Source organism: Crassostrea angulata, chromosome 6 (assembly GCF_025612915.1).
Source record: "Crassostrea angulata isolate pt1a10 chromosome 6, ASM2561291v2, whole genome shotgun sequence".
NCBI lineage: Eukaryota > Metazoa > Mollusca > Bivalvia > Ostreida > Ostreidae > Magallana > Magallana angulata.
Genome location: NC_069116.1, coordinates 57062415 through 57187805, shown reverse-complemented (window position 1 = coordinate 57187805; position 125391 = coordinate 57062415). Strand labels below are relative to the sequence as shown.

At 31.8% G+C, this 125391-nt stretch overlaps 5 protein-coding genes across 11 annotated transcripts; 2 read left to right on the top strand and 3 right to left on the bottom strand.

Moving 5' to 3' along the window:
* Positions 1–4569: 4569 nt before the first annotated feature.
* LOC128186879 (uncharacterized) lies at positions 4570–14790 on the top strand. Its single transcript, XM_052856833.1, has 9 exons — positions 4570–4640; positions 4728–4921; positions 8559–8709; positions 8792–8929; positions 9715–9783; positions 10794–10910; positions 11341–11691; positions 11864–11951; positions 12334–14790. The coding sequence occupies exons 1-9, from the start codon at positions 4589–4591 to the stop codon at positions 12737–12739; spliced, it is 1566 nt and encodes a 521-aa protein (XP_052712793.1). The 5' UTR covers positions 4570–4588; the 3' UTR covers positions 12740–14790.
* Positions 14791–20638: 5848 nt separating this feature from the next.
* Positions 20639–47540, bottom strand: LOC128189958 (stimulated by retinoic acid gene 6 protein-like). 2 transcript variants are annotated; one of them, XM_052861796.1, is made up of 17 exons: positions 47496–47540; positions 47267–47339; positions 41946–42057; positions 41680–41762; positions 40305–40426; positions 33656–33776; positions 33430–33478; positions 27437–27535; positions 27257–27348; positions 26783–26912; positions 26530–26656; positions 26126–26280; positions 23345–23393; positions 22483–22600; positions 22267–22398; positions 21431–21594; positions 20639–21115 (listed from the first exon to the last, which is right to left on the bottom strand). In XM_052861796.1, exons 1-16 carry the CDS (start codon positions 47518–47520, stop codon positions 21573–21575), a joined length of 1509 nt encoding a protein of 502 aa, XP_052717756.1. In that variant the 5' UTR covers positions 47521–47540; the 3' UTR covers positions 20639–21115; positions 21431–21572. The 2 variants fall into 2 exon arrangements, with proteins under 2 accessions (XP_052717756.1, XP_052717757.1); XM_052861797.1 differs by lacking the exons at positions 20639–21115; positions 21431–21594; positions 23345–23393.
* Positions 47541–49949: 2409 nt separating this feature from the next.
* On the bottom strand, positions 49950–65213 carry LOC128189315 (stimulated by retinoic acid gene 6 protein-like). Of its 3 annotated transcripts, XM_052860874.1 has the most exons (19): positions 65107–65213; positions 63130–63183; positions 60712–60834; positions 60289–60420; positions 60083–60200; positions 59465–59547; positions 58061–58185; positions 57809–57929; positions 57362–57410; positions 56807–56905; positions 56601–56692; positions 56122–56251; positions 55866–55992; positions 54841–54995; positions 54634–54682; positions 52595–52712; positions 51718–51849; positions 50852–51015; positions 49950–50357 (listed from the first exon to the last, which is right to left on the bottom strand). In XM_052860874.1, the coding sequence occupies exons 5-19, from the start codon at positions 60197–60199 to the stop codon at positions 50056–50058; spliced, it is 1863 nt and encodes a 620-aa protein (XP_052716834.1). In that variant the 5' UTR covers position 60200; positions 60289–60420; positions 60712–60834; positions 63130–63183; positions 65107–65213; the 3' UTR covers positions 49950–50055. The 3 variants fall into 3 exon arrangements, with proteins under 3 accessions (XP_052716834.1, XP_052716833.1, XP_052716835.1); XM_052860873.1 differs by lacking the exon at positions 60712–60834; XM_052860875.1 differs by lacking the exons at positions 60289–60420; positions 60712–60834.
* An 8860-nt stretch (positions 65214–74073) lies between these two features.
* On the bottom strand, positions 74074–112350 carry LOC128189314 (stimulated by retinoic acid gene 6 protein-like). 4 transcript variants are annotated; one of them, XM_052860870.1, is made up of 16 exons: positions 112067–112350; positions 108098–108215; positions 95941–96023; positions 92607–92731; positions 92353–92473; positions 90117–90165; positions 83721–83819; positions 83532–83623; positions 82955–83084; positions 82705–82831; positions 82424–82578; positions 81913–81961; positions 80572–80689; positions 80363–80494; positions 75768–75931; positions 74074–74658 (listed from the first exon to the last, which is right to left on the bottom strand). In XM_052860870.1, the coding sequence occupies exons 2-16, from the start codon at positions 108212–108214 to the stop codon at positions 74357–74359; spliced, it is 1863 nt and encodes a 620-aa protein (XP_052716830.1). In that variant the 5' UTR covers position 108215; positions 112067–112350; the 3' UTR covers positions 74074–74356. The 4 variants fall into 4 exon arrangements, with proteins under 4 accessions (XP_052716830.1, XP_052716829.1, XP_052716831.1 ...); XM_052860869.1 differs by lacking the exon at positions 112067–112350 and adding an exon at positions 111009–111140; XM_052860871.1 differs by lacking the exons at positions 83721–83819; positions 112067–112350 and adding an exon at positions 111009–111140.
* A 3913-nt stretch (positions 112351–116263) lies between these two features.
* On the top strand, positions 116264–120447 carry LOC128187168 (uncharacterized). The gene is made up of 6 exons (XM_052857415.1): positions 116264–116306; positions 117734–117907; positions 118670–118789; positions 119851–119889; positions 119996–120083; positions 120219–120447. Exons 1-6 carry the CDS (start codon positions 116264–116266, stop codon positions 120442–120444), a joined length of 690 nt encoding a protein of 229 aa, XP_052713375.1. The 3' UTR covers positions 120445–120447.
* The last annotated feature ends 4944 nt before the right edge of the window (positions 120448–125391 follow it).

The following is a 125391-nucleotide window of genomic DNA, read 5'->3' as shown; positions in this document are numbered from 1 at the left end:
AAGATACGAAACCTTAGGAAGAAGAAAAGTTTGCATTGAGAGAATCACAAATTTTAAAGTAGGTATTTCATGATTTATAGTTTGAAAACTGGTTTTCAATATATCAAACATAACTTCTAACTATTTTGATAAGTCGAGTTCTTGTTTTCTAAAATATGCCATTAGAGGGCTGTGTAGCAACATCTAATGATAAATCTTTCAAAATTAAATCATTAAAAGTCAAAATTCACATCCACTAATGATATACGAAAACACACCGCAAAATAAGTACATTGTTACCTTTGTGATAAAGAAGAGTGTGATTAATGGTCTGTTGTCATTAGAAATTAGGATTGTTTTTACTATTCATGTGGACACTATGCAATTTCTTTTAAATTTTTGAATCATTGTGGTTGTAAGATGGCAATAAATGCAGAAAGTTTTGTCCAAAATGATAAAACTGTTCAGAAAGAAAATTCATGCTTACTATCTAATGGTAATTGGGCTTAATCACAGCATAAAGACAAAACAATTAGAAGGGTTATTGAACTATTAAAGAAAGATTATCTGCTCTGAAAGACAGGATTGAATTCGGAACCTGCAGATGTTTGTAAATGTTTTAGAGAATCTGTATTTGTATTTACAGAAAAGTGTATTGATTAGAAACTGTTTTGAATAATCAGAATGTCAAACAACTTGTTTTACCAGTCAGTTACAGAGATATCGTTTTCAAGCTCATGGACACCAACTTGGGACATTTTTGCAGAGACAGAACCTCTTATCAGAAAGGGGTTCTGTTGACCTCGTATAGAACAAGCGATATGTGAAAGAATTAAGAACTGTGACAGATGTGTGAAGTTTAAAACTCCTGAAAAACTTTCATCATAACTGGTTTACATCAAATCTTATCAAGCTTTAGATTAAGTATGCATTAATTATTTGTCACTTGAAAGAGCAAAGGTGGTAATAAATATATTTTGGTAATATCAGACCACTTCACTAGGTAAACTCAAGCGTTTCCTACAAGAAACTAAACTGCTAAAACCACTGCTAAAACACTTTCTGAAGATTTTATACTTCTCTAAGGCTTTCCTTTTAGACTTCGCAGTGGCAAATGGCAGGAATATTACCAATCGTGTCATCAGAGAGCTCTGCAAGTTAGCTGGATGCAGCAGTCCCGCACTACTACCTACAATCCAATGGGAAATGTTATGGTCGAGCGATTTAATCAGACACTTGTCTGTATGATCGGTACTTTAGACGATAAACAGAAAGAGGGTTGGACATCCCTCGTAAGTAGCATCATTCATGCGTACAATGCGACCAAACATGATAGCACCGGCTATACACCTTTCTATTTGATGTTTGGTAGACACCCGTTTACTGCTTTTTTCTGCATGTACATCTGTCTCTTTCTCAGTTTGCTGAAAGGAGTATCAAACAATTTATTCACCTTCTTTTTGCTTTTTCAATCATTTTGATTTTATAAAATTTATCAAAGAACAATTAAAAAATATTCTTATATTTAGATTTAAATTATGTGAATTTATAATATGTAAAAACACTCAAAAGTTTACTAAACATAGTGTTTCAACTGTCATACATGTACTAGTATACACTATGCACTGAGGTTCGGCCTATGTGTTATGTGCTACATCGGGGACCATGTTGTGGACTGTATGTAGATGTGTTTGTCCTCCGGGATATTCAGGGTATTACATGTACAAGTACTTTTATCTCTATTTTTACTTATATGTATACTTAAAATATACAGTTTGTACCAGTTTTACGCACCAGTTTTCTAATGTGTATAGAGGTGTATAAATATTTTTCGTTAACTTAAAAAAGTTTGTGTTCAATGAATATCAATATACCAAACTGAAAGGACATGTATGTGAGTGTGTGTGTGTGTGGGGGGGGGGGGATAGATTATTTGATTGTGATTAAAACCAATAGAAAAGGAAATAATATTGAAAAATAATAATAAATAAAAATGTATTATATATATATCAGATTTAAAAAATAAATATGTTAAAACAAGAGGGGAAACAACTGATTACAGTTTTATCACCGTAAGATATAATTTTAAGGAGTAAACTTTTATAAGCTGCATAGTCAAAATTGCAAGTGTTCTCTTTAACAAGTTTAAAATGTACTAGATCACCAGGCCATCAGTTATTTTGAAACCAGATTCCCATACTGAAGGAAAATGTACAAATGGTAAACATAAATTTGTATTATATGCAAAATATTAATATATTACACAGGTTTAACAGTTTTCATTTGTGTATATTTGTGTATATTTCCTATAAACTATATATATCATAAATATACTTCTGTTTCAAGTTCGCATGGTTTTGGTCTTAGTCACTTATTTCATTTTCTCAAATTTTCCATTTTACTCAAGCTGCGCATGCTCGAGTTATTGTTTAGTATAATTCAGTCAAAACAAACTAATAGGATCACAAGAAAGGAATTACAAGAATTTTCCACACCCTTTTGGTTTTTACCTTTAACACACCCACCAACCTTACTTATTAATTTCGATTTTGGAAGTACTTGTTTGCTTTATTATATTTTTGTTCCCCTTTCCCCTCTTCCGGATTTTTTCGTTTTTATATTTTGGGAGAATCTCTCACCCCCTTAAAATAGTATAAAACTGTACTGTTTTATAAATTACTAGTAACATCTATAAGAGTATACATGTTTTTGCATTGCTATGATTGACACTAATGGAAATATTTGACTTGCATGCTAAAGCTAGTAAATATCTGATAGATTTAAGATATAATTCGTATTTCGCATTCCATTATTTGTAAGATGCAATATGCAATGAAGCCTCAATTAACCAAACGTTTGTGCTATTTTATCTCTTTCATACTAAACAGCAACAAATTAGATTTGTCCTTTGAAATTCATCTACTTTTTATACAAGAAACTGCTATCTAGCCAGGATATATATTAACCACACTATAATATTAGCCATATCTAGCTAAATATATCGTGTCCAAGTGTGAAATGTGCCATTTACGTTATGTTTTCAACACTCTATTTCTAGTCTAATTTCCACAAATGTACTTCCGATCAGTTGACATTCTTTTCCTTTTGTTTTCTTCCTATACTTCCGGTTTTGTCTTAATCTAACAAGAAAATCCCGAGACACTTCATTTAAAATAACTTTTGCGAATATAAATAACACAAATCTACTATGTAAAACTTCCTTGATCTATTAAGTACATTCTTTTTTTGAAATAGAGGGGTAATTTAAATAGGTATTGAACTTGACAGGCGCACAGTTTAATCTACGGAAGACCTACAAAATGCCCTCAACAAAAGACTTCAATTCTATTAAGAAGTGTTATTCATATTTCAGAATTTGTACAAAGCACTGTAACACAATAAATATAGAGAAGTTGACAAAATAAAAAGAAAGCAAAAAAGAGATCGATAAAAAAAAAATCCAACAGATTTTCAATTTGATAATAAGAAACCAACAGGAAATACAAATCAAATATAATCATATTTCTTAGTATTTAACATAAACAAATAGAAGGTTTATTTTAAACGGGAAATGATTCCAAGCAACAGCATTTGTCATTCTTAGAGCAGACGATTTTTGACATGTTAAGTAAAATAACATATATTGCTGTTAAATTCAAAATTATTGAAATTAAAATAAGTTTGTGTTCTTGTTATTGTTTAACTCTAAAAGAATGGTCTAGGCTTTAATTAAACTGTGGTACATGGAAATACATATTCAATATTCTGATGTCATGCATATATTGAAAAAGAGAAACGCCAAGGAAAGAAGTCAAATTGTGGAGCAGGTTCACTAGAAATCACGTCCTTCTGGAATATCTACAAAATACTAGTTCGTAAATAGTTCACTAAAACACATGTAAAGGAAACAGTATATCAGACATTGCCGCTAATATGATCTATAGAATAACATAAACGTTAAATGCTGTGTAAACTTTTAGATGACATCACAATGAAAGCTGCAAGCGCTTATCGTTTGACGATTGCATTATTTTAAACATAAAGACATGGTTATGGAAATAATTCTGAATAATTTGTTTTTCTCAAACGTGAATTCAAGTAAGAAACAGCAGTGTTAAAAAGTTGACCAGGATATGAACAAATCTTTTGAGAAGCCTTTTGGGCGTCCCAAGATTTGATCACGTGACCAACCAAGTTCATATCCAGGTGAACTTTTTAACCCTCTGATTATTTCGGATACAACATTTTGTTATGAGTATTTTTGTAATCAAATCTGTTGTGTGTGATTTTAGTTTAGTCATGCTAAAAAAAAAAATGTAACGTAAAATATTATTATGAAATTGATTAAAATTTATCTATCAATTAGTAACCTAATGGCACACAATAATCTACACACAATTTTTTAAAAAGTTTCTTCTTTTACGGCAAAGATAGAAGAGCAAAATAGAAACCAAAATCTTGATAATGATGTTGTATATATCTGTAGAATCTCTTTATCTTGATCAACATTATTTAACTTACTTTGTTATTTCCTTTATGTTTTTCCTAGAGAAGGAAATTGTTGTTTTAGAGTAATCTGCATCAGAGAGACCAAAACAAGGCGACTAAAATGAACGCAGCTATATTTCTCAAATTGACTGTTGTTTGGATGTTATGTTCTGGTAACACATTTTCTTGTTATACATGTATGTATATTTTATAACAACTGGATATCTGATGAATTTGACTGTTATACGTGAATTTTTCAGAATTGGTTGCTGTCAATGTTTTGAAATACATAGACGGCATCAGTGGTCAAATAACATCACCGGACTACCCTGGGAACTATCCCAACAATGCTAATTATACATGGATAATAAGGACGGGGAGCCGCTCAGCAAAAGTTACTTTCAGAATTATTGAAATGAATATCGAAAAATGGGAATGTGATGATTATTTAGAGGTAAATTTGAAAATGAAAAATGAAAAAAAAAAAAGAGAATCCTTCAAAAATTTGTTAAAATATCTATGCATGATATTTTGATGTTGTTGCTACATTATAAATGGTCGTTAGCTAGTCGTCAACAAATAATTATACATTGATATAATGAGGTACAAGGAATATTGGGATCGATTTGATCAACCTCTATTTGTTTCATATTCAGTAGAAAAAAGACGACCACTGTCTCGTGATCATGTTATAAACTTTGATATTTACACAAGCAAATGTTTTTCATTACATAACATTTTTTGCGCAATCCAATGTTATTCCTGCACAACAGCAGTCTTGTTCAAGATGTTAAGAGGTCAACGTAGCGTATAAATAATCTAGATCACTACTTTTTCTACGTTCTCAAACTAACCGATTTACGCTAAACATACTTAATATTGTATTGAAAATATGATTAAGGCATGAAGAAAAATACTTATCTGTATTTTGTTAAATGAAGTTAAGATCATTCATAATTTTTTTTTTTACAATAAATAGCATTAACTGCGGGGATAAATTATCCTGGCTTAAAATTCACGTAAGACTATGTTTATGGATCGACAACCTAGCAAAGCGTTCTTGACAATTACAACCGCAACTTGTCAAAGAAGATAAATCAGTTCATATTTAACTCTCATAAAAAGTATTGATCAAAATGGCAAACGCAATATCACAGACCTTCCGTGTTTAGTCCAATTACGGACAAGTTTTACTCCTTCTGCTTCTCTGTCCGTTTTGTTCCGTGAAAGAAACTAGAATAGCTTGTCTCTAAAATGTCCGATGAGAATCATTATGCTCTTGAATCCCATTCTGCGACAGAATCTTATCTAAAATGCCAAGTAAGTAGTTTCTAACTTAGCTTTTAATAGCTTTGTTTTTAAATTTCGAACTGCTCTGTTACTTCGACGGAAAAGCCAGTAATCCGCTAAGAATTAATCTTTTTTTTCAATTTTACAAAACGTAGTAATTTTTCTTTACTGTATCACTTTATTATATTAAAAAAGTGCTGTCTTGTCAAACGTAACATCAGATTTATTTATTGACATAATCGAAAACTTGCAAGATTATTGAAGTATTTTTGTCACGTCACGTTAAGCGGCTTTCTAGGTCATCACAAAAAACGAAGTATGGAGCAATGTTATAGTCCTAATTTGCAACAATTGTAAATAAAAAAAATAAGATATCATTTTTGGATGTATATCGGGGTATAAATATGGGTTGGGAAGTGATCAAATCTTCCATTCAGGCTTTACGGGATTTAATCACGTGACCAATCCGTATTCATATTCCGTCATACATCCAAAAATGAAACCTTTTTTCTTAATAATTAAGCTCACTTTAATAAAAATAAAAAAGTAATAAAAATAAAAAAAATAATAAAATAAAATAAATAAATAGATAAATAAATAATACAATACAATTGCGACATCGACGCTCATAAAATGTAAGTCCGTTATTTACAGCAATTATTTTTAAGCATTACAATTTTTAGTTTATTATAGCAAAACAATTAGAGCCTTTGGGTTTCGGTTTCCCCAAGTTTTTAAAACATTTTGTGACGTAATCTTAAGTTATCTAGCGAATCTATAAAATCTCTCATCGTCCTGCAACGACCCTCCAATAAGGTTTGTTTTTTGTTGATGTTCAATAAATTTCCTTTTATTGGATGGCTACGTGTGACACACTGGACTGCTGCAGATTATTGGGTTAACAAACTCACAGAGACACAATAGAAGAGAAAAACACAACTACTGGTTTCTCTCATGAGAATTTATCAGTTTTCACGTCCATACCACGAGAATTGAAATAATTGAAATTTAAAAATCAAAACAGAAGAGAAATTCTATCAAAATCAAAATAATCTATTGCACAATTTTCAGAAACAAAACATAATCTCACTTAGTTTGAAGTTCTAGATTAACGTCTTCCTTCTGTATTCATTTAATGTAAAAGATTTCTAAATCATATAAAACATTTGTAAATCTACGTATTAACATATTTATCCTACAGAACCACATCATCCCCTACCGTTGTTTGTAGAGAAATGACCAATATGAGGGAATTCAGAACTATACTCACCTTTGCGCATGTTTTTTTCATGAAGCAATGAAGACTATTAAAACTAACGAAAAAACCCCCAACACTTTTCGTTTATTTAAACATTCTTCACCGTCTGACAGGAGTTCCTTTATTCAGTATTTATTATATTTACGTACCCAAACGCAAAAGGATCTGTTTTGGCCATATGCTTATTGTTAACTTATCACCTCACTGTAGAAGGTCAAAGTACTAGTAAATGAATAAAGCAAAACGACCATACTGGTACTGTACCAGTTATCGGCTAAGACCAGTTATCGGCTAAACTGAGGGTTCGGGTTTATAGCACGCGACAATCCAAAATTTTTAATTCAGTCGTCTTTTTCGAATAAAGAAAAGTAAGTTTGCTTGAAAACTTTCTTGAATATGTTATAAACATGAGCTTAAACGACCATTGTTTACCGCTGATTTTATATCTTTGCATTTCAGCAGTGGGGGAAGTGACGTAATAAGTTAAAAATAGAATATGACCTCTTTGTGATACGTTATTATATCCCTTTTTTTGATTTGACATATAATATCAATACATATAACATGTATAAACAAAAGGAATTCACAAATTTCCGAGAGATTCGTAACGCAGTTGAACGCCTGATTGCACAATTATGTATTGAATATTCTACGATTTGGTGTATTGCCGTATGATTATAAACGAATAATTTTATGAGTTTTGTTTATAATGTATCATAACCCCGACTACTTAATTACCCCACAAGGGGCATAATTCAAATCACATTTAGCAGAGTATAAAATCAACATGTACAGGGAGTTTGCTATTTTATTATCACAAAGCCGATAACTGGTACAGTACATCGTAAAAACTCGGCAAATTCGGGCCGTGCTAAAAAACACAAAAAAAGATGTTATGGGTTCTAAATAATGATATAAACTAACATATTGATAAATAAGGACTTTACTTTTTATAAAGTATGTCAAGTTTTATCCAAAAATATCAAGAAATAAGGACATACGAAAAGAAAACGTTATATTTTAGCCGATAACTGGTACAGTGCCAGTAGAGCTGTACATGTTCATAAGCAATAAAAAGACAATGATTTCAGGTCATTGACTCTATAAAACTGTTTGAATATGTAGCAGACAAACCTACATGCACTTAAAGACACCATATGATCTTGTAAACAAGTTAATTATGATTGGTCAGCGATAAGCGAATAGCATAAACACAGGACAAATATCTTTTACCACACATTGCACCGCCACAATTTTCTGTGTGGTAAAGGTATACTTACACTTTCATTTATACATACCCAATTATCTTTTCTTGTGTAGTATTGTGATGAATAATGTTCAAGTATACCAAACACAACCATAATCATACCTGTATTTCTATCCATGTGTTACAACAAATGAATAAAGCTCAAGATAGTATTTTAAGTACCGTACTCTAATGCATTTACATGTATATGGGTTCTTCACGGGGCTATATAATACTCAGAGGATCTGTAATGTCAATGGACCTCATGTCTTACGAAATGTCATTGATTGCTTGTAGATAACGGAACTTGAACCTTGTTGTTTTCGCCTTTTAAAACGATGTGGTCATTTGGAGAATTACAATCTAACTGGTCGAGGAAAGAAAATCAGAGTATCATTCATATCAGACGAGAGTATGACAGAAAAAGGATTCAGCCTCACATGGAAAGGTTGTTTTCTTATCTTGTTATCACAAGTCAATATTTTATTGAAAGAAATATGTGACATAGCTCATGGATATTTTTGTTTCAGTAACTCTACCACCAACAAAAGCCTTACCGACGCAGAAAATGTTGGCAACAACAACAAAATACATGGTTAGAACATCTAAGAAAATGGAAGTCAAAACTACTGCATTTCAGCAAACGACCACAACACCTTCATCTCAGGGTAAGTGACTGCAGAACAAATAACAGTTAAATAACTTATAACGTTGTCGAATTAGAAGCGTTACAAACAATGTGATCAATACAGATACATATACAAATTCACACGTTCTCATACTGCACAGACTCATCGCAACTAGGTAAACGTCAAAAAGTTAAAAACTGAATCGAAACCGACGTTGTGATGAAATATGTAATTCATTGCAAATGATGAAAATAATGAAAAAGTAACAATATCAAATAGGTAACAAGACTCCAAGGTATATTCACAATAAAAAGTGACCTATCCATATGCTGTATCCGTAAACTTCAGAATTACAATATATGTCAAATTATATACAGCTCATTAATTAACATCAACGAACTAGCACAATTGAATAAGTAAATGCGCAACAATCCCAAACAATACAAATTACAAATGTCATTTATACAAAAACATAATTATTTACATGTTAGAAAGGTATGTAAAGCTGGAGTGGGATGGATGCTAGCTAACAAGAAATTGACAACCAAGATTCGTGTAACATGAAATTCAATTGAACTCGAGGTTTCATGATTGAAAATTATAGGCCGTTTTCACATATACATATACCTGAGAAAACATTCCTGTGTATTTATACCATTGTCATTGCAAACACCTTGCTTTTCACACATCTGTTGTTTTGTAATATAAAGAGATGAAAATCTTTCGTGATTTGAAGGATCTTTTAAGAATTTAGTTGAATAGCATTAGATAGCTTTAAAAGTATCATTTATGAGTTTATTTTTTTTATTACTTTTTTATATTAGTTACTAGTACAGTGCTGGCTAAGATTGAATCAACACTTACGTCAACGGGATTAACTACAGCAGGCACAAGTACGTACAAACTTATAACCCCTTAATAAAATATTAAAGTTATTTTCAAGATTTAAAAAATCAATCATGATCCCCTTTTCTATGGTGGCATATCTCTGCCCCTTGTAAGCAAGTAATTTTTCCATCAAATATGTCGACATGCAAGATAATATAACATGCAGCATAACTACATTGACCTGCAAGAAAAACAATTAAGAACTGTAAAAAATCACAAACAATCTCAAATATCGCCCACACATGACATGCAAGATACTAAATGCTACTTATTTATGTCGACATGCAACTTAGGTATGTTCTTATGCTTCTTATTTATGTCAACGTGCAACTTTGTTATGTTGACATGCGAGATAAATATGTTGACATGCAACTTAATTATGTTCACATGAATATGTTGACATGCTACTAATAAGTAGGATGTTAACATAATTAGGTTGTATGTTGACATATATATGGTGCATGTTAACATAAATAAGTTGCGTTTCAAGATGAATATGTTGCATGTCAACATATTTATCTTGCATGTCGACATAACGAAGTTGCATGTCGACATAAATAAGTAGCATGTAAACATAACTAAGTTGCATGTTGATGTAAATAACTTGCATGTCAACATATTTATCTCGCACGTTAACATAAATTAGTTGCATGTCGACATACATTAGTAACATCTAGCATCTTGGATGTCACATGTGGGCGATATTTGAAATTTTTTGAGATTTTATATGATTCTTATTTGATTGCAATTTTCTTGCGTGTCAACATACATGTAGTTATGTTGCATGTTGACATAATTATGTTGCATGTCATCATAATTATCTTGCATGTCGGCATATTTGATAGAAAAATAACTGAACACAATGGGCAGAGATAGGCCACCATACTTTTCACATGAAATATATATGAGGTAAAATTCAATGTGCATTGAAGCTATACCAATTATGATGAATAACTGAATATCCTCAACGCTTATTGTTTCGTTGTTTTTAATTTTTTCTTAATATTATATGTAGTTAGTAGTACAGTGCAGGCGATGTTTAGGTCAGCACCTAGAACAACTGAATACACTACAGATGACTCAACTTCTTTAATTCTGATACCGGAATCACCATCAACTGTGACGAAATCAGGTAGAGCAACTAGCCTAACCATAATTTCTGAGCTACTATCATCTCTCTCTATACAGTATTCAGAAACAAAGTAAACAACGCTTTTAAAACGTTCGCTACCGCTGACACTGTCATCGACGACGAGATCATGTAGTATTGAGTTGACAACATTAGATTTCAATGAAACAACTAAGAATGAAGAAAATCGTACTCGACCTTTCATGATTGAAAATATCAATCATGAGACTGTTTTCACATGAAATTTATTTTATATGAATTGATGCTATGGTTATGGTTAACATCTTGTTTTTCACGCATCTGTTGTTTTGTAATATGAAGAGATAAAACCCTCTCTTAATTTGAAGGATATTTTCTAATTGTGTTGAAAACCATTACATAACTCTTGAAACATCCTAAATGCATAATGTTTTTGGTTTTCTCTTTATGTTAGTCAGTAGTACAACGCAGGATAAGATTACATCAACATCTGGAACAACTGAATCAACTACAGATGACACAAGTACGTACAAATATACATCTCCTACAGCATCTTCAACACTGAAACCAGAGTTCCCATCAACTGTGGATAATCAGGGTAGAATAACCAGTCAATCCATTCCCACTAAACTACTAACAACTCTCTCTATAAAGTATTCAGAAACGAAGCGAACAACGCCCAAAACACGATCGCGACCGCTGACATTGTCATCGACGACGAGATCATCCAATGTTGAGTTGACAACATTAGTTTTTAATGCAACAACAAACAAAGAAGACAAGAATACATTTGATATACAAAAAGGTTAAGTATTATACTCCTGGTTCATACTGTCTTTCCTTCAGCCAAAAAATGATACAAACTGTTCAGAACTAATTCTGGCGTTTCTGTCTTAGTAATAAAAGACAAAATACAGAAAGAGTAAAAATGGTACGTATTTTTAAAAAAACGTATTTTATATTGTTTAATGTTGTAGTGTACCTTATCATCGGCTTAGTTGTTGTTGATTTCCTTCTTTTGCTGGTTGTTTGTGTGTGCATTTATAGACGTTGTACTCAAACCAGGTGAGTAATATCATACGATAAATGATGAATATTATAAAATATTGAAATATTTAAAATCTGTAACAAAATACCATCTTAAAGAAAGCTTTTCGGACGAGTATATGGATAAAAAATATAGGAACCACGAAAGTTAAGTAACTCAATGGATGTCCACATTTTAATACTGTAGAATAAAAAAAAACCGAAACAATAATGCCTGCATAGCATAAAGATATGCATTTACGTGAAGATGTGTTTTAGTAATTATGTTGTGATACATGTCCGTAGTCAACAGTCAAGTTATGTTGCAAAGGTGATCAATGTAGATCATGCACTTTCTTTAGTGCACACTATCAAGATATATAATATATTGAACATTTTGTTTTCTTTTTTTTTGGTTTAGAGCTCTTCAGAAAAACCTGTGTCAGCAAAAGAGAGATGAAGGAGCACGGGATGTTATCAACAACGCATATTGCATATCAGTTCACGTTTATGACGATATCCCAGTGGATGCTGTGTGTGAATTAGAAACTAGTCCCGAGGAGAACAACGAGGAGGTTGAGGAGCAATCAACATTGTACGATAAATGCTGGAGGAATGAATACGATAAAACACAGTCAGCAATGGACGAATACAACAGAGATACTGAGCACACCTATGGTACCTGTGAGCGATTCTATTTCACTCTGGAGGCTACACACCCACGTTCAATCACTCAGACGGCGACTCCCACAACTACGCAACGAGATTCCACCAACGTTTACCACACATTGAATACTCATTTTATAAATTCAAGCCAACCGAAGTAAAATATCAATATTACAATCTAAATGTATGCAACCGTTTTATCGTCTTGTTTGGATGACATTTTTGAAATGGATTCAACATGTTTTTGCATAACATAAAAAAACTTATAATTTTATCGGTTGAGATAGATATTTACTTATATTTTCGTACTGCAAAATACCTATTGTCATCAAGCTTCTAATGTTTTATTCATAATGAGTGTATGTGTACATGTTTATCTTGTTTTTTGCACGCATCATTTTCGATATATATATATCGTTTATTTTGGCACAGAAGAAGATAGCCTTATAGAGTTTGAGAGAATGTACAATATCAGGAAAAATAAGGCCCCATAATAAAAACGTGCTAAGACAAAATTTTTGGATTTAGTCTCATAAGTCTAGACATCATTTGAGCGATCAATACCTCCTATCCGTATTACTTCACCTAAGGACCAACACAAGTGTATCATATATACGCCTAGTTTCCCAACTTATGTTCGTTCAATAGAGTGTTATAGAGTATAGTAAACACTAATCCCTTATTTCCAGCGTTAATCATTTCAACCATCCGACTCAACTACAGTAAAATTCATTATTTAGCTAGTGTAAACAAACAGGATTACATCCCTAGAAAAGAAAATGATGTAAATATGAATAATTCACTATTAATATATGTATATTCTTGTTACATGTTTGTTGTTACAAAGAAATGTTACAATTTTAAAAATGAATTTACTAATATAAATAATGCTGCAAAAAAATTATATTTTTTGTTTGAAAAAATTGATCACAATTATTATTTTCGCTTTAAGCACTGTACATAAAAATGATTAAAGATTCGTTGCAAGTTGATGACCCATCAAATTTTGGTGTTCCAATATCTTCAACAAACAAAAAATAATTGAAAATGAATCAGAACTTTCATAAATTAAATACATGTAATGCTTAAACTAAATAGCCGTAAAATAATTGATTTTTTTTTGTTCCAAAATATAGTGAAAATATTTGGACCAACCAGTTTTAAAATGGTCACAATTCAAACACAAAATAATAAATCATTTGTAAATAAAGTAAATGAAGAGCTAGGATGCAAATAAAGTAGTGAATCCATCAATCCATCCGTCCATCAATCAATCAAACAGAAAAAAAAATTACTTAAATTCTGTCTGGACTGAAAAGTAATAATTAAGGACTTTTAATACAAAAGTGAAAATGACAATCTAATAACACAGGGAGAGTTTACCTGGACGTTAGGAATAATGTATGTAGATAGTGTTGTTAAGGTCTTTTTCATAAGAATTGTTTTGATTTTTCCCTCTTTGAGTAATAAAAACAAAGGCTCTAAAAAGTGCATTTTAATTGGAATGCTGTATGCTCATTAAAACGCAAATAGTCAACTTCCGTTTTTCCTTACGTTCCTTTAGTTCCAGATCAAATAATATAACAATAAAACATTAATTGTTAGTTTCTTGATTTTTATCTACTATATGTCAAAGAAACAGAGCATATATTAAACTGTAAAGAAAAAAAAAACCCAAAACAAAATCTTTTCTTTACTGTTGTTTTGAATTTATGTTACATATTTTCTTGAAACATGTATGGCAAAAAATTAAATAGCAATTTTGTATTTTGAAAATTTAACTTTTTCCAATATTTTGAAATATGAAGACAACATAGTTGGTCACATAGTATCACCAGGATATTCTATGGAGTATCCCAACAATTCCAACTATAGATGGGTCATGAGGTCCGGAAATACGTTAGCAAATGTATCCTTTAGCGTTTTAAAATAGATATCAAGGAATGGAATACATGTGGTGATGATTTGTCGATATATTTTAACGCAGAAAACGGAGGAAAAAGGTTTGCAGGCTATCACTCTACAAAAATCTATGCACAGCGTTCCGTTTGTGGTAGTCAGTCAATAGTTGAATATTGTTCAGCTTCCTACGACTTAGAATCTTTCGGGACAGTATTATCAATCATTACTAACATAGAATGCAATAAAACACTAACTGAAATTGTGAAAGTAATAACAACTGAGTGAAGGGTGAAGGATTTTGGTGTTTATGACAGGACTCTATTTGTAAAACTATATACCATTTTGTTGACCGTTTCAAAAATAGGTTTTATAAACACAAAGTATCCTTATGATAAACTAGACTAAGTAAGCTTGTGCTAAAATTGTAAATATTTATTTTTAAAATCATTTAGTATATAATCTGCCATGACCATCTTTCATCCGTCACTATTGTACATTGTTCATGTACCTGTAATAAAGTGCAATTCGTTTACTTTGAACATATTTTCTTTCATAAGTTTATACTGGACAGAATTGGTGGTTGGACTATGAGGTAACATTTCAAAAGAAACAAAAACATCCATTTGCATTTATTTGGGTTCATTATACACCCTCACTTACAAAACACACACTTTGTACAACATCGTGGCGAATGATATTCAAATATACAATATGCCAACACAATCAGCTAGTAATCTAACAAAAATAAATCAACATATATCCTTAAAAAGAAGGTACCTCCCAAAAATTAATGTGAGTGTGTACATGTCACTGTTGATGTATGCATATTTGTTTTGTTTAAATTTTTTTTATATTAAGAATTATTATTTCCAAATTAAAATGAACTACTCCATTGAAAAAAGTGTTACCTGTATTCATAATTCAGAATTTTTACAAAGCACTGTTGAAATAAAAATACGATGCTGAAAATATATAAATGATTGTTGTGGCGGAATTATTTCCCTAAAGTTTAATATCACCGATTCTTTAAATGTAAAGGTAAAGTAAAAAAACATGTAATTCGGCCAAATTCAACATTTTTGAAATTGAAACAACTTTCTGTTCTTGTCATTAAGTAACTTTTAAACAAATGGTCTACATGTAAGTATATATTATACTATATAGTAATATAGTAATACATTAAAGTAAATATTCAACATTTTGATGTCATACATATTTATTTTAAAAAAGAATTGAAATGAAATTGTGGAGCAAGTTCACAAGAAATCATGGGTCATTCCGGAATGTCTACAAAATACTAGTTTGCTAGATTTTCACTGAAACAAATGAAAAGGAAACACTATACATAGACCTTGCCGGTGATATAGCAAATTGTTATTACCTAGCAAACTCATAAAGGAAAAGCAATCGGATTGTAAGTACTATATTTTGCAAATAAACTTCTTGATATGAACCTATTTACATGTAATAGCGAAAATTGTTAATGCTGCGTAAACTTTTTTAATGACGTTACAATGATAGCCACACGCGCTTATTGTTTGACATTGCATCATTTTAAACATAAAACACGGTTTTGTATATCTAAATGATTCTAAACAATTTGTCTTTCGCAAACGTAAATATAAGTAATAAATAAACAGAAATGTAAAAAAGTTCACAAGGATGTGAACTTGGTTGTTGCGTGATAAAAATTTCGAGGAACCTACTAGATCTGAGCACAAGACAAACCAACTTTATATTCCTGTGAACATTTTTTAACTTGCTGTTAATATTTTAAAGATACCAGGTATATTATATTGCCATAATTTTTTTTGTATTCCAATTTGTGTGATCTGACTTTCGGTTATTAAGGTAAACGAAAAAATGAAACGTAAAGGTTGGTCTTAAAACCAATCAATCAATCAATCAATCAATCAATCAATCAATCAATCAATCAATCAATCAATCAATCAATCAATCAATCAATAATCGCACATAACAATCTACATGTAAAATTGCTATTAAGGCAAAGACAGAGCAGCCAAATAGAAATCATCATCTTTATAATTTTGTTAAACAGAACTGTGCAATCAATCTTTGTGTTTTCATCAACATTATTTTTGTATTTTTCTATTTGTTATTCCCCTATTGCATATTCTTGAGGACGAACTTGTTGTTTTATAGCAAACTGCATTAGAGAGACCAAAAAAAAAAAGACGACTAAAATGAACGCAGTTTTACTTATAAAATTAAGTGTTGTTTGGAATTTATGTTAAGGTAACACATTTTCTTACAAAATCTATCTAATAGATAACTTGTTACCTGCTGAATCATATGGTTATACGTGAATTTGTAGAATTGGTTGCTGTCAATTTTTTTCAATATAAAGATTGCATTAGTGGTCAAATAAAATCACTGGGCTACCATGAGTTAAGAAATGAAGATAAAAATAATCTATTGATCGACGTATCAAAGAAAAAATTGACCGGAAAACTTCATCAATGCGCGTAGCAGTTCACATCGCTCACCTGAGCAACAATAGGCATGAAAAAAAAATCAGCTTCCTGGAGTCATTATACAAAATATCTGGACCTATATACCTGTAGATCCTTTACCAAAAAAATCTGTTTCCCCCTGTATATTGTTATATTTATAATCAAGTCCCTTTTCTAACAGGATGATTTTAGAGTCATATCACATTCAGCATTGCAGTTCTCTAAAAGACCCTTAACAATATTTTATATACAGAATAAAAAATACATCAAAATTCGAACCCCCGGTAAGGCCCAATATTCGTCCAGGGACCAAAGTTTAAACAATTTTAAAGAATCAGCAATATATAAAAATGCTAACATATAAGTAAAAGCATATATAATAACATTTCAGTTTTTGTAAATAATTCAAATGTTTTCCTTTGTACAACTAAATCCCCAATCTGACCCCACACTACTCCTAAAGATTGTGATTTGAACAAAGGACTATGTGCGGTATTATGCATTTTTCGCCCCGGAAACTTCAGTTTTTTGAAGAGCTTTAAAAATAAGGTGGCGGATATTTGAATTTATAAAAATTGAAAAAAAGTGTGGAAAATTTTAATTGCATACATTCTTATTAAAAGTAGATTTGTGTTGATTTTTCAATTTAGTCAGTAGTACAGAACAAGCGACGTTAACTTCAACACCAAGTTTAACTACATCAAAAAAAGGAGTGACAACTTTGTACAAACATATCGCCACTTCATCATCTGTAAACTGATCCAAAAGTCTTTGTCAACTGTGGAAAATTCAGGTAGAATAGGCATTTCACACATACCACCACCATCTCTCTCAGTGCGAACAACGCATCAAAGACGACTGCGACCGCTGGCATTGGCACTGACAACAACAACAAGTGTTGACTTTACAACATTCGGTAGCAATACAACTCAGATAGAAGACAACAAAGCATTTTATATATATACAGGTTAAGAATACATTCATGATATAATGTTGCGAATATTTACGTTCGGTCAAGAATGGTTATTTGTATGTGTGTGCATTTATAGACATGTAATCAAGGCAGGTGAAAACAATTCTATGAAATATCTATACTACTATTTTAAAATAATAGATTCGAATTTTTTTAGCCTTAATACCGAGAAATCGGAAGAATACTGTCTTTTATTTTATATATTTTAAACATCATTGGTACTTGAAGATTACAAATTTGTTTTAAATTTTTCTCAATCAAGCTTCGCCAATTAATGATAAACGAAAATTCCTTTAAAAAATCCAGAAATTATCTGGATTTTTTTTATTTTACAATCTTGCACATGTGCATTACATTCACGATAAATCACAGGAGGCTCTTTAGGTTGTGTTTCTACAATATCACATTTGCGTGGATAAACTCAGAAACGATATTACAAATACGTGTAAATTTTCATTGAAAATTTCTCTTATTTTCTGTTCATCAAAGGAATACGGAAGACAACTCTTACTCATTGCATTTAATGTCAATTCAAAGCGAATAAAAATTTTCTTTACAAAGTGTTGAAATCTTCATTAATGTGAATTTAATTTTTAGATGAAAATTTGACTGTTATTTTCAATGCAGCCTCATTAATTATCTCCAAAATCGTTTTGGAGCGATTCTACATTTTTTTCTGCTACATAACATTACGGGTATATGGAGGCATTTTAACTGTGGTAAAGGCCTGTCCCGAGACACAATTAGATTATTCTAACTAAGCAGACTGTAGTGAAATAGATAGGATTATCGTAGTCTTAAAGCTTGGTTATGTGAATGTCAACAATACGGTGTGTCGAAGTATCTATTTTGTAAATGTCCGATATCATATGCAATGTCAACCCATGCACGCACGGGTCAAAGTCTAGTTTTTTACTATTGCAAGAAATAAAATACAATGTATCTATATTTATATGTTTATGAATCTTTAACATCTCAAGGTTTTACGCGTAAAACATGTACGGTATATATGAAAGTTTTAACTTTCATGAGATGATTGCTCAATTTTAAGCTTTCATGGATTTATGGCTAAAGCGTATATTTTTTGTTGTTGTCTTTTTAAAATGGCGGCTGTTATGTTGCTGCCATTAACTTTACATGTGTTAAGTTTAGCTTACCCTATATACTAAGTCGATTTTAACTAAACTATGTCTATCGGCAGTTGCAGTCGAAAGTGTCATTACACTCTAACTTGATATGTTTGGCTACATAAATGTTAAAACCAATCGTTCAAACCAACTTGTCTCAAAGGATAAATGATAATGAGACTTCTTTTGAAGTCGATCATAATATGAGAAATATTAGATATTTAAGATATCTACATCACAAGCACTTTAATGAAATGTTTAGTAAGAAAGTATGAAGACCACAAATCAGGCAACAAACTGAGGATCCACATCTCTATACAACTATAAGAAAATGAATTCAAGTTAAATTTGACTGTAAATTTAATTATCAAAGACAGAATGTATAAAGAAGAGTAATCTCAAAGTATGTTTTGAAATCCTATTTTTTCGTCATTTAGTGACGAAACAGTAATGCATCTTTCTCGACTTAAAAAATATATATATTCAAAATGGGCCTTGTAATGTATCTGCATGATCAACAGAAGGGTCTTGTTGCAAATGTGATGATTGGGTTTGATAGTATTTCTGGTAAGTGTAGTTGCTATTGTTTTGATAGAATGTTTTCATGGGAAATATTACATATTGATACCCTTTTTTTTTTTTAAATTGTTTCAATTAATATTGGTAAAAAAATCCCCATAAGCAAGGAGGAAATGGGAATACACGCCACTGTACTGAAAGTATATACAGGAAATCTACAATTGACGTTTAGGAGTCAATCCCAGTAGATTTTAAATTTTGGAATAGGAACATGTCAAGTGGAGATCGATAAGGGTATTAACGAGCAACATTATATACTAGATGCAAAAGGAATGACAGAGCAAATCGAGCATTGATTGAAGAATACACTGATCATGTGCACACCTAAGAGACTCATGAACAGTTCTAGCACACTCTACACACTCTACAGACAACATGGCCACTAATCAACCGGACACAATCCCGCCTTCTGAACGTGATATAGGGCTACAAAGGTAAACTTTTCGCAAAATGTGGTTTAAAAAAGTTCTATATGTTTTCAAGATTTAATGCTAAAAGTCTATCACTCTCTCAAGATTGGATTTTGTACATGTCATACAGAACCTATAGAATATGTTACAAACCAATCAAATGTTAATATTATGAATAATGAATAAAGTATGAAAAAAAAGAAATGTACATTGACAATTCATAAAATTGCTTATTTCTGTAATTTTCGTCTAAAATACCTTCCGTGTGAAAAAAAATAGTTCCCCTGAAAACTTGTTTGTTTCTTGAACTAAAATTTATCTTTCTTATGAATGTTGTGTAATTATGAAATAATAATCTCTCTGTGATGATTGAATAAACAAAATCATATTCATTCATAATATAATGATCATCTGCGCAGTGAAATCATAATAATGAGGAGTGAGATACCTTAAATCATATTAACCAATTATATATTCTTCTCTTTTAGTTACTAAATGTGTAATTATTTCAAGGTGTACTACATGTACGATAGTTCGAAGGTAAAAAATTAACTAAAACAATTCAAACACGCATAGGTTTCTTACATCGTACTCTAGTGCTCCCGTTTAATTTAAACAACACTATTTTTCTCAAAGGTATTTTATTAAAAAATACATTTAATCAGGCTATTAATCATCGTAATTTATATTTGGTGTTGTCCATGCATGATTTATATGTATACATCATACATGTAGGTGCACAGTCTTGAAAAATATGATACATCATCAAAATTATCAAATTAAACAACATTGAGGGAAATTTGCTGTTCAAAAGAATTATTAGTTTTTGAATATTTGCAAAGATTCGAATTGGAGACTAATGTCATCATCTTTTGCCACTTGTTTCTAATTCTATGTGTGTACATATTGGACAATTCTCGTCTATTATTGTCCGACGAAGGCGACTCTAAACTTGTTTCCTGTTTTGTTGACAATGCATTTACAGATTTCAGCAACAAATCACAGCTCACGACTACAACTGGGTGGCAATGCTGAAGTTCGACCTCCAAAAACCCCAGATAGGTCATGTAACCTTAAGATTATAAAAAACATTTCACAATTCTTAGTAAAAAAATGAATTCTTTTACAGCTGCAATTTTAATCGTATTTGTATTCCAGTGATAAAAGTACACTCTACTCGTTTAAATTATGTCACATTGGACTTTTCTAATTTGTGATCTAAAAAGTGTGTCGTCAGATAAGCATACACTGAAACAGTTAAAAAAAGCAGCCAAAAAATATAACATTTCAGTTTCTTCAAAGTCATTCATCATTAATTAAAATACAGATTTACTTCCGTGTATGATTTAAGACACTAAAACTTATTCTACAATACATTTAAACATACCTATGTCAAACTGTTCAAATCCCGAAACAAGTAGTGGTTTATCCATACGTGCAATGTAGAATAAACTTATGAACATAGAAGTCAGCACACGGTATGTACATCGGTACAATCCAGTCAGGATGTAGTAGAAAAACAGGAAAAATTACAGGTTCTGGTATACCCGTCTGTAAAACAACCACTATATATTGATAACATCTATATTAAAATTTCACGAGTACTTGCATCGATTACAAATATAAGACAATGCACACAATATCATTATTACATATTTAGTCAATGAATCTAAATGTCTTGCCAAAGGTTCTAATGTAAATCAGAAAATTGATTTACTATAAACTCTTAATTAAAAGCGAGGAATAAATATCCGAGTAAAATCGTGAGAATCAAGTCTCGCAGATTTTAAAATAACGCTTTTAATTTTCGGACGCATGTTAACTCAAAAAAATAATGATAAATTTTTTATGAAAAACAGTTAGATCGTTGAATTAAGTAATCGCGTAAATAAGGAATATACAGTACTTAGAAAAAATCTGAACATGTCATGATTAGCTAAATGTTTTTGTAGCCAAGGAGAGACAATTTTCTAATTAAAAAGACATGTTAATGCAATAGCCTTCAATCAAAGCGTCTATGTTTTAAAATATTGATTTAAAAAAATGTAATTGAAAATGTTGAGCCTCAAACTTCTGTCGGAAAAGCTGCTAATGGGATTATACAGTGTATAATCGTATTCCACTGAATGCTGTAATTCCTATATCAGGCCATAAGTAATGAAAAAAACATTTTCAAGCTGAAACTAGTTTTTCTATACCGAAGAAGCAAAAATACATATATACCTGTTATCAAGAGCCAATACTTTTTCCATGTCTGTAGCGCTTTGACGACTGACGAAATGGTTCTGCAGGAATATACGACCGCTGATGAATCGAAGTAGGAATTGAAGACCAAACATGAACAACACACCAGGTCTGTTAAAATGTTAAAGTAACACCGAGAAAGTACAAGAGGCGTTTGAAGTGAAATTTATCCGTAAACATATGCATTATACTTACAAGAAAACTTCAACAGGATACAGGAACACACTTGGAACCTTTTCCATTATCGGCAAAATAACACAATATGCCAAGAAGATGCAGAAGACAACAATCACTACCTGGGAAAGTAGGTAACCTGGAAGTATGCAAAACAAAAGTTGTCTTATACTATAATTTATGATAGGATGGTAAGAGGAAACCTGGAAATTTCTTCCACTAAAAGAAATAATATTTTTCGAGGATATCGCCCTCGGGAAACATGATGTTATGCGGAAAATTATTTAGGATTGGGAACATCGTGTAATAAATTGTTTATCATACCGGGCGACTTACGACTTTATTTCATGCGTCAAGTTTCTGTAGATTTCCAACTTCCAATAAAAAAATCCAAAGCAAACGGAACCCCAAATTAAAAAAAAATTACAAAATTAATAACACCCCTCCCCAAACATGTAAAACCTAATATTTATTTCCGTTTTATCCCTTGACAACAGTTTGTGGCAGAAGCAGGCCAGTTCAAGAAATGTTTACATTTTGATCCTCAAAGGTACGAAATAGCCGCACTTCCCCGGTATCGATAAATAACTTCTAAAACAAACGGAAAACTCTACATTGTTTTGCATCTGATGCATATTTGATGACACAAAGTCAATACGATAACTCTGAGAATTAACAATAATAAAATGTTCATATTTTTAACGTTTTTAGTTTTTTTAAATTCTATCAATGATGGAATGATGGTGTCACTGAAGTAGGAAGTAATCATGATAATGACATTTGATTTTATTGGCTTCAATGTCATAAAAATTCCTGTGAAGAGTCGCCATAAATGATTTCTTTTCCGCCAGCAATAAATAAGTGATGAAACAGTGAATCTTACCACCAAGAAGATATGAAACCTGGTTTCCAGCATACATTAAACTTTTTACCTAAAACAAATATAATCAAATCGAAAATTACCTGAATTGGACGTTGATTTCAATATGAATTGATTGGGTTTTATTTGAAATATACGAATATATCATCGAGATAACGTTGTTTGTTGATTGTGTTTTGTTAAAGGGACTTGGACACGATTTGAGATCAAAATTTTTAATTTAATTTTTATGTATAAAATAGTTAACTGGTGCATTTTAAATGATTGACCAAAATATTCAATGTTAAAGTCAAGTTACAAGCGATATACAGAGGTAAGAATTGGTTATTATGTAAACAAAACTCGAGTCTTATAGTTGTTTACAAAAAAAGTAATGCAGAGAATTACCATTTCTTAGACAAAATGACATGAAAAAACAATTTTAACTTATTCAGTATCTTCATAAATACTATTATCAACAAAAGAAAGATACATTTGATTGAAACTTATACCAATACAACACATATGTAAAAAATGGCAATATTCGAGCTTTGTTTACAGTTTGAATTATGAACTCAGTATCTTGCTTATAACTTGATATTTGACTTTTAAATTTTGACATAGCATTATAAACTTTTATTTTTATTAGTATAAACATTAAAAATGGAATAATAAAAATTGAAAATTTTAAGTCAAATCGTGTCCAAGTCCCTTTAAATGTATGTGATGTAGTCGTATATATTAATGTAATATTTAAATAATAAGGAATTTCTAGTTAAAATAGGAATTAATATACTTAGGTTTAACATATAATCTATAATCCATTGGTATTGAAATACATACGTTGGGTTTTGTTTTTGATAGATAAATAGAAAAAAAAATACGTTTAACAATTCGCTTAAAGCTGACATGAAGGCACAAAAGAAATTAGTTGTCATGATATTTCCGATTGTTCATCGAAATCCAACTCCGGAATATATATATAAATATTTAGAGCCACGGTTTGTTGTTCTTATACCGAGCTCCAAATTGCTAGGGCCTTTATGTATATGAACTTTTTGTTCGAAAAGAAATAGGACAAAAATCATTCCATAAGATTTAATCCGTTTTACAAATATGAAAAAAATCACAGAAATGCTAGGGTGTCAGACTTCGCGTTCAGATTAAAAACGTGTTTAGTACTCATATAATACATAACTCAGCAACGATGATAAATCGGAAAATGTCTATTTTGTCCAATATTGTACAGTCCGAGGCGCGTAATATGCAGCAGTCCAGCATACTACAGCTACCGGTAACTTAGTAAAGCGTCTCAAGCCGATGAAAGATTTTAGGGACTTAGGGTTTAACACAAAATGACGTTTTTGTATCCCTCACATTGTAGACCCAGGAAAAAATAAACTGCTTTTTCTAAAACGCGTGGTGTATATTACCCGTGTGATAAACCTTTCGCTTTATGAAATGGGTGATGATTTATCAAATTCTTTCGGTCCGAACTCTTTTTGTTTCGCTTCAACGCTTTAGTCAGTTTTTTCCGAAGACCTCCATAGCATTTTCACATATTTTTATCTTCTACCGAAAACTGACTTAAACTGGAGTTTGTTTAAGTTTTAAATGTGCAGGAAAATACATCACTATATAGTTTATAAGACTGCATATTCACGCTAGCTATCAAGGAGTTCCACCTGACGACGCGATGAAAATAGGACGGTTGTGGTTTTTTTTTTACAAGAACTTTTCGAAATAATTTCTCCCAAGTTTTTTATTTTGCCACCACTGTCCAGTTAGCATCCTTATTCAATATTTTCAACTTTGAATCATTAGGCTAGAGTTTGTTTCATAAAACATCAACAACTCGTTCGAGTCAATTCAAACTAATGAGCAATCACAACTATCTATGTCAGCAAACTTGATTATCAAAGTCTTCTGATCAGTATTTTCATTTAGTTAAGTAATTAAGCTCTAAGAAAAATTATTTGAAGATTAAAAATATTTCAAGGTTTATTTCAGTAAAGCTTTAAATTAAGACAGTTAAATTTATATCCGAAATGACGTATGGTTTTGCGCAAGTTCACAATAACCGCATATACTATAAACTCAACTTTGTAAAGCGTTTATTCTTTGATAAAAATTAATTCGGTCATATAAGGGACTGTCTAAAAAGCTTCATAATATAACTCAAATTCTATGAGATAAATAGGACATCTATATTTGTGTAATCTACATTTGCTCTATCCAACTCGTTAAAATGTTTATGTTCGCTCGGCAAGCCTCGCGAATATATATACCATTTCAACTCGTTGGATAAAAAAATACAAAACCACATAATATACAAGTAGATATCCTCCATATAATAAATTTACCATAGCCAACATATAAACTAGCAATGATAATAATACTTAATAGGTTAGAATCTGTGGTTAATTTTTGGTTTGTTATTAAAAATAGTTCCCTGCATGATCTACTAAAGCATAGCGAATGTCATGCGACCTCATACTGAGGAGATAACAGTACGAAATGTAACTAAATTTTATTTTGTTCGAGATCTTATTGAAAATGTCTATTCAATACGGCCGTAATTGTTCTTCATAAAAATGCGTTGCATAAGATTTTTATTACTGAGGTAACGGGTTCAAGTGATTGAAGTTCCTTAATGTCGTGGTGAATGACTAGTTTTCTATATCTCATATCACTGTTTTGGAGAATAAAGAGAAATGATGACTTAATTTCGGCTTTTTCAATTGATATTAATTTTGTTTTCAGATTATATTGCATACAATTGATTTTAGTAAATATATTACTTACCAGCATTTCTGAGTGATCAAGTTTGCATTGACTGGGAATAAAAGATTTGTCTCCTCTCCATCTTCTCATGAGATGTTGTCTCTGAGACCGGTAGATAAGGACCATGTTGGTCATCAGATAAACAGCGGACAGAATGTTGCCGATGATCAACGACACTGAAATATTAGATAAAAATATGACCAGGTCCTCACTTATTCACTATTGCAAACCATCTGGCCAGCTGAGATATGATTAAACAAATTTAAATGAGAATTCTTGTTAACATAAGTTACGTTTTATTTTTTCCTTTTTTAAGTAATAAAAAGTACAACTTTGTATGACTTTAAAATATACTTATACTTACATGTACATGTACAACTACGATGAAATATATTACTTTAATAAATGTCTATTACAAACTTTACCTTTTATTACGTCTACAAAGATTGTGATATGTTGGTACAAATTAGTTGTGGGAGAAATGTTTGAAACCAGTGCTGCAGTTAAAACTCTCACTAACTCCTCTTCAACCACAAAAGTAAAAATTACATTCTAAAATAAAATAATTGATGCCAATTCACTATGTAATATATATTTAAAGTGTTTTAATTTTCCATTAACAATATTAACCAGCAAAACATATATTAGCTTAATATACCAGTAAAAATATAATATTACATAGTAGAACACAAGTATAACAATGGTATTGATGGCAAGAGTCCTTGTTGTACACCGATACAGGCTTTTGTGAAGACAACACAGCTTTGCTTCTGTCAAAACGGTCTCCGAATACGAAACAATTCTTTGTCTAAAATATAAAATGAAATATTGTATTGAAATTGTTGTACTGTGTTAAAGCTTTTGAAATTTGTAAAATAATTGACTGATTACTTATTGTAATGTATCTTATGTTTACTTAAACCGTATCTTAAGCTGGTTTATAAAAACCACATGTTAGCTGACTAATACATCTACATTTTAAAATTGTAAAAGGCTAAGCTAATTTTCTGTCAACATGAACTATTCAGTACATGACTGTGTGAGTGGGAGAACAAAATGCATAAAATAGGAAATGCAAACAATTAAATACAACAAAGACAAAAAAAAATTAGTCACAAACTGACATTAGGAAATTATACATAATAATCGTACCTGATATCATTCCTATCCGAGTGCGATTTGGGCTTCATCAAAAGCTCCTTAACATGTTGTATCTGATCTATTTTTACTAGGACTTCGTTGCGCTTTTAAAAGTTTAAAAATCAAGTTTTTACTCACTAAACTTGTTTTTATAATCTTGAAAAATTGAAATAAACATAAATATGGTCTTACAAACTTGGCTTTTTTGAAGATTGCTGTGAAAAATCGGTACGTGAACAAAATCATAATGTAGATTTCACTGATAAGTGTAGCAGCATAGATTGCCCAGTACTGAAAACGTTACCAAAAGATCCTAGTTAATACATCATCAAACAAAACCTGTTAGTTGATAAAGCACACACCTTTTACATTATTAATCAGGATTAATTTAGAAAAAATATGTATTCAGCATTAGGTTACTCTGAGAAGAACATGTTTCCCCCATATTGTAACATCTGAGAATATCATCAATATGCCATTAGCTTTAAATAGCTGGTCAAACACATTTTCTAAATATACTTTTACGGGAAGAATTTTCGGAAATTGAGACGTGATTCATGTTTACAGTTTGCTAGCAAAGATTTATCAGCAGATTATGTTTGCTTTTTGTACAACGCTTTATGTACATATAAGGTCAAACAGTATAAACGGCATTTATAAAAAGAAAACTGTCTTGATTCAAGGCATAAAATACAAAGGCTCAATTGAGCTTTCTGCATCTCATAACGTCGTCTGTCTATCCGCAAGTTTATCAGCGTTTCCAGTTTTGATTTTTGCTCAACTAATCTGAAATAAAGCTCAATTGTATTCTGCTTACTTTTCATCCGGCGTCCGTCAGTCTGTCAGTCTCTTAACTTTTTACATTTTCGACTTCTTCTCCAGAACTATTGGGCCGATTTAAACCAAACTTAGGTGAAGGAGATTCAAGTTTGTTTAAATGAAGGACCACGCTCTTTTTCAAAGGAAGAATTATTGAACATTTGCATGCATCTTTAAATAATCTTCTTAACAAATACCATATGGCCAGAAAAAATGTAACTAAGTATTCTCAAGTAGGATTGATTCGAGTTTGTTAAAATCATCATCCCCAGAGATAGGGTGGGGACACAATTAAGGGAAGGGACAATATCTCATTGGAAAAAATAAATGATCTCATGAAGTTAAATAATATAATGCATGGTTTTACTAATATTTGACCCTCTTAACATATTGCTGATTCTCAATTGCTTTGACCCTAGATTAAGGGGCTAAAAGTTTGATGTAGGTTTATATATATGTTTGTATAAGTGTTTAAGATCTTCTTGAGAACTGTAATACTCATAATGTGATACGACACATGTGAAATAATCCTATATAAAAGTGGTTCAATGTTCAACATAGGAATATATGAAGAATGTTTACACAGTACAGAATTTAGTCTACTACTACATATTTTTGTGATCGGCTTCGGCCGATCACTATTCTGTCCATATGAGGCATCCGGCAAATGCTTCCATGTGCGCACACATTCCGCTTGCATAAGTAGTTCTTTTAAAAACTTGAAGTTTGGTTCATTTACCTTAAGAGATGCAAACATACATAAAATACAGTTCGACCTGTTAATTCAAGAATGCACATTTTGTCTCACGCGTAAGAATTTCGATCGAAAGTTTCATTCAGTAATGCAGTTGACCTCGATGAACTGACCTCAATCATAAGAAGATGCTCCATGAACTAACCTCGATCTATTGATGTTGCATAATAGTAGCTAGGAAGACGGCTTGATTTATAAACAAGGTTACGTTATAATGCGACCTCAATAGCAAGTTATGATGGCATTCAATGTTTTTCAGTCGCATTAAATTATTTTAATACAACTCTTTCTTTGTATACGTGTTGATGCTCTTTTCATGGGCGTCGGAACCGGGGGGTGGGGGGCTAGGGGGGCTTACCCCCCCCCCCCCCACTTTTTTGCAAAGTTAGACCTAACCATTATGGACATATCATCATAGAGGGTTCAGCCCTCCCCCCCTGTTTTCTCGCAGCAAAGATATTTGTTCCTCAATTTACCTTAAAAGATTGAGAAGTTGGAGTTATAGGCATAATAGAGCCCCCCCCCCCTCCAACGGATTACGAATTACATGATTCGGGGGGAGGAATTTCTGGTAGGTAAGATTTTTTTTGGGGGGGGGGGGAGTATAGAAGTATGGGTATACTCCACCCCCCCCCCCCCCCCCCACGGATTAGGATTTCCATGATTTTGGGAATTATCTTTTTTCCCTCAATATTTCTGAGGATTAGTCTACCCCCCCCCCCCCCCCCACACTTTCAATTTGCTTCCGACGCCAGTGCTTTAAGATCCCTACTCAGTATTCTGAAGAAGAAGAAGAAGAAGAAGAAGAAGAAGAAGAAGAAGAAGAAGAAGAAGAAGAAGAAGATACATAAAATTAACATATAATAATACCGTTAAAGTTATAAAACTAGACAAGGAGTTTACGAACGGCTTTCCCCAAATTTATTTCAAAATTAAATTTGTTGACAGTTTATAATGATGAAATTATGGTGTACAGATTCAAAATATTCTATATTTTTTAAAAATACAGTACTTTTTAAATTATTTTACATCAAACTGATCATGTTGAATGCTTCTTGCTATCAATATATCATTATTGCCGATCATTCCTTTAAAAGGAATACTTGTTTGAGCATGACTCCATTAATTTGATTACATTATGGCTAATGTTGCTCAGTGAGTGATGTGGCCTATGTTATCTGTAGAACCATTAAGCAAAATAAACCAAACTTGCAACAAACATCCTTATGGAAGGTGAGATTTAAATTGTGAAATAAAAGGATAAATACATAACAAAGATAAGATAATTCAAACACTTGTGGAAATAGGATGAACGACTAAATAGTATCTCAGCGAGAACACGGAACCAGTAATGCTAATATTTACCTACAACTAAGCGTCTCTATAAAAACTAATTTTAAATCATTCGTACTCAAACCATGATCCCGGGACAATTTTTGGGCCCCAGAAGGGATTCAAAGTTCAATATAGAAATATATATTGCTTTTAAAAAAAAGTATTTAGAACTGATATTTTTATTAATGATTACATGTATATTATGCAAGCAACCTGATGAATAATTGATTGAAAATCGCTGTAACATTAACATATTAACAAATTATTGTTGATCAAAAGAGCCTGTTAAACAGAATATCAATGCAAAAACTATATACCAACACATATATATATTCAAATAATCGACAGAAAATCACTGGGCCTGGTAGATGGGACCTAGAAGTTGTGTTAAATAAAGTAAAACTTAAAAGAAACAAGAGGCCCATGGGCCACATCGCTCACCTGAGGAACAATAGGTATGATAAAGTCAGCTTAATGGAGTCATAATACAAACAATCTGGACAATGTACAATAATACATGTAGATCCTGTATAAATAAAATCCATTTTTCCTCCTGGACATTCTTATGTTTATAATCATTAGTCCCTTTTCTAACAAGATGATTTTGTAACGTGCAAGGGGGTCACTGCCTGTGATCCCGCGGGCCCGTACCGGAGATTGACTGGGATAGCCCTGATTGCTGCCAATATTTGCAAGAGCAGACTTTAATCAGCGCTCCTGCACATATATAGGGACTCAGCGTTACGCAGGCAGGGATGACCGCACACCTACTCAACTCAACAGGTACCAACGTTAACGCAAGCAGGGAGTGCCGCACACTTGCGCTAGAAATGCCAAAACACCAGCAGGGATGACCACACACTAGTGCTCCACCGCAACCACAACCAATACAAGCAGGGATTACAGCACACTTATATTAATGCGATACAGGACAGGGATGACCACATACTCTGTACCGTAGGTTAGAAAACACGAAGATTAGATAGAGCAGGCTAGGGATGTCCACACACTCAATATATCCAAACCTGTTCAAGATTAAACCCAAACGGTCGCTCGATGTAACTCAATAGACAATGTCCCTATATATGTGCTGGCCTAAAATAATTCATAGTATCTAAAAATTGGAAATCAAAAATAAACAAACTAATCCGGCCTAACCCAAAAATACTTATGCAGATCAACTTAGATACATTGAATATTTATTATTGTATAAAAATAATCATCACAATAATTGGATAACAGTGGATGCATTAATTAAAATAATCAAGAATCAATAACTCAAGGGCAATAACTCAAAACAGTAATGCAAAAAGTTCTTATTAAAAAATAGCTGCCTGCTTCAATTTTATAGTCATATCACATGTTGAGTAATGCAGTTCTCAAAAAGATCTTTTACAATTGTTTATATATGGGATATTTAGCTACATCAAACTCTGAACCTTCTTGTGAGGCCAAAGAATTGTCCTGGAGCCAAAGTCTTAACAATTACAAAGAATCATCTTGCTGATTAGTTTCTGAGAAGAAGATTCTTTAAGACTTACTCTATATATTCCTATGTAAATCTTAAACACCCCCCAATGTGGCCTCACGCTACCCCCAGGGATCATAATTTTCACAATTTTGAATCTACACTACCTGAGGATACTTCCACACACGTTTCAGCTTTCCTGGCTGATTAGTTTTAGAAGAGAATATTTTTTTTAAATATTTACTCTATATATTCCCATGTAAAACTTCGACCCCCATTGTTCCCCACCCTACCCCCAGGGATCATGATTTTCACAACTTTGAATCTACACTGCCTGAAGATGCTTCCACACAAGTTTCAGCTTTCCTGGCTGATTAGTTTCTGAGGAGAAGATTTTTAAAGATGTACTCTATATATTCCTATGTAAAACTTTAACACCCCCCCCCCCAATGTGGCCTCACGCTACCCCCAGGGATCGTGATTTTCACAACTTTGAATCTACACTACCTGAGGATGCCTCCACACAAATTTCAGCTGTCCTGGCTGATTAGTTTCTGAGAAGAAGATTTTTAAAGATTTACTCTATATATTCCTATGTATAACTTCGACCCCCCATTGTGGCCCCACCCTACCACTGGGGGGTCATGATTTTCACAACTTTGAATTTACACTACCTGAGGATGCTTTCACAGAAGTTTCAGCTTTCCTGGCTGTTTAGTTTCTGAGAAGAAGATTTTTAAAGATTTACTCTATATTTTCCTGTGGAAAACTTTAACACCCCCCACCCCCCCATGTGGCCTCACGCTACCCCCAGGGATCATGATTTTCACAACTTTGAATCAACTCTACCTGAGGATGCCTCCACAAAAATGTCAGCTGTCCTGGCTGATTAGTTTCTGAGAAGAAGATTTTTAAAGATTTACTCTATATATTCCTATGTAAAACTTCGACCCCCCATTGTGGCCCCACCCTACCACCGGGGGTCATGATTTTCACAACTTTGAATCTTCACTACCTGAGAATGCTTTCACAGAAGTTTCAGCTTTCCTGGCTGTTTAGTTTCTGAGGAGAAGATTTTTAAAGATTTCCTCTATATTTCTATGTAAAAATTCGATCCCCCATTGTGGCTCCACCCTACCCCCAGGGGTCATGATTTTCACAACCTTGAATCTACACTACCTGAGGATGCTGTAACACAGGTTTCAGCTTTCCTGGCTTTCTGGTTCTTGAGAAGAAGATTTTAAAATATTTCTCGAAATTTTTCATTACTTTCTAATTATCTCCCCTTGAAAACAGGTGTGGCCCTTAATTTTCACAACTTTGAATTCCCTTTGCCTAAAGATGATTTGTGCCAAGTTTGGTTGAAATTGGCGTAGTAGTTCTTGAGAAGATGTTGAAAATGTGAAAAGTTTACGGACAGACGGACGACAGACAAAATGTGATCAGAATAGCTCACTTGAGTTTTCAGCTCAGGTGAGCTAAAAACTTTATTATAAATAATTGAACAATTTGATGATCGTGATATGTGAGCATCCTCCTTAACATTTAAACAATAGGTTCGTTTCTTTTAATTCATTCTAATCCCTGCATCAAACTCAAAAATAGGGATACAAAGACCCACTTCCGATTAATGTTTTGGTTGACAATGGCCTCGTGTAAAATTCCGTAGTCTATTAATCATGTAATTTATTCATTATCATTTTCTCTTGTTGGTACATGTAAGTGAACCAATTGAAAACTATAAATACGTTTGTCTTTACATTCAATATATTTCATAACTTATTTCATTGTTAAAATACATTTCCTCACCCATTCTTTCACTTTACAGAAATAATTTCTTGCAAACATCATCAATGTTCTACAAAAAACATAAGATGCATTTATTACTTTGACGTACTAAAAATCAATCAATTTTAAATTCCTGTGGATGATTTAACTTGGCTTAATTGCATATCTTCTTTAAATTCGGCAATCGGAAAGTAAAACAAGCAAAGACATCTTTAATTGAGCTAATGATGTAACCTGTATAACTTACAGAAGTAACGTATATAAAAATCCAACGAGAGAACCAAATACCCTTGATGGTGAGTTCAAACAGGCAAATACTGGATAAAAACTCAATGCAACAATAAAGGATAACAGGAACAACACCAATGCTGCAATAAATAATAATACATGTGTACTTCAAGTGACTAAAGCTTTACAATATTTATAAGTTAAATCATTATCATATACATGTACACACGATCAGCCTCGCAATGCATACTTACTATAAGTCAACTCGTTGAACGTTTCTCGTTCTCATAAATAGTTCATGTTCTATTTTAAGAAGCCTTGGTGATCAACATATTAGTCTTACGATCTACCTTATATCTTTGAATATGATTTTCAAAAGCTATATGACTATTATTTAGTAAAGAAAGCTGCCATATATTTCAGCTTTTAAATTTAGAATATTTTCCTATGTATATATTTACACTTGCAAGTGTTTTCCCCTCATATAATATACATTTATTGCATGATTGTGAGGGAAACATAAAAAGTTATTTCCCAGTGAAAACTCTTCATATCTCCCGAACGTTCATGCAATAAACTGTTTATTTTACCGAACGACCGATGATGATTTGAAATGGATCGGTTTCTTATTGTTTTTCATTTCTAGTAAAGCAATAACGTATTGGATTTTAACCGGTTTCTATGACAACAGGGAAATATGTAATGGATATATGCCAAAACATTTAAGTGTAAAAAAAAATCAGAGAGTTTCGAAACCCATTGGTGCCAAGAACTGTCTGATATTTTTTTTCACACAGAAGCGTCTGGCATATATCGCATTTAAAACAATTCCATCGATTTCCCTATTTGATTTATCTGAGACTTTACCTGAGTCCAATTTTGAGAGACATCAGTACTGTAACCACATTATGCCACTGTTTGCGCAATTACCTGTTTTTCCTGCATAACACCATCCTGGGTCAAAATGTCAAAATAATGTATAAATAATCTAGGTCATTGCTTTCTCTATGTACTCAGACTAACTGACTTACACTATAACATACGATATACCTTGTTTCGTAATAAATTATAATTTAGGCATAAAGGAAAACAAGAGGGCCATGGGCCACATCGCTCACCTGAGGAACAATAGGTATGATAAAATCAGCTTAATGGAGTCATAAAACAAACTATATGGACAATGTACAATAATACATGTAGATCCTGTATAAATAAAATCCATTTTCCCCTGGATATTCTTATGTTTATAATCATTAGTCCCTTTTTTAACAGGATGATTTTATAGTCATATCATATGTTGAGTATTGCAGTTCTCAAAAAGATCCTTAACAATAGTTTATATATAGGATATAAACGTACATCAAACTCTGAACCTTCTCGTGAGGCCAAAGAATTTTCCTTGGGCCAAAGTCTTAACAATTATAAAGAATCATCTGGCTGATTAGTTTCTGAGAAGATTTTTAATGATTTACCCTATATATTCCTTTGTTAAACTTTGACCCCCCCCCCCCATTGTGGCCCCACCCTTCCCCTGATTTTCACAACCTTGAATCTACACTACCTGAGGATGCTTTCACAAAAGTTTTAGCTTTTCTGGCTGATTAGTTTCTGAGAAGAAGATTTTTAAAGATTTACTCTGTTTATTCCTATGTAAAACATCGACCTCCCATTGTGGCCCAAACCTACCCCCAGGGGTCATGATTTTCACAAATTTGAATCTACACTACCTGAGGATGCTTCCACACAAGTTTCAGCTTTCCTGGCTAATTAGTTTCTGAGAAGAAGATTTTTAAAGATTTACTCTATATAATCATATGTTAAACTTCGACCCCCTATTGTGGCTCCAACCTACCCCAGAGGTTATTATTTTCACAACTTTGAATCTACACTACCTGAGGATGGTTCCACACAAGTTTCAGCTTTGCCGGCTGATTAGTTTCAGAGAAGAGGATTTTTAAAGATTTACTTTATATATTCCTATGTTAAACTTCGATCCCCCAATGTGGCCCCACCCTACCCCCGGGGGTCATGATTTTCACAACTTTGAATTTACACTACCTGAGGATGCATCCACACAAGTGTTAGCTTTCCTGGCTGATTAGTTTCTGAGATGAAGATTTTTAAAGATTTACTCTATATATTCCTATGTAAAACTTCGATCTCCCATTGTGGCCCCACCCTACCCCCGGGGGTCATGATTTTCACAAATTTGAATCTACATTACCTGATGATGCTTTCACTCAAGTTTCAGCTTTCCTGGCTGATTAGTTTCTGAGAAGAAGTTTTTTAAATATTTACTCTATATATTCATTTGTTAAACTTCGACCCCCCCCCCCCATTGTGGCCCCACCCTCAGGTGAGCTAAAAAGGTTATGTTTACAATACAATAAGTTGTTAAAGTTGGTTTCTGGAAGAACAGACTTTGAAAATTTTTCTTAATAAATATTGACAAATTTTTTACTTTTTTAATCTTTAGTTTTTAAGATCTGTGTACAAACATAGAATTGTGAGCAAATCTTTGTATCTTGCTTATAATTCGAAGCTTAACACTCAAATATGGTTAGTAAATAGAAATTGTAAACAATTAAACACAAGAAACATGCACTACATGTATAACAAATAAAGAACACAATTTTTTTTTCGAAATGAATCATATATATATACATGTATATACCTACGTATTTCCGTCAGCGATATCAAACTCTATTTAAACTGAATAAACTCGAGAAAATGTCGAACATCTCAACAAAACCTATTGCATTAATCTACCATTACGCAAAAGATAATGCCGAATTACCGATAGAATGAATTGTATTTCAGTACCCCTAAATCAGATTTTGCTTAATTTGCGCAGGTAAACAGTTAACTGTTTGATTTACCGAAGTATCTGTTTGATTTGATACGTAAAAATCACGAAATACAGACGATAGTTTCCAGGTTACAAAGCGTAAATAATGAAAACGAAACGAAAATCAGAACAGCTAACACCAACGTCATGTGTGAAAACTGTCAACGCATTGAAATATTTAGCCTCAATTTACTTCACAAAATCGGCACCAATATATTTTGCATGTTTCAAAATTTCCCTTCATACGCGAACTGTTGCACAACAAGCAGATTCATCATAGTCAGATCGACCCTTTTTGGTATAATGTCATGGCTGCTTTAAACAAAGAACCTCGTTTTAGAAGTATGGAATACGAGTCTTGGTAAAATGGGTATGCAAACCCGGGCCGTGGCAAAATAAAAGCCGGGGCAGATCGGCAATCGTCAATTCCAAATATGCATTATTTTGCAGCAAAATTTACAGCGAATACATACATACTAGTCCATCAAATATCCTGAAATTTTAATGAAATTGGCAGATTAGTAACTGCCAATCTTTTGTTTTGCCCAGGCCAAGTCTTGTCTACCCATTTTACCGGATGCCGAGCTTGAAGCTATTAAACTGATTGCAACACGCCTTTCCTTTATCATTATTTTCGTAATAACTCAGATTTGAAACAGAATTAGACCTTAATTTTTGCATTTATATTTTCCTTCCCATAAGGATAATTTCTGCTAAACTACGTTGAATTTGCCTCGGTAGTTCTTGAGAATAAGAGTTTTAAAAATGCACCCCCTTTTTCTACAGTTTCAAGGTTTTCTCTGCTTTGAATACAGATGTGACTTTTATCTCTGCAGTTTATATTCGCCCTCCCATGAGGATGCTTTGTGCCAAATTTGGTTGAAATTGGATAAGCGGTTTAAGAGAAGAAGTTCGAAATGTCAAAAGTTTACAGACGGACAGACGGACAGACGGACAGACCGACGAACAGACGGACGACGGACAAAATGTGATCAGAATAGCTCACTTGAGCTTTCAGCTCAGGTGAGCTAAAAACCGTATGTCTATCTGTTATTTGCTATATCAAGTTTTATTCATTAAGGTCTTTCGTTTCCAACGGAAGACCTTATAGTTTTCGTACTGTTTCTTCTTATTTTTTTTTCCAAATTTTGTGCACGAGATTTCTCGAACATTGTTTAACAGATTTCAACTATTTTTTTATAGAAGATGTAAACTTAATACATTTTTGAGATTTTTCCTGTCGTCACTTCCGTTTCTCGAACACTGTTTAACAGATTTCCTCTTTTTTGATCATAGAAGATGTAAACTTAATACATTTTTGAGATTTTTCCTGTCGTCACTTCCGGTACCGATTTATCGGCCATTTTGTACATTTTTACGACCTTTTTTGTGCAGAGATGATCTCAGAAACTATCAGAGATATGACTATGACATTTTCAGGATAGGTAGTCTATAGTTTGAAGTTGTGCACTATTATGTTGTTTTACGCCAGTGGCGCCATTTCTTGGAGCTCGCCTGGGCACGAAAATTGGTTACGAATTTGTATTCAAAATTTTCATACGCGTTGATCTGTATCTTTTTATCAGTTGATATTTTGTTAAGACATATATAACAAAAAGAGTAGATAATCAAAAGTTCTTTCCAACAAAATCAAAAAGAAGGGACTGGTCCCTTTTTTTAGGGGCCACGACACCCGTAAACTCTATTTCAAATAACTTAAAAATGCTAAAGATATTGTAATCTATTATAGAAACAAAGTTGTTGATATTACCAATATCTATTAGAAAAAATCATTGCCACGCCCATTTATGACGTAATAAGGGAATTTTAGGGGCCAAAGTACTTAAACTTTGACGCAATATATCTAGAAAAGTAGACATATTTTGTTAGATATCATAGAAGAGAAAATGTTTGCATTATTGATTTAAATCGATTCCACTTATCAAAACATCAATGTCTGTCCCTATTAGGGATCTACAAAGCTGGCCCCTAAAATATTCAATCATTTGTATCTCAAAAAAGAACAACAATTTTAGATGGGTGGAAGAACAAAAAATGTTAGTATTTGTAGGACCTTTTGAATAAACTAAAAAAAGGGGGCTGGCCCCTTAAATGCGGGGCCAAGACACTCGTAAACTCTTTTACAAATAACTTAAAAACGATCAAGATTTTTCAATGCATTATAGAAGCAAAGTTATTGGTAATAACAATATCTATCTGAAAAATCAATGTCGCGTCCATTTATAGGGATTTTTAGGGGATTTTTAGGGGCCAAAGTACTTTGACGCAATATATCTAGAAAAGGAAATATATTTTGATAGGCATTGTAAAAGAGAAAATGTTTGGACTTATGATTCTACTCGATTACTTTAATCAAAACACCAATGTCTGTCCCCATTAAGGATCTAGAGGACTGGCCCCTAAAATATTCAATCATTTGTATCTCAAAAATGATTAAGAATTTTAGATGGGTGTAAAAACAAAAAATGTTAGTATTCATGGGACTTTCTGAATGAACTCAAGAAAAAGGGGCTGGCACCTTAAATTAGGGGCCAAGACACTCGTAAACTCTTTTACAAATAACTTAAAGCGATAGAGAATTTGTAATGCATTATAGAAGCAAAGTTGTTGATCGTAACAATATCAGTTTGTAAAACGCATTGGCACATCCATTGATGACGTAATATGGGATTTTAGGGGACTTAAATCTTAAATGTGCTGTATCTTTAAAAAGCAAAACACTTTGTTAAGCATTGCAAAACATATTGACAATCGTATTCATTATCTACAAGGAAGGGGTTGAGGGAAAATTCTGAAATTTCATTAAAATTTAAACGTATTGTTTAAGAAATTGAACGGAAGACCTCCTCGTTACTCGTAACGAGATCGTATCTAGTTCAATTTTATTTGTACAATATATCGGCTTGAAAATACAACTGTATTTGACGAAGTGTTTTATGTCAGTTAAATAATGGTTAATTTCTTACTCTTATAGCAATTCCCGATCGAAATCGCAAAACACAATATCGCATACCTTTCTTGTGTAGTCCATTCTCGGTCAAATTTAACACTTTCTTTTCTGGTCTCTGTAGTTTTGTTTCGTAAAAGAATCTAGAATAGCTTTCCCATATAATGTCCGAGAAAAATCATAATGCTCTGAAATCTGATTCTGCGATAGTATTTTCACTGACAATGCCTATGTAGACTCTAACGCAGCTTTCAATCGTTTTGTTTTTATATTTCCAACCGTTCTGTGACTTTAACGAAAGTAGACTATTCCCTCAACCTTCAATCGTTTTTTTTTTCAATTGTATTAGTGAAATGTCTTTACCGTTTCACTTTATGCTATTTAAAAAAGGGTGGTCTTGACAAAAGTAGTGTCATCTTTTTTTATTATGATAATCAAATACTTGCAACACTGTTAACTTTTTTGTTACGTCATGTTAAAGCAGCTTTCTATGTCATCACAAAAAAGGATGTATTGGAGCAGTGTTCTCGACATAATTTGCAAAAAATGTAAATATAAGAAATAAAGTATTATTTTTGATTCATGCATGTAGCAAAAACAACATGTTTTATCAGAACATCATTGTCATTTTTTATACCTCCAAATACCTTAAGAAATTGGCTTTTCATTAAATAAATGATTGATAAATGGTAATTATTAAATTCATGAGAATGTTAAAAGTTCATAGCGTTGGCTCACGGTTAGTAAGCATAACTCTTTTTCTTCAATTTCTTTTATTTGACGTGTGAGAATAAAGACATGTTTTACTTTACTACACTTTGATAAGTATTGGTGCTGTCGTACATTACTTACAGTACATCCAATTATCTACTTTTAATTCCGTAGATAACAACGATACTATATGTTGAAGAGTACACCCAAACGCTGCTGCATTGGCTATTGAATTAGATGTACCGTCCAAAAAATTGATGGGCCTGTAATGATAATGCTTGTGTAAAGTAGGATACAATTTTGAAATAAGATATTGTAATCTACACACTTCATTTACAATTTATCTTTTCGTATAGTAAATTCTCTCTCTCTTCTCTCTCTCTCTCTCATGAAATTTGCACTTCTGAATTATTATATTAAAAGCATCATAATAATGCATTGTATGTCTGCAGATTGTGTTAAATAAAAAAAAATTGTTCGTTTTTATAATTTAGAAAAATACATTTTATTAGTATTCAAGTTTTAATAAGGAATGTAAACGACTTTCGCTCGGTCACACCGATCATCTTCTAAAATTTTCTTAGTCGATTAGTCGTAATAACGTGGATAGAATTAAAATATATTATTTATATTTTCTTAACGCAGCAGTTTTTTGGCTACGAATGTTAAAAACTCCCCAAAATAGAACAGTTTTCTCTTCTCGACATGTTTAATCCGTAAGTTAAACTCTTTTTCATTGGTGTGTCTGGTGTATTTTTAAAGCGGCTAATAATTGATCTCTTTTGATTTACATGGGCAGATATGTACTTGAGAACAATTTGTGTTTCTTCTAGTTATCAGTTATCAGTTATTTATTGGATTAGATGTTTGCATCATCAAAAATTTAATCATCAATGATTTTGTCAAGGTGTTTGTTTTTTTAATCATTAATCGTAGATTATAGAATAGAGATGGACAATTATTAAATTAACATGAAACAAGTCATATTTGATTTGCCTATTAAGATGATATTGAGCTCAATTATATGTAAGTGTCACAGGAAAAAGGAAAGGCCAGGACATTTTCTAACCGATACTTGAATAATATACTGTACTTTTCAATTTATTTTAATATATCAAATACATTTATTACATACATTTAATATCATAAGTTTTTGATTTTAAGATAAGGTGTATATGACAGTAGCATTATTTGATTTGAAAAAAGACACCCATTTTCAAATAAATATCGAGTCCTCGACTATCGCTCGACTTAAGCCTACAAGTAATCGACTAAGCCAACCGAGTTAAATTGATACCCCTAGTTTCAATGATGAAAAAGGTTCTTTAGCTTTATTTTTGATTATGCATTATTCAAAGTTATGCTTCATAGAAATGTTACATTCTAACACCCATGCATGTTTTTACTTTTCAAAAAGTAATTAGCACAACTGAATATAATAACCACAAACATACTTGAACACATAAACAAAACATTCTACAGAGAGATACGATTGATAATAGTAACAGGTACTTACAAAGGTAGTCCAGGTCTCCCAAAGCAAATTTCATGTTTATATCGCCTTTTCTCAAACAAAGATATAATAAGTATTGCTACTATCTGTAAGCAAAGAATAACATCTGTAAATTAAATATACATGCATAAAACGATCTAGATGTGGTATTTGATTGTTTTTTGTAGGATAACGGGGCAATGTGGGTGTATTCTTGCGAAATAAAAGAGATTATGGAAACATTTGAAATTCTAATCTGTCTTTCTGTCTGTCTTTCTTTCTTTCTATACCGCATAAACCCACAATCCCCAAAGAACTCCTTTATTAATTTGGATGCACAGATCATTGGCAGCAGACGACACAGGTACAGCTGTTGTGGAATTCACAGAATAGGTAAGCATTCTACAAATATAATGATTTTGTTAGATAATACTCAATTAAATAAAACTGCCTATATACTAATATTACTTTAATTGATTCTTTAACTAAAAGTATTATATTACTACAACTAATGTGTACATCTATAGGATTCGTGTTTGAATTCTTTGTCATATTGCCAATGTACATGTAATATATAAACCTAAGTAAGTTTGATGTATTTATTCTAAATAAATATTTCAAAAAAATGTACAAGCTTAGCAAACAATTTGTTTAGTCGTTTGATGCTTTGATTTGAGAAAAAAAAATCAAAATAAAATAAAACAAGAGTGGCGAAATTAAAAAAAATATATAGAAAATGTTTCCGTATAAGTACTAGGTGGCACTGTTATAAAGAAGGTGGCATTCACAGGCTTTTTTATTTCCTTGATGTAGACTGAAGTTTGCTTGAAAGTCCATATAAGGAAATAAAATCATTGAATTTTTTAAACTTTTATATAGAGCGTACAGTTAAAATCAAGGAACGTTTTGTCTTCCAAACAATACTAAGTATTAGTACAAATCTTTGCTGCAGTGTGTTAGTACAGTCTGCAGTCTTGATTATCGTAACTAAAATTAACAAACTCCACGTAAGATCAAGCAACTTTTCCCCTCATGTTAACATTTTAAGAAAGACACAAAGAAACGATGGAACATTAATTGGTATTTCTTACACTTAAGTTTAAGAAGGGATTTAAAAAAGTTAGATCTAAATTTTGTCTATAAGGTAGCCCCCTTCATTATATACTACTTATAACAAAATAACAAAATATGGCGATTTAAATGCTATGTAAAATTGTTTGTATCGAATAATTTGTTTGAATGCCATCATATGCAAAGTTAAGTGATTTATAGTATCGGGTATAAGCCACAGATCACGAACTAAAATCTGTCTTAGCCTTTTATTCAAACGTACCGATTTAAAAAATAAATAAATCTTCTTTTCTCTTAAATATGCTTATATCTCGCCTTTTTGACTAATATGTGTCTTATGCATTATGGAATCTTTTATAAGCAAGAAGTTTTCTATTGATCTGAGAAAATTTTTCAAGATATAGTGAGCCACTTTAAACTGTAACGATGTCTCACATTGTGATCGTTTAGGTAAGCTAAGGCAACAGGAGATGCCTGTTGACCCTTTGTCACTCAGAATCTATCCAAAAGACTTGCCAATACCCATAACAGTTAAGCTTCCTTCAATTTATTTTAACTCCGATACAGGAGTTAGCAGTTATAACCTTAATTCAAAATTTCTTTCACCGGATGATCACTTTTAAGAAAGTCAACTCGAAACCGATGCAAAAAATGCTAAAACCCGATGCTAAAATAATTGGATATAGAAACTAATATTAATTTGAACTATAATCAAACACCAATAAGAAGTCAGGAATTATATTAGCTATTCGCTAGAATAAAAATAGCCAATAGTGTTCCCCAGTTCAAATTATCTTTAATACATTTATCCATAATTGATAATTTTCAAAATAGACCATCACTGCATATAGCATTATTTCTCACTCATGAAATAATTAACCTCTAACCGCTCGAAATTGAACCACCTGAGACCTTCATCTTTGTACAGTAAAACATCACATAACAAATAGGTACGTTGCACTCTGCCACTTTTGTGACTTTATTGTTAACCAAATTTGGTTTGAAATAATCAGGAAAATGACAATAGATGATTATATAACAATAATTAATAAGTTCATAAAATTAATCATAAAATTATGAATATTTAATTCTTTACCCATAAATATTTTACAACTAAAATAATCCATAACTCCCATTACTGATGTAATCAATGATGTGATTGATTAGATAATTTATGAAAAACATAATCCTTGTGGTCTGAAAGCGTCATGCTTAATAAAGAAAAAAGAAAATACACAAGATTTTTTTTTTATAAACATGTTCATGAAAAAGGAAGGTGGAGGGGTGGAGGTGGTATATAGATCGCTTTGAAAATTTTCAATGCTTAGCTATCGGCGTCCTGAAAGAAGTGAGAACCCATGCTATTAAAATGACGCTCCCAAGACTTTACCGCGGAATAAATTCATTGGTTACCTCCGGCGACGTTGATTTTGTGTCCATATATGAAGATGCTGTATAACTTTGACAATACCGCAGGAAAGATAACCCTCGCAAACTTAACAGAAATCATCAATATGCATAAAATATTTTAAGAAATCTTAAAAATCATTTATCCATAATTGATAATTTTCAAAATAGACTATTACTGCATATAGCATTATTTCTCACTCATGAAATAATTAACCTCTAGATAATTTATGAAAAACATAATCCTTGTGGTCTGAAAGCGCCATGTACTTGATAAATTCTAATTAAATCAAGTTCAGACCCCAAGGATGGAGGGAGAAAATTTTAAGTGGCAAAGTGCATTCCTATACCTTTAAAATGGACTAATATTTGCCAGGATATACATATGCCTTACAAACCTTAGTCCCATATACATGCAAACACAAACAAATACTATTCATGCATGGGTAAGGATATACATATGCCCCACCCATAAAGATGTACAATGTAACCTAATACTTGTAATATATAGTAATCATAGGTAGGAACATACATATGTCCAACCCATTCAAAGCTTTGACATGAAAATAACAACTTATATTTCAAATTATTTTAACGCATTATAAGTTATCAAGAAATATACATATGTTCCTGAATAACAGTGTATATCCAGAAGTTCACAGTCAGTCTTTGCTCTCTCTCTATAGTAGGTTAACTGGTCTACTATAACTTTTGAATGCATCTGATTTCCATCGACCTAACAGTCTTATTTTGCTGTCACTCATGCCAATGTCCGCACAGTGCGACGCCGTGCCTATCCGGAAAGAATGGCTAGTAATGCGACTCATATCCAACTTTGCAAATGATAAACAGTTTTTTAATAGCGCCGAAAGTTTACCCCTGGAAACTGGAATATTTGGTACATAACAAAAAAGTGGCCCATTTTGTACTCCTCTTAACTTAATGTAGTCTTCTAGGCATTGAACTGGACAATACTTTTTGTTACTTGCAGAGTGAATAGTGAGAAAAAATGGTTTGCCCATGTGATGTTTATATGTAACAAATTTGATAATTAAATGATCTCGCTGCCTGGAAATTTGATTAAACAGAATTAAATTTTTGTTAATTACTTTTTGACAAGATGTTATTTTCCCGACTATCAATAATCCATAAAAGGCCAACAAAAACATTGCTTTAAACAAGGCCTTTTCAAATGCATTGGAAACTGTAACTGGTAAAAAGTCACAAATTTGATGCAAAATATTTTTTTGTAATAGGTATTCTAACATCTTGTGAAGGTTTAAGTTTGCGTGTTGATAAGAGCAATTTTTGTATTAATAAGGACGAGCATGGATCCCCAAAAATGTTGAGCTTATGGATGTAACTAATAGCAGAGATATATAATACATAAATTCGAATAAGTGTACTATAAATATAGTGTCGATAATGGTCTCATGCTTGTAATTATAGCAAAAACAGATACCAGTGTAAACTCTTAAACCAGATGTTCACCTGTGTGAATCTAGAACAGACATTTCGTGATAAACATATACGCAAACAAAGTAAAAATCCATATTAACGCTACTGTAAACACTGATGCGCCTTTTATATGAAAAACCCCCTATTTTTAGTTTTATAAACTATGTTCTCATTTCATGTTCTACTTTTTGAATTAAATAATTATGCATGGCATTTATCTTACTAATAATTCAACTTAAAGATTAAATAAGATTCACGAACTGATGTCAGACTTTTAAATATTTATTAATAGCAATCATTTTTTTATTAATTAAAAGAGAGAAATTTTGATGATATGAAATTTTTATGACATGGTTATTTTTAGCGATGTTATAAATACAATCTACTTTTGTTACCTTTGAATGACCATCATGAAAGGTGGGTGGTGGGCGGAGGGCGTGGCGAATCATTGATATATCTTGTATTGGTCATAGCTTCCCTATTCTTATTCTGATATCGTTTTTAACTACGATAGCTGAGTAAGCCCTTGTCAATCATTGTGTTATTTTATATTTATCTTGTTTAACATTTATACACTGTAAATTAATGATTGTTATAATAACATGATTGATTTATATGTTATATGCGTGAAATTGAAATTTCCTCATATTGAAAGAGACCATTATTCATACATAACATAACATAACATAACATAACATAACACACATAACCATTTGTCTTCAGAAAAAATATATAAAAAAACCCAAAAACAATCAACGCAATAGAGATATCAAAATTAAAACAAGTATTTAACTTTTGCCAACTAATGGCTTTCTTCAACACATTAAGTTAAGATATAATACATTCTTACAAAATCCCACTAGTTACCATTTGACTTTAAAACTTAAAAAAAGTATTACATAAAAACAAGAACATTTAATGCAATAAAGATATCAGATTCTAAACAATTATCTATCAAAACAACATTAAATCTTATAGATGTCTGCGAGCAAAATTAGCTTGAAACCGATAGTATGACTAAACACATATGTCTATGGACATGCACTTAAATGAATTGATGTAAATGAGCAACTTCATAACTTACACTTTTTAAGGTAACTTTGCTTGTTATTCAAGTCTTAATTTAAATTCATATTATTTGGTTTCCTTGAATTCACAGAGATCACATGTATACAGTTATGTAAAAATGCAACCAAGGAAACATTAATCATGTTTAAAGATATGCCCAAACGCTTGTTCATATTGACCTAAGTGGTTGGGAATCGCTAAACAAATAATCTTTAGACTAACACTAAGTGAAGTGGAAAAAACCCAAACAATGTTTACGAACACGCATGATTCATTTTAAAGATAAAAATAATACATTAATCATTGAACTTATTTGCACGATGCTAATTCATAATTGAAAATTGATTTTTACATTTGTTTGCAATTAACTAGTTTATGCAACCCATTCATAATACATTTTCATAGAAAGTAACGAGCAAAGAAGGTTGTCTTTGTTTTGAATATCATTTATAAAAATAACACTTTTGAATAACTTCAAAAGTAGAATAATGTTAAAGCTTTTTAATACTAAATGTCAGGAAAACAATTTGATTTATGCTTGTGGGCGTAAATATTAATTAATTACTTGTCTAAATCCACGAAATATGGAGTAAAAATCATAACTTACCTCTCGTTTACGTGGGATAGGTTTGTTTTCTTTTTGAATTCCTTGAATTCCCTTCTGCAAATTCGGATCTGTTCTTTTTTGTACATGTATTTTTAAAATTTGAAAAAAGAAAAATTACTTTAAAAGTAATTGATACGTAACATCGTGTACAGATATATTAAATGGAATTAAATGTAGAATAAATAGAGTTTTAGTACATATTTAGGATAGAAATTTCAGTTCAGCATACCTTTCTGCGCATGAACTTCGTTCATTGATTTTCACCATATTTATCAGATTAGAGAGCCGGAAGTAAATATACCCGTATCTTCGAATTTTGCATGCTTATCTAGCACATAAATTCAACACAAAGACTGTCTGGTTTGAACAAAATCAAACACCTGAACTGAAATTCAGTGGTTTGTTTTACAAACTAAAAAAATAACTTGCTACGTAGTCTGTGTTTTGTTCCAAAAACGGAATGTTCATTTACAAGTTAAAAGCAATTTGACCCTTGAATTTAAGGTGTAACGAACTGAAAACTGTAGATGAGCTGTTGCCAACAAAATTGAAAATAATTAAAATTCTGCATGTATGATAATTTACTGATATCATAACATATTTTGTTTTTCAAAATTATGTGCATCTACTCAGATTTATTCGTGACATACGATGCCCCCCCCCCCTCCAAAAAACCCCCAAATAAATATACCTTTACTTCACCCCTGTAAGTCATAAAATATTCTTTTAGGGGCCCTCTACATTACCTTAAAAAGTAAGGAAATGGTACATACATGTACATGTATGTGTAACACGTGTATTGAGGAAAACCCCAGAAGGTAAACTTGGCCCTCATTCTGTCTAGGAAGTACATGGGTCTGTCGTTCGAATATATCAGGGTCTTTATTTTGCAGTTATCAGTATTCAATGTAACAGCTTTTGTTGTCGGGTAAAAGGCTCTTAGGTGATGAATTTATCATCAGCTGTCGTTTCATTTTTTGAATAGTCATGTGCATTTTATTGTAAAGTTTCATAATGTACTTTTACCATTATTACTTAAAACAGAGAATTATTCACTGTGAATTAAAAAAATAATTTGTACACGCGAGTTATGTGAAAAAAATATTTCTAAAAGCACGTATTGGGCATTTATTTACTTCAAACATTAGGGATGATAAATAAACATAAACACGCCTTGGCGAACTGCGATATAAAAAAAAAACCCTGCATTCACGTATCTCCATTCATATATTCTTTTTCATTCATTATTTAATTCATTTTTGGGTTAGTTTTAATCGAACTCCATTTGTTTTTGGTATTAAATGTTTTGTTCTCTGTAATGAACTACTGTTGATTCCTAATTTTGAGCAAGTACATAATTCTGCGACTTAACCAGTTAGCATTAAATCGCGAAAATAAAAATTCGCAGCAAACACCGAATACTTGGCATAGTTTCGTTTGGTTTACATATGTCCGAAAAATAAAAGCGAGATGATGTGCTTCACGCAATTTTACGCTTATATTGATTTCTCGCGTTTAATTAGGAATCTACAGTATACAGCTTTAACAGGGTACAATACCTACATCTTTAAACTTGCAATAGTTATTCATCGATAAACATCTCTTATATTAATGTATCATTGTGGTATAGGTAAAAAGTAGCAAGCGTTCATGTATGTTAAAGGTCATATGAAACGATATTCTGACCATATTGACTTATATACAGGAATGAGTTCATAAGTGCCTATTTAATATGACTAACAATGTTTTAGGATATTTTATGCAAAATATCAACGCCACAGTCGACCAAAATTTCTCAATCGGGAAAAGGATCATCGACCTACGCGGCCTACCTCCCGTACTAATGACGTTAGTAAGACCCAATTGCCTTAGTGAATACAAATATCCATATCATTTTGCAGTAGATTAAAAGGAAAAAGATATCATTTTATATTAAAACTTATATAATCATACAGTAAATAACAACGGCAGTAAATTTTCTCTCAAGAAATTAAATCGTCCGCATTTTTTTTCAATTGACAGCGTGTGCTTATTCAGTTCGGAGACTCGAGAATGAGTGATTTTCGTTATAGGCCTACATGCAAATACGTGTATATGCATCTTTGTATACATCGTTTCAATTAGTTTTAACGAAATTATCACATTCAAGGATAAAACCATCGTTTTTACCAATTTACACGTTCTTGCAACTCATGATTTTTTTTAAACAGCTTACTAGGAAACATGCATCATCATTCGCTTCACTGTTAATATTTTGGTTTCGTTTTCAAGTTGACAAATATGTTGCCATTCAATTTAATTACTTTTAGTCGAAGAACCTGAAATGTGTTGATTTGAAACGTGTACTATTATACATGTAGTATGTGCGGTGTTTTGATGTTACAACGTGTATAATAATGTGCGGTGTTAGAACACTAGTTCTAATGCATTGTTTACATCGGAGGGTCTGTGTGACGTCATAAATCCACAAAATCAAAAACAATAAGCAGGGAACAATTTTTTACAGGTGCTGAGTTTTCACGGTAATTTCTCAGTAATGCAAAGGCAGAAAAATCTTACTTCACGTAATATGAGCTTTAAATTTCTCCTTCCTCAAACACTAGGCACCTATATAGATATACACGAATTGTATAACTATTGGAAAACCAACAGAATTAAAATGTATAAAAAATGAACACATTCATAGAATTGCATTTTAACCATAACTCAAATACATCTGACAAATTAAAACAATAAGTAATCGCTAAGCAAATTAAACTTTTAAAAAGAAACTATTTATTGTAAGCATTTCAGTGAACTAAATTTAACTTGGCTTGCTGAGGCTGTTGAAAAGAAACATTTGATTTCGATTCCTTACAAAGATTCTGGTTTAAGATCAATGTCTTCATCTTTTGCCACTTGTTTCTCACTTTTCGTGTGTAAATTTTGGACATTATATTTCTTTTATGTGCATCCATCGGGGACTCCAAGCTTGTTTCCTGGTTTGATGATAAGTGATTCACAGATTTCATAAGCAAATCACAGCACACCACAACTACTGGGTGACATTGATGAAGCTCAACCTCCAAGAATCCAAGATAAGTCATATATCCTAGCGTCATAGAATAAAATGCACTTATTATTATCACATTGGTTATAAATAATATATACCAGAAATTTCTGTATTTTAATCACTGTTTTTGTTATAAAGATATTTCTGGTTCAGTTATTTTATGATATAAATGTTTTGGTATTTTGAAGTCTGACTGGAATAAGAGAAATAGAATACGCATTTGATTTTTTCATAGAATCATTTATTCTTTGTACAGTCGTTTACAAATATTTCTAGATTCTATAAAATATTTACACGACAATAAGCAGTCATTCTCTACCCGCAATTTGTTTTCGTTAAAAATCCCTTAATTTCTATTTTTTAAAAGACAGATGCAGAATGCTTCACTAGATGCGTTTGTAGTAAAACATGTTGTAAAAAGATTACGAGGGTCATACATCTAATACAGTAAATATATTTAGATTTTGAGGAAATCAACATATGATATATTTTAAGTATCCAAGAATAAATTTGAAAATCTTGAAGAAACATACCTATGTCAAAACGCTCAAATCCAGGAATCAGTAATGGTTTGTCCATACGTGCAATGTAGAATGTATTTATACAGATAGAAGTCATGACACGGAATATACATCGGTACAACCCAGTCAGGATATAGTAGAAAAACAGGAAGAATGACAAGTTCTGGTATACCCGTCTGTAAAAAATAAAGAGGAAAGCCATGAAACCCTTTATATGTGAAACTAGGCTATATCTAACAAGTGTTATTTTACAACTTTTTACTTTTTCTGGTTAAAAAGGTTTTAGAGTGTAGAGTGATGATGATCTTACTTAGCATTTTCAACGTTTACGAAGTTATTTCCTTATCGTTGGAAATTATTGAGGGAATACACCTTAGACAGGTATATCTTTTGTCTTCTTTTCCAAAATGAATTGTTACTTCATCCGAGACATGAACAAATATGCCTTTTTGCGATAAACATAGGTCCTACTAAACCGGTATCTCATGTATTAGAAGGGAAAAAAGGTTGAGAGTTAAAAATTAATGCAAATAAAAAAATATCATTCAGTGGTAATGAATATTTGCTGATTTTATTAAAACAACTTTGTGTATAATTTTTTTATTTGCCTTAAAATAAACCATAGTTTGTACATGTATCATAATTTTTTGTTTCCAACCATTATCAATTAAATGAAAAAGAATAGTCTCAAAAGAACAATATTTACAGTTGATGAATACATACATTTGTACAAGAGTGCATTGTATATTTAAAAAAGTGTTGCTGAAAGAAAGCACCAGTTTAACTCATTTGTTGTTGTCGTTTTTGTCATCTTTGATAAGATAAGCATTTTTTGCATATGAAATCGTTCTTGCTTATATAACATACAAATGAATAACCTGTTATCCAGAGCCAATGCTCTTTCCCAGTGCTTGCCATTGTCAGAACTTAGATAATGATTTTGTAGGAACACACGACTGCTGATGAATCGAAGGATGAATCTCAGGACAAACAAAAAGATCACACCAGGTCTATAAAAATCCGCAATTGACACAAGTTTATAAATGACATTAGAAAAAGGATAAGTTATAAAATCAAAGTACTGAAGTACTGACGGGTGTTGATTTTATCGATTATCATTTATTTTAAAATCAATTTATCTTGCATGACAATTAGCTTCTAGTGTGAATTTGAATTACGCACTTTTTTATAATATGAATTTTTTAGACTTTTCCGACAAGAATTTCGAGAAACACCATATGAATCATGTTGTGTAATATTTAAAGATAGATTTCAACTATATAGTATGTATTAGTTATCGAAACAATTCTAAAAATTGTATGGATCCAAGTACTATTGATAGCGAACTCTAGTCTCGTTTAACTAGACGCTCGGCTGTCTCCGTTCATATCCGACAAGCAAGAGAGCCCCCTCTCTGCTTGTCGCAGATTTACGGAGACAGCGGAGCGTCTGGTTGAACGAGACTATATTAATTAACTCTGGCGTAGGAATACATGAGACTACAAAAATATCTAAATTGTTCGTACTATATAAAATTTGACTATTTATAAAGTGTTTATAGACAAGTTTCCTTGAAAAACAATGCTTCGGCATACATTACATCGAATTTTTTTCTATTATTTTCAAGAACTTAGTCTTGTCAGCGGTGATGATTTGTACTTAGTTCCACACACTGTTTCACTTTCGGTTTGCCAGACTAACTGCATAGGAGAGTTGAATAAAACCAACTCCCAAAAAGGTGCTATTTATACTTACAACACAAATTCCAGAGGTATCAAAAACTCTTCTGGAACCTTTTTCATTATTGGCAAAATACAAAAGTAAGATAACAAGAGGCATGAGACAAACACCAAAATCTGGAAAAAAATATAACCTGAAAAAAGGTATAATGGAATAATTATAATTTTATCACATTTCATTCGATTATATTTATGTTATATTACGTTCAGTGTTTATTTTCCCTTATGTTTGCATTTCAAATCTCCGACGTTAATTTTCCTTGAAAAACACATAGCCTTTTCACGACGCATGCCCTCAAATATAATTAAACGTCATTATGCGTTTTGAAAATATTTCTCATTGTAAAATAAAATGAATCGTTTTGACTTACATAACCAATTTAATATCTACTTATAAAAGCATTTAATAACTGTTAATTCATATATCTATTCGTTCATAAACCAGATTTTTCTCTAAACAGTTCGGCACTATAGTTTTTGTCGCGAAAGCGAACAAAGTAACATGTTAATATGGCTGTTCCATGCATGTTTCCCTGACTAAGAGTGTAATATATAAGGCGACGATACACAAATATTTCAAACAAATAAACATCAATATGAATATTTACATATATATCATTTAATGAATGATTAATTTTTTAATGACGTCGGTCCTATAACACACCAAGACTGTGCAGACAAATTATCATACAGCGCTAGCGAGCGGTATCATAAAATAAGCATTCAATGCTTAAAAAACACTGTCGGAACATTTCCTATTTATTTTAAGATTTTGATTTTTTCATTAAAAATGGTTAAAATATTTCACTTTATGAACATTGACACAATTCAGTCATTTTTTTAATTTCCACTGTTATTTTGTTGATAATATAATTTAATTATAAGTACATTCAATCACATCGAGCTTTTTTTTGTAAAAGGTAACAACAAAAATTCTGCAAAATAATTTTTTAACATTTAAATTTTAGCCAATTATAAAACGCCCAAGTAAACCAGTCTATACATTTAAGGTGAAGGAATATAATATTTTTTTTTTCAAATACTTCCTACTAGTAGGACCCTTTACTATTATTTTTTTCTTCTTATCCAAAATATTGTACTCACATTTTCAGTATACGCAGTATCTTTGCTAGCCAAAGGTTTTCGGTCCACTCCGCTCCCAATAAACCCTTGGTAAATCTCATAACGAAAACTCAATGATGCAATGGCGCTGTCTAGCGAACAACATGAGTTGCCCCCTTTTCATACTTACATTTTATTCGAATGAAGCAATGGTTTATTAACACGCCATGGCATAAATACAACTTGAATATTTGTTTATTAGTGAGTATTGGAACAACATCAACGATGCTATTTACTAAGAATTAAGATGAAATGTAGAAAAAGCAAGGACTGTCTTATTTATAATGTTTGTATGGACCAGTGGAGGGAGTTATAAAGTCGGTGATATATGAAAGCTTTCATGCCATAAAACCAAGTATTGTCGTGAATATTGTCGACAAAAGAAAATAAATAAAATAGAGTTCATTAAACCTGAAAAAGCAATAACCATCAGCAAAGACTCCTATAGCAATGGAATAGGCAACTTTTACATTCGCCATGTTTACTTCCCATACTACATAAATGTATCACGCTAGCCTTTACAAGTTTGTAAAACTCAGTACAATCCAAATAAAATATAGAGTTTTTAAAGCGGTTAAACCATCTTTGGGGGAAACATTTTTATCTCAACTTTTTAGAAGCCCGAAATGTTATACCAGAGATCACATGTGTGTTCCGTTTGGAATTTATTTATAAGAGCTTGTTTTAAACGTTACAATTGGATCAGCTACTTGCAGCTGCAGTTAATCATAAAACGGAGCTTGTAACCAAGTTTTCGTTATAAGATCTGCCAAAGGCTTATAAGGGAGCGGAGTGGACCGAAAACCCTTGGCTAACAAAGATGCAGTTTACCTAAATGTTTAATTCACTATTATTCATCAGTCTTTTTTAAAACTCCCTTTGGAATAAAAAACAGTTCTCAAATTATATTAGTGTCTTCGGATAACAACAAACCTCCAATAAGGTATGAAACCTGGTGCCCTGCATACATAAGATTTTTTACCTAAAAAAAATGATTACATACATACTCAAAGAAGTTTGTTCAAAGTTTGGAACTATATTTTCATAGCTTTATAGACAATCTACAAAATTATTCAGAAATACCAGTGCATACGAAATTGCATAAGTATACATTACACTGTAAGTTAAATTAACTCTTACCAGTTTTTCTGAGTGATCAAGTCTGCATTGAGTGGGAATGAAAGATTTGTCCCCTCTCCATCTTTTCATAAGATGTTGTCTCTGAGACCGGTAGATAAGGATCATGTTGGTTATTAGATAAACAGCAGACAGAATGTTGCCGACTATCAAGGACACTATTTAAAGCCACAAAGAAAGTTAATATTACATGTAGTATTATTTTAGAATACCATATGCAATTTAACATTTTACTCTTTAGATATTGTTTTAGTATTAATCTAAATAATGTAACTTTATCAATAATGTTCTATCATTTCCAAAAATACAATCTTTATTTGTTTGTATGTAAAAATGCCCGGGTTATTGATAACAAATACATTTATTTGTGAAAACAGACTCTAGCCTGCTAATCAGCCAGGTGTAAAATATTCAAAATGGTATGCCATTTTGGTGGGAATTGAGAACTTTAGAATGTTTACTAAGTAAAAGTAAATCGATGGAATGATCGGAAGAGAGATCACATTCTTATACAGGAAAACACAGAGAAAAATCTATAAAAATCTTTTCCTCAAAAACCGATCGGCCAGAAAAGATGTAACTAGCGCCTTTAATTAGGTAAAGTAGATTTAAAATGTTAATATAAAAGGCATAATGTATACAAGTATCATGTCTTAAAATTGTTGATTCTTAATTGTTTACATTGTTGTCCCTGGGGTATTACTGGGCCTCACAAAGGGTAAAATTTGATATTAGATCATATTTATATAAACAGTCGTTCAATGTCTTCATGAAAACTGCAATCTTCATCACAATATCTGATGACAATGAAACCACCCAGTTATGTTAAATAAAAGAATTTTTTAGTAACAGTTTGAAAATATATTTATACAGGATTTATTTTACTACATTGTCTAAATATTTTTATATGACTCCAGAAAGCTCATTTATTATGGCTATTGTTGATCAAGTGAACAATGTAGTGCATGGGCTACTTGTTTAGATTCTGGCAGATGTGCTTCATAGAGATTTTTTAATTACAAAATTACCTCTGATCACTTCCGATAAAATTTTAATCTGTTCGCAACCATTTAACGAGAGAGTAGAGTAAAGAGCCGCCCATTTCGATAACGAACTCTCCGTTATTTCTCCAAGTTGAAACGTCAATAGAAAATTCTACAAAATCATTCATTTATCACATAATGTGATTAAACGTGACATTTGTATTTAATATATCTGATACAAGAATGAAAATAAGATATTAAAAGAATGAAGTAATAAAAGAGAAAAATATCATATAATTACCGAGTAAAACACAAGCAAAACAATGGTATTGATAGCAAGAGTTCGAGTTGTACACCGATACAGGCTCTTGTGAAGACAACATAGCTTTGCCTCTGCTAAAACAGTTTCTGAATACGTAATGATTCTTTGTCTGTAAATAAAATGCATTGAGTAAATTGCCTCAGGTTGAGTAACAAACCAATAATAATTTTAATAATAAAGAAATTGTAAGAGCAGAAATACTTCATCAATGTTTACAACTAAAAAATGCATAATGTTTATTTTTAATTTAATAGAAATAAAAGTTCCTGCACAGTTTGTCAATTGAAATGGATTCTTTTAACAAAATAACATTCTTTCAGAGAGAGACAGAGAGAGACAGAGAGACAGAGAGATAAAGAGAGAGAGAGAGAGAGAGAGAGAGAGAGAGAGAGAGAGAGTTATTGGAAAGTAAAGGGCATGACAATATGATACATGCCGACACATAAGTAAAAATATACTTGATATCGTTCCCCTCTATTTTTGATTTGGGTGCCACCAGAAGTTCCTTAACATGCATTACTTGGTCAATCTTTACTAGGAGTTCTTTGTGCTAAATTTAGATAAAAAGAAACTATGAACAGTTCACTGACCAAGAACAAAATAGATAAAGCAATTAATGTTCAAAGAACTTTAAAAAAAAAATCATATTCCAACATATTCTTACAAATTTCGATTTTTTGAGGATGGCTGTGACAAATCGATAGACAAACAAAATCATGATGTAGATTTCACTGACAAGTGTAACAGCGTGAAGAGCCCAATTCTAAAAATATAAGCAAAAGACGAGTGCATTTCCAAGACACATTTGATACATTCAAATCAAGCGAATCATAAGCCTCTCCTCTCCGATACATTAACAAGCCCTTTCTCAGTTGTTAGATTTCAAATGCAAAAATATTCAATTTTTCAAAAATTTGTGCAGGTTTGGTTATATCTAAAATTTATAATATGTGAATGAAATTACTTATGTTTATTAATACAACTAGTTTTATCATGTTTTAAACATAAAAAATGACATTCAAGAACTTACAAACGGCAAATACTAATATCAACCACAAAAAAATAAAAAAAAATTATCTTAAGGTATCAAACGTATATATAATATACATTTTATATTCACCCTCATATTAAACACGGATAAATTTGAACTGTTAACAGTTTTATCATGTTTTATTCAAAAATGTGGGCTACGTTAACTTACAAAAATTGTTTTCCTTACCCAACCAGATTCTTCACATAAATAGCCTCTTGCAAGCAAAACTAATAATCTACAACAATTTGGAAAAAAATAGTCAAAATATAACAATTGTAGTTAATGCCATTTATAATGCAAGAGGTCCTACGTCGGTCCTCAGTCAGAACTTTGCTTACAGAGAAACTTATGAACAGTTTTGCAATGCAATCCAATCATTGTTGAACTACTGAAAAAAATATCCAAGGTAACAAATCAATGCATTCATTTGACATGTGGAGAAAGAATTGTTTATGGAATTAATCCCAGCGGCGTGGTGCATTACATCATTTCAAACAATTTCTTCCAAAAGTCAATCAAGGCAAATCGTGAAAGGATCCAATCTCATTTTCGACTTTATTTTGGCCTAATTACGATAATGCTCAGTATTTATGATTTAATTATGTTGAATTATTCACTAGTTAAAAAACTTACAACAGGAACGTGTACAGAAATCCTACAAGAGAACCGAATACTCTGGATGGTGAATTCAAACAAGCGAAAATGGGATAAAACACCAATGCGGCTAGGAAAGTCAGAAGGAACAACACTATAGCTGAAATATCAAATTTAAAAGGAATTACAATATATCATTGTTCATGCTAAGTAATAATTGCATAATTATAACAATTGTACATAATATGGGTTTGAGGTGGACTATTTTAGATCTTGGAAAACATTACTTACCCACCAACCATCTGTTCACTGATATTTTGCCAGAGAACAGATAAACAAGGATATGTTCCAAGGTACACCCAAATGCAGCTGCGTTGGCAACTGAGTAAGATGTGCCATCCAGAAAATTAATGGGCCTAAAAATGAATATTTATCTATTTTATTATAATTGATCAGGGTTTTCATTTTTAATTCCATAAATACTATAGATCATGATATAAGATTCAGACAAGGTAACAAAAGTAATGCCTTTAATTCAAAACATATATATATATATATATATATATATATATATATATATATATATATATATATATATATATATATATATATATATATATAAACTAGAGCCTAGCTCATTGCAAGCAACGAGTAGGTCCTCCGTTACAGCTTTAAGTCGAGACAGGATTGTCACTTTTCACAATTTTTGATAGGAGGTAATTTTCACACTACATGGACCTTAACTTCTAACCAATCAGGGCTTTAGAAAATCAATTTGAACTCTTGAAAATTAGTTCATGCGTATTTTCTATGTATAAATGTAATCCCCCAGACTGCAGAGTATTGAAGAGACCTCTCGTAAAACAGATAAAGGTATGTCTCTGTGATAAGTTTGAGATATATTTAGACAAGAAAAGTATTAGCTGCGAGTTTTAAACACTATTATGCACAGGGAGCTATTCCCTATAAGCAAAACGAAAGCGGATATGCATGTATTTATGTGAAGCTTTTAACTCTCATATTACGCAATATCCAAACAATACTATATTGCAATTAGATTGATAAGATAATGAAGAACAACTTTTCCAGCAACATCATTATCTTAGCATGTATCGTTTTTTAGTTATACTGCAAAGACTTTCCAGTCGCCTAGATCCCTTATTTAAGGAGCCAGTCCCTTTTTTCTCGTCTCAAAAGAAACCCTTAAATTTATGCACAACTTTTGATCTATATGCATTTATAAAATATTTCAAACTATAAAGTCAAGAAGAAAACACATGAGTAAAACTAAGCAATTTAAAACATAAATTTCGATTATATAATTCAACTGGTACAATTGGGAAAAACTAAAATACACAAATCAGAGGACAACACTCAAAGTGTCAATTTTAAAGATTCCTAACTTTGGATTATTTGCTACGGACCATTTTGGAGCCTTTGTCCGGAAACGATTGCCCCTAAAATATTGAAAAAGGGGGATAACTCGAACCCGGAAGTTACGATTTCTCATCTTTTTGTGACTTAAAAGCTTAATCTAATTTACAATACACCCTGAAAATTTAAATGAAATCGGACGACAAACAAAAAAGTTATCAAGGTTTAAAAAACGTCTAGAAGAAGAATAACAATAATGAAGAATTACCATCAGAATCAGGGTAAGGTCAATGTAAGGTTAACTATATAAAAAAAACTTACAATGGTAGTCCGGGTTTTCCATAACAAATATCAGATTTGTATCGTCTTCGCTCGAATAGGGATATAATTAGAATTGCTACCATCTGTAATGAAATATACCAGTACTTGACAATGATACACCTAATAAATGACAGAATATGCACAATATACACAGATAATTACGTAAAGGGGTATACCTCCTAGAGCAATGATAAAATTGGAAATTTTTTAGTGAAATGCAAGTCTATACCTTTTTTTGTTTTTACTTCCTTACTTCATTATTTAAGTCACCACTCAACAATATTATATATGTTAAACAGTGTGTTATAAATGTACATATAAAACTATTGGGTATTTACACACAAACGCCAATCCTTTGAAGAAATTCATTTTTTCCAATTATTTAAGAGTTATTTAACACTATTGTTGATGGAAGATCGTTTCAGAAACTCAAGGCTTATAACTTACCCAAATAATCTATCTATCTATCTATCTATCTATCTATCTATCTATCTATCTATCTATCTATCTATCTATCTATCTATCTATCTATCTATCTATCTATCTATCTATCTATCTATCTTTCTTTCTTTCTTTCTTTCTTTCTTTATAAATAATTCTTTCTTTATATTTACATACCGCAAAAGGAGACATTCCAAAACCAAAAAATATTGCATTTGTATATTCCTTGCACAGCTCAGTGTTTGAAGGTGATGCTGCTACAGTAGTTGATACATTACCGGTTTCGTTTTGCATTCTACAAACATATTGAAATTTTGTTTTTAACAATTAAAATGATAGGTATATAATTATAATTGAAGAGATTTGGCATTTATATAACATACCTCGCTTTTCTCCGGGAGTTAAGAAAAGCGAGACCGACCGTTGAGGTATACGAAACGAGACCAGCCGTTTTCTGATGATAAAATTTGATTAACTTTGTTGTAATTGGAACCAATGAAGTACCAATCCGACAGCTGCAAATGATAAAGACACATATTTTCACGGGGTTGATAATTTCATTTCTCAGCTAGCCGTCAAACGTTGCAATATTCGATCTTTTCCATTTGTATTTTAATAATTTTCATTTGAAAACTCTCATTTTCATTTGTATTATATAATAGTTCATTTGCATAGTATAAACTTCATATGTATTATATTATTTTTCATTTCTCAGTATAGTAAAAATTTAAATTGTATTGTAAAATATTACACTGGTTTTGTAAAATAATTCTTTATATGGCATAATTTTCATAGGTATTGTATACCTAGTTTTTAGGAAGGATTTTATTGAATAAATATTATCCTTTATCGAACTTGGTAATGCTAAAGTGCCTGGAAGCTGGCTTAGTCCTTTTTGACAATCATAGCATGTCTCAAGTTGTTGATGCCTGTGAACAAAATACACTAAAAAATAAAAAAAAGTAAAAATATCCAAGATATCTTTATTATCAAATAATCATTTTTCACTAAGAAAAGTTGACAGGAAAGAAAAAAATTCTTAAGGAGATTTACGATGGGTATGGCATACTTCTTTACACCATTCTGAACTCACTCGGAATACCTTGCACAATTTTTCAACGTTTTCATTCGGGCCATTTCATGAATGATGCATTGCAAAATCTTTCTATAGACTTTCTATATTGGGTTGTGTATTTTAAACCTGTAGCGGGAGAGGGAGCGTTTCAAAACAGATAATCTAGACATTTTTCATATACATGTAAGTGGAGAACGTACTAGTAGTTAGAGCACAAGGGTATTCATGATTATCGAAAATTAAGCAAAAAGTGATGAAAGCAAAAACTCAGGACAAAGTATGAATACAAAGTTATTTTACAAGAAATTGAAAGTACATGTATTAATTTAATCATCATTGGAATCGCACTAATGATCCAGCCTTTTTACATGTAACTCTGGAGGTGGGAAAAACGAGATTGACCTTGGAGGTATGAGAAACGAGATCGGCCTTAGGATTACAACGATGTAAGATTACTTTGAAATCTAGTAAATCCTATAAGTTAGTTGACACAGTTAGGAAACCCAGAGCCACTTGAAATGTTCCAACATGGAACAAATTAAGATTTTACATGTATGATTGGATGCTTACTTATCTGAGTCAACCCCTCCCCTCCTCTCTTTCCCTTCGTGGCCTTAACTTTTTGAAAAATTTGGCTTCAAGGAAGACTGAAGTAACTCCTGCAGGAGTTTGAGGAGGTAACGGGAGAGGTATCAAAGGTAGCGAGACCATCTCAAAGTTTAAAAATTTTCGGCGGTTGTAACAACCCCAGCCGGTAATAAAGCCGATAAGTTATAAAGACATTCAATTTGTTTGCTAAAAATAGCTTAATAACCTGTCAAACAAGATACAGCAAATTTCAGGCACCTTAGTATTACCCACTTTGATAAAGGATAACAATAACTAATGAAATCTTTTGAAACAAACCAAAAGAAATATTTCACCATGCTAATAGAAAGAAATTTATGCAATGAAAAAGACCTGGAAAATCTTAGAATACAAATAAAAATTATACAATGCAAAAGGAATAACATAGAATTAAGTAGAAAGTTATAGAATACAAAAAGAAAATTATACAATAGAAATGAAAATTTAGGCAAGACACAAATGGAAAGGATAAAATATTGCAACGTTTGACATGCCATAAATGCTCTACAATTATTGCTGTATTTAAGGCTATAAATAGGGTGAATAAGTTACTCAAGAAATACAAAATGCACTAAGTTGAAGTCTCGGCGAATTTTGCATTTCGATGGTAGCTAAATCATCGTATTGATAAAAACATTAAAAAAAATTATTATTTACACATGTACATCTCGTATATATCTTAAATGTCTTTTCAAATTAGAAAAAAAAATCCCTTTAATTCTTTTTCTATAGTAATTGGTTCCTCGATATTTATGTACGATCTTTTTTTTTCTCTTTTTTAAGGAAAAAAATATTGTATCTAAGATATTCAAAGAATGATATCATTCTAATGATGTTTTATTTATGTTGTTTAATTGTTCAATTCTGTTGTTTTGGTCATTCTGTGAATTTTCTATAAACATATATTCACCATGCAATTTATATTGTTTTACATGGCTTCAACAAGAGACGGCTAATATGGGGAGGTACAAAAACCGGGAAAATTGAAATACACAGAAAATTCAATATTTTAAGTTATATACGGAAGGCGTTTCACTACTGAGAAAGAATTTTAATTTGTTTCCATATCTTCACTCATGCTTCGATTTCGTAAAATAAAAAACCCAAAATCTGTCTCACTCTTGATAATATTTTAGCAGGATAACAAACTTGACTTGTTAAATATTGAAAAACATGGATTTTTTTAAGAGATTAAAATTTAAATCTCAAGCGGCCAGCATTGTGTTACCTGCAGTTAAACTCAAGCCAATACGTGATGACGAGATGTTTTCTAAAAGATTTCACTCTTCAACGTCATTTTTTTTTACTTTCTCTATTATGTATGAGATTATTTTGAGATGGTTTTATAAATAGTGGAAAACGATTCTTTTTTATTTCTAAATATTATCTGCAATTTTACCCTTACCTAGTTTTCAAATATTGACACGGGATATTTACATTATGATAAGACAGGGAAGAAAAGTTTTAAAAAGCAATTTGTATTCCAAATGTAGTTTTATTATGAAACATCAAGGTAACTTACCTTTATACTTCTGTAGGTCCCAAACAATGATTGATTTGGCGGGAAATGTTCTTTCTGTTTAAATACTTAGAAATATCAGTTTAGAAATTACCCCTTTCCGTCTTTTTTCAAAAATGAAAACACGCCAAAGTCACGTGTCAGGGTACTGGTTACATAATTCATATTTACAAACGACAACCCCGTTCTGTTAGAAAATGTTCTATTTATAGTAAAACTATGATAGGCTGAACAAGCGTGGGAAATAACACTTTACACATCAATAGGCATTGCATGTTAACCAAAATATTTTTTGTATAATTTAGGTTGGTTTTTTTTTCTTAATTGATTTTCCTAACAAATATTTATAAATTAAAATGAATAAAAAACCAATTGCCTTGACATTAAGCGGACAATGATAAAAAATCTAAATTGGAGTTGATTTTAATTATAAGTGGCGTATATTTTTGTTCTAGCTTACTTAAATGTCAACTTATTGTATATCTTACATGCTCAAGGAATTTTTTTAAACGGAAAGGGTGTTTGAAATATGAAATGAGTAAACAGTTACTCTGGTGCATGCATTTCGTAATTTATTGACAAAATGTCTATATTCACGCATGTAAGTATAGAGACTTCAATTTCAGTTGAAACAATCTTTTAAGTTGCCGGGCTAGACAGAGATACTCTGTTTCGAAGGATATGTAAAAAATACAATATTTGAGACCAAACTATATTTAAAAAAAAATGTTTTTCACGAGATATATACTATACTATGTATATGTTTGCAATGTTTGATACCTTTGCAGCCCCACTGAAGCACCAAAAAAAGCATTTTAGTGTTTATGTTTATATCTATTTTTTGCTTTAGTCAATGAAATACCCAAAATACTGCTTTTAATATAACATAGAAATGATATAATTGATCTGACTCATTTTTTTTATTGAGTGTACGGTATGGTTACTGAAATTGGTTACACGAATTGGGAAGTATATAAGAACTCAATTGCTATAGCAAAAAATCAGCATAGCGATCATACATGCATCTTTAGGCCCTTTGTTTGAATGTTAAAAACATTCAACACAATTTTTCATTACTGCACAGTGGTGGAATTTGCAGGTAAAACCCGTCATAAGATAAGGTGTTATTAAACTTCAGACATTAAACTGCGCATTTCATATAATGTAAAGAGTTAGGATAACGTTTTGAACACGAGAGGTGTCACATTGAGCGGAGTTTAAAGGGGCATGGTAATGATTTGGTCAAAAATTATTTTTCCGATTGCTCCAGTAAGGCATTTTTCATGGGTAACCAACATTTGAGTGTCATTCGTTGAGTTATAAGCGAAAACAGAGCTTACAATTATTTGCTATGTAAACATGCTTTTGTTTACATTTCGAATGTTGAAGTGAAAATCAAGTTTTACACCTAATTTGAATGTGTTGAACGTTAGGAACTGTTTACTTACGCATAAAATGAATAAGAAGATTCACAGAATACACAAATCAGCTTGAAAAAGTTTCTCTTAACTGGTATATTGAACCGTTAACAGAAACAAAGCCCTGTTTATATGATAAAGAATTGTGAGCCCTATATCTTAGTAATACTTATAACTCTACGACTGACTCTCAAATTTCATTTGAGCACTCGAAAAGCATTCCTAAAGCATTGTAAATCATATAAACTAAAAAAATTTTTTTTACCAAAACCGTGACCATGTCCCTTAAAAGGCATGTAGCATCGTTTTTGAAGACCAGATTATTAAAAAAAAACAAGTAAAAAACCCAGCAAATTATATGAGAGAGAGACAGAGAGAGACAGAGACAGAGACAGAGAGAGACAGAGAAAGAGAAAGTAGGAGAGAGAGAGAGAGAGAGAGAGAGAGAGAGAGAGAGAGAGAGAGAGAGAGAATGTTATTTTCTTTATTTTCACTTCCAGTTTTTACATGCTGGACGGAAATCCTTAATGATTCAAACTTCAATAAAAAAAATAATAATTACCTGCGTGAAGAAGTGGGAAGGGGCGTGGCGCTGTCTGCGTTATTATACAAACTAAATATCAACTAGATTTACATGGTAAGCAGAACATTGACGCCCTGGCACCTTAGGCCCATGAGGCAGTTTGATCGTCACAAAAAGTAATTGGATCATCTTGTGAAACTGACGCCATATTACGGTTTAAGAACAAATATAAACATCAATGTTTGATAAATGCATACAGATGTGCCATATTAATATTAGAGGTCAATTGAAATTTAGAAAGACGTACTTTTTTTTTTATAATGGTCCCTTGGGTGTAAATCTCTCAGAACTATATGCAGTTCACCTTGACACTCTTTATCTTAGTCTTATCTTAGTCACGGAAGTTCATACTTGACCTAAACTTTATCATCCACATGTTTATAATGGTGCTGTTGCTAAACATGCGTTATTGGTTTTAATATCTTATCTTAAGTTTATACACTTGCTTTTCATATAATTATTGAAATCTGAAAGGACAATAAACCTTTCAAAATGTTGTTTTGATTTAATTTTCCAAAACATGTTTTAGAAACAATAAAGCTATACTCTGTCCCAAGATATTTTGGATTCATGTTTGGACGATTTTTAATAAAAATACACTTACCTGTGAAAGAAGTGCAATTGAAATAGTTGAAAGGGATATTTTCCAAGATAATTTCATTGACACATTATCATCTTTCACTCGGAAAAATTCACAGGAACGAAAACAGATTCCTTACAGAGATTTATAATGGGGAATGTTTACATCTTTTCTCCATTCGGAATACACTCGGAATACATCGCGCAATATTTCAACGTTATCATCCGGGCTTGCTGCAATGCAAAATCTCCGTAGACATCACATTTTTTAGCATTGTATTGAAACCTGATAAGCTAACAGTAGCGTTTTGACTGAGAAATCTTGGAAATTTTTCATACTTTTGAATGAACATCGTTTGGATCCTGAGGTATTTATAAATATCAAACAATTAAGCCATACGTGAATCCAAAATATCTTGGGACAGAGTATAGCAAAGCATGGATAAATTTGTTATGTATAACACATAACGTGCGTTTTAAAATTCAAATTAAAAAAAATGCACATTTTGATATTGCTTAGCGTGCTGACATCGCATAAAAGAAAAAAATAAATGACAATGACAGGGGAACAAGTACGGAGCCTGATACCAATATAAACAGTGCATCACAAAACAAGTATTCCTTTTAAAGGAATGATCGGCATGTGAGATCATTGGTCAGCCCTGATAATGTAATACGAGAGCATTACGCTTCATGCAAAAAACTATATATAGCACCTTTTTGTTGATTTTCGAAATGGCAAAGGATGAAATACGCTTTACTTGTAGTATTATTATATTTTTGATAAATATTCTTACGCATGTGTGAAGAGAAAAACGTGATTTTAATAATTATGTATGTAACTGTATAAATGTTTTAATTTCAAGACAAACGGATAAAATTAAGGGTTTTAGCAATCTACGTGTAATTAAAGATATGAATGTGGGTGTCATTCCATAGTAAATAAAGTACCATATCTCAACGAATTGCATAAGGACGTATCGACCCGCTTCGCTTCGTATCGAATACTTAAACTATAGAAAAGTTCCGAGATCAGATACCATTTGTCACTTGCATGTAAGAGATTGCACAACAGTGGGAACGTAGTATAATCGAAATCATTAAAAAGTTAAAGTAATCACTGGACATACATTTTAAAGAAAAGCAAGAGAAAACTTTAATGCGTTGACTCAGAACAATTAGGCCCATTGGAACAAACATCATACTGTCTTGAACTTCTCTTCATCTCACTACGGTTCCCATAGTAATTTCAACAAATCCAACAACAACAACAACAGCAACAAATATATTAACAAAAATTTTTACCATCAACATATTCAAACCAAGGATTGACTCATGCAACTAGACAAGGTAAAATATTTCAAACACAGCGATTGCAGAGCAAAAGTTAAAACAACGGAACAAAAAATAAATATGTATAAAAACATGATACAATCCAATAGTAGATGTGATGATTAAATTGATCATGATAGCGAAGACTGATTTGGACTAGGTCGTCCAAGGTTAGAATTTGCTCCTGCTAAAGAAACTTTTTGTTATCTTCGAATCATTGGCGAATTACTTCACTCTTCTTGTGTGCTCTCTGAAATCTGTGGTTTGGGATAAGTCGAATAAAGATGAAAAAGCGTAAGCGACGTATATTTGATAGCTCTTTTGCGTGTTTTCCAGATAATGAAGAATTCCATTTTACAAGCAGCAATGACATAGGAAGAGTGAATAAGTTGTTATTTTTTAGTTATCAAAGACCTTACATTAGTATATTTTTAACAACAGTGTTTTTTAACCGATTTATCAAGTTAGCAGGTAATGTCCACAGTGGTCAAAAAGGTAACAACAATGGGGTAGCCGACAACATGGCATTCCCCCTAAATCAACATATCATGCCCTCCCTGCTTAGAAAAGTAGCACACCGGGATGACCGCAATCGTGCTATGGGCACAATTCAAAGTAAATTTGATAATAAAGTTGTAATAAATAATTTTGATATTCTGTCCTCAAATGGCCTATTAGTCCACATAATATATCAATATACATCAACAGCAACTAAAACAAACTCACTACATACTATGAACAGTTCAATGGTTAAATTGAAAGTGACATTTATGCCGTCTCGACCACTATGACGTATGCAGTAACCAAACGGTAGCTGCTATCCAGGTCACCATCATCGAGCCATTTACTCAGCTATCTGTTGAAAAGAAAAAGCAAAAAACAAACGGCAGCAAACTATAATTTTATAACACTGAAATACTGAATAAACTCGAGATAAATGCAGTATGTCCTAAAACTTTGTGAAAGAGAAAACATATCACAATAATATAAACAAGGATTAAGTTGGGCGGGTATTTCGAATTTTAAAAATATTTTCAGCTCCTTAAGTTACCAATCTTTTCTTTCCGTTACTATATGAAAAAAGGGAGATAAATAAAAAAACTAATCTTGTGCAATCGGATAAGTAAATCCCGGCTACATTATCCACGGAGCTAGACAATAAGGTAAAATAATTGGGGGGGGGGGGGAGGGGGGTAGCTTTGATAACCGCGCATATTACGAGACAAACTCAAATATGCTTTATTATCAAAGACCTTAGATTAATATATTTTCAACAAGACTGTTTTTGAACTGATTTATTAACAATTAATTATGTCCACAATGGTCAAAAGGATTACAACAATTGGGTAGCCGACAACATGGCATACCCCCTATTATCAACATTTTTTGCCCATCCTGCTTTGCTGACCTGCTACGGACACAATTCAATACAAATTTGATGATATAGTTGTATTTAATAAATTTGATATTAACATAACAGTTTAGAAACGTTTCAAAATGTTGAAATTGCTTGCATGTTTTTGTCTTTATATTTCTATGTATTATTCAAACACCCATTTAGTAGGTTATGTTATAATCTATTTAGGGACTAAATATTATTAAGAATGAAATAGTTATACAGTCATGTAAAACTTTAATTATGTTTTAAGTTTTTGAATTCAACTGTAAATTATAATAAACACTTCCCTTAAGGCATCTCACTCCTCACGTTTTAATTTCATTGCGCAAATGTTAATTATATTTAATATGAGTATGATTTTATTAATTTAATCATTACAGAAAGATCATCATTTCATAATTACACAAAATTCATAAAAAAAATCCAATTGAATTCAAGAAACAAAGAAGTGTAAGGGGGAACTTTTTTCTCGTGTGGAAGGTTTTTTTAGACGAACATGATAGAAACCAGCAATATAATGAATTTTCAATATACTTCTTTTTTTTTTATTATTCTTTATTCATTAATCACATTTTTAACATTTGATAGGTTTGTGACATATTCTCTAGGTTCTGTGTGACTTGTACAAAACTAAATTTACAGAGAGTGATAGACTTTTAGCATAAAATTATGCATATATATAGAAAAGGTCTGAATTTTTTAAAGCCAAAATTTGCGAGAACCTTAAATTTGAAGCCATATATCTAAACTTTGACATCACTGAGGCCAATGTTTTATTTTGTCAAAATAATAACGAATACATATCTACGTAAACTGGATTGATCTTATAAAATCCTTGATATTCAAAATGCTAAAATCAAATTGTAACTAATATAGAATTTTTATATTTCAAGTGCAAAAAGGTCACACATAAAATTTACAGCTTCGAAAATGTTTTCGTAATCCCTCTATTTAGTGTGATGATTGTGCATTATTCAAAACAATATTTCAAGAAAAAATTTGTTTAATCAAAAATACTGACAACAAATCCTAATGAGGCTGAAATTATATTTAGGTGCAAAAAGGTCAGATTAAATTGGCCTTAACTCAGAGAGATGAACACTGACCTCCCATTATCTTTGTATTTTTCAAGTATGTTTTGTCTACAGATTTCAATGATATACATATACTTCTCAAGAAATTCTTGATAGAAGAACATTGAGGAGTGGGGTACCTTAATGAATCGTGAACTTTGCCCTTGGGAATACAATCTGCGTATTGGTCAGTAAGGGGGGATGGCTAGTCGGGGAAGATGATGACACCCAGTGTGTTAATAGCCTTTTGATTACAGCACCAGCCTTTATAAATCGTTGCAGCGTCAATGAGCTTTGCAGTTCTTCTAAGATCCTGAGGATGTCAGGGGCACAATTAAGAGTCGACCATGAATTGGTTAATTTTGTTATTGGTTAGTTGGTTAATTTAAACAAGTGATTTTATGGTTAATAATTGGATTAGTTTTATTGGTAGATTTGGATGAAATCCGGATTATCTACGGTGCTCTTCTGGAATTCTTGAAAATTACTTTTATTAATTACGGATTAGTTTTAATTACTTGTGATGTTTTTACACCGAGTTACAGGTGTTTACTATCTTTTGGAAAACTATTGGTGGTGTCGATTTACCATAGTTTTAGGACAACGGGAGTGGTGGTGATAAAGAATTGTTGGTGGCGTCGATTCACCACAATTTGTTCGCCAGAGTTAATTTAAATCTTTACCAGTAGTTACCTATAAGAAAAATTTGTGGTAATAACTAGTTTAACGAGTGTCTGAATTTCTTAATTTTGTTTCATCGTTAAGTCATTGATCCCACATTAGTTTTTAATAAACTTTATACCGTTTTTGTATACTGAACTTATTTCCTGTGAGTTTCCAACACCAAAGAAGTTGCGCTACATTACGCTATTGTCTAATAAATTATTCAAACCCGAAGTTTGTTAACGTTTCGAGCCGCGTCACAATATATAAGATTTGACTTAATTCTGCTATTGAGATAATTTAATTTGTTTTCAATCGAGTACATATCATCCCTTAGATTTTTTGGAAAAATGCAGAGATTTGAGTTTTCTCAAATTCAAGAAAAAAAATCAGACTATTATAAAATTATTATTTTATGTGATTGTTAAGAAAAAAAATCGAGTTTGATAATTACTTTAGTGCAACTCGGGAATTTTTCTTTCTTAAATTGATTACCGTTGCTATGAACTTTTCAAAAAGTAGGAATTTTTGTGCTATTTTCTTTAATTTCCACAGCAACAACACATCTGTGCTGCATAACAAAGCTTTTTGGGGTATATAAGGATATTTGGTAGACTGTTCATTTTTTCAGTTTTCGGTTTTTCTTGGCCAATTTAACATAGCAGCGGAGTACATTTTTCATAAAAAAAATAGTCATTGATAGGAATGTACATGTAAAAAGTAAAGATTTACAATGTATCCAATTTAGATTACAAAGAAATGTAATGAAAACGATTTTTATAATATTCAACGGTTTTTATGTAAACATTTTAAAAAATATCGTATAACCATTTCAACGAGTTGGGCAAAGCAAATATAATATCACACAATAATAGATGTTCTGATTATCTCATACGGTTTGATTTATAACTTTTAGAAAGAATTGCATGATATTTTTTAGCCTAATTGATTACTTTGTCTTATTGTGACCTTGCGCAGTCCTATTTTTTATATCATTTTGGAGATAAAGACAGCTGTTTAAATGTAAAATTTAACTGAAACATGCCTTGAAACAATTCTTTTTCTCTAAATATTTATTTCTTAGGGCTTGATAACTAAAATAAAAATATTGCAGGCTTGAAAAGTCAAGTGCTCGTTTGTTTGAATATTGACTTGAACGAAAAACTAGTTGATGTTACTTATGATTTGAAGTTGAAAATATTGATTAAAGATTCTTGCTGGTGGTAAAGTAAAAGTCTTGGTAGGCATTATTACGGTAAATTCTTGTGAACACAATCAAACCGTTCAGTTTTCATCATGCATCGCGTTGTCAATAGCTAACGTGATTTGCAGTTTTATTAACTACATCCCTATTTGTTGTCCGTCATGATTTATAAAGTTAATCTCTGATAAAATTATTTTCTAGAAGAATAAATATTGATTTGAAATATACAGGAAAATCTTCAAAACTAGGTCAATGAAGCGTTGAAGCGAGGGATTATGTCAAAAATAGTTCTGACCTGAGGAATTTGATAAATTATCGCCCGTAAGAATTTGATAACTTATCGCCCGTTTGATAAAAAAAGTTGTATGAGATAAAATATTTTCTCTGAAGCTCAGGAAGCAGTGGACTGTTTTTATTTATACAATTCAGTGTAACAAGGGGATTTGTGTTATCAAAACTCTCTAACTAGAATTTCCTCAGTTCCCATTCAGCACAAATACCGTTAATTCACTCCTTATTAGACAATTACACATTTCTGAGGTAAAGTACTAGTCAGAACAGGTACGATGTTCTTTATATTGGTTTTTCATGAGATTTCGACCCTTTCATATTTCGCATATTTTAATGATTTTTTCAGCTTTTTGACCTCCCCAAGATTATACCCTGCATATGATTGACATTCCGTACCATGTGCATGTTGCACCATCACATGTCAGAAACCTGCTATTGTATAGCTTACTATGTCCCATTCACCTACTTTTTTGTTATTTTACCTCCCGTCTGTAACATGCAATTTCACTGTGTAAAGTCAATACAACAGTCATAGTCACCAGTTTCGAATTCGCATTTTACTTCTGATTCCATGTATTAAACCATAAGGGCCAACATATTCCATATCAATTTCAACAAGAGACATCTCTCTAACTATTGATAATTACTAAAAATCATTTCATGAATTTTAGCAACATTTCTAAGCATTCAAGTACAACAACGCTCAATTTTACAAAAAAAAATGACGGGTACTTTGTCCCTTGCTACCTCATCGACCCATTACACATGAAAGAAGAAGTGTACAGAGTGTACAGTGTGATTGCAAATTCCCACATACACTCTACATCATCGTTATATGTGTAAATTTTCAAATAAATTTTCATGTACACTTTGTACAATTCAACTTTAAGTGTACTGTGTCAGTGAGTTTCAGTGAAAATGTTGTACACACTGCTCATAAAACGTTAGTGTAAAACGAAGGCTACAATCGGTCTTCGTAGGACATTGACATTATTTCTAATTATTTATACTTTGATATTCATTAATTAATTATAATTAATATTCATTTTAATTTTTCAATTTAATCATGGTGGTTTTGTTTTGCTATTAAATTATAAAATTTAATGTATATACATTTCTTTGGTAATTGTTCAGGTTCAACCGGATTTAAAATAATCATACACGCACTGGCGCTAGTATAGTTAAGTAATCGATATACTACTAGTGCATGTACATATATGTATTTTCTTTAATCTTGAAATGTCTAGAAAATGGTAAAAAAAATCAATAGCCGTGTTTGTTCATAAGTCACCAAACTACTTAACTCATTGGTGCCATTTTATATTAATATCATTAACGACAAAAAAAAAAAAAAGAAGATACGGAATTTTATTGTATCGTTTATATATGATTCACAGAAATACCGACAAAGTGTTTCCTTTATGAACGAACAATGCTAATAAAAATATATGTCATAGAAATGATTATTATCTCCCAATTCACTACTACTTATGCTTAGTTCGGGCTCATGATTACAAGTGGCACATAAATGTTTTCAAAAGACTTTTATTAAAAAAAACTGTAAAATTACAATTTTGCTGACCTATTCATATTTCAGTCATTACAAAATAGTACATACAAGTAAATACTTTTATTTCAAAACAGTAACTGTTTATAAGAAAGCAACTTTTCAAATCAATAAGAAATTAAATGTATGTACAAGATTGTGTGTTTTAGCCACACAATAAAAACTCTCTTTAAATCTATAAAATGAAACGAAATAATACGGAAAGTGAAAAAGTGAAATTGTAACAATCAATTAAAAATAACAACATGATTATCCTCGATTTTTTTCAAACATTTATAATGAGTCATTATGATAATACATGCTATCAACGGATGAACTTGAAGATAACTAACATAAATACATTGATTAGCACCTAATAAAATGTATATTCTTAGTCTTTACTTATGATTACAAAGTAGAAAATATTGTTTTTTAATGTTTTTTTTCTGTAGGAAAAAAACTGCTAAAACTACAATTTCGTAGACAAATTCATAATGCATATTTTTTGTTACTGTAAGAAACATAAAACATAACAGATACAAAATCTATGAACTATTCAACGTATGTAAAGGTTTGTCCGCCATAATGAGAAAATTAAACAATGATTAAACTGAACTTGTGACAAGCAATTGAAAATTTCAAAATGAATATACAAATTTCCTTAATATACATTGTCCAAAATACGGCTATGTCCCGATTTGCCGGTATATGTGCTTTAATAATCACCTGATGTTTATACTTAATCTATACCTACAATTACACAAAAGTATATATATATATATATATATATATATATATATATATATATATATATATATATATATATATATTATATATATATTTATATAGTTTTCTCATGATTTTTAACAAAAAAAAAATAATGCAACAATAACATTTTAGCAGGGTACAGGTTTCCTTCATAAAACAATATGAACATAAAATAATGAACATACACTGTAAAGCTACTGAAAAATAGAACAGATTCAAAATATCTATAAAATTTGAACACATTTACAGAGATGTTTACCTAATTACTGTTTAAACATCAAAACCCTTTATATAAACAAAATAATGAAAAGTACAGACTAAACAATTGGTCATCCAAAGTAAACTGAATTTGTGACAAAATAATGATTAAACTTTTATTGAACCAAATTCAACTTTGCTGGACGTGGCGTTTGAAAAGAAACATTTGATTTCGATTCATTACAAAGATTCTGGTTTAAGATCAATGTCTTCATCTTTTGCCACTTGTTTCTCACTCTTCGTGTGTACATTTTGGACATTTTATTTCTTTTATATGCCCCGATAGGTGACTCTAAGCTTATGTCCTGGCTTGATGATAGAGGACTCGCAGTTTTCATCAGCAAATCACAGCAGACAACAACTACTGGGTGACATTGATGAAGCTCAACCTCCAAGAATCCAAGGTAAGTCATGTACCCTTGTAGTTACAAAATAAAAACAGATCAAAATTCAAGATCACGAAGGTTATCAATTACTCGTATAAGAACTTTTTGTATGATTACTGGTTTTTTTTCTAAAATACTAGTTCTTGGTAATTTATTTTACTATGTCAAATATTTACTTTGACGCGTTTAATTACGGTAAAACAAATTCTAATAGAAAAACACGGTAATCATAATGCATTTAACATAATTAGATTTAACGAGGCCGGGTGTAATTTGTTAAGCCCTAGATTTTTGAATGAAAATTTTTACATGAATTTCTACTGATATAATCATTTTTTTTAAGATAAAAAAAAGACATTTACCAAATCGTTTGTTTAGGGGATCATCCCAAAGTTTATTAATTTTTAACATTGGTCTCTATGGGATTTTGCTTCAAATGTGTCAATTTTGCATAGTTTTACATTTTTTAAAAACTTCTGTCCTAGGGATTTCTTTTTCTGTTCTACATATTAAGGTTATTGCTAAAAAGCATCAAATGGTGAAATAAAAAAAAACTGTTTACCTCCTGGTTTGTTCGAGGGGTCTTATCAAAGTTGTTTTTTGTATGCCCAATTTCCCAGATTTGTCAGAAATAGCTATTTTTTATTTGACTAAGGCGGAAATGGTTATCTTTATCGTATTATATAAAACATTCAGACATAACTAAGTAATAAATAAATATATAACATCACATATTAAGGGTCATTAATATAAAATGCATGGTAACTATCTTGAAATATATGAATTTAGCTATATTTAGGCGGGTTATAAAAACGTGTTAGGGCTAGGCTTGTTTAACCCTCTTCACGTTTTCGACCCGAGCCCAAATATAGCTTATACTTCAAGACATTTATGTTATTCCACAATATACATGTAATATCAATTTTACGCATCAATCGAAATATTTTCAACAAATTCCGCTGAATATCTGCAATTGAAACTATCACGACACGGCGTCAACAAAGCAAAAAGATGACGTCACAGTACAAATGAAACGCTGCGCGAAAGCGTGCATACTCGATCTGTACTCGGCCTCGTTAAAAAAATAAAAATATATTATAAGTATTTAAAAAACGCATTTCAAATGTTATAAGAAACATACCTATGTCAAAACGCTCAAACCCAGGAATCAGTAATGGTTTGTCCATACGTGCAATGTAGAATAAATTTATACAGATAGAAGTCAGGACACGGAATGTACATCGGTACAACCCAGTCAGGATATAGTAGAAAAACAGGAAAAATGACAAGTTCTGGTATACCCGTCTGAAAAAAAGAAACAAGAAAGCCTTTGTACATTAATTTATTTTTCCTGGGTAACAGCTTACAAGTTATGATATACAACGTTTTATCTTTTCTTGTCAAAAAGGTTTTACGTATCCTTGTGCAGGGTGATTTTAATTTAATAAAATTTAAATCTTTATCGTATCAGAAGTATTTCCTAAAGGACTAAGTGCGGTATTATGCATTTTTGCCCCCCAAAATCAGTTTTATAAAGAGCTTTAAAAATAAGGTGAAAGATATTCAAGTCATATTGAAAATATGGGTGTAAAATGTTATTATCACAATGACGTAATAATGTAGAAATGACGTCATGAAGATTGCCTTATTTTGATAAATTGATGTTAAGTAGCAAAATCTGGGTGTTTTCCGATGGATTGGGAAACATCGAGTGTAAGCTTGCTCAAGTACCATCTTGTAGCATAATGTGTATAACTTTCTCAAGAAAAACATATGTTAAAACCACACTTGAGCTCTATACTTACAAATGCAAAACATAAAGCAAAAATGAGTATATTTTCATCTGTTTGCAAATTTGCTTATTTAGGGGACGTCATAGATAAACAGCAAATGAGCAATTATGACAAGATTAAAGTGATAGGCATCCTCTGTACAACGATTTATGAAGATTTAATTTTTTTTTAAATTGGTTGAAATCGGGGGCAGATACATGTATTTGACCATACCGCACATAGTCCTTTTGGAAATTAATAAAAGGGATACATCTTGGGCAGTTATATTATCAGTCTTTTTTCAATATGAATTCTTCATTTGCAATGAATAGTGCGAAAAGATTTAATATACCAATAGTTTTTATTAGTAATACGATAAATAAGAGATAGTTTTACATTCCTGTATTAAAGCGGCATCGTTGATCATGTCTAGTGATATTTGTTCTTTTAAGAAATCAATTTAATAATTGCGCGTAGTGCATAGATGAAAAAGTTTCGCGGTCAGTTTTTTCTTTGATATGTCAATCAATAAAAAAATTATCAAATTCATTACTTATCGGTTAATAAAACATTTTCAAATCATAAAATATGAAGTGTCATTGATCAAAAATGTAAATAATGTAAATAAAGCAGCGCGTATAAATACAAAACAACATCAGCAACAATAATCAAAATGGATGCGGCTTCAGCTATTGTAGAGCTATTGAGATGAATTTAAAGGATTAAATAAAAACAAAAATTGAGAGTTGAAATCTGAAGCGAATGAATTGAAAACGAAGGAAAATACATTCGATGACTTGTGATATTATTCATTGTGCAGTAACACAGGGGCCAAGACCGTTTTAACATTAATTTCAATGTAACCATAAATAAAGAAAGGAGTCGAACTCTGACCCAAATAAAAAACTACCAGCTCTCTTCAAAAGCCTAATAAATCAATTATTTTTTTACAACACTTGCAATATGCATGTATTTTTCAGAAAAGTAATGTCTAAGATACACTCATGCCGAATTTCAAATTGATGGATCTTAAAATAGCGGAGATATACGTCATTATTCTCTCAAAGTCGCCAGTTTATTTTTATTCGGATATTTACCGGTCCAGGGCTCACAATGGGATTTTGCCTATAACAACAGCAGTATTGCAACAAGTCGAGAAACATTCACACAAATCTTTCAAAATCTCATATCAAACGCACACTACTTACATCTTTAAATTCCGATAAAATTCCTCAAATACTTTCCAAACTGAATTTTTATTCTGCAGCCACATCAACTTCTGACCAGACCGGCCATTGTGATAGAAAATGTTAAACTCAATTTCATTGGTTAATATTCCTGATGGTCCAATCAGAATCAGTCTTTCTCGAAGACGTCAAAATGGCTGGCCCTGTCAGATGTCAATGTGGTTGCAGAATATAAGTTCAGTTGGGGAGTATTTAGAGAATTTTATCGGAATTTAAGGATGTAAGTAGCCTGCGTTTAATGTGAGATTTTGAAAGATTAGTGCGAATGTCGACACATGATAGTACATGTATGTGTGTGCAACTTTTGTAAAAGTTGGGTAACTCGATAGCCAGTAAGGTACATACATGTAAATATATGTCTGTTGCTTGGAATACGCCGAAGGAGTTAATGCACTACTCATAGCTTTGCTTTACGATGCTTGTTCTGATGACCGATCATGTACTGTACTGTACGTGTGTTAATTTAACGTTATTAAATTTGAACAGCAATGTTACCGTGAAAGTGTAGATCTAAAAGCCATTCCTGGAATTGGAACAGCCAGCCTCGCCGTAATTATTGATCATTGATCCTTAACAGACGAAATCGTGGAAAGACGCTTTATTTTCTATTTCATGAATTAAATAATGTGTTTTGTTTATTTTTGAAAGTTATACTTTCAATTTTTTTTCATTAAAAGTTGTATTTTGTTTGCTGACAATTAAACATACACAACTTTACATTTTGTTGACAGTGTTTATTTTGAAAATCCCTGTTCTATAAATAGTGTTGGATCAGAATAGTTGAGAAAAGTAAATTTTATTGATAGACTGGTATCAAAGAAATTTTTCGACCAATCAGAAGCGCCAGTATCTCATCAAATGAATAAATATCAAATGATTGACGAATAAAGGAGTACGAAACATGATATCGTCTAATACGATTAAATCTATTGAAGTTTATTTTAGAAATCCAACCGAAGAAATATAACAAGAGGCCCATGGGCCACATCATATGATAAAATCAACTTAAGTTATCGATCCTCATGAGCCTCATGAGCCTCAACGTATTTTTTCATCATAAGAATGATACTTTACTTTCAACCTTTATAATTCAATTGATATAAAATGATTCTTAGAGAGTATCAATGCATTTTATAAAGTTATTGTAAATTTCCCTACGATGGATAAAATAGAATAAAGAAACAAGTTGAGTTAAAAAAAAATTGCGGTGCATCGATTGGCTCGAACTCTATACCAAGATGTATATAAGTGGGAGTGCTCCGTGGATCCACTACGCAAAGCATGCAGTTGTGTAACTGATGGTTATACTAGACGTATAATACTAAACTAAAATTGTCTCAATAAAAGTAAGATTTATGGTACGAATGAAAGATATCTGGATAATTTAGAGTTATCGAACTTTGCTGAGAATCGAAAATAGTTAATGGAGTCATGATACATGTACAAACTATCTGGACAATGTTCAATATCACATGTAGATCCTGTATAAATAAAATCCATTTCCCCCTGGATATTCTTATGTTTATAATTATAAGTCCCTTAATCATAAGACACGATGATTTTACAGTATATTACATGTTGAGTACTGAAGTTCTCAAAACGATCCTTAACTTTTGTTTATGTATGGGATATAAACCTACATCAAAATCTGAACCTCTTGTGACCCCCCCCCCTCCAATTGTAGCCCCATCCTACCTCATGGCGATCATAATTTTCACAACTACGAATCAACACTACTTGAGTATGCCTTTACACACGTTTCAGCTTTTCTGGCTGATTGTATCATGAGGAGAAGATTTTTTAAAGATTAACTCAATACATTTCTATGTAAAACTTCGACCCCCCCCCCCCCATTGTGGTCCCACCCTACCCCCGGGGGTCATGATTTTCACAACTTTGAATCTATACTACCTGAGAATGCTTCCACACAAGTTTCAGCTTTCCTGACTGTTAGTTTCTGAGAAGAAGATTTTTAAAGGGTTACTCAATATATTCCTATGTAAAATTTTGACCCCCATTGTTGTCCGACCCTACCCCCAGAGCTCATGATTTTCACAACTTTGAATCTACAATACATGAGAATGCTTCCACACAAGTTTCAGCTTTCCTGGCCGATTAGTTTCCGAGAAGAAAATTTTTAAAGATTTATTCAATATATTCCTATGTAAATCTTTGACTCCCCATTGTTGCCCCACCCTACCCCCGGGGGTCATAATTTTCACAACTTTGAATCTACACTACCTGAGGATGCCACCTTGCAAGTTACAGCTTTCCTGGTCAAATGGTTCTTGAGAAGAAGAAAATTTCTCAAAAATTTTCAATTATTTCTAATTATTTTTCCTTGAAAAAGGGTGTGATCCTTAAATTTCACAGCTTTGAATTCCCTTTGCCTAAGGGTGATTTGTGCCAATTTTGGTTGAAATTGGCCCGGCAGTTCTTGAGAAGATGTTGAAAATGTAAAGAGTTTACGGACAGACGGACGGACGACAGACAAAATGTGATCAGAAAAGCTCACTTGAGCTTTCAGCTCAGGTGAGCTAACAATGTTACTGAAAGTAAGCAACAGTTTTATTCACAATTGGAGGTCTGTCTTTTCGTCTTTGAAAAAATCAGCATAATTTTGCCAACTAAATATTTTTTGTATCTATACATGTAACATATCAAAAAATATAATTTATAAAATTATTTTTAAATTTTTTTATTGCAATTCAAACTACCTGTTATCCAGAGCCAGTGCCTTTTCCCAGTGCTTTCCATTGTCAGAACTTAGATAATGATTTTGTAGGAACACACGACTACTGATGAATCGAAGAATGAATCTCAGGACAAACAAAAAGATCACACCGGGTCTGCAGTAGACAAAAACAGGTTATAGATAGGATAAGGAAAAATATATGTTATAAAAAAAGATAAGTTTAATACTTACAAAACAAATTCCAGTGGTGTCAGAAACACTTCTGGAACCTTTTTCATTATTGGCAAAATACAAAAGTAAGATAACAGGATGCAAACGGCAATCACCACTGATTGGAAGAGCCCGTAACCTAAAAAAATTCATAATGTAGTTTTATTACAAGTTCTTTAAATTACTTCATTCTATTACTGAAAAACTTATCTCTGGTTCTATTATAGAAAACCGTAAAACCTTATCTAGGGTTCTTTTAATATATCGATCTTTTCATAACAAAATTGCGTTATCAATAACATATCTTCCATTATTGGGACCTGTACACGATTAAGGCACAAAATGTCTAATTTTGTTTTTCTGTTTTAATGTCTAGTATGGTAAACATGCATGCTTTAATGCCTCATCCACCTTTTTTTTAAATATCGAATTACAAGCGAGATAATAGAGTACAGAATAGTTTGCTTGTAGACAAAGCGCGAATCTTCATATTGTTCACATGTGTGTTGTCTTGGTTTTCGTCTCCATTAAATCTACAATAGTTGGTGGAAATTTTATCTATCGACACAAATAATCAATTTATCCCTTTTGCCATGAGGCAAGATTAAGAAAATATATGAACAGTGCATTATTTTGTGAACAAGGGGATACTTTAATTAAGCTTTATTTTCCTTAAAAATAAAATGCTTTCTTGGTGATACATGAACATATCCCGCATTAGGTTTATTTTTTCTGCAATGATCGCTACCTTCATAACCCATATAAATCAAACAAAAACAAATTAATAAACTGGTCCTAAAAAGATAAATTAACTTAATTATTGTTAATGTACATCAGTGCGTTAAATAAAATTAAAGAAACAGCCTAATTGTCTTCTATGGTCTTCTATGGGAGTCTGACATTATCATGATTATTACGTGCAGTCCGTGATTTTTTTCTTAGGTTATTGAAGTCTTCGATCGATCGATAAACTGGTCAGAGCTGGATTGTGTCGATTTCAGTCCTGACAGGTTCTATACCGCTGTGAATTACACTTAATGTCCGTAAGAAATAAAGGGAATCGTACTAAGTGGATATAAATATATAACGGTAATTTATAACCTCTATATCTCCCGTGCAACTTGACTTCAAACAGCAAGCATTTGTAATATTCGACGTTATCACTGTGTACATTAAATAAGCAAAATGTTGATTTAAAATCGTGTCTATGTCCTTTCAATTACTGTTCTTATTACGTAGAAATGCTTTATAATAGAACTATACTAGACCTTATCTCCTGTTATTTTTATTATTCAAATTCATTTTTTTAAAATGGAAAAAAACACTTTATAAATTATATAATGGTAATCAAATCAATCAGACCTGCAATAAGGTATGAAACCTGGTGCCCTGCATACATTAGATTTTTTACCTAAAAAAGTAAATTGTTAAATATTCACACAAGTAGTATTTTTCATTGTTAAAAATCATATATCACCTTTTTTTAACATAATATGCCAATCAAGATGTAATTAGTTTTAGCCAACGTTGCCAACTACATGTAATTCATTTTCGTGCAACAAAGGTTAACGTCTTTTAAAAAAAAGTCAGGAAAAAAAACACCTCTATATTAAATTTATAGTATATCTGCATCGTGTTTAACTCAAATGCTGTATCATGGAAATTGTGCATATTATAGTACTATCTAAACAGCTTGGACCTAGGGTAGGTCTGTCTATTTCGCTACTGGCCATTCAGACTTGGCTCTTTGAAATCAACATGATTTGTTTCGCTTTTAATGCAAGAAAAAGACAGTTACATCCTCCGGAAAGTACAAGGTCTTGTTAAAATGGTTCTATATGAAACACTGCATGACAGTAAGATTAACACTTACCAGCATTTCTGAGTGATCAAGTTTGCATTGACTGGGAATAAAAGATTTGTCTCCTCTCCATCTTTTCATTAGATGTTGTCTCTGAGACCGGTAGATAAGGATCATGTTGGTTATCAGATAAACAGCGGATGTGATGTTGCTGATTATCAACGACACTAAATCAAGACAAAAGAAAGATAGAAATGGCATTATTTTAGAATGCCATATGATTCACATATTAATTGTTAATGTATTTGTTTTTAGAAATGTAGTTCATCGAGATGTTTACAATACAAAACTACCTCTAATGACGTCCGATAAAATGACAATCTGTTCGTGAACATTCATTGAAATATTAAAGACAAGATCCGCCAAGTTCGACAACAAACTCTCAAATATCTCTCCTACATATAACGTCGCTAGAAAATTCTACAAATAAATCATCAGTTATTATTCATATAATTTGGTTAATATCTGATACAAGAATGAAAATGAAATGATTTTAAAAGATATCTGAAGTTAATGAAATTAGCGAAAGAATAATATAATTACCGAGTAGAACACAAGTAGGACAATGGTATTGATGGCAAGAGTCCTCGTTGTACATCGATACAGGCTCTTGTGAAGACAACATAGCTTTGCTTCTGCCAAAACGGTCTCCGAATACGAAACAATTCTTTGTCTATTAATAAGTAAATGTGTATTTTTAAACTTGACTTATTTAAAAACATACTGAGCTATAAACTTATACATCTGCACTAATTTCTTTAATATATATTATTGATAAATAAATTATATATTCATGTTCTTTTAAAAAATACTGTACTTAATGATATCCTTATTAACAATTCAAATTTTAAAAAATCAAAACTGCTTTAAAACGGAGCAAAATTGTTCACAATGTTTATGACTTAATTAGAAGTAGTGAACTGATATATTATATCTGTTAATATACAATTTTTATAACAAAACTCTCAGAGAGAGAGAGAGAGAGAGAGAGAGAGAGAGAGAGAGAGAGAGAGAGCGAGTGTGTGTGTGTGTGTGTGTGTGTGTGTGTGTGTGTGTGTGTGTGTGTGTGTGTGTAAAGGTAAAGGCAATGAATCACGCAGATAAACCTATAGACATATACCTTATATCGTTTTTCTCTATATTAGATTTGGGTGCCACCAGAAGTTTCTTAACATGCAAAACTTGGTCAATCTTTACTAGGTCTTCTTTGTGCTGAATTCAGAAAAAAACAGAATACAAGAATTGTTTAATAAATGGAATTTTATGCATATAGAATTCAACCAAGAATTTTAAACGAAAATATTCTTACAAATTTGGATTTTTTAAATATGGCTGTGTAAAATCGGTAGACAAACAAAATCATGATGTAGATTTCACTGACAAGCGTAACAGCATACAGAGCCCAGTACTGAAAATATAGACAAGAGGCCCATGGGCCACATCGCTCACCTGAGGAACAATAGGTATGATAAAATAAGCTCAATGGAGTCATATTACAAACTATCTGGACAATATACAATAATTAATGTAAATCCTGTATAAATAAAATCCATTTTCCCCTGGATATTCTTATGTTTATAATCATTAGTCCCTTTTCTAACAGGATGATTTTATAGTCATATCATGTGTTGAGTATTGCAGTTCTCAAAAAGATCCCTAACAATAGTTTATATATGGGATATAAACGTACAGTAAACTCTCAACCTTCTCGTGAGGCCAAAGAATTGTCCTGGGGCCAAAGTCTTAACAATTATAAAGAATCATCTGGCTGATTAGTTTCTGAGAAGATTTTTAAAGATTTACCCTATAAATTCCTTTGTTAAACTTTGATCCCCCCCCCCATTGTGGCCCCACCCTACCCCTGGGGATCATTATTTTCACAACTTTGAATCTACACTACCTGAGGATGCTTTCACACAAGTTCCAGCTTTCCTGGCTGATTAATTTCTGAGAAGAAGATTTTTAAAGATGACTCTGTTTATTCCTATGTAAAACATCGACCTCCCATCGTGGCCCAAACCTACCCCCAGGGGTCATGCTTTTCACAAATTTGAATCTACACTAACTGAGGATGCTTCCACACAAGTTTTAGCTTTCCTGGCTAATTAGTTTCTGAGAAGAAGATTTTTAAAGATTTACTGTATATAATCATATGTTTAACTTCAATCCCCCATTGTGGCCCCAACCTACCCCCAGGGGTCATGATTTTCACAACTTTGAATCTTCACTACCTGAGGATGCTTCCACACAAGTTCCAGCTTTGCCTTCGAATTAGTTACTGAGAAGAAGATTTTTAAAGATTTACAGTATATATTCCTATGTTAAACTTCGATCCCCCATTGTGGCCCAACCCTACCCCCGGGGGTCATGATTTTTACAACTTTGAATTTACACTACCTGAGGATGCATCCACACAAGTGTCAGCTTTCCTGGCTGATTAATTTCTGAGAAGAAGATTTTTAAAGATTAACTGTGTATATTCCTATGTAAAACGTCGATCTCCCATTGTGGCCCAAACCTACCCCCTGGGGTCATGATTTTCACAAATTTGAATCTTCACTACATAAGGATGCATCCACACAAGTGTCAGCTTTCCTGGCCAATTAGTTTCTGAGAAGAAGATTTTTAAAGATTTACTTTTTATATTCATATGTTAAACTTCGACCCTCCATTGTGGCCCCACCCTATCCACAGGGGTCATGATTTTCACATCTTTGAATCTACACTACCTGAGGATGCTTCAAGTTTCAGCTTTCCTGGCCGATTAGTTTCTGAGAAGAGGATTTCTAAAGATTTACTCTATATCAGGCTTGGGGTAATGCTAAATGTAATGGTAATGCATTGCAATGCATTACATGTTTTCAAAGTAATGCTAGTAATGTGTAATGCCTCAAAATTAGCATTACAAGTAATGCTAATGTAATGCATTACTTTCCAAAATCTAGTGTAATGCTGGCATTACATGGCATTACTTTGCATTACTATGCATATTTATGCATGTTCACTTTAAAAAATGTGATGAATAAATGAATAGTTGAAATTGAATTTGATTAAATTTATTTTTAAAGAAGAAAGAAATAATTCTAATTAAGAAAAAAAGGTTTTAATTGTACATGTTTTATTAAAAAAGGTTTTTTAAAATTAATTTTTGAATTGTTTATATTACTAAAGATACATGTAACAGCACAATTTCATAACATTTTCAAGAGTGTTGTTATTAAGAGTTTTTAATCATTTAAACAATTTACTCCAATTAGTTTGCACTTCAATAAGAAATGTGTCAACAACACACTATGCCCCCAGGATAATCTAAGTATCAAAACAATCTATTGTTATAAGAAGTGCTAAACACCCCAATCCCCTTCCCTTCGCTATGTCACAATAGAATAGGAGACAGACATGCACCTTTAAAAGCAAAATGAATGCCTTGTCCATCCATGATGAAAATCAATATCACTTCAAATATTATATAACCCATTTGAAAATAATCTTACTTATTTTCTCTCTTTCTCTCTGTCTCTTTGTCTTTCTCTCTCTCTTGTATATTAATTACACTGTACATTAGTTTGGACTGATAGAAAATACAAGATTTATTTATTTAATCTATTATTGCACTAATTAATATATCATAAGATAAAGATCGTCAAACAGTATTTTCCAGCCCAAGCTTTGACTGCTCCTGCAAAACATTTATTTAGTATAGCCCGTAAGATGGATGCATTTAAAAGATGAACCCTTTGAAACTTCGATCATAAGTGCAACAGCAATCTTTTGTCTTAAAGTGTCCTCCGTAAAAAGAAATACGATTAAAATGTATTAAGAAATATAACTGGGAAAAATCATCTGTTTATAAATTAATAAAATCAAGTGTCCAAAATTATAAAGATTTGTGTAATCTGGGGATATATCTATATTTAGCTTTTAAAAACCGCAACATTATTTCATAAATTGTTTTTGTTACGCATGTTATCCTGTGTCTCTATTTCATATCTGATATTGTATCATGCCAAATGTCTATAAATATCATTTTACTAATGTAATATGTCGTTCATATTGCCACAATATGATTATATATTGAGCAAATAAAGAATGACTCTTGTTTATTCATTGAATTTGAACCTGATACTGAGCATGAAGCTGTAGATATGTTAAAGAGTGTTGTATATTTGAAACATTTGCAAAAACTCTTTATTAGGTTTACTTTAAAAAAAAAAGTAATGGTAATGGTAATGCATTACTTTACTCATGTAATGGTAATGTAATGCATTACTTCAAGAAAATCAAGTAATGGTAATGGTAATTTAATGCCCAAATTCATGAAGTAATGGTAATGTAATGCATTACTTTACAATGTAATTCGCCCCAAGCCTGCTCTATATATTCATTTGTTAAACTTCGACCCCCCATTGTGGCCCCATTCTCAGGTGAGCTAAAAAGGTTAAGTTTACAATTCAATAAGTTGGTTTCTGGAAGAACAGATTTTGAAAATTTCGTAATAAATATTGACAATTTTTTTACTTTTTAAAGCGCTAAGCATAGCTCAGCCCTTTATTGTCGTTAGACTTCAACTTCCGGTGCATCGAATAACCGCCCCCTCTAAGCAAAAGTATACATAATTTAAACTGGTTAGGGAACCAGTTTCAGGGGTTTATGCACATAACTGCACGGGCTATTGTGAATCTAATTTACGGGTTATTGTGAAATTAATGTACGGGGCTTACATACATCATTGCAGGGACTGTCATGCAGTGATGAGGAAATATAGTGCGTATACAGAAGCTGAAATGCTATATACATATATCTGTTATATACATACAGAAGCTCGGTTAGCGCTTTTCAGTACTATCAGTACTTTGATTTAATCTTTAGCTTTTAAGATCTGTGTACAAACATAGAATTGTTAGCAAATCTCTGTATCTTGCTTATAATTCGAAGCAAACACTCAAAAATGGTTAGTAAATAGAAATTGTTAACAATTAAACACAAGAAACATGCACTACATGTATAACAAATAAAGAACACAATTTATTTTTTCGAAATGAATCATATATATATATACATGTATATACCTACATATTTCCGTAAGCGATATCAAACTCTATTTAAACTGAATAAACTAGAGAAAATGCCGAGCATCTCAACAAAAAACTATTGCATCAATCTACCATTACGCAAAAAATAATGCCGAATTACCGATAGAATGAATTGTAATTCAGTACTCATACAACAGATTTTGCTTAATTTGCGCAGGTAAACAGTTAACGTAACTGTTTGATTTACCGAAGTCTCTGTTTGATTTGATACGTAAAAATCACGAAATACAGACGACAGTTTCCAGGTTACAAAGCATAAATAATGAAAACGAAACGAAAATCAGAACAAGCTAACATCAACGTCATGTGTGAAAACTGTCAACGCATTGAAATATTTAGCCTCAATTTACTTCACAAAATCGGCACCAATATATTTTTCATGTTTCAAAATTTTCCCTTCATACGCGAACTGTTGCACAACAAGCAAATTCATCATAGTCAGATCGACCCTTTTTCGTATAATGTCATGGCTGTTTTAAACAAAGAACCTCGTTTTAGAAGTATGGAATACGAGTCTTGGTAAAATGGGTAAGCAAAACCGGGCCGTGGCAAAATAAAAGCCGGGGCAGATCGGCAATCGTCAATTCCAAATACGCATTATTTTGCAGCAATATTTACAGCAAATACAAATATACTGGTCCATCAAATATCCTGAAATTTTAATGAGATTGGCAGATTAATAACTGCTTATCTTTTGTTTTGCCCAGGCCAAGTCTTGTCTACCCATTTTACCGGATGCCGAATCCGAGGCTATTAAACTGATTGAAACACGCCTTTCCTTTATTATTATTTTCGTAATAACTCAGATTTGAAACAGAGTTAGACCTTAATTTTTGCAATTTATATTTTCCTTCCCATAAGGATAATTTATGCTAAACTACGTTGAATTGGAATCAGTAGTTCTTGAGAAGAAGATTTTTAAAAATGCACCCCCCTTTTTCTACAGTTTCAAGGTTTTCTCCGCTTTGAATACAGATCGGACTTTTATTTCTGCAATTTATATTCGCCCTCCCACGAGGATGCTTTGTGCCAAATTTGGTTGAAATTGGATAAGCGGTTTTAGAGAAGAAGTTCAAAATGTAAAAAGTTTACAGACGGACAGACAGACGGACAGACGGACGGACAGACGGACGACGGACAAAAAGTGATCAGAATAGCTCACTTGAGCTTTCAGCTCAGGTGAGCTAAAAAACTTAATGTACGCGATTTCGAAAATTTAGACAATAAAGCGCCTCTAATATGCACAGTTTCTCATAAATTTTATTATTAAACTTCAAATACAAATGATATTCAGAAATATTTCAAGCGATCTCTTGCTTGCAAAAAAAAAATTGTTTACTGAAGTTGTTCAAGTTTATTTTTTGTTAAAACAATACAAAAAAATAAATCCAAAAATAAATTTAGAAACTTATCAAATTGAATGAATCATCAATGACAATAACGAATATTTCAAATGTGAAAGAAAAAAGACTCGATAAGCTCTGTCATTTACAAATATAAAAATTCAGTGTGTATTTCCCCCTTATTTTCGCATTGAAAACATGCGACCTTCAATTTCCTATATTTACATTCTACTGTGTTTTTCCATTAAATTCTGTGATCTTCAAATGCCTCTAAATGCAACAAGTAGTCAAAGGTCAAATTAACGAGTTTAATTATGACGTCACAAACGTTGAACGCTGTAAACTGCAACGTCACAAGCGAAAATCAAAGTTCACGCTTGTGGCTGTTACTGTGGCTCTTCCATCAATATTAAGTTACCCTTAGGATAAGATAGGAATTTTAAGGTATGAATCACATTTGCAGACAAGGCAAGAAGTTAAAATAATGTAAATATAAACATTAAATCATGATTTTTTTAAGTAAACACTCTCATAACTGCAGAGATGTGTGCATACAAATTTTCATAACGCGCTAACGCGCGTTACTCAATTTATATGTACACACCGCTGCAGTTCTGAGAGTGTATACTTAAAAAAACATGATTCAATGCTGTATTGAATACAATTAGCTGATTCATGCGCCAGGAGCAGATATAAAAACATCATCACGCGGTTTGAGTATATATATTTTTTATGTAAGATTAATTGAAATGTTAAAACTTGCATGATCAACTTGATGTGTTCTAATTGAAAATATTTGTTAATTGTCTTTTCGTTAATAAAGAGAAAAAATTGACAAATTTTCTGGTACTTTATCTGAAGACGCGGAAGCGACCTAAATAGCATGTTAATATGGCTGTTCCATGTAAACTATGTTTCCTATCCCTGACTAAGAGTGTAAATTATGGCTTTAGAGCGACTAACACAATAGTTCATACAAATAGACATTAGTATGAAAATATAAATATAAGCATTGGATGCCTAGTTTTGGAGGTCGTCGATCCTATAACACACCAAGTGGTGCAGACAAATTACATGTAGCATACCGCGCAGTATTCAATTTGTCTATACTGCCTGGTCTCTTATATGACCGACGACATCCAAAAATAAGCATTCAATGCTTAAATAACACATTTCAATATGAAAGCCTTGTATAATTTATACACAATCTCTATAATGTCAGCCAACAAAACACGGATTACGTAAGCTTTTAAATCATTATTTTCTTACCCATCTCGATTCCTCACATATGTAACTTCTTGCAAACATAACAGATGTCCTACAACAGTATGGAAACAAAGTTGAATCATTATTATTATTCCAACTAGTACTTAATTCAAATTTAGATTATTTTATGCTCTAACTACACGATATAATTTCTAAGCAGACCTGGACGTCCATGTATTCTTTAGGTCAAATGGCTTTAAGAAGAATTTTCAAAAAGATTTATATATATATATATATATATATATATATATATATATATATATATATATATATATATATATATATATATATATATATATATATATATAATATTCCTGTTACTGATGATGCTTTGTGTCACGTTTGGTTAACATTGACCCAGTGGTTCTACAGATTGAAGAAGTTGAAAATGTGAAAAGTATACGGACGGACGGACAGACGGACGGACTGATGCCGGACAAAAAGGGATCAGAAAAGCTCACTTGAGCTTTCAGGTCAGATGAGAGAAAAAAAAAACCCACAAAAAACGGACAAGGTGACAATTTTTTTTCGCTATATACATTTTAGAGATATACAGTGTACTTTATTATTAGATATATTAGGAATTCTGCTAGAAAATAAATTCAAAGAAAAAAAGTTAGTTTTTTCAGCTTTCGTAAGCATGTTACACTTGTATAACAACAAGATTGCACATTCTGAGTACATACCGATGTATGTAAAATTCAATATAGGTAAACTATTTTACACAATGTTTGTTTTTGGATGTTTTAATCAAAACGGGCATTACATTTACAGGGCTTGTTAACTGATTAGTTTGTGACCCGTGTAGAAGAATAAATACCCCCGTAGAGTAATACCGACTTGTTTTGTCAACCGCTGGTGAATAATTAAATTTAGTTACTTCTCGATACTTCTATGATTTTTCGGGGGTAATAAATTTTCATATCTGCCGAACGTTAATGCTATAAATTGTTTATGATACCGAACAACACGTGATTATACAAAATTATACAGAATACATCAGGTTTTCACAGTTTTTCAACACTTGAAAATCAAACATCGTTGTGAATGGTTACCGGGGTCTTTCTATGTTACTTTACTATTATAAAAAGAATTTAAATGTAGCTATACTAGTTATCCGATAATTTGTAAGCTCATCCTTGGGATTTCTTAGACACGTGGAATGAAAATTAACGTGGCCTCCGAAGGGTATGTGATATGATGAAAAATATGACGATGACAAGGAAATATGAAGTTCCCTATCACGTGATTATATTGAACCAATCAGTTTAAGCGTTATACAGAATTATTATAATGAGGTATTGTAAGAACATTTGTTCCATTTAGATAATCAAAGTACTGAAGAACTGACGGGAGTTGATTTTGTCGATGTTTATTTATTTTAAAATCAATGATATGTTATTTTGCATGACAAGTACATGTAGTTTCTAGTTTAAATTACGCACATTTTTATAATATTAATTTTTGGACTTTTTCGACATGAATGTCGAGAAACCCCCATATAAATCATGTTAAATAATATTTTAAGATAAAATTAATTCAATCAAACTATGTATCTGTAATAGAAATATTTCTCAAAAATTGTATGGATCCAAGCAATATTAAACTCAAGTCTCGATCAACCAAACGCTCGGCTGACACCGTAAATCTCCGACAAGGATTTACAGAGACAGCCGAGCTTCGAGTTGAACGAGAAAATATTGAACTCTGGCGTAGGAATACATACGACTACAAAAAATATTTAAATTGTTTGTACCATTCAAAATCTGACTATTTTCAAAGTATTTATAAATAAGTTTCCTTGAAAGACAATGCTTTAGCATATTTAACATAAAAATTATCAATTATTTTCAAGAACTAAGTCTTGTCAGCAGCAATGATTTGTGCTGAGGTCCAAACACTGTTTCACTTTCGGTTTGTCTGAGTAACTGCATAGGAGAGTTTATTAAAATCAACTCCCAAAAATCAAGAAATGCTATGCTTGCAATTTAAATACCAACATACATGTATAATCAGATTAAGTTCCTATGCAAACGACCGATTTACAATCCAGTCAATATTGTATGATTCATAAAATGTTGAAGAATTAAAATCAATACATTCATTTGACATTATGGACATAGACCCAATGTGTCAGCATACATTGTACTATTCAATGAAGTTTTTGTTTTAAAAAGTCGTATTGGATCAACGTTCTTATGATTTAATATATTGAAGCGGTGCGTATTTGAAAACTCACAACAGTAATGTATAGAGAAATCCGACGAGAGAACCAAATACTCTTGATGACGAGTTCAAACAGGCGAAGATGGGATAAAACACCAATGCAGCCATGAACATCAAAAGGAACAAAACTATGGCTGAAATATAAACATTATAAAGTGAACACTTACTTTCGAGAAGTATTACTGCATAATTAGAGGATACACTCATTATTATAATTGTATAGGAATCTGGGTTAAACTATTGCTGATCTTGTCTATCAATCCTTACCGATCAACCATCTATTAACTGATAACTGGATAGCAAACAAATAAGTTATTATATATTCCAGAGTACACCCGAAGGCTGCTGCGTTGGCAACTGAGTTTGATGTGCCGTCCAGAAAATTGATGGGCCTGAAATGAAATTTTTAAAATCGTTAGCACAGACTTAAAATCATTCAGGAAGCTTTTTGTGTATGTTGTTCAACAAATACTATAAAACAATGCTATAAGATACACGTGTATACATACAATCCAAACAAGAGGCCCACGGACCCTAATGGTAACCCGAGTACCAAAGCCATTATATCGGCATGTCAAAGTATTATTTTAAGTTCTATTTTAGACTTCATTTTGGAGACTCAGCTCTAATTTGAGAGTTCTGACTTTTATCCCCGTTTTTATAATTTGATGTTTTAAAAAAAAATATTCGTGAAAATGGATGGGGCTTATGGGTGTCAAAAGTCGGGGAAATATCAGGGTATTTATACTTTAGCTCGCAGGGCCAAAAACTATAAAAAAAAAAACTTTTGGTACAAAGAGACCTGCAGGTCTGTAATGGTCAATCTTTTATAATATTTCCAATTTTATTTAATGCACACAAAATGCAAACAGCTTACATTAACAATAAAACCATGCACAGGAAATTAAAGTAGATTGTTAATATACTACACACACTGACAACAATGGCACCTATAAAAAAATACATGTTCACAGTATTGCTATATTGACCACCCCCACCCCCCCCCCATCCAATATAAACGGCCTCATATTCTGTTAAATATGCAGTGAATTTCACAATTTGAGAACATGACAATATGAACATAATAACAATGCATTTAGTTTATCTCCCACGACTGTGAAAGTACAAAAAAAAAATAATTAAATTGATACATTTTTGCTATTGGCCCTTCTGTCCTAGGGTTTATTAATTTCACAAATTAGGAATAGGGCCTTACGAATACCATAATTATGCATTTATTTAACTATTGAAGTGAATTTTTTTTTCTCTAAGATATGCATTTTCACAGCATGGCCATGTTGGCCCCGCCTTAGAACACAAACCCATTACACAGGGGCCTTGAATTTCATTTTTTTTAGCACTTCATTGACATCATAGCCATACATTCGTTTTTTCTCAAATTTAAATTGGTGCAGAGAAGAAGATTTTTCAAAGATTTAGTTCATTTTTACTTCATAGCCATATTTACACCATATTAGGCCTTACGTTTTCTCAAAATATGAATGAGAGTAGAGAAGATGATTTTTAATTACAATATTTAATACATTTTCACTGTATGGCGACATTGGCCCGCCCTTCGGCACGAGTCCCAAACTCCATGAATTTTACAACTTCGGTAGATGACTTTATGGACATCAGAATGATGTATTTAAATTTTTCTCAACTATACGTGGAAGTAATGAAAAATATTTTCCAAGATTAATACGTTTCACTATATTACTTTATTGTCCTCACATCAGGGTCTAAACCCCTGACCGAGCGATCATAAATTTCACGATTTAGGAAGAAGACTTCGTGAAGATCATAATTATGCATCCAGTCTATCTCTTTCTACTATTAAAGAATATAAAAAAAATCATTTATATATTTCACAATATGGCCATAATGACCCATTCTTATGCCTGAGTTCTTGATTTAGGGGTCATGAATTCAACACTTTTGGTAAAGTGCTTCGTGGACGTCATAATCATGCATTCAGTTTTATTCAAATATTTATGGAAGTAGAGAAGAAGATTTAATACATTTCACTATACGGCCATATGGGCCTTACCCAGGGTCTGAACCCTTGACCAAGGGGCAATAAATAGCACAATTTTTATAGAGGGAATCATGGATCATGTCTTAACAATGCATTTAGATGTTTCCCCTAATGTGTGGGAGAAGAGAAAATTTTTGATAGATGTTTGCATATTTTGCCCCACCGATGGGGTCCAGGAGGTGATGGGTCATAAATTTCACAATTTAGGTTCCTTTTCTCCTAGAGATGCTTCACACTAAAAACAAGAAATCATATTGACGCAAGCGTCAAATGGGCCGCAAAAAATATAATTGTTGTTTGAATCATTGGTTGTTTACTTAAAAACACACCACAAAGAAGAAAATAAGAGTTGGTTGTACTAATTTTTATGGTAAATTTTAATATACTTTCAGCAACTTGTTTTGAAGTTTAACATTTTACTATTATCATAAAGAATCGATTTCGTCACTTAAGCATTTCTAACGGAAATTGTATGATCATTGCCATAGTATGAAGTAATGGAGAAGACACTGCATGATTTGTACATTGCTCTAATACAAATTTTATCATTTTTCTCCTGGAGATTATGTATTTTAAACCATTTTGGTTTTTTTGTTGTTGCATTGTATTGAATGAATGCATTACTTCAATATATGATTTCAAGGGACCTCATAATAAAATAAAAATGGATTAGTTCAAATTTTCCAGTCAATTGAAATTTTCATTTCTGTCATATTCTTGCGTAAATAATTGATATAAAATTAAATGTCATTTCATGATATCCTCTACCACTTTTTACATGAAAATATAATAAATACACACGCAAAGTCATTTTATTTGACATGGCACATGGAAATTCAAATATATCATTTATATAAAATTTAATAACATTCAGGTCTTTAGTATTTCAGGTTTTTAGTATGTCCCGCATACCGATCCTGATGCACTCGGAACTACTCGGATGTCTCGCGCACTCGACGTTTGTATGGAGCGTAGCGGAATCAGCCGAGGATTGCCGATTGATCCTGATGCATTGTTTAAAGAATGAAGAACTCCGAAATTTTCCGATTAGATTATAGTCTCGATAACAACGCGCCAAATACGACAATCTACTAAGTATGACATACTTCTCATTTACGAGTAAAACAAAAAATATGTGATATTTTCTAAAAGGCATAAAACATATTTCTACATGCAAATTTACTTTTAATTTATAAAAATAAGCATAGTATTAATTCTATTTAAAAAGAACTATCCCGCAGAAACGCAGTAACAATATTTAAATGTGTATCAAATAACGGACCGCCTTCCGGCGGCCCGTAATAAAAACAATTGGCATTGCAGATTTAAAGAATATAAAATGTAAAATTATTAATGCACGTCGACTAACGAAAACTAATTTCAATATATCACCTGAGTGACCCAGGTGACCTAAAAAGACTGCTATTCTTATTAAAACATATCCTCTTTTACTGTCCTCTATTATAATATTGCATCAATTTTTAGCTAAATTTTTTTTTCAAGATACAATATTTCTTCAGTAGAACCTATTAATTCAAAATTGATAATAACATAAAGACTCACAATGGTAGTCCTGGTTTTCCATGACAAACGTCAGATTTGTATCGTCTTCTCTCGAACATGGATATGATTAGTATCGCTACTAACTGAAATAATATGTACTCTGATAACGCATTAAGTAGTCTACTTCCATCCTTAAATCTAAAGTATTGTTATATCCTAAAGACATGAAATAAACTGAACATTTCAGCATTAAACAAAATCATAAACGTATAATGGGGTTCAGAGAAGTTGTAATGGAAATTGAAGGAAAAGTAAGCAAGCTCAGATACAACAGTCTCCACTATATTTTGACAATAATACACATACCAAGTCATTATAGCTTTCCAAAAATCCTGCCTTAACAAAATTCTTCAATGGAAACATGCATGTGTTTAAGTACATGTATAAAAAGGAATTTATGTGATCGAAATACTTACAGTTTTATGTATCATATTTTTACTTTGTTGTACTTTCATGTTAAATACTGAAATCTGATTGGTTTAGACGCAGTTCATAATCTGTTCTATTACCCTCAGCGTTAGCAACGCACTTAGCAACGGGTAACATTACGAATTGTAACATGCGCGATAATCATGCGCGTACGGTTCGCCTTAGAATTCACTTTATTCCTATCTAAAATCAGTGATGTTTTCTTTAAAATTAAGACATTCAGTATAACAAAATAAATAGTGCCTGTTTGGGAGGATAACAGTTGAAATTAACACCCTCGAAAACCATTGTCAACCTCCGCTTCGCGTCGGCTGACGATGGTTTTCTCGGGGTGTCAATTTCAACTGTTACCCTCCCAAACAGGCACTATTTATATAATGTTACATTACGTTAATTGTTCATACTGTGATAGTCTGAGGATTCAAAGGGCTTTCAGGGTTTTCATTCTCATCCCGCTAAGAGCATTTGCAGGCTATAAGCCGGATCCTAAATATATCAAATTTGACTCCAAATCGGTGTGCTTCAGAAGTTTTGCCCACCTCCACCCCTTGTAGCCTACTTACTATATGTTATTTGTTTGTTTGAGTTGAATAGATAACTTCCTCTTATAAAAGGCGTGGGATATTTTTTGGACCCATCCTTCTGCTGCATTGTTGATAATTTACTAAATGTGTGCAGTCTCACATTTTCATGTTTATATGCAGTATATTTAATAAATGCTCTTCACACAAGCCATTGTTTTTCTTAATCAACTTAGCAGCAGAACAGAGCTGCAATTGCGGTTCAGGTTCTATTCTTCAGTAATAGTAATGTATAATTTACCAGTATTTAAGGATAACGTTTACTCAAGGTTTGAGATTTCAAAAAATATTTTTACAAAGTTCAATATCTGAAGTCCAATGTTGTTTTAAAAAAACAAATTAAATAACAACGTTATTAACAAATATTGATATTGATATCCATGATATGTTTATTTGATGAAGATATGCTCCGACAAAGGTGGATTAATATTAAAACAGAGGAAATTTGGACTAATTTTTTCAATTTCTTATTTTCTCTTAAAAACTTTCTGTTGCAATGAAATTGCAAAAGTTAAAGTTCTATATGTTTTTCATATCTTTTTACATATTTTTTGTATTTACTTGTCTATAAATTTATATCACTGGCTGGCACGCGATTGGAAAAATCTTTCAAATACATAAAATCGATTCGAGATAAAATATCTTTTAATTTTAATCATTGACCTCATATAATGTTAATGTCAACATAATACAGACAATAAAAACAGTTTTAGGCAATCAATGCTTTAGAGCTCCCATTAGTCAGTTTTTTGTAAAATTCGATCAAAAATGGGTACAATTTGGAAATTGATAGAGGAAATTCGGACTAAATCAAACTTAAAATATGAGTTTAAAACGAGTCATTCAAATATAAAATTAGTAAAGCTTTACGTATTTTATAATTTCCCAACCTACAAATTGTTTATTATTTCTAATAATTACAAAATAAAGAAAACCTTGAAAATGGTGGACAATTTTGACAAATTTGGTCAATTTTTTCAAAAAAACATTTAGAGGTCACTAGCAGAAAAAGTAGGTCATTGACCTAGTTATTTGAAAGTGAAAAATAGCACCACAATAGTGGGGCTACAATGAACAATAAGTAGTTTTTCGTTCCTATTAGTGGATTTTTTTTCGCCCCTGAGTAAACGTAATCCTTAAGAGCACATTAATATGATTTTCGCTGCTGATCATAAATTCATGAAAAGAACGTGCAGATTTAAGACGAAAGAACTATATGTGATAAGAGTTAAATTTAGCCCCCATAATTCGACATTTTTTAAAGTGTTTCGGGTACAATAAAATGTTATGTTATATTTTATAAGAGTTAATGTAGAATATATTTTTCACCTATTTATTTGATTTATTTGCACTCACTGGCAGTATATGACGTCAGAAGTGACGATATTTCTAAAATTCAATCAAAATCAGTCAAAAATGGACATTTTTGTTATCTTTTTATGAATGGGAAATATAGGGCGCATGCTTGAACAAGGAATTTTTTTTGTCACTTATTAGTCTTGGCTAGATAAATCTCTGATGTTTTGTTTGTTCAAGCCTGCGCTCTATGTTTTCTGAAAGAATAACTGCTTGAAAACAAGCTGTTTTATGCTAAAATGTAAAAATGGCGGGAAAAGATTGTCTATACGATGTCATATTTCTGAATTGTGGGCAGTTGAATCAAAATGAAATTTATGTAAAAACATCACATATATATCTGTACAAAGAAAACAAAGAATTACAGTAAAATGATGATGTTCATTTTAGGGGGCCATTTTATGTCCATATCATATATATAGTCCTTGCAGTCTTTTCTCTCATCTTTTGCATGTACATGTTTATGACTTGAAATAAATTATATATAGCTCTAAGAACCAGTGTGCGCGGGAAAAATAACGAGCTAAACCTACAGTTCATCAAACAAAATTTTTTGTCTACGTCCCATAGTGCTCTCTAATGTTTTCACCCGTGGTGCTATGCCAAAAATGGCCGACTTTAAACTCGTAATTTACGGTGTCTTCGATTTCGAAGACACGTTTTGAGTACCGCATATGCTTTGGGGAGACTCAAAAGTTTTGTTACATGCTTCCATACCTTCGTATTGAGTCGAGATACGTAAACAAAGACGAACAAAGTCATGGATGCGATGCCTGCCTCATTGATATATGATTTGTTTTCAATTTTTTTATATAGAGATTATATAAATAACTAGACACGATCTCGTTGCGAGCAACGAGGAGGTCTTCCGTGCGATTTTTTGAAGGTTATATGACCTTGACTTTGATATTTGACCCTTTATCTCCTTATCGGGGCAACAGCAAAAAAAATTGATGGTTGAATTTTGTTAGGAACATCATTCTCAGCATTTTATTCTATATTAATTTTCAAAATGATGCTTTTTAAAATATTTATTCTGTTTGAGGTATGTTATCAAAGTTTTGTACTTCTGGCCCCTTAAAACCCATTAAAAACCCCTTAATACGGAACACATGATAAAATAATTATAATATATTGTTAAATAAATGTGAGATGAACATTATTGCTTCCTAAACATATAACAAAATATTTTTCAGTAAAGTGCTATGGAAGAAAGACTTTAGAGCCCTTTTGGTCCCTAAATTGAAGGGCCAGCCCCTTTTTCTTGGCATCATATGAAAGTTCTTTTGATATTAAACATATTTTGTTCAACAAGTGTTTAGAAATTCATTGCCGTTTTTTAGCTATCTGGGATATAATGTTGTAGGGGCCGACCCCTAATCTCCTTATTGGGGCCAGATAACCATTCTTTTATGATTCAATATTGTTTAAAACATCATTCTAAGCATCTTTTATTCTATATTGCTTTTCAAAATATTTGTCCTTTTTGAGATATATTCGATCGAAGTTTTGGACTTTTGGCCCCTTGAAACCCCATAATAACGCATAATAAAAATTTTATAATGTATAGTTTTATTAGTGAAAGATGAACATTTTTGCTTCTTAAACATATTACAAAACATTTCTCAGTAAAGTGCTATGGAAGAAAGACTTTAAAGCCCTCTAAGCCCCTAAATTGAAGGGCCAGCCCCTTTTTCTTGGCATCATACGAAAGTTCTTTTAATATGAAACATATTTTGTTCAACAAGTGTTTAGAAATTCTTTGCCGTTTTAGAGCTATCTGGGATAGGACGTTTTAGGGGCCGACCCCTAATCTCCTTATTGGGGCCAGATAACGAAACTTTTATGATTCAATATTGTTTAAAACATCATTCTAAGCATCTTTTATTCTATATTGCTTTTCAAAATATTTGTCCTTTATGAGATATATTCGATCGAAGTTTTGGACTTCTGGCCCCTTAAAACCCATAATTACGTAACGCATAATAAAAATTTGATAATGTATAGTTTTATTAATAAAAGATGAACATTTTTGCTTCTTAAACATATTACAAAATATTTCTCAGTAAAGTGCTATGGAAGAAAGAATTTAGAGCCCTTTTGGCCCTTAATTTGAGGGACCAGCCCCTTTTTCTTGCTATCAAACGAAAGATCTTGTAAATATAAATTTTATTTGCTCTATATGTTATTGTAAAATATTTTCAGGAAAGGAGATAAAGAACGAAAACCATTAAAAATTACGTCGTTTTTTCAAACTCCATTTTCGGGTCCAGGCGAGCTTCAACGCCTTTGTAGCCAGACAACCATAAATGCCTTTAAACACATCTACAATCTTTTATCTACAATCCCTGAAAATTTAAATTCAATATCTTTTTTCGTTTAGGAGGAGATAGAAGGACAAAATGACCCTCTAAAAATCACTAAAACGTCAATATCTCCCGAACGGAAATGACGTCATTAAAATAAAAAATTATATATAAGCTTTTTATCAATATTTACAAGATCTGAAATTTTCACGAAAATCGGTCAAGTCGTTTTCAAGAAATCGCTTGTACAAAAAAGCGTAAGAAAAAAAAAAAATAATAAAAGGGAACTAGAGCAAAGCTCGTTGCAAAGCAACGAGTGGGTCTTCCAGTGGTGTCGAGAGTAAACATAGAAGTTCCTGTAAGAAGCAGAGTTCTAAAACCAACTACAAAGAAAATAAAAGAAAATATTTTTAAAGAATCGAATAATTCTTAGTACGACTTAACAATGTCTGAATGATTTCAAGAACGAATTAACAAAAACCTTTACAATTTCTAGAAGTACTTCATAAAAAAAGTCCCGAATGTCTTCAAGTACGAATTAACAATTTCCGAATCATTTGAGGTACGAGTTATTTTAATTTTTAACATAACTCTATTTTCTTAACCAAGAACGTGGAATCAAAATTTCCGGAAAACTCAATTTTTAAATCCCAATATTTTTGTAATGCATCGTCCGATTTTAAAACGTATTTCAGTTTTAATTTAGCTTAATAAAAGCTCATATGTTGCTTCATGATTTTTATCAAATTGTTGGTCAGAAAGGAGTTATTATGAAAAGACATAATAGCCCTTCTGGCCCCTAATTTGAGGGGTCAGCCCCTTTTTTTTATATCAAATAAAAGGTCTCGCTAATATAAACATTTTGTTTACAAATGTTCACGGATGGTTAACCGTTATCGAGATATCTAAACAACTGTATTTTAGGGGCCGACCCTTTAACTCTTTACCGGGGCCACTAGCAACAAAATGTATGGTATCATATTGTTCAGAACATAATTTTGAACAACTTTTGTTCTACATTGCTTTTAAAAATATTTCTCCTTTTTCAGATATTAATTATCAAAGTTTTGAATTCTGGCCCCTTGAAACCCCTAATTATGTAATATATGACTATGGTATGATACTGTATAGATAAACAGCTGTACAATGAACATTTTTGCTTCTATAATTAATAACAAATTATTGTTCAGTAAAGGGTTCAGGACCCCTCTTGACCCCTATTTGGAGGGGCCAGCCCCTTTTTCTTGATATCAAATGAAATGTCTTGCAAATATAAACATATTTTGTTCAACAAGTGTTCACGAAATGTTTACCGTTCTTAGGATATCTTTACAAATGTGTTTAAGGGGCCGGCCCTTTATCTCCTAAATGGGGTCATGAAGAAAAAAAATTAAGGTGGCATATTGTACAGAACATTAATTAAAGCAACTTTTGTTCTACGATGCTTTTCAAAATATTTCTCCTTTTTCATATATTAATGATCGAAATTTTGAAATTCTGGCCCCTTGAAACCCTTATTACGTAACATATGACTTAGGTATGGTACTGTATAGATAAACAGCCCAACAATGAACATTTTTGCTTCTATAATTAATAACAAATTATTATTCAGTAAAGAGTTATTGTAAGAAGACTTTACAACCCTCTTGGCCCCTAATTTGAGGGGCCAGCCCCTATTTCTTGATTTTAAACGATAGCCCGTGTATTTTGAAACAACTTTTGCATTACATGTTTTAACTAAATATTTATACATCAAAAGATATCTCAGAAAATGTGCAAAAATTTCGTGAAAAAATTTGGTGCCAATTTTCAGGTTCAGGCGAGCTTTGAGGCCTTTAGCAATTTTCATCATTGGAAGCATGGGGGTACATCTATATTCATTCATCTACAATCCCTGAAAATTTCAAGCTTCTATCTTGATTAGTTTCGGAGGAGATGCGTGGACAAAATGACCCTTAAAAATTTACAAAATCGTCAATATCTGAAACCGGAAGTGACGTCATCATTTAAAAATTTTATAATATGTAGCGCCGATCATGCTTTATCCGTCCTAAAAATTTTGTGCGAATCGGTTGGGTAGTTTTTAAGAAATAGCGCTCCAAATAAGTCAGAAAAAGAAAAAAAAGAACTAGAGCAAAGCTCGTTGCAAAGCAACGAGTGGGTCTTCCAGTGGTGTCGAGAGTAAAGATAGAAGTTCCTGTATGAAGCAGAGTTCTAAAACCAACTACAAAGAAAATGAAAAAAATATTTTTTTAAGAATCGAATAATTCTTAGAACGACCTAACAATGTCTGAATGATTTCAAGAACGAATTAACAAAAACCTTAACAATTTCTAGAACGACTTAATAAAAACAAAGTCCCGAATGTCTTCAAGTACGAATTAACAATTTCCGAATCATTTTAGGCACGAGTTAATTTAACTTTTAACATAACACTATTTTCTTAACCAAGAACCTGGAATCAAAATTTCCGGAAAACTCAATTTTTAAATCCCAATATTTTTGTAATGCATCGTCCGATTTTAAAACGGATTTCAGTTTTAAATTAAGCTTAATAAAAGCTCCCTTTTTGCTTGATGATTTATATCAAATTATTGGTCAGAAAAGAGTTATTATAAAAAAGACTTAATAGCCCTTCTGGCCCCTAATTTGAGGGGTCAGCCCCTTTTTCTTGATATCAAATAAAAGGTCTCGCTAATATAAACATATTTTGTTCTACAACTGTTCACGAATGGTTAACCGTTATCGAGATATCTAAACAACTGTATTTTAGGGGCCGACCCTTTAACTCTTTACCGGGGCCACTAACAACAAAATTTATGGTATCATATTGTTCAGAACATTATTTTGAACAACTTTTGTTCTACATTGCTTTAAAAAATATTTCTCCTTTTTCACAGATATTAATGATCAAAGTTTTGAATTCTGGCCCCTTGAAACCCATGATTACGTAATATATGACTTAGGTATGATACTGTATAGATAAACAGTTGTACAATGGACATTTTTGCTTCTATAATTAACAACAAATAATCGTTCAGTAAAGAGTTATTGTAAGAAGATTTAAGACTCCTCTTGACCCCTAATTGGCGGGGCCAGCCCCTTTTTCTTGATATCAAATGAAAGGTCTTGCAAATATAAAAATATTTTGTTAAACAAGTGTTCACGAAATGTTAACCGTTCTTAGGATATCTTTACAAATGTGTTTTTTAAGAGCCGACCCTTTATCTCCTAAATGGGGCCATGAACAAAAAACAAAAAAAATTAAAGGTGGCATATTGTACAGAACATTATTTTAAGCAACTTTTGTTCTTTAATGCTTTTCAAAATATTTCTCCTTTTTCATATATTAATGATCGAAATTTTGAGTTTCTGGCCCCTTGAAACCCCTAATTACGTAACATATGACTTAAGTATGGTACTGTATAGATAAGCAGCTGTACAATGAACATTTTTGCTTCTATAATTAATAACACATTATTATTCAGTAAAGAGTTATTGTAAGAAGACTTTACAGCCCTCTTGGCCCCTAATTTGAGGGGCCAGCCCCTTTTTCTTGATATCAAATGAAAGCCCGTGTAATTTGAAACAACTTTTGCATTACATGTTTTATAAAAATATTTGTACATCAAAAGATTTCACAAAAAATGTGCAAAAATTTCGTGAAAACATTTGGTGTCAATTTTTAGGTCCAGGCGAGCTTTGAGGCCTTTAGTAATTTTCATCATTGGAAGCATGGGGGTACATCTACATACATTCATCTACAATCCCTGAAAATTTCATGCTTCTATCTTGATTAGTTTCGGAGGAGATGCATGGACAAAATGATCCTTAAAAATTTATAAAATCGTCAATATCTGAAACCGGAAGTGACGTCAGCAAAAATTTAACTAAAAACATTTATCCCCTCCGATGTCCTATAAGTCCGGAAAATTTTGTGCAAATCGGGCGAATAGTTTTCGAGAAATAAAGCTTTAAAGAAGGCAGAAAAAGAATGTTAAGAATAACTAGAGCAAAGCTCGTTGCAAAGCAACGAGTGGGTCTTCCAGTGGTGTCGAGAGTAAAGATAGAAGTTCCTGTGAGAGTTCTGAAACCAAATACAAAGAAAATTTTAAAAAATATTTTAAAAAAATCGAATAATTCTTAGTACGACTTAACAATGTTTGAATGATTTCAAGAACGAATTAACAAAAACCTTTACAATTTCTAGAACGACTTAATAAAAAATGTCCAGAATGTCTTCAAGTACGAATTAACAATTTCCGAATTATTTTAGGTACGAGTTAATTTAACTTTTAACATAACACTATTTTCTAGACCAAGAACGTGGAATCAAAATTTCCGGAAAACTCAATTTTTAAATCCCAATATTTTTGTAATGCATCGTCCAATTTTAAAACGGATTTCAGTTTTCAATTAAGTTAAATAAAAGGTCCTCTGTTGCTTTATGATTTATATCAAATTATTGGTCAGAAAAGAGTTATTATAAAAAGACTTAATAGCCCTTCTGGCCCCTAATTTGAGGGGTCAGCCCTTTTTTCTTGATATCAAATAAAAGGTATCGCGAATATAAACATAGTTTGTTCTACAAATGTTCACGAATGGTTAACCGTTATCGAGATTTCTAAACAACTGTATTTCATCTTGAACTTCTGGCCCCTTGAAACCCCTAATTACGTAATATATGACTTATGTATGATACTGTATAGATAAACAGCTGTACAATGAACATTTTTGCTTCTATAATTAATAACAAATTATTGTTCAGTAAAGACTTCTTGTAAAAAGATTTAAGACCCCTATTGACCCCTAATTGGAGGGGCCAGCCCCTTTTTCTTGATATCAAATGAAAGGTCTTGCAAATATAAACATATTTTGTTCAACAAGTGTTCACGAATGGTTAACCGTTCTTAGGATATATTTACAAATGTGTTTTAGGGGCCGGCCCTTTATATCCTAAATGGGGTCATGAACAAAAAAACTTAAGGTGGCATGTTGTACAGAACATTATTTTAAGCAACTTTTGTTCTACAACGCTATTCAAAATATTTCTCCTTTTTCATACATTAATGTTCGAAATTTTGAATTACTGGCCCCTTGAAACCCCTTAATACGTAACATATGACTTAAGTATGGTACTGTATAGATAAACAGCTGTACAATGAACATTTTTGCTTCTATAATTAATAACAAATTATTATTCAGTAAAGAGTTATTGTAAGAAGACTGTACAGCCCTCTTGGCCCCTAATTTGAAGGGCCAGCCCCTTTTTCTTGATATTAAACGATAGCCCGTGTAATTTGAAACAACTTTTGCGTTACATGTTTTAACAAAATATTTATACATCAAAATATATCACAGAAAATGTGCAAAAATTTCGTGAAAAAATTTGGTGCCAATTTTCAGGTTCAGGCGAGCTTTGAGGCCTTTACAAATGTTCATCATTGGAAGCATGGGGGTACATCTACATACATTCATCTACAATCCCTGAAAATTACAAGCTTCTATCTTGATTAGTTTCGGAGGAGATGCGTGGACAAAGTGACCCTTAAAAATTTATAAAATCGTCAATATCTGAAACCGGAAGTGACGTCAACAATTTTTTTTACTAAAAACATTTATCCCCTCAGATATCCTATAAGTCCTGAAAATTTCGTGCAAATCGGGCGAATAGCTTTCGAGAAATAAAGCTTTAAAGAAGGCAGAAAAAGAATGTTAAGAATAATAATAATAGAAAGAAACAGTAGAAAAACAAGAGGGTCTTCCGTTGGAAACGGAAGACCCTAATAATAATAGAAAGAAACCGTAGAATAACAAGAGGGTCTTCCGTTGGAAACGGAAGACTCTAATAATAAAGAAAAAGAAACCGTAGAATAACAAGAGGGTCTTCCGTTGGAAACGGAAGACCCTAAAAAGAAACAAAGCAATACCAATAAGGTCTTCCGTTGGAAACGGAAGACCTTAAATACTAGCAAGAGCCATATTTAAGTGTCATATCGATCCATTTTTAAGCTAACTGTGCATGCATGTACAGTAGGCAGGTAGGTACATAAGAGTAGGGAGGAAATAAACAATAGGACATTTGGAACTAAATAAAAAGGAATAAAATGAAAATATAAACAGTTTAAAATTTAAAATATCACACCTTCAAACAGGCACAGGGCGCTCTCTCTCTCTCTCTCTCTCTCTCTCTCTCTCTCTCTCTCTCTCTCTCTCTCTCTCTCTCTCTCTCTCTCTTTCTCTCTCTTGGGGTAGGGGGTTGCTCTGTATGTATCATAACCATTAAAATTAGTACCTTTGACAAACTTCTTGTAGAGCAATAATCTCTAAAAAATTCTTTGACGTTCGTTGATACCTAAACAACATTAGGTTGACAATGATGCAAGGTATGTCGCCAGAACGGTAGCACGGTAAAACATATTATTAAGATGTAAAATCAACCGAAAGGCATCTTTAAGAAATAGGAAAGTATAATTCAAGCACGTAGCATTATTGTTTAAAGTGTGTGGGGGCAGCTTCATCCAAAACATCTTGACAACCAATTAAAAAAAAGAGTGAAGTTTACAAAATCATGAAAGATAATACTAATTGTTATAATATTTCAATTCAATTGAAATTCCTTATCTTCAGTTTCATTTATTACATGCTTAAGCAAAAGTGGAGGTGTGGGGGGGGGGGGCAAATCGATGATATTTCCATTTATTATATGTAAAGTTCTACAAATGTCTGCCCCTTATCGATGATACGTGCACGTGTCTGTGATGTGTACACGGTATGCTCTGGAGTATTCTCATGATCCCAGTATGGACTCGTCCACTAATCAGCGTGCAAAAATTTTGAATGGGACATATTTTGGCTTTACCATTCACGCAACGGCTGAGATCTCGATACAGTTTCTTTTGTAAATGAATATATACATGGGTGTATTATGTTTAAATTCAAACTGATAATTCTTTGCACTGTTATTGAGGGTAATCCAACAGCAATTATTACTTACATTCTACCGTGATAGACAATATGTAACAACTTGTTGCGATGACCCACCTCACCAATATCTACCGATTAAATACAGCTAATGTATTTTAAATTAGGATTACACACGTGTATGGTGAACAACCCTTTACTTGAAAACTTTACATCATTACATTCCATATAACATTTTCGTCCATTGTGAATGTAAATGCGGACATCAAACATGCATCTGATTCGGTACATTTTTGATTTTTATGAAAGGTCTTGATCGATATTGCTTGCTTCCATTGTCTGCACTGTTTCGGAGAAGGTACATGTAACTTTTACACCTTAGACATGCCTGACGTCAGGCAATGAATGACAGGATAAACATTAAATACATTAAAAATCTATCTATCTATCTATCTATCTATCTATCTATCTATCTATCTATCTATCTATCTATCTATCTATCTATCTATCTATCTATCTATCTATCTATCTTTCTTTTTTTCTTTCTTGTTTAGTACATACCGCATAAAGAGGCATTCCAACATCATAAAATATTGCATTTGTATATTCCTGACACAGTTCAATAGTCGAAGTTGGTGCAGGCACAGTAGTTGTCACGTTACTGGTTTGGTTTTGCATTCTACAAACATATTGACAATGGCTAAGCGTTATTTTTATATGTATGTGTTAAGCTTTTTAAAAGATCCTTAAAAGTATTGTAATATTTTGTTACTTACTTGAAAATAATCGTTTGAAATATAGCATATATCATTAGCGTAGTATTTCATCTTGATATAAAGAAATGTTTTCTTTGATTTTTTTTTTCATTATGATTCAACTTTGACGGACAAGTAAATGTCTGTCTATTTTTTCATGACGAAAATTTATCTAATTTTATCAGCTTAGACTTTTTATGTATACTTACATGTAGCCCATGCTTATTTACGAGCCTACCGTTTTAGGAAAGAATGATAGCTTATTCGATGATAACATGACACTAATTCTTGCCTGAATGGACGTAATGATTACAGGCTTAACTTTTAAAGATTGGTGAGCTAGCGCTGTGGCCATCGTAAAACACTGAAGCAGATTTCTAAAACATTGGTTTATATTTCTGAATCGATTAATTAACAACAGGAAGGCACAGTGGTGTAGCCTACTGGAATTGTGTTGGAGTGGGGTCTCAATTTAGAATTGTGAATCTAGAGTGGATGTCACATCGGCAATGGCATATCTTATTGCCTTTATCATTATGTAGTTACTGTAATTTCAATTTCGAGGTGAAAATTTTCAAGAACCATTGCAATCGTATCTTCTCGGGCCTTTCCGGCAAGCTCGGAAAACATATCCGAAGTTGTTTTCCGAGCTTGAAGGAATTTAAGATAATGTAAGCTATCTATTATGATATTGAATATAACGTATGAGACCTTAAGCTATTGTTACTTTTTGACATTTACAATAAAACACAAAACTTAATGTGAATATGATAAAACGAAATTCAAATGGTACAGTTTATCTACAGTAGTTAAGTATTCCCAGAATCCCCCACTATGGAGTCGAGCATGCGTATTCCAGTGAAAAGGACTAACGTAGTTGCTAGCGCTCGAGAGCTTTAGCAATAAGCCTAGGTTTAATAAAACGGATGTACACGCGGCATTCCGAGCAGCCCGAGTTCTATTCGCTTTTCACTATTTACTATACACTATTCAAACTAATATAAACATGCTAATATACGAAAAAACCAGTAATATAGTAAAAAAAAAAATTATAGCCATGGTTGATGCTTTTGATGGGCATTACCATGCTTTAAAAAAAAAAGAATGGGTGTCTGTTTTGTATAAAAGAAACATTCTGCATAAAATAGTAAATTCTGTTTTACTATTAAGGCTATTACTAAGGCAGGCGCGGATGGAAAATTAATCCTTATGGGCATGTTAATTGTTGCAACAGCGGAAAAAGAATATTTTCTATTACCACATTTATTTTCAGAACTCATTTATCCACTAATAAATGAGGATAAAGTTTACAATCAATTAAAGTCTTCATTTTATTTTGACTACAAGTACGTAGATTCTGGGAAATAGAAAACACGAGGCACGATTTTTACTGCCAAACTGAAAGGGACAAATAAAACTATGTGGTCTAAAATTTAAATGATAATAACATTTGCAGGGGTGTGTATATTTATAAGATACATGTAGATCGATATATCAAATTTGAGCTGAATTTGTGCAACGGTGGTTGGTAAAATGATCGAAAAGTGATTTTTTCATTTTTTTTTTTGGAAAGTGTAAGAGGCACAACTCTGTCAAAAATCATTGCACCGGAACTATATTCGAACTCGGAGTGTATATTAATAAGGTACATCTATATTGTAAGTTTGAGTTGAATGTGTGCAACTGTTGTTGAGATAATGATCGGAAAGTGAATTAATGATGGAATGACATGTACAGAAGGACGAAATGACGGAACGGGGCAACACTATATGCCCCAGCCATGGCGGGGCAGAAAAATCCTGTCTCACTAGTGAAATAACTTCTGTATCCAACTATAGAGCATTGAATGTTCTCTATTTGTTTACTGATTATAATCTCTTTAATAATGTTTCGGTCGGATAACAAATTGATTTTTTTTTTGAGAAAAAAACAACACGAAATGCAATTCTTGAAAATAGAGTAAATCGATTTAAAATTTCTATTCAATGTACGTGAGCCTCCAAAGTATCCAGCATTGTACTACTTGTAGTTAAACTCGAAAGTTTATGTGAGGACGAGATGTTTTCAGACAGATTTCACTCGTCAACGAACCTCCTTAAGCTTTTTTACTATTATTTCTTTTCATGTATGAGATGGTTTTGAAATGATTTTTTTTTTTATAAAACGTTGTTTCTTTTTTAGTTCCGAGTAATATCTACTTCTTCCTGCATGTTTACCCATTTTGCGTTGTTTTTTGAAAATTGACACGTTATATTATCACATTACAGTAAGACTAGGAAGCAGTTTTAAAAGGCTTTGTCGGTGTTAGTAAGGACGTCAAGGAAACAAACGTATCACCCTTGAAATATTTGCATTTCTTCTCTCAACTCAACGTTAGTCAAATATCCTTGTTCAAAGAGGATAAATGTAGCGTGAATCATGAATGCATATGTTTTAATTAAAATGCTAAGCGGAACAGAAATAAAATTTAAGTTATTAACTTGAACTTAATTGTTGTTGTCCGATATTCAAATGCATCAAATTAAAGAGAATAAAGCATGACATTGATATTATTAATTCAAATGATTTTTGCAAAGAGTAAGACGACAGTTGAAGGATAAAAGTAGCTGATTGATAACAACTTGCATAGTAGTTAAAACTGGCAGACTAATTCGAGAATCTCTGCTGAAATCTCATTTCAAAGAAAGTTATCTAATAGAAATATTACAACAACTTACCTCTTCACTTTCTGGTTTCCAAACAGTGAATGATTTTGGGGGGAAATGATGTTTCCGTTTAAATACTAAGAATTAGCAGGTTAAAAAAACATATTTTGCTATTTTTTAAAAATGAAAACGTGTTATAGTCACGTGTAAGGGTATTGCTTACGTAATTTATGTTTCCAACCGAATGATCACCCAACTTTTTAATCTTAAAAAACCCCCACTTTACCTAAAAAATAAAGTGCTTTTAACACGGGCCATTAATCACCAGGTACAAAGGCATTGCTAATTGGTTACATACATGTAACACTTTTGAAATAACAGAATTTTCAACTTAATAATACAGATGAATCTAAATTGTTAATGTGAAGTCTATAATTGTATGATTCATAACTTTTAATGTAACATATAATTGTATAATGGATATGACTCATTTGTTTTGACTGAATATAAAACAAAATATGGTTATATCAAGGGGAGGTATTTTCTTTTTAAAAATAATGAATGACTCGATGGTAATCACAGAGAAAGAAATATAACAAAGCTATTTTTGTATGCTCCTTGGTCGGAATGTTCAGACAAAGTCAACACAATCTTTCTTTTTGATTTTGCAGCGCACGCGGTGGAATTTGCAGGTAAAACCCGTAGTAGGATAGGGTGTTGTGAGACAGAGGACAATAAAAAGGCATATTTTATAACGTTTTTATTATATGAGAAGGTGTCCGATCTAGGCTAGCGGAGTTTTCATATACACTATATCAACTAGATTTAAATTTAAATGTTATCAGACCTATGACGTCCTGACATCAGGATCCTTGACAAAACATTCCCTTCTTCATATGCTTTTTTGTTTTTTTAATCGCAATCTATGGCCCATGAGGCATATTTTATACATGTAGCTACACAATGAAATTGTGTGATCTTGTGAAATATACATGCATGTTTAAGAAATAACATCTGCATCAATATTTGATTTAATGCGTACGCATGTGCAATATTAATTTAATATTAAATTAAATTGTCTGAGATTGTCCGAAACTGAAATTTAGAAAGTGTTTCATAAACAAACATACCTTTTCTTATTCTATTACAATGATTCCTTGGTGGGAGACTAGTGTTTTCTTAAAATCTTTCAGAACTCTATGCAGTTCAGTTGACCCTTTATCATCGATTTAATGAAATATCTTAGTCACGGAAGTTCCCACTTGACTTAATCCCTCACCTGTTTATCGTTGTACTGTTGAGCAACATACGTTTAACGCTAACTTAGCAATTGTTAAATCCTCTCTAAATTTTATACACTTGGTTTTCATATATTTAAATCTGGAAGGCTGAAGCACCTATCAAATTGTAGTCTTGATTACAAGTTTCCAAAACTATGTTTGATAAACAATAAAGCCAGTAAAGCATGGGAAAAAAATGGTATTTTTTTTTAACTAGTAACGTGTATCTTAACATTCAATTTAAATAAGAACGCATATTTTGATATTATAATAGCTTAGCGTGCTGACTTAGCATTAAAGAACTAATACTAAGTCTAAATAATGCAAATAACAGGGAGAGAAGTACCGAACCTGATATCAATGTAAAACAATGCATCACAAAATAGAAAACGTGCTGGCATCGCATAAAAGAACAAGTACTAAATTATGCAAATAACATGGAGAGAAGTACCGAACCTGATGTCAATGTAAAACAATGCATCACAAAAAAGAAAACTACAAATTTTGGATATACTAGTATGAAACATATCAGTTTTGTAGATATTTGCTAAAATATTGAAACACAAAACTGGTAACAAAAGGAACAAATCTAACCAAATCTAATATAGGCAAGTACACCTAGAACTATACCATACATAATACATAATGAAATTGATCCAGACACATGCTCAACATCATTTCAAACATGCTTAGAATTATTGGCCATATATATAGGCCAGACGGAATTCGCAGTACCTTATTGTTGCAACACGATAATTTATGCAAGAAAGTTCTGAACATTTTAGGTACATATAATTAAAAAAAATATAGCCAACAGAAGTTGAGATCTGTATGCAACAAATGAAATTTCTATGCAGTGCTGTGAGATAAACATGCAATAATGTAAAATTTGTAAAAATTGCCACGAGGAATCCAAATGAATGTTTATAGTTTAGAATGACATAATATAAGATTTAATCAAATTCACTTCCAGATAAAAATAATCCTGAATACAATGGAGATCCACTTAGTATCAGCATGCCCTTTCACAACAGAGTACATCGGTTCGTTAAGTCTTAGAACGTATATTTCTTCTTTCATTGAAGTGAAGAGTCGCTGTTGCGGTATTTTCTCACTTCAATTAAATGTGTGTGCGGAAGGGGGAGTTAACGCCTCTATTTCAAAAATAACAAAAAATGTCCTGTTTCCTTAAAGAAGCTTTACATTCCTGAAGGACTCCATAGACATGGACATTATAATGTGTGTGGGCAGCTGGTTCCCGATCCTAATGGTGGTTAAATGATTCTTTGAAGACTTTGAAGCGACAACATAGGATCAAGAACAGCTGTTGGTGTCCCCAGTGACTGCTCCTGTCTGGTTGATTTGGGGAGACAGTTCTATGGCAAATACGGCAAAAAACGGACATTTAGATCTTGACAGATTGTGTCACCTGAAGTATGTATATTGTGACCTAATTGTACCATAGCTCAACGAATTGCATAAGGACATGTCGACCCGCATCAATTCCTATCAAATCCTAAAATTATAGACAAGTTCCAGGATCAGATACCATTTGTCACTCGTTGGGTACCTAACAGATCGCACAACAGTGGAAACCTAGTATAATAGAAATCATTCAAAAGTTAATCATTGGACAGACAACTGAAAGTGCAGCAAGGGAAAACCTCGATGCGTTGACTCAAAACAATTAGGCCCGATGGAACAAACATCATACTGTCTTGAATAATCTTACTTCATGTATATTCCACCGATATTAAAAACTCAGCCAGTAGAATGTCGGATTCTTATACTAAATTGTTTCTCTATTTGAGAGCGATTATTTCACGAATATATCAGAATTTTTACTGGCCATGTTCATCACGATAAACATATAACTCGTGTTTACACGAGTATCCTTTATTTTACTCTTGGGTAAATTATTGTAACTATAAAGATAAATCAGACTAAACCATGTTGCTGTCAGATTGTGAGAAGATGTAGGGAAGTATCTCAATTCATGTTATTAGTTATTGGAAAATTATCAAGATTATTCCACTTGTATCAAATAACGTCCTTAACGAGAGAAAAGCAATTCAGGAACTATACAATCTATTTTGTTTCCTGGTGGTATACGTGCATGCACTCAAGGTGTATTGTAAATTCATTGATTAATGATACAAAGTTCAAATTGTTATTAAGAATGATCAATTCTATTAAAGGTTTCTATAAGATCCCCAGAATTTCTCTCGAAAAATCTATTTTAGCGTTACAAGTACACATGTTTACATCATATACGAGGTCTTCATGTGAATTTTGGGAAACAATTTCTGTTGTCTGATTAAACAGGACTAGATAGCCGTGACCGTTTTAGGCTATGTTCATGTCCTTTTAATACATTAGAAATTGAAAAGTTTAACCTAAAATATAAAAAGGTTTCTTTGCTAAATAAAAGTTTAAGGTTACATTTTAAATATATAAGGTAGATCTAATAGATGTTTCGTTGACCCCTCAGACTTCTTCAAACTCTTTGTTGGACATAATAAAACTGTATACATTTGTAACCTACATGGAGAAAATTCTCACGAAGCATTATGGTTTCAGCATTTTAAATTGTTTTAATTACATGATAAAACTATAAAATTAATATAGTTTTTTTGTTATGCGTGTATTTTCTTTATTGGGTTTTATGTAATAAAGTTAATTAAGAAATAAACAGCAGTTTAAAATGTTCACTGGGATATGAGCTTGGTTAGTCACGTGATCAAATCCCGTGAAGCCTGAAGGGGTTCTCAGAAGATTTGACCATGTACCAGCAAAGTTCATATCCCAGTAAACTTTTTAACATTGCTGTTTTTTTTACTTATATTTACATTTAAGGCAAATTGTTCAGAACTGTATAAACTGGCAAAAATGTGTTTATTTGTTTACAATAATCCAAGCGATAAGCGCGTGCTATGATAATTGTGATCTTATGAAAAAGTTCATTTAAGAAATAAACAGCAATTTAAAAAGATCACCGGGATATGAAGTTGGTTAGTCATGTGATCGAATTCTGTGAAGCCCAAAGGGTCTCTCAGTAGATTTTCACATACAACCTGTTACTGTCATAAATCAATTGTGTATATTCAATTTATATATTGTTATAAGTCAACGAGTTCCGATATAAATTGTTGATATCTATGATTTTATATTACAGTTAAGACAACCGGACCAAAGAGTGATTAGTGCTTGTATACAAATCAATAAGTGTTGGTCAGAAGCAATGATGCTAAGATTGTTACACAAATAATAAAATAGAAAATATAGGCGTAAAACACACTAGCGACTAATATTAAAGTTATCTTAACATTAAAGTATAATAGAAAAAAAATTAAAAATGTAAATAAAACATTTTTCTTTAGTTTAAATGATTATAAACATCTTATATGAGAGAACGTGTCAAATGTGTCCTGAATCTCGGTTACTTCTTCTCTTGTTGAGTAACATTTTATTGTTAAATGGTAGACTACATGTACATGTTTTACTTCTTATATATATTCATAAGTTTTGGTTTTGTTTGATATTTTTTTAATAAGGAAAATTATTGCAAAATTATATCATTGCATATATATTTTCCTGATGATTATCTTTAAGTTTGACTCAGTTTAATTGATATTAACATAAGGTTTCATGGAATGTTTTTTTTAAAGTAAAGTCAAATAAAAGTGAGGATTTTTTATATGAGTAACTTTAAAAAAAATATTTATATATTTAATATCTTTAACATATGTGCAAAGAAACGAATCATAATTTTCAAATATCTAGGGCCTATTTCAATCTAACTTGCAAAAGATAACATTTATTGTAAAACGACAAAATGTTGCAGGATTATGTTCACAAAATAAACACTATTATGGTATACATACTATGGTTAAGATAGCAGTGTAAATATTTATATATGTTATAGTGATATACCCTTAGTTAGGGAAACAATTCGCTATCAAAATTTGAATTAAGAGTATTTCAAATTCATACATAACAGATCATGTATAGCGTCTACAATACTTAGTTCTCTCGACCTACAACAAAATGAACAATTTCACCTTCCTTTGTTCTGTACTATCTGTGATTGGTAAGTATCAGTTTTTATAGACGTTTTAATTTGATTAACTTTAAATTTATAATTGTATAATTATTAGAAGAAACAAAACTGTTTATGCAATAGAGGGACGACACGTACGTACGACACACAGAAATTGACGCTTCAAGACATCAGATCACCTGTTTATCATGAAAACTATCCAGACAATGCAATTTATGCATTGACTTTAAAAACAGAAAATCTCAAAGCAACAATTCCTCTGAATGATACTGACCTAAGTGTGGTACAATTTCGATTTTCTACACAGTGTGATGATTATTTACAAGGGGGTATACAAAATTTAAAGGGACATAGTTACTACTTGATTTTAAAAATTTTTCCTAAAATTTTCAAATTTGATTTTTTTTAAATTTTTATTTTGTTTAGTGCTTTAGTACAAGGTATTTCTTATCCCCTAAATCGTCAATAAAAACAGAGATATTCATCAATTTTTGTAACAAGCTACAGGGGTCTTTTTTCTTTGTCATTTATTTAACGTTATGTCGTATTTTCCTCTGAATTCAGGGTTGAGTATTCAAAGCAAAATTGAATATAAAAAACACTTGTAACTGTTAATTTGTTTTCGTAACAAATCTTGCAAATAGAACAAAACTGCTTAAAACAGACCTGATACACGTTTATTGAATCAATGTAAACAAAAACAAAGCTTTGTTTTCATAACAATTGATATTGTGAGCTCTGTTTCGTTCTAATATTTTGGCAAATGACATTAATACATGGCGGACTTAAAGATGTACATGTGTATACCTTAGTGAAATATTTTAATGTATCAAAAAGGAGAAATTAAAACTCCGATTTAATCGTGATTATACCCTTTTCATTTGTCAAATAAAAGTGTAAAAATATGGCAACCTTTATTGTAGAATTAAATGAACAGAACATATTTACATTAATTAGTAAGGTTAAGAGGACGGAACCATGTTGTACGCTAATATTGATATCTAATCGAGGCACTTGATGATTAAGCTTATTTTGAAGTATAAAATATTCACCCCAACCTTCAGGCTTGAGAATATTGTACTTTTGGGGTAGCTTAAGTTATATATGAAAACATAAAATAATAAACGTTATTATCAACTCTGGCCTTTCAGGTGAATATAATGAGGCTCAATTTGACAAATTATTAAGTCATAAAATAAAACCATTAATATATTAAGTTCCCTCCATTTAATTATGAGCAAACAGGAAACATTTTCGAGGTAACATTTGTGTCGGATAGCATAGGCAACGCTAGAGGATTTAAGTTGTCCTGGAGAAGTACATGTATATGGAACCTGAGTTTACAATAACACGAATATTTAAAACAATTCAAACAAATGATGCTATAACAATGCATTCAGAATTTGCAATCATATTTTGGACAAGACAGGACTCATAACATTAACACTATTTTGTAGCATTTACACCTGGCACAACTGTCTGTAAAACAACTACGACAACCGAGGCAGCAATCGAAATGTCGATAATTTCAACAAATCCTACGACAACAAGATCAACAAAGATGTTAACAACCCCAACCTTAATCTACACCAACACAATATTCAAACCAAGGATTCATACAACTAGACCAGGTAAACTATTTCAAACACAGCGATTGCAGAGCTTAAGTAAAAACAGTGTAACAAAAGTTAACTACGTGTATGTATCAAAATATCATAAATCTAATAGTGGTTTTAGATGTGATGGCTCAATTGATAGCGAGGACTGATTTAGACTCGGTCGCCAAAAATTAGAATTCGCTCCAGCTAAAGAAAATCTTTGTTATATTCAAGTTATTGTCTAAATTTCCTGCTATATCGAAAGATACTCACTACATATTGTTTCCTCGCCTAAGAAGGCTTATATTTAACAGTTATTCAAGTACTATCTAAATTATTACATCAAATAACCTTCCAATTCCCTATCTATGAATTGGAAAAGTACAATTCTACATGTAACCTTTAGCTTATTATCTCTCTTTTTTGCTGATAATTTAAATGATTATATGTTCTGCGAACAGGCCAAGTTGAAGTAATTGAAATCGTAACCATGACCATTGAATTTTCAATAATTATAGAAAATTAAGTTTTACAATAATGAAAATTGATTTGGAACCTTAAAGCAGAGCAAAATTTTCAGTTCGTCTTTGTAGGTGTTCTGATTGTACATTAATTTTGCACACTCTAAAAAAATTTAGACCTTTTTTTATACACAGTTAAGCTATAATTTTATGGAAACAAAAATGAAATACTATAGCTATTTAATTTTAGGGGACATATGGAGACTAATTTGTAACATGTATCTTACAATAGTATATTTTCCTGCGAACAATTAAGAATCATAATTTTTTTTAGCACAAACAGTTACAAGCAGACAAGGAAAACCGCTCTATATAGATGACACAACTAGGAGGTCGAACATAGCATCAATTACGACACGCTCGGTGTCTGAACGAAACGCTACAGTTCCGGCAGGTAGTTAACTGTTTTTGTAATCAGATTTCTGTTTTTTATTATTTTACAAGAATATTTTGCAGTTCTTTGTATATTTTTTGTGTGTGTCAAATACACAATATACAAACCCAAACACATCCCAGATAATAGATAATTATTAAAAAATCCTTAGGTTTTAATCATGTGTAGAAAAATACATTTATGTACAAAGTCAGGATCATTAACCAAACAATATCGTGTTTCATTTTCTCGCATTTTATTCGCCTGCTCAACGCACAATGATTTAACGAACTGGTTTTATAAATAAGCGGTCAAATTTGACTCCATGTTCATAAGTTTCCTTCATGCCACAAGGCCAAATACCAACGTATCCATATTTTTGACAATTTTCTCACCTCGTGCCTCTTAACACAACCATGTTTCACCGGTGATTGCCTACCGTTTACAACAGCTGTTTATCATATTATATAAATGTAGAGAAAAACAGTTTTGAATATTTCATTGTTCAAAAATACTAACTATGGTGAATTATATTATTTACCATTAGACTACACAAGACGTTAAGATATTCAATAGTCTAATACAAGAAACTATTAGATATTGTGAAAAGAAACCATATGATTGTGAACAGCCTTATCATTGATTACTCTACCTCTCCTAGATTTATGAAACGATCGTGATGGAGTATTTAACCTATTAAAACAAATGCTGATTTTTCCCTTAAAAGTTTCATAATTAATATGATAGCTGATATAAATATAAACTTTTTTTACTTATTTATAAGTAAGAGCGTTAACATAATTTTAAAAAGTACTTTATTAAGACAAAGTTTCATGAGGTAACATTTGAATTGTGTCAGATGTTATTTTATTTTCTGTTGCATAAATCATTTTTAGCAGAATTTTTTATTGAAAATGATAAACGTTCTTTTATATTCTAACTCCAAATTACTTTTCAAGTGAGTACAAAAATTAAAATGAATATTAACATCTTACTTTGGTCCATAAATACATTCTATTTAATAAGTAAAACGAGGAGAAACACGCAATGATTTATTCTAAACACTGTTTTGACTTTTTCAGTAGATAATCAATCAGCTACATTTAATCTTCGAGAGATAAGTATGAATATAAGTATGGATTTCTTTATAATTGAATTTCCACACTGCAAACAAAAAATTAAAGCGTCGCTATTTCAACTGTTATTCAATTACCTATTTATTTTCAGCATACTTGATCACGGGTATTAGTATGATAGAAGTTGCTTTGACAGCCATCGCGATATACATTGCAAAACAACGTCGAATGAAATTCAGGTAAATTACGAACTTAAGAGAGAGAGAGAGAGAGAGAGAGAGAGAGAGAGAGAGAGAGAGAAAGAGAGAGAGAGAGATTGTTTGAAACGTTAAGATGTTACATGTATGTTATTGTTCTTATTGTTTTAATGATAGGAATCTAGGACACAAAGAAATCCAGAGAAAAACAACTAATCCCTACCATAGCCTATCAAAGGACAGTGGAAATGGAAAATATGAAGTCATTGAACTGAAAGATTTATCCTATGATCAAAGTCAAGAGCAAACTGAACACAATGAATGTTCATACATTGAAATTATTGAACATGAGTATGACTACTCATATGGAGACAAACCACCAGTCATCGCCAAAATTATGTAAACATTGCTCGCGTCAATCGTCAAAGGTATACATGTATGTATACTTGTAAACAAAATATGAGTTCGGGAAAAGCAAAAATATATCCACTTCAGGTCAATCCTACATTTAACTCACTGAAACATTAATATGAATATCTAAACACAAAAAACTGCATTAATGTATAAATAACATAGATTCTGGACTTGGTATGGTTGTTAACTGGTTAGAAAATCTCATTTATTGAATTTTAAATTACCTCCCCCCCCCCCCCCCCCCTCGATCTATACATTTTTTTTAATGCAAAACCATGCATTTTCTATTGATATTGAAATATTTACATTCAGTGTATACCAGTATCCCCATATGTCTGCATTGGAAATCTGCAACCTTCGATTTTCTTTGAATACACATTCCTAATTCATTCGCCATGAGCACAAAAATAAAGGTCGTCAAGTGTTTTGAGTATAATTATTTTTGTAAGATTAAATGTATCGTTCAATCTTAGGTGACCAATTTGATATGTACTTTTGAAAAAAAATCATAAGATTATATCCACTCCCATAAAAATAATTTTCTCTACAAAGTTTCTGGCACTATATTTTTAATCGCGATGCTAACTAAATACATGTTAATATTTTATGTCCCTGACTGAGAGTGAGAGAGTAAATAATGGCTTAACAGCTATGGTACACATATACATGTATTTCATATAAATAGACATCAGTATTAATGAAAATACATATTGTATAACGCACCAAGCGGTGCAGACAAATTATCATCTGCACCGCTTTGTATGTTACAGGACAGACAGCATCCAAAAATAAGCATTCAATGCTGAAATGATATAATATGTATTAAGTCCATAACACTGTGCCGGATAATTATGCCAGTGCCAAGGTGGCATTTTTGCACCCGTCTATGCTGCATATATCGAAAAATTCAAATATGCCACACGATAGATCATTGCTAAAAGAGTTTACAACCAACTTTGTTATCATTGTAACTCACCTGTTAGGTGAGATAATTTCCTTTCAAAAATAATTTCCTACAGGAAACTAGTTTTTCCCATAGGAAAAACAATATTCCTATAGGAAATTTGAAATTTTTCTATCGAAATACAAGAACTACTTACAGGAATTTCAATTCCGACAGGATTTGATAAAACCCGATAGGAGATATTAGTTTTCTATAGGAATACCGCCTTTCTGAATCAAATTTCTACAGGAAATACCATTCTCCTACAGAAAATATACACTGTAATTCTTCTAGGATTTTACAAAAATCCTATAGGATTGTCAATATTTCCTATAGGAGAATCATTTCTCCTACGGGAATTATAACTGTCCTATCGGAAATTAATTTTTAAAGGTAAATATCTCATCTGTCAGGTGAAATACACATTTAACACAGTTATTGATTTTTTTGTTTACAAATATAAAAACAATACCGCGACTTGTATCGTTAACGTGTATAGGGTTAAGCAACACAACACCCTCAAGAAGTTTGTATTCTAAAATTATGAATTATCCTTAATTATTGATTATCATTACTTTTTTAATCAATTTAGAGGGGGGGGGGGGGTGGTAAGGGTCGAGACACAGCCCGGCTTAATAAAAGCAACATCATGAAGATATTGCAATTTTATTAAATTTGAGCATGTAGGTATCATTTTAACAATATACTGTATGTTAAACGTGAACCGTCATTTGAATGTTCAACTTTTTTTTGTCAATCTATTTTTCTTTGGCTGCATGTCATGTAAATACTACAGAATTAAGTCATTGTTATGCTGTCTATTTTACCAATGTTTATCCATTCATTCACCAGTACTATAGTTTTCTCATCTTCTGTATAGTTTTCTTTTCTGGTGGATAAATCATTTTTTGATTGTGTTTTTACTGATACATGAAAGAGAGACTCAAAAAAGGAACGTTTGCGCTATTGAACTGTATTTGATTTTATACATGTAGTAGTACATATAAGATTTACATGTTAGACTTTAAAAATTTTCATTTACTATGAATTTTAAACACTGATCATCGGGTCTCCCATTAGAATTGTTATGAATTAGCTATTCTAAGTTATTTTTTTTATCTAGTATCACTTAGGATTTCCATAAGGTTAGAATTAAGGTATTTCCCACCAATTATGACCCATGCCAATCAGAGCTTACTTGTTATTAATGTATTATAAACTTGTATTACTTGGTAAGTAAATTGAAGAGAGTGTTCTTTTTGTTAGCCCAGGTGACAATAAAGTTATACAATATTACATTGAATGTTTTATTGTAAAAACAAATCTCGGTTCTCTGATCTCTGATTTGAAAGTGGTGTGATAATTCCACTTGTACTAAAAATATAAGGCTTGAACACTTGTAAATGTATCTTCCGCTCAAACATCATTCGATAAACAACATGTGCATTTTAACATGTTTTAAAGCTTACTACTCGTGCTCAAACATCATTCGATAAACAACATGTGCATTTTAACATGTTTTAAAGCTTACTACTCGTATTAGCTAATACAGGTGAATCTTGATAACTCCAACTTCAGGGGACCATGATTAAACTTCGATAGATCAAGAGTTTGAGAGATCGAAAGTTTAAAAAATCCGGCTTTTTTTTGTTCTGGTCGTTTTGGTTCTAAAATTACAGTAGCCGGAAGCATGGAAAGATAGTTTAACATGATTTCATGTTCAGATATGTTCTCTTAATCACAGAATATTTTAAGCAAAGAGCGATTGTAGGTGTAAGGCTACATCGGCACAACATTAATTAATACACTGTACACCAGTTTCAAACTACTTATGTACCATTTGAAGAAAGCAAGGGTTAGTTTCAATTACGTAATCAAACAATTAACACTACCACACTAGCCCCTAGGAGTTCACTCGACCATCCCGGTAAGACCCACGAGGAGCTATCATGATTATACGCTTGATCGACTGCACGTGTGCACAGCATCGACCTCGAGCTATCAAGAGTGAAAAACAATGAAATAATGTATAACGGGACCAAGGTTTTGCTTCGAGAGATCAAAAACTTCGAGAGATCAAAGTAAATTTGATAAGTTATATAGAGAAAAACATTAAGACTGTGATTTCACTTTTCGAGATCAAGAACTTCGAGAGATCGAAGTTCGAGCCATCGAGTGTCACCTGTATGACAAGAGGCAAAGTTAAATGGAATAACAAAAATGTATAGTGCAACAAAACTGTGAAGTTGAAGGTATCAGGCATCAGATCAAGAGGTATTGCAGGAACGCACTGTGTTCAGAAAGTATTACAATCACTATATACTTTGTACATAAATTCGCTACATTGCTTCCAATACATGCTTTGTATTTTATTTTGCAAATGGTAGAAAATGATAGTCGTTTAAAAATCAATTTGACTTTTAAGACACGGGCTTTTGGGAATACCACATTCAATTCTTTTCCAGTAGGTAAAAATTACTTAAATGTAAATGTAAATTAACCGTCTTCTTATATGTATTTGATTCACGCACATTTTTTATAATATGAATACTCAAAATCTTCCGAAAAGAATTTCGAGAAAACCCTATATGAATCATGTCGTGTAATATTTTAAGATACTATTAATTCCATCAACTTACGTATCAGTAATCGAAATATTTCTGAAAAATTGTATGGATCCAAGCAATATTGAACTCTAGCTTCGTTCAACCAGATGCTCGGCTGTCTCCGTTGATCTCCGACAAGCAAGAGAAATGCTCTGCTTGTCGAAGTTTTACGGAAACCACCGATAGTCTGGTTAAACGATGCTATAGTAAACTCAGTAAAAATTCAGTAAATAAACCCTTTTGGTAATTACAGTTAATATGACATTAACAATATCAAAGCTTAATCATTTGATACTTACATTTCTCAACCTATGCATTGAATACCGAAACACCTTCTGATATAGATGTTTTTTAAAATAATTAATTTTTATGGGATTGTAGAGTGCATAAAATAAAGCAAAGAACAATTGTTTAATTCTGAGAATATTTTTAGCTGAGATTTAACTCAATTTGCGTTTCTCGAATCAAACTCGGATCAATTCTCAGCTGAATTGATTTTTTTTCTTAGTTGAGTGAAGGAACTTACTTGAAAATAGTTATGTTGCATTTATAGAACAATTAATCTGTAAATCCACTCCATAATGTAATGAAGCAAAATGTGTAAATAGATAATGATTTATAGTTTGAATGTTTGTATTTTTTAAGATCATTTTAAATTTTTGATTTGTTTTAATATTGTTTTTGTTATTATTAATGGTTTTCTTAATTGGTTTCTAAAATTTAGCAATTTGTTTCTCTAAAATATGAATTATGATTATTCAATGCAATTGATATGCTTTTTTATTTATCTAGTACAAAGTGAAATATTTTGCATTGTCATATATATTTCTTTGATAAAGTAAAGCGATTACTAGTAGCTGACTCTCCTTGTCATAATTATCATTTTATTAAATATATACGTTAATTTTACATTGTATTTCAAAAACATAAACGAGTATATATATAATGTTTAATCTTTTAATGTTTCCGTATAATACACAATGTTTCAAAAACACAGATACAGCTATTTAATTCTTTATATTTTATTTTAATCCAGCATTTAAAAAAAATCTTTTACATCTTGTGGTTTAAGGTCACTCCAGGTAACGTATGGATTTGTAATTCTCAATAAAATTGTGTTAAAACAAAAATTAATATTTTCTTGCTACACGCTTTTAAGTTAACGAATGGAGACTCCCTTTTTCATCGACAAAATCTTAAATCTGTAGAACTAAGCAAGATATGAGAATATAATATTAGATTGAAAATTTATTAAAAATAACCAGCAATTCTTATTCATCAGCTGTATTACCATCTTTAAAAGGTGCACATTTATCAGACAAACCTGATTAAATTTTTCAATGCAGGTTACAATTATTTTTTTTGCACACACATATTTATAGATGAC

What these genes read in the sequence shown, in the direction of transcription:
- LOC128186879 (XM_052856833.1), top strand. Translation starts at nt 4,589, where the DNA reads ATGAACGCAGCTATATTTCTCAAATTGACTGTTGTTTGGATGTTATGT. An exon ending in AATGTGATGATTATTTAGAG is followed by an intron (nt 4,922 to 8,558) that starts GTAAATTTGAAA and finishes GATTGCTTGTAG; the next exon opens with ATAACGGAACTTGAACCTTG. An exon ending in ATCAACTGTGACGAAATCAG is followed by an intron (nt 10,911 to 11,340) that starts GTAGAGCAACTA and finishes TCTTTATGTTAG; the next exon opens with TCAGTAGTACAACGCAGGAT.
- LOC128189958 (XM_052861796.1), bottom strand. Translation starts at nt 47,520, where the DNA reads ATGAACGAAGTTCATGCGCAGAAAG. An exon ending in CTATCCCACGTAAACGAGAG is followed by an intron (nt 42,058 to 47,266) that starts GTAAGTTATGAT and finishes TTATATTTGTAG; the next exon opens with AATGCTTACCTATTCTGTGA. An exon ending in TCTGTAAAGTGAAAGAATGG is followed by an intron (nt 27,536 to 33,429) that starts GTGAGGAAATGT and finishes TAACGTTTTCAG; the next exon opens with TACTGGGCAATCTATGCTGC.
- LOC128189314 (XM_052860870.1), bottom strand. Translation starts at nt 108,214, where the DNA reads ATGCAAAACCAAACCAGTAACGTGACAACTACTGTGCCTGCACCAACT. An exon ending in TATTTAAAAAATCCAAATTT is followed by an intron (nt 83,624 to 83,720) that starts GTAAGAATATTT and finishes TTCTGAATTCAG; the next exon opens with CACAAAGAAGACCTAGTAAA. An exon ending in ACACCACTGGAATTTGTTTT is followed by an intron (nt 80,495 to 80,571) that starts GTAAGTATTAAA and finishes TGTCTACTGCAG; the next exon opens with ACCCGGTGTGATCTTTTTGT.
- LOC128187168 (XM_052857415.1), top strand. Translation starts at nt 116,264, where the DNA reads ATGAACAATTTCACCTTCCTTTGTTCTGTACTATCTGTGATTG. An exon ending in AAACGCTACAGTTCCGGCAG is followed by an intron (nt 118,790 to 119,850) that starts GTAGTTAACTGT and finishes TGACTTTTTCAG; the next exon opens with TAGATAATCAATCAGCTACA. An exon ending in CAACGTCGAATGAAATTCAG is followed by an intron (nt 120,084 to 120,218) that starts GTAAATTACGAA and finishes TTTTAATGATAG; the next exon opens with GAATCTAGGACACAAAGAAA.
- LOC128189315 (XM_052860874.1), bottom strand. Translation starts at nt 60,199, where the DNA reads ATGCAAAACGAAACCGGTAATGTATCAACTACTGTAGCAGCATCACCT. An exon ending in TTTCTGTACACGTTCCTGTT is followed by an intron (nt 57,411 to 57,808) that starts GTAAGTTTTTTA and finishes AAATTGTTGTAG; the next exon opens with ATTATTAGTTTTGCTTGCAA. An exon ending in TTGATCACTCAGAAAAACTG is followed by an intron (nt 54,683 to 54,840) that starts GTAAGAGTTAAT and finishes CATTTTTTTTAG; the next exon opens with GTAAAAAATCTTATGTATGC.